A 144,179-nucleotide genomic window follows, 5' to 3' on the forward strand; every position below is an offset into this window, starting at 1 on the left:
ACATTTACAGCTCACATTTCCACTGCCATTGCACATCTTCAAGAGGAGGTTTTTAAGACTAAATATTGCCCTGCTACGAATGCTGCTTGTGCAAACGGGTGGGGCTTGCACCGATCCCAAAAGCTGGGAAGAGTAACTCATCCTGGTTTAGGGTGGCAGGGTGTTCCTCATTAACACACACTGTACCTGAAACTGGAAGCTGGTTTAGAAAAGAGGTGTGTGCAACCTGTCTCTTGCTTCTTCCCAAAACGCGCGGGGACTGCTGGAAGCGGCGGCACGATGCTGACCGGAGCGGCCGAGGCTGGGCAGGAGATCCGGAGACAGACGGGAGCTCCCGCTTCCCTGGTACTGCTTTCCGTCCTCGGGGGCAGCTGCCGCCCTGCCCGGGAAAGGGCACTGTGCTGCCTGTCAGCAAGGGAAATCTCCGACTCTCCTCGGGCTCAACCTCCACCTGCCTCTTGAGGTACTGCCCAACGGGGATCGCGGGGGAAAAGGACTCTCGCAGCCCCGCCGGCACCGCAGCCCACTGGCTGGCCAGGTGAGGAGACCAAAGCCGGCTTAGCCAAGCTCCGCCGCGGCGAACCAGCCGACACGGCTGCGCTCGCTCCTGCCCGGGCCGCCTGGCACGAGCACGGCCGCCGTTTGGCGGCGGAGCGGCGCGGCCCGGCCCGGCCCGGCCCAGCTGGGCGCGGGCCCGTCCCGGCGGAGGGCGCGGCCCGTCCCGCCCCCGCGCCGCGCACGGCGCCAGCAGCCCGAGCGGCGGCACCACCTCGGCGGCGCTGGGCTGCGCTCCCCCCGCGTCTTTCTCGCCGCCTTTTCCTGTCTGCATCCTCCCCGGTCCTCCCCTCCACACCCCCCTCCCCCCCCCCCCGCCATTTTCACCCGGGAGGAGCTCGGCGGGACTTTCCTGAAACTTCGCGGGGAAACTCGCCCGGCGCCTCCGGGGCGGCCGCAAACTTTTCGCGGCGGCGCCCGACTCTGCCCCTCCGTCCGTGACTCCTCGGCTCCGGCGGCGGCTTCGGCGGGAAGTTTCCGATGAGTGCCCCTCCGCTGATCCGGCCGCCCAGCCCGCTGCCGCCGCCGGGGGCTGCTGCCGGCGGCGGCGTCGCCTTCCACCTCCAGATCGGGCTGAGCCGGGAGCCGGTGCTGCTGCTGCAGGACTCCTCGGGGGACTTCAGCCTCGCCCACGTCCGGGAAATGGCTTGCTCCATCGTAGACCAGAAGGTAAGAAGAAGGCCCCAGAGCGAGCCCCGAGCCGCTGCCCGCGGGCGCTTTTGTTGGCTGTGAACTTTCCTTTCCCGGTGGCTCTGCTCCGGGGATAAACGAAACCCATCCCAACTTCCCTGCCGCTGGCCCCACTTCTTTCCCCCGGCGCCCCACTTGTCTCTCTGCCGCGCCCCCCACGACCCCGGTGCGGAGGAGGTTCTGTGCGGGATGCTCGCATGCGAGCTTGACTTTTAATTTTGCTGCCAGGGATGTAAGTGGCTGTGCGAACCAAAAGCCGTTATTAAAAACAAACTCCGGCCGGATCTATCCGCTGCTTTTTTAATGCTGCGGAAGGGGGGGGGCGCGGGGGGCAGAAAGCTGTCAGCTGTGATGGCAGCGCGGCGCCCCGGGGCAGTTCACGCTGTCCCGGTCTCTCCTGGGAGCGGAAAGTTTCCACTTAAAAAAAAAAAAAAGGCAAAGAGTAACAAGGAAAAGCCAACCCCGACAGTCCAGGATTCAAAGCGGCGCGCAGCGCTTCGCACGCCTTTCCTTGTGCCAGGCAGCCCGGCAGAGCCGCCCCGGCCCGCTGCACCCGCGGCGCTGCCCGGCCCCGGACGGTGCCGGCCGTGGGGGCGGGCGCTGGACAGGGGTGCGGGGTGGCGCTGGGGCCAGCCCCCGGGGCTGGCAGGTGGCCGAGGCGCGGGAGGGGACTGAGTCAGCCCTGGCTGGCGGCGGCGGTGGGTCACTGGGCCGGCGGGTGGGGAGCCCCGCTGCCCGCGGGGGTGGCAGTCACCGCGACCCCTCCGGAGCGGCACCGTCGTCAGGCGCAGTTCACCACTACGCTTCGGTGGAACTCACGCTATACGCGGAAATCCACCGAGCTTCTGCCTGAGCCACCGCTGCCTTTGTCTTCTCTGATTTCTCTGTTTTAACAGTCGTGTTGTATAATAAAGTTTTACTTTATCCGTGTTTGTTGTGTGAAAGGCCCATAGGTAAAAGTATAGTGATTGCAAAGGAGAAAAAGGCAGCCTAAATATTCAGGATGATTATAATGGAAAAAAATTCTTCCTCTTCCCCCTTGTTTTTACCGAGGTAAAAATATTTCAGACAGAGACTGGTTTTTTTTTTTTTTTTGTTCTTTAAGTTGATAGCTTTGCCTTACATCTCTCTGTGGATCATCAACCTGAACTTCACTGGATAGTGGAGCTTCTTTTTTGTTGAAGAGCAACTAATGAAGTGTTTTCAAAAAAGTATAAAATATGCATCCTTTTTTCTAAATTTTGCATTCTTCGTAATTTAAGAAATGGCTACCTGCTTTTTTAAATCAAATTTTTGAGAAAGGTGTACTCTTTCACATTACCGTATTTGTTTTTAAAGCTAGGCCAACACTTGCCACTTGATGACATATACGTCTGAAACAGCTTAAATACATTCCATATTTCACCATTCAGAAGTTATTGTGCTAGCAATAATAGAAAAGCTAAGATTGTTGTATTCATTGTTTATATTTACTGTTCTTGAGTAGTTTATTAATTAATGGGCTTACTGTAAGCTTGATTTTAAACCTCATTTCCTAATAATGTACCATTGTGTAAAGAAAATGAAATGTGCTGGCCTGTGCTCAAACAGTCAAACTTACTTGAGTGAGTACTGACATAAAAATTTTGAATATTAGTTTGTTGCAGTTTCTTAATTGCATAAAAGAGAGCATCATGTAGCTGCTTCCCTGCAGGGCACACTTGAATGAGGAACTTTCTTCTAGTCACAGTTTCTCATGGCTGAAATATCTGCTTTCCCAAGGCTATTGAAAGGGAAGTGGCTCAGAGAAAGGGAAAACTGGAAGAAAGATAGGCTTTGGTTTGTTTGTTTTTATTTTCTTTTCTTGTTAAATAGTGGCCTCTACCTCCTCCACCCTGCAGAGCAATTCATATGTTATTTAGTCCTTAGAGTCTCCATTTGCATCTTAAGACTGCAAGTGTGTATACACGATATACATGATTTTATTGTTTCACTAAACCTGATGGGATTGTTTGTGTTTTCAAAGTTACTTGGCATACTGGCAGAGACTTAAAAAAATTATGTGATATCTAAAACTGTTACAAGGTAACTATTTATATGTTGTAGGTTCATGTTTTTATCTTTTACTGAAATGATTTGCAGTGGTTGCTACTCTTGATTTTACAACAAAGATGTATTTGCTTATCACAATCAAGCAGGAGACTACACTATGAAGAATTTTATATTGAAATCTCATGCTATTTTTGAAGTTTCTTTGGGTCTGTAGAGTAGTGGTCAACCAGGCAACAATTTCCTTTGAAACCTTGTATTTGGTCTGGACAGTTGAAGCAATATATAAGGATGAGAAATTGTGGTTTTGTTTTTCTCGATGGTTGTCATCTTAGACTGCTAAAATCAACACTATGTCTGTAGTGTGCTGTTAAATATTTAAGCAGTCCTCTTGCATACAGCTTTATTTTTAGGATTGTGCTGACTTTTCTTCAATATCAGAGTCAGATGATCTGCTTATAAGGAGCCTCTTGCATGGTGATGTGGGCATACCTGATTTCAGATGATTATGACCCTTCCTCTGCACAGGTTTATGCACCCATTTAATTTACTCCTGCTCAAAATCTATGTTAAATTGAAATAAACCTCTCAAAGTGTGCAGAATGGAGCATATGTAGGCCTGAGTAGGATGTTAATACAGTGTGTATGTATGTATACATTTATGTGTGTATATACATATAGAGACTCTATTTCTGTGTCTTTATATGGTGTTTTTGTATATAAGTAATATACATGTGAATTCACATGTATAAAACTCAATGCTATGTATAATTTAGAAGTTTACATTTCCTTACAAACATGTATTTGTATTTACTTAGATTAACTTTTTCACTTCAGATGCTGTCTTGTTTTTAATTTTAGAGAGTATAATTGTACTGATGGTCTAATGTACATGATGTGTAAAACAGAATGAGCAAAGTGTGGCTTTTTCTCTATTTTCTGTGAGAGGCATTCCTTCAGAAGTTTTATCCTGAGATAACTGTAAAGACACTTCCTTTACAAATCTGAAGATTAAATGATACGTACTGATTTCTGCCATAAATTCAAACACATTTAAATCTGTTTAGAAGTGTTCTGAAGACAACAAAATTTGATTCCTTTGAGTTGGTGTGTTTTGTTTGTCTTGCTTAGAACCAGTGACATGAAAACCTTTAGACTTGTCAATGTGGGATTATTTTTTCTTCAGTTAAAATGGATCTTTAACATTTAAATGATGATGTAGTTGACAATACATGAGGATCAACTTTAAAATATATGCCAGTGTTTGACTTCTAGGCTGACACCCCCATAAGAAGAGTGGGAGGATATTGTAAAATACAATCTTTGTTTTCTGAAGACAAATAGTATGAATTATTGTCCTTTTTGCGCTAGCTGCCCACAATAAAACCACTTCTCCAGGACGAAAGTGTAATGCAAAGCACATTTTAATTGTATGGAATTACCATATTACCAAAGACTAAAAAGACAAAGAAAGTAATCTTTATGCAACTTTTTAATAAAAATTCATGCAAGTTTGATTTGAAGGGGATATTTTTATTTATATTTTGTGTTTCTTGAAATTCTTTGTCATCGTTATAGCTCACATATGATGAGTTGGGGTACTGTAGTGGCATTGCCAAGTTTTGGAAACTTTGAGTTCTCAACTAAATACATAAGGCAGTGTTTTATGACTTGAGAATGTGTATTTTATAAAATAGCTCTTAGGTCAGCTGTTAAGATCGTATGCTGGTTTAGGCCTTCAGCACTTCAGAACAAGACTTAGAAGTTGTGAGGAATACAAAAATCATAAATACAAGAAAAAAACATGATCAGAAACAGAGGAAATGAGTTGAACTGCATAGACTGTGTAGTTCAGACTGATTTATAAAAGTGGTATTGTAGATGGTTCAGTGGTTTGAATAATTCTGCAATTTTTCAATGGGGGAAAAAAAAGTAATAAAGAGAAAGGCCATTTTGGGAAAGGTAAAGGACAAAGAGAAAAGTACTTATTCAAGTAGCATACTGCAACTGGAAGGAATACTGTGCCCAGATTCATCTTTATGTAATATTACCTGGTGTTAAATTAGGCGAATTGCTACAAATGGAATCATGAGCCATTTTAAGAGTGTTCCTGAGAATTGAACCAAACACATTCAGGAACAGGTATGCATTTACTTTTGCTTCTAGTTGTCATAAAAAAAATGTAATTTATTCTCAAATAAATAAAAAAGGAAAACAAAAATTAACTCAGTTTTGTTTTCTCAGGCTGGAATCTCTTGTGGTCTGAGCAAAGAAAGGAGAAAACCTCTTCCAAAGGTTGATGTGAAAATATATTTATCTTTTTCTGCAATGTTTTTAAGCAGTCGTGGAAAACATGTGGGGTTTGTTTATATCAATGATGGGGGTTTTGTTTGTTTGTGGGGGTTTTTGTTTGGGTGGGTTTTTTTGTTTGTTTTTACCCCAAACCTACACATTCTCCTAAAATAAACAACAGCCTGGTGGTAATGGAAGCAATTTCTTTAGAGTCGGATAGGGACTCAGTGTGCATGAGGTACTATAGAGATTTTTAACTTCAGGATAAACAGGGAAACTGACAGGTTTTTAACATGCTGACCAAGAGTCATATATCCATCCAAGTATACAAATGTAAACATGTCATGTATTCACAACAGTGTTGTCTATGTTCTAGAAAAGTTATTACAGATGTGGTGTTTATTTGTGATAGTTAAATTCTCATGGTGTCTTTCACTGGTGTGCACTGGTAGCAAAACATTAATTTTTTTTTTTCCATGAAGTGAGTTTTTCTCAGCACTGAATGTTTTTCTCTGCCTGTGTTGTGGAAGTACCAAGTTGTTACACTGAGTTTGAGAAATGCAAGGTGCCTTGTTACTATGCACATAAACATTTTCCAAACTCAAGGGAGACTTCTGATGTTTACAGTTTAATCTCTTATTGACTTTACATTTATTGTTCTCCACCCTGAAAACTGTAAGTCGCTGTATGTAACATTAGTTTGTAGCTTAGTTATAGTTACTTTTGGACCATATCTAAGAAGATGCTAGTAAAACGTAACTTCAGTGAAAGGGAGCGGTCTGAATTAGTTTAAAGCAACTGGGGTTTTTAAGAAATGTTAACTCTGTTATGTCATCTGTCATGATAGGGAAAATGGGTTTAATACCACAAGCTGTGTAGAGCATTTGAGAATTTCCTAGCTAATGATTAAAGACTATTGAATGCATTGTCATAGAATAAAAAATAAGATGGAGCTTTTCATAGAGGACAGGCTTGTAACCAAAGCACTTTACATCTTAATTTTTAAAGGAATTACAGAAGGAATGTGTTGATCTTGTGTTACTTCCACTGATGCTTTCCCCAGGAAATACATAATCTCCATAATGATTTAAAGAAATTAGAAGATGAATAGGCATTTGAGATACTTCTGTCACTGCTGATGAGATTCAGCTCTGTTGCCGGAGAAAGGATGGAATTTATTGAATGAAGTTGCAACATTTCTCAGACAGAGGTGCCATGTGGAAATAGTATGGTATGTCCTCAGTGAATTTGAAATACCCAAGGTCTGACTGTCCCATAGAAGACTTACTGGGTGTAAACCACATGATGACCTGAGAATGCACAGAAAGCCCAGTGTGTCCTGAAAGTGTAGTGGGTTTGTGAGATCTCTGCTGTGGATCGTGTGAAACACCCTGGATGTGTCAAATCCCTTAAAGGATTTGCTCAGACTTTGACTATAGGTGTTTTCCTGTGATTTCTGGAGTTTGCTCACAAACATCTGAAATTGACTTGTTCTTCTTACCTAGATTTTCTTTTCCCTCCTCTGTGTTTGGAGAAATCTGCCTGTATGGTTACCGTATGTTTATAAAGTGGTTACTTGCAAGGAAACAAACACGCTTAATGAAGTCTGCATATTGTTGCTTTTGATGTCTTATTTTTACTGTATTTTGCATATGAAACTATTTCAGTTAAAAACTTATGCCAAATATTTGTTTGCTTTTTTAGTGATTATGCAAGCAATTATTTTTAAGATACAGAAGTGTAGAATTAAAAATTACAGTAGAGACAATTCTCAGTCTCAATGTACTCGGTGTATATCTCAAGCAACCTCTGATAAGCACATGCATTGTTTGTAGATTTTTAAAATCACAGTTGTGTAGGTTATCTCTGGCTTCTTGACTGGTTGACATCAGACATGTTTATGTTGACATTGTGTAATATGGTTGCAGTTACATAGTTGCAATCAAGTATATAATTAAAATGTCTCTTTCAAGTGTTTATCCCAAGTGCAAGTGAACTGTCCTCTAAAATACTTGATTAATCTTCCCTGTAGAACAGTGTGGCTGTATATATGGTATACCTTTATGTATATCTTTAGTCAGTGCTAGCAGTTGACTTGTATATGTTTCTTGCTGCTTGGAGGAAGATTTCCCTTTCTTCTGGAGCTATTACATGCCTTTTGCATACTGTCAAATTATCATTTGTAAGTCTCCCTTATGGTGTGTTCTGGTAAAATCATAGAATGATTAGTGGTTGGAAGGCACCTTAATGATCACAGAATGACGGAATGGGTAAGGTTGCTTAGAGTTGGCTTCTGGGCTGCAAGTGTACATTAGCAGCTCATGTTGAGCTTTTTGGTCCACAAACATCCTGAAGTCTTTCTCCCCAGAGCTAGTCTTGATCCCTTCTCCACCCAGGCTGTATTTATGCTGGGAGTGCCTCGACCCAGGTGCAGGACTTTGTACTTGGCCTTGTTGAACTTCCTGAGGTTTGTACATGTCCCCATCTCAAGTCTGTCGGGGACCCTCTGGATGGCTTCCCTCCCCTCCAGCTTGTCAACTGCACCACACAGCTTGGTGTCAGCAGCAAGCTTGCTGAGGGTGTTCTCAGTCCTGCTGTCCAAGTCACCGACAAAGATGTTAAAAATGCCCATTTCAGCGCCACCCCCTGAGGAACATCCACTCCTCACTGCTTTCTGATGGATATTGAGCTGCAACTCTGATTGCTATCATCCAGCCAAATTTTATCTGCTGAAAGGTCCATCCATTAAATCTACATCTCTCCACCTTACAGAAGAGGATGTTCATGCAGGACAGTGTCAACTGCTTTGCACAAGTCCATGTGTATCATGTCTTGTGCTCTTCCCTCATCCACTGCTGCTGTAACCCCGTTGTAGAAGGCCACCAAATTTCTCAGGTATGATTTGCCTTTAGTGAAGCCATGGTAGCTGTCACCAATCACCTTATTATTTTCCATGTGCCATAGCATAGTGTCCAAGAGGAGCTGCTCCATGATTTTGCTAGGCACTGAGGTGAGAAAATAGTTGTTTCATTTTTCCTTATCAGACTTGAGTGTCGCTTTTGCAGGGTTGATTGTAGAGGTTCTGCTAGAAAGGCTACCTAAATTTTTTAGTTGTGTCTCACTTGCTGCAAAATAACCTGCTCTGCTCTGGCATCCATTTTGTTTACATTTTCCTTGCTTGTGGTTTTGGTATGAACGTCCAGGATTTTGCAAACCAAAACAGACTTTTTTTCACAGGTTTTCAACTTTTTTCTTCTTCATATACTTTTAGTAATGCTAAATGAGCTCTTGCTTTTTGAGACTTTTCTTTCTTTTTAAATATTTCTATGCAGGAAAAGGTCTAAAATGATGGCAGACTTGTTGTCACTCAAAAACTATGATTAAAATAAATTGTGCATATTAGCTTTTGATCATTGAAAGTATGGAATATTTACATAAGCACTTCAAGTCAGCTAGTTCATGAGGCAGATTTTTGCTTTCTAAATGCTCTTCTAGTTTTATCTGCCTAAACAACGTGTAAGGTTGGAAGGGTAATGTAGTGTATCACACTATGTTGAGGTAATACTATGGATATATTGCAGTGATTTATGCATAGACATAAAGTTAGGCATAAATTACAGTGTATATCTCTATTGTCTACTTTCTCTTCCTCCACTTATTTGTGGCTTCCTTTTTCTTGTTCCTTGTATGTGTGTGTTTTCTTCTTCAGCTGAGGAAGGTTTTGTCAAGAGGTAAGCTTTTCTACTTCTCCAACTATACAATGTTTATATTTGTGTTGTGATTGTATCTCTTATGTAGCTTGTTGTGTGTGCCTCGTCTGCAGTCAGAACCACATCAGAAACAGTATTACGGCTTTCAAGATAAAACATAGGTAATTATTTTGATAAAAAAATATCAATTTTTTTTTAAATTAAGAAGCATGAATGTACATCACCTAATCTGGTTCTTGGCTGTTTTCTAAGAGAAGTAAAGAGGCGTTTAGAGACTTTCATTACTGGTTGGCATAAAAAGGTTTTCCTAATGTGACTTTATACAGAAGGTGTATACTAAGATCTAAATAAAGATCTATACTAATGATCTACTAAGAGAAGCTGCAAACCATGACCACAGTTGCCAGCTCTAAGCCTCTACCTTGTGCATTTTAAAAGAGCTGTATCTGAACATGTCCTGTGTAGTTGGAAAGAGTGCTTTATTTCTTCTTTCTTCAAATAATTTTTTAAAAGTCACCCTTGAGAAATAATTTTTTCCCAAGTGTTAGAAGGAATTTTTCTCAACAGCTTGCACAGGCAAGACACAGCTGGATCTGGGAGAAACATTCTGGCAATGAGGCAATTTACCTGAAAGATACTTGTCCTTAAAAACATCGACTTACCCTATTACTCAATCTTTCCTCCTGAGAAATCCCTTTACATAACAGTAGAAATACTATTGGGCCATATCTGTGGCTATATGTGGGCCATAGTGGTCAAGCATATCTTGCTCTCCCTCTCAGCAGTGCTGTATGTCCTTATCTAATTTATGGGTGCTAGGCTAGGGCCTGATGCAGGCTGAAACATTTCTTAAAGCCCCATAGAACCTTGGGCCACAGAGGATTAAACTTCTTAAATTGTGTTGTTAATCCATGGAGTGAGGGTCTGTGCCATGAAGGAAACCTCACTGATAAGGAGAGGACAGTATGAGCTGATGTTTTCTGTTTAGCTGTAATAATTTTCCCATTTTGCTCTAAGTTCAGCCCCTTTTCACATCAGCTTTTAAGGACTGGGTTACAGGTTTGCTGTCTGTTTATGTGACAGGAATCCAGGTGTGCTGACCATGCTGTCTAATGTTGCAAGTACTGTTCTTACCTCTCTGAGAATTGTGTCACCACCCAAAATCAAATACATCTAGGAAAATGTGAAAATACCAGAATAATAAAAACACACATACTGTAGATATCTGAAAGGTTGAACTCATGCTTTTGTTCTTTTTATTATACTTACCTCTAAATAGAAGGAATGCAGTGAAATATGTAGAATATGAGTAGAAGTTCATTCAGTTCCAAACCCACATGGTTTTCCCTGCATTTTTTCTTAAAGAGTTGGCTGTCCTACCCCCCAAAAAAAAAAAAAAAAAAGTTGAGTGAAAATTGAAACAATCTGGTCAAAGTCTGTGTGCATTTGTAGGGATGGAGGGAATTAAGTTAGGGGAAAAGATCTCTTGATTTTAGACTATGTGACTTCCTGATTTCTGGAGGAAAATTAAACATTGCTGTCTGTATGTTATCCTTCTCATGTTACAGTATGCCTGCAGACCATTTTGCCGCAAGGCAAATCAGGTAACTGTAACACTGTCAGGCAGAAAATATAGTAAAATCAAATAGTTCAGAAAATAAAAATACTTGTCCTCTACATCTAGAAATGTCTCTCTAGTATATCTCTAATTTATGTTTATGATCATGTATCACGCCATGTGGACTTGACCCAGGGACTGACATGTTTTTCAAACCTTACAAAGAAATGCCAGTGTCCTGACTTCCAGTTCTTAAACTAGCTTAAATGATTAATCATTTATGATAATATCATCCAATGTAAACCTCCTCTTTCTTTCTTTCATTTGACTACTTTTATTTAGCAACTCCCACTATGAGCTGTATTCCGGTGCTAAATTGGTTCTTGATGTGAATCCTTAAGAGGAGTTTACAAAGCTTATAGGGCTAAACTCTTCCAGCCGGTGACAGAGGCTGAAACTAAGAACTGAGGTTTCAAACTGAGGTTTGAAAGAGATTCAGATTGGACATTAGGTTAAAAATCTCTTTGATAGTAGTGCAGTATTGCAACAGGTACCCAGAGAGATGGTGGAGACTTCATCTTTTGTTTTTGGACTTGGGTAAACAAAACCTTGTGTCGATGATAGTTCAGCTGCAAGAGAGAAGTCAGACTAGATAACTTCCAGAGGTTCTGATGTTTCTGTGATTCTCAGAGTATGCAGTGAATCTTTGTTTATATTTGTCCATTTGTTACATTAATGCCTAATAGATATAAGGTGTCCTGTAGTATAATAGAACCTTATTATATATTGCTATATTTTTGTGTACAGGGAAGAAGTCCCTCCCTTCAGTACATTGCAGTCAAGGTGTACTGGAGAGCTGGTGATTTCACCACATCTTAAACTGCATTGAATGATATCTCAGCATATAAACCCAGATGTTTATTGGCAGTATCTTTGAAAAAAACTCTTATGAGAAATCCATCTTAGGTGGTGGGCAAAAGCACGGTAATTCCTTAGGCAAAATTGTTAATAAAAACCACACCAACCCTTTCCATGTGAAATAAAGGCCTCAAAACTTACAGATTGGACATAAAAAATAGAGGAATGGCCTGCTGAGTTATCTGTTGTTATGGAATGGTAATGGATTGGTCTGTGCAGAGATTAAAGGAAGGATTGATACAATGAATTAACACACCCATCTGCTGCAAAATTTGTTTCAAATGGAACAATGTACAACTTTTCAAAGAAGGAAGATGATACACTGCTTGAGAAGTGAACTGATGAGTACATGTTTGATTTATCTGTCTTTGCAGGGAGGACACGTGCATGTTAAAGATGTTTTGCAGGGCAGAAGATGCATTATTTATTAGGGCTTAGTGGGAAGACCAAGGTAACAGCCCAGCTAAAATTGATGTTTGTTGTATTGCTTCTTGCTTTAACTCCTCTTTCACCTGTGCTCATTTTTTCTGTGCTTAACAGGATCTTACTGACTGGTGATACTATGTAATCTAGGCATCTGAAGTTAATATCCTGGACTGGTAGACAGTTGAGTAAACTGAGGGCATGCAGTTCAAGCTAAAATTTGGCTGCTGATTTTTCAACATATTTTAATGTGCTGTGCATTCCCAGTTAACACATATGTGCAATTCTATGTTTAAATTGAAGAATGTTAACAACGCTTGGTAACATTCAGAGCACGGTTTCGTACTGCATTCACATAATTTTGTTAAATACATTGGTCTACCCAGAAGTAAATTATTTATGTTGTTAAAAAAGGGGAAAAAAATTTGTATCAGTTATACTAGCAGTTGAGCAAGTCTCATTTTTTTGGGTGTAGTATAGTGAAGAGGATAGAAATCCTTTTGAAGATTGATGTGTGAAACAAGGATTTCTAAACTTTTTTTAAAGCTACTGAAAATCGCACCTGTTTTTTCAAAGGTGACTTAAGAATGAAAAACTTAATCTCATCAATTTAAGAGGTCAGCAAATATCTGCTTCCTTATTTGAGAGGTAAATAATCAGTATGTAAATACTTGATAGAATATATTGGGAGATGCCTCAGGAAAAGATCAGAAGAGGAAAAATACTTGTTTGTTGGTCTCACTGATATATAGAGTATATCTCTATCAATTGCTTGTGAGTGAAGCTAAATTTAATTTAGAAAGCATATGTTTAATTTAGAAAGCATATTTTTATTCTGTTAACTCAATTTTTGAGTAATAATGTCACCATTCCCCCCCCCTCTATTTAGCAGTACAAGAGAGAGTTTCTGAAAACAACAAAAAATTGTTACATAACAAGAGGGGCTTTCCAAAGAGCAAGTCAAAGCTTTACTTCCATCTTTTGAATAGGAATGCATAAAATTCTTTCATTAGTGTGGCTTGATTGTTATCCCCTTCTTTTTCTTATGTGTTTCAAACAAAAGTGAATGTTGAATGTCACTTGCCATGTTGAGAACATGCTTAAATGAGTACAGATAAACAATAGGACACGAGTTTAAAAAAAATATTGAAACTGCATTTTAGGATTACTTATGATAACATTTATTAATATTACTATTTCCTTTTAATCCAAGAATTATGCTATTTTTTGATTCCAGAGTTTGCATTCAGATTCTTATGAAATGATGATTGACCAGCTCTGTGACAATTTGAAAATGTATGAAGCTTTAGATTGGAATAACCTGTATTTTTGTTCTTTCTCTGGACATCAGTGGGGGAATGGGAACAAATGACAGGTGAATTGAGTGGACACTATTGAAAGAACTAGATCTTGTTTTTTTTTCAGAGAATTAAGTTGTTTTTTATTCTTTCATCCCTGTCCTCTCGTGCCCAGTTTTTTTTTTTTTTTTTCATATTTATCAAGTTAGTTACTTTTGATGAAAAACTAGTAATAGCAAAGAAAATTTAGTTCTGTTTCTCTCAGAAGCCAACATCTGGGTAGAACAAGGAGCCAGGTGATATTACTGAAGGTAGGCTGCCTTGGACTTCAGGCTTTTAGTTTGGAGAGAATTCATATGGGATTCAAACATTTCCACAGGCTTAAGCATAGAAAAATTTGTGTCAGAATTCACGAACTATTGTGAGACAAATACATTGGAAATCAAGCTTTATTACCAGGTTAGATGGGTGCAAATCATTGGACATCCTTGGATTTAGTTTTCCCTTCTAATTTGCCTCAGCAGATAACACTAAAGAAGCTTGCTACTGGGTTCTCTAGTTATATGTAAATTCTTAAATATTGATAGAACATTAATATGCTTTCCTAAATTAGTTGTTTATTACAAAGGCTTTTCATCACTGTGCTGCTGGGGGACTGTGCTGCTGTTGTACCCAATGTTGCATGTATACTCAGCTTACAGGACTGGCTATATGGAGAGTACAGTGATGTTAAGATGAAATTTAACTTCTTGCAGGTTTTGACAGCTTTTTTGAGCTTTCCTGTGATACCTGCAGTGTTCGAAAGTTTAATTCTGAAATCAATTTGGACCAATTAGAGGTACAGAAAGAGTAGTCTTCCATGTTAATAAACAATCTAAAAGTTCTAATAAAGATCTAAGTTAGTGATTTGTTCTCAGCAATATTCTGAGTTTTTACTGTCTTACTTTTAGTCTTCCCCCTTTCCCTGTCTAGTCCCTAGTGTATTTGGGGACTTAAAACTTATGTTTTAAGTTTTGATTACTTGGGTTATGTATGATGTCAAGGATTTCTGAGTATTGTTTAAGTCATTTACAGAGCTGCCGAGTGCGAATGAGGTCTGGTGCACTCAGCCCAAGAAGGCTCTGGGTAGCAATTGTGTGGAGAGAGGTAGATAAATGGCCATGGGAGATTTCCCTTATTAGGTGTTTTACTGTAAGTGAACAGTATATTGGCAACTCTTGTCCCTGCTTTTAGGTAATGATCAACTGATAATGTTTGTTAAATGCAAAAAAGAAACCAAAAAGCCTTTGAATACGTACATTGAAGTAAATTGTCATGGTGAGGGGAGGAAGTTTTTAAACTTTTTGGTTGTATTTTCATTCAGGAAAAAAAGTGAAACACACTTGTTCTTAGTGTAATATGTATGTATCTGCTGTGTGTCTTCAGTTATGCGCCAGTTTGTAGTACAGCCAGGTAAGCAAGCTACTATTACTACAAAGCCAAATTTCAGCTAGCGACTCTAGAAACAGAGGCATTATTTGGAAGTGGTTATTTGTCTTAGTAGATATTTGTTTTCTTCTGACAGAAGGAGAAAAAAAATTTTTCCACCACTTTACCTGTATTTTTTTTCACATTTCTGTTTCCTTGTGTGCAGACTTGCTTATGTCACACAGTTTCAAACACTGTTTATCTTCTACCCTCTTCTTTCTGAAACTACATTGATGTGTCTCAGCTGTCTTTTCTTGTGCCAAATCCCTAACTAATGACAAAATGGTGCTTTAAAAATTAATCAGACTTTTTCTGGGGGAATGAAAGAGTGATCTGCTTGTAATCACTTTATCCAAAGAGAAGAAAAATAGTCAAACACATAAACTAATAGTATATAAAAAAGCTCACGACTTAGAAGTGTGTACACTGCTGTATCTTGTTAAAAGTTCCTACAGCTCCTCAATTTTATTTTTCAACCAACTTTTAAAATGTATTACTACAAGTGAATCAAATGTGACTTATAAATGTGAAGGCATATTGGATGTAGTTGTGTTAGAGTATTCAAAAATTTATTAAAATTCAAATATTGAATTTTGAAGTGTTTATAAAGCTGTGTAGCATCATGGTTTTCAAAGCAAAATGTTTTCATTTTCCACTTTTTTGGTCTTACTAGAAATTTGAAAATTAATTATATATTTTTATATCTTATCAGCAAGTACCAGCTTGCTGCAGGTAGGAAATAAGTGACTGGTTTGTCTTGTGTTATTTTTCCTACTGAATATATGTTGTAATTTTTTTAAGTGTCATTATGGCTATGCTGACCCCTTTTCTTAATAAAAAATAATAATAAAGGAAGTCTTAATTTCACTGTAACCAAGAGCCTGAAAGAGTTAAGAAAAGATGATGAATTTTATATTTTTCCACATGTGTTTCCCCTGCTTGGTTTTATATATGGATTGGAGTGAAGTTATGGATCATCTGAGACAGTAGATTATCTTGTCTGGATTATGTGGTGCGGCTTTGTGTTGTTTTCCCCGGTCCCGGGCAGCTCTGGAGAGCCCGGCTAGGGCGCTGTTTCTTGGCGGGACTGGGGATGCTGCGTGTCTCCCGGGCACTGTTGCGTTCAGCACATCTGCGGTGGGGCTGGCCACGCTCTGTGGCCGGTGCTTGGGCGAGACAAAGAGGCGAAGGAATGTCCAGTCTGTCTGCGCGGCTGGCTGGAGAGCTTTTATTGTCACGTGGAGCTGCGATGGAGAACTGCGGCCGCTCCCTAGCGCCGCATGGACAAAACGGCGACGGGACCGAGGGCGCATGGGGTTTTATAGGGGGCAGGCAGACGGGGGCGGAAGCCCTCCCGCCCAATGGGGACAGACAACGGGGGAGTGACGTAGACTGCGGTAACCAATGGGGACATGACAGGGGTGTGTACAGATTCCGGGACGAATAGGGGATGCGGGGACGGGGCAACAGACACAGAACTCTCCGGAGTGGACAGGGGGGTGGTTACAGGACTGGCATGGTGATGCTCCAATGGTGAGTGACCCAGAGAGGACCACCGCGTGGGGAACATGGGGGGTGCACAGGGGTACCCTGAACCGGCTAACTAACATATATCAGAACCCCTAATCTGAACCCAAACCAGGGATGGAACAATGTGGAAATCAGTTGTATTTTCCCTGAAGAATGCCTGTACCTTACAGTTTTTTTGGTAAAATCTGGCTGAACTTTTTGCCTACTGATGAAATGTGAAAATGTGCTAATTTTGCATGCTTTTTCAATGATATCTTGTGCAATCTCTTTAGAGGCCTTTTAAAAATAGTTTTAATATAATTAAGACTTATCAACAGAAATCCATCCATATATATGAAAATTATAATGTGATGTCTCCTCCCCAAAATCAAGAAAGTGAAAATCAGTTTAATGAACCTGAGGGCTACATGAAGACGTTTCAGTGACTTCTTATCCATCAGTAATATTCTCTGTAGGAGTTAAGTAAATGGGATGGTTGTTGAACAATGCTTATTCAGTCAGCTTGATATCTACAGCCTAAAACTATCAAATCTGTCTCTCAGTATCCTAATGGTCTCCTTTTTCCTATTTCAGAATAGGAAAGTTTCAGAAAAGTGCAGCCTTGACTTTTGCTAAAATATTTAGGATGTCTCCAAGATTAGACTTCACAATATTGTAGCAGATGCAGATATATTGCGTATGGTAAGGCATACTGTATTTCAGTTGTAAACTGATTTAAGTTTTTTGTATTTGTGAAGTTGCTTCTTAAAAGGTTGGAAAATCCTTCTGGTTGAAAAGCAGCAAGCTGGAGTGATTTTCCAGAATATTCTGATGTAAACAGACCAGCACATCTAAAAAGAAAATTGCCATGCTTTAATAGGATAAATTGGTTCATGTTTCACATATATTGGGCACTTTATAATATAGCAGTAAAATATACATTTATACCCATTGGTCATATTATTTGTGCTTATAGCCATGAATCTGAGCAAAAACTAGATCCTCTGAAGTTCTCTTCAATTTGAACATTTTGTTTTTATGATATTAGGATGCATGAATGCTTATGAAAAAGGGTGTGCAGTTGAATGGTTGTATTCTTACTCATCATATACTAAACCTAATTTGTTTGGTCTTTGTCTCATGAAATGTGAAGGAAGTCTGAACTACAGTTCTAATATTTTCTGATTGTATCCATTTTTTTCCTCTCTCTCCAATTAAAAATGGAATTACATTTTGTGTGACCTGCTTGGGATAATCATGAAGCAGAAGCTGTGTTGTCATGACCTAAGAAATCAGTTGAGTAAGCAATGACTAGTGCAATTAGAATAAGTAACTTAATTTGAAAACTAGGGGGCAAGATGGGAAAAAAATAGCTGGAAATGTGTTTATGTTTTGGGAATATTTGACTGAGAGCTAGGGCAATTTGTTTTTGAACTACAGAAACTACAAAAATACAGGACTAGTTTAGATATGTAGCATTTTGGAGAATTTCGGTTTGTCTTTATGGAGAAAGGATTCTAGAGGAAGAATTCGGCAACAAAGTTCAAGATTCGGCTTAACAAATTAATTTAGTTCAAAATACCTTTACAACTCAATCTGAGGAGCATAACTGAGTATCAGTTACATTTTTATTTCCAGCTTTTTTGTTAAGAGGATGCAATTTATTCCCAAAGACAAACATAAATACTACATTTCATGCAATGGACAGTGTATAATTAAACTCAGAAATAGTATGCTAAAAAACATACAAGGAAATGCTGTGCACAGTTTTAGTCTAGGATGAATCTTGTGTTTTAATCTTGACTGTATTTTTCCAAGGAGAACAAATTTGATTTAAATTGACTTGGAAAACACTGCACTTTTACTTTGGTTAGACTTGGAAGCTGTAAAACTTCAATGTTATTTGACTTTACATCTTAAGAATATAATTATATTTAAAGCAAGACTTTTACTGAATATAAACAGAGTAATGTCCTTAATGCTCTCTGTAGCTGCCACAGGTTTTCTCTTCCTGTCAGGACAAGGATAGTCACCTGCATTCCTTAAAGTAAATTAAGCAACAATAAAAGAAATACTTGAGCCTGAATGGAAGTGGTCATTTTAGATCTGATCTCAAAGACTTGAGAAATAGTTGCCTGTGAGCTTTTCAATTTGCCATACACTTCCAGTGTTAGGTTGTTTTGTGTTTGTTTTTCCATTAACTGTTTGCACATGCATGCTTCTTGCATAGCTCCCTGAGCGTCAGCCAGCACTTGAGGGCACTTGAGATTGTGTATCTACAAAAGGAATCTGTTTCCTGGGGAACCTGAAGTTTTTTCTTCTTTTACCGTTTAGAATTCTTTTTGTGTGAGCCCAACAATTGTTTCAGAGCTGTAGAAATACTTAGATACCAGTTTTAGGAGACACATGTAATGAGTGAGTTCTTACTAGTCAGTTCATGTCCTACTGTAGCTGCAAGAAACAACCCTTGGAAGAAACATTTTCAGAGCCTCTCCCCAGCATCAGATGAGTGAATAGGCTTTTTGGAATGAAAACTCGGGAACAAAAACATAGTGGAATTTACTGTCTGAAATAATGCATGAAGAAGTGTACCCATTTAAAAAAATAATAATATCTATTATTTTTTTTTTAACCTGAGAATAAGATACTCTGTAAAATGTACATTCTGAGGTTGACCTTTGAAAAAGTTGAAGACAATTAGGGCAGAGCTGCAAAACTGTTGACATCTGGTTCTTTATGCAACACCTGTATCTGGAACCACTTACATGCTATGTTCTAATTTATTTGCAATGGTAGAGCAGGAAATCATGTTTGTACAGCTCACTGCACAAATACATTGAAATAGTGAATATGTAGTACATTTAAAGTGATAGGTCCATGCTAGATACTTCACTGGTAAAGAAAGCAATTCCCATTCCTTTTTTTTTTTTTTTTTTTTTTTTAAATGAACAGAAGATGAGCAGAATTATCTCTAGAAGAAGAGCAGTATCATGAACCACAGTACTTAACTAAACCAAAACTTGAAACACACACAGGAATACAGATGTGCATAAATTTTAGGGCTGTGGCTCTGGGGTTGAACTGGGACTGGATAATGAAGAAGGCCAACATGAAAGCATAGAATCATAGAATGTTATGGGGTTAGAAGGGCCCTTAAGGATCATCTAGTCCCACCCTGCTGCCATAGGCAGGGGCACCTCCCACTAGACCAAGTTCTTCAACACCTTGTCCACTCTGGCCTTGAACACTGCCGGGGTTGGGGAACCCATCCTGGGCAACCTGTTGTCTAACTACCCTCACAGTGAAAAATGTCTTTCTAATATCACACTCGTTTCCCTTCTTTCAATGTGTACTCACTGCTCCTTGTCCTGTCAGTAGAGTTCCTGATGAAGAGTTCTCTCCAGCTTTCTGTAGGCTCCCTTGAGATGCTGAGAGGTTACTGTGAGCTCTCCATGCAACCTTCTCTTTTCCAGTCTGATTTGTTGCAAATTTTGAAGTGTATCTGGTGAATAAGGCAGGGAAAAAAACCTGGTCAAACAGAAGAGATAATGGCATAGTTTATAAAGTTGAGTGCCATTTTTGTGTTTGTGTTTATCCCCATACCTGCTGCTAAATTGTTTTGTGGAGCAAGTCAAGTAACTATTATTGCACTGTTGCTTTCTGTCTGCTCAATCCATGAGACCTGGCTTGCTGAAGCATTAGAGCCTGCAACTGCTACTTCAAGAATGCTTCATTTTGAATGAATAAACATGATGTAACAAATACAGACATATTTTGGGTGTAGGGAAGGAGCAAAAGGAAAGAAAGTGTTGTGGCTTTATCTTCTCAATTACCTTCCATCACCCTTCATCTCTATAACCATATATATTTATATAACTGTATATATTTTTATAACTGTATGTATAACCATATATATTTATATAAACTGTATAAAAAGTGTTTTCCTTTAGTATTCATGCTGTGCCTCTAACCACATCCCTTCCTTATATTTTGTGACACAGAGAGTGTGCCACCTTAATTTCTTGGTTTGCATTTGCTACATATAATGGCAAGTACTTTGGAAGGCAGACAAATGTGAAAGATCAAACTGGGCACAGGCAACTACTTTTGGCTTATTCTTCCTTGGACTAAGTTCCTGACAATTCACAAACCTAATCATATTTCTCATTTCATGTGCCTATTATTACAGCAATATTTTTAAAAATATTAATATACTCTAGCAAACAGTAATTACAGAAGTAATTGAGAAATTTTTTTCAATTGTTATTAAAAAAAATGATCAGTATCTTCAAATAAGTTGCTCCATACTGTATCCAAACAGTAATGGGAAAACAAACCAATTAATCCAGGCATGGATTGATGGAGGCATCACAAGTGGTATAATTATAAGTGTAGTGACTCAGTAGTATGGTCCTGTGGAGCAGATGGAGTTTTCATAGACAGCCTTAATTTTGGCACTTTGAATTTTAAAATGTCTGGCTTTGCAAACTTAAACATCTTTTTGTGTATATTCAGATGCATATACTGTTATACTGATTCAGAAACATACAAAGGGAATGGAAGTTATTTGTACCAATGTCCATGTGCTTTATCACTGGATTTGAAAAACTGAAATGCTTCTTGCAGTTTGCCAATTGACCTAATAATCCAGAGAAATGTGTGTAATGTTTTTGTTTTCATCCTGCAGCTGCTCATATCATCACATTCAGTGATGAAATATTCTATGTTTAGAAAATATCTGTAAATCCTTCACATTTAGAGAAATTCTGAGATAGTGTTGTAGCTAAATACTTTTGCCAAACTGGTTTTGGGTAAGTAGTTCAGGTGATCAAACTTTGTTTCTCTTTTACTGGGTCATTTGTTGAACAGTATAGCAGAAGAAAATCAGTGCCAGAAAAAAGACTCTTTGATCAAGTCATATAATTCTTATGAATTACATTATTTGTACATTATGAGATTCATACTCAGAAATAATTCTAATGTGTACTTAGGTTCTCTAATAAAAAAGCATATTGTATGCATTTGGTTCAAGAGCACTAGTATCTTAAATGAATGTATTTTATATAAAATTTTCTCCTAGTATATGGTATCCAACGCTAATGAGTGGCACAGTAGATTGAATCCAGCCTCATCATCTTAGGTCAAGTCCATCCATCACTCATTCCAATGACTTGGAACTACGTGGTGCAATTGACTTTACTTCTTCTAGATGATTAGATGTGTCAGCTGTCCCTTCTGCAAATGTGTGCAGGCCTTCAATGTTTCTTTAAAATGGATCCCCAGGGACAACTAGGCAACTACTTTCTGTGCTAGGAATAAGGTTTAAAAAATTGTCTGCCTCATGAAGGACGTTAAGTGTGGATGCTATTACTGACATTCTTCTACTTAGAACATCTGCAGTAGGAATTCTGTTTTCTTTCTCCTCAGTTGCCTTCATTTATTTTTGCTTTAGGGGGGAACACAGGAAATGAATTGAAATGACCATTGCATATGTAGCTCTGGTGGTGAACAATTAAAATGTTTCTTTTGGGTTTTTAAATTTTTAAAATGATACTTTGTTTTTCTTGTCTCCATGCTACACTCATTTACCTCTTGGACCTAAGTTTTTCAGTACATCAAAAATCTCACCAGTGAGACTGGCTGTTTGTCTACCCCAGTACACTGGTCTCCAGCAGTAATAGGAGAAGCTCATTAAGGAGGTGTCTCATGCCTGGCCCCCTCGTATAAGTTTATTTCTCATGCTGCCCCCCAAGTTTCTGTCATTTATTAGGGATTTTAGAGAGCATATCCATACTTCAGGATCTGCTTTGGACCTGTGGTCCATTTATTTGTGTAATGTGTTTTTGATTCTGTTTATACTTCTGCTTCCACACTTTTTTCATATAATTTCCAGAAGATCCCTATATGATCTGTAGAAAAAGAGCTTATACATTTTCTCTTAAGTCTTGTGTGCTCTCTGTGTAAGGAACCTGAGGCTTCTCTTGCTAGAGTGGTATTTCCAGTTAGAGGGAAAGGGTTGTAACTGTGGGCCTGAATAAAGTGAATGATCAATGCAGCCAAATCAGTTGGTCTGTAATGTCAAAACCGTGCCTTGCACCCTGCTTCATGAGTTCCTTGCAGGTATGCAAAAGTTGCATGTACAATTTTAATACGGGGGAAAGAGCAGTCATCCTTTGCCGTGTGATGGACGTTACTGGTAGGGTATGAGGATAGTCATGTGTCTGAGGAGTAGATCAGTCTGCTTAGGTTGATTTGGTATGAGCTAGCTGGACAGTTAATGAAGCATGGTTAAATTTTCTTAGCCACGTTTGTTGCTGTAACTGTGTCTTTTTAGCTCATCTCAATTTCAAAATAAAACATGTTGTTTCAGCCATAATGTGAGCATTGATCATTTCTTTATCCATCAATCAAAATTCATCATGACTTGGGTTCTTTGGTCCTGAATTGAACATTGCAAGAATACTAGATTTTTCAGTGCTTTTTTTTTTCCCCAGGAAGCCTGAAAAACTCAATACATGTGATACCTCACTGTGGTAATATATAGAAGCCTCCTGTATATTTACCATAATTGTTGCTTCTGAACAGATTATGAAGTCTCCTTACATTTTTGGCTGGGTGGGGGTGTCATATAGGAAAACAATAGTTTCCAGTTTGATATTTGTCATGCCTTTTTTCCTATGGTTTATTCTTCCTTTTATTTTGTATTTCTCCTGGATCTAAATTAAATGTTTCTTTAAATTTTGGAGTTTCCGTATGCATCTCTAAGGCATCCTAATTCAGAAAAAGATGTAGAAGGAGATATAACTGAACATATATACTAGCAAACATTCTTGCTTTAAAATTATGTTTATTAATGTAGGTAAAGAATGGAGACTGAATTGTTCAGGAGGAAAAGTTTCTGGATGGAACAATAATCTGCAGTGGTTTTTGTATCGTGACGTATTTGAAGTTTGCATTATTTTGCAACTCAGTTGATCTGCTGTCAAAAAAAGAGTGACTTTGACAATTACAGCTTTTTCAGATGAGGTAATAAGGGGAATGTCCACACTGCAGTAATGTAGAATTTGCCTTTTGAAGGCCAGTGAGGATATATGCTGCTCACAATGTGGTAGCATGACTGTACACACTAAGTGGCAATGGGTAGGCTATCAAGATTTTTATGCATTTTTCTTTCCCCTCATCTCCCAAAAAAGGCCACCAATTAATTTTTATGTCTGTCTTATCAGACTGAATACTCTGTGATATGTGCTGTACAGATATGGTTCCACAGCTGAAAAAGACAATCTGGCAGGTTGTTTTGGTTTTCAGCTGTTTGACTAAATGCTATGTATATAAAAAACAGTAAGTGGAAATAGAAGTAGAACATATGAATTTTCATTATCCTGAAATAAAAGCCTCTAGTCAAGCACTGTTTTTTAGAAAAAACAAAAAACAAAAAAATGAATGATTTTGCCTACTGATAGAGTGGTATTTGTTTCTTTCATAGTGTAGATTACATTCTTTCTTTGTATATTTAATGTGGAATTAGTGTCATATTATGACCTTTCAGCTTTTGAATCACTACTTGCTTGAAAAATAATTATTCCTAAGAAGTTTGGCTATGTAGCAACAAGGCATTTCGATATGAAATTACTGTATTTTGGTGTTATTTTTTTTAATTTTTCTTTTTGCTCTTGCACCTTACTGGGATCAAAACATACTATTTTATATTGAATCTCTTATAAAAATTTTTTTTTTCGCTTCTCTCCTTTGGTAAAGAATATTTATTTCACAAACTGTTTTACGAAACTCCGTAGGAAATTTCCTTAACTGTCTTGTAAAGATTACACTTAAAGAAGAGAAAGTACATACTCTTGTTTTATATGTGTCTAGCTAATGTGTTTCAAAGTGTGTCTAAAACCTGTAAAAATTTTAAGACATAAGCCTTTCTTCCCTAGGTCTTTCATCTCTCTGTTTTGACATATTGCTGTAGATAGAACTGACCTTACATATGGACTGTGATGTCAAATGTGGCATGAAAGTGCTGAGATTAAGTTACTATTACTTTCAATATTTTGTCTCCATTGTGAAAATTTTGCTCTTTGACACTTTCATGTAAACTCTTTGACTCTTTCACCTTACATCATTCAGTGCCTTGTATTTATTCATGTTTGTAAAGGACAATTGTATTTCAGTCTTTCTTCAGTTGTGTACTTTGAGATCAATGGGCAAAACTTACGGGACCATTACTGGTAATAGTACTAGTAATTAGCTATTAAAAAAATTATTTCTATTCAGAATAAGAATAGGTGATTAATTAAAGGTGTAGAAACAACTAATGCTATTAGGGCAACGTTTATATGTGGAAAATAGGTGTTTTAAAGATGTATAGTTAATCATTTTTATAGGAATACAATTAATTTGTTATGGTGCATATCAGGGAAAAAAACCTTTGAATTTTAGTTCATATCTGTTCTGAAATCATAAAAGGTAAAGACTGATGCTTTAGGCTTTACTATAACCAGGTGACATTTCTGTTTAGATTTTGGAATGCTAACGTGTATCTTTGTGCTATCATGTCTCTTTTTGTTACAGGTCATGTACTTGATTCCTTGCATTCACACCTCTTTCAGTGGCACACAATTTAGAGTTTATATAAATTAAACTGGGGGCCAATGTCACCGTTTCTGCTTGTTTCACATGGTGTATTGCTAAGCAACATGTACAAACAACAGTCTTTGCTTTCATTTTATCTCTTTCCTGTCCCTCTTCAGCCCCTCACTTCACTAAATAATAACACAAATTTGAAAGGTATGTATTAGCTTGTCAGGCAAAACAGTAGTTTTAGTTCATAGTCTGTGAAAAATGAAAGATGCAGTAGATAGTGAGGATTTCGGATGTTGGATGCTGTTCAGTTTCACTTCTTAAATGGTGATCACATTCCCAGCAATTACTTTATTTTCCTTGCAATCACCTTTTTTTTTCTTCTGGAAGCAATGACTCATTAGGATATTTTTGCACATCCTCAGCCATGTTCACTGAGGAAAATAGTTTTGGAATACTGTTGTTCTCATGTACACACCTGTTATATTGTACCTGTACAAGGTATGGATAAATTATAGATGTGAGTGTCTATTTTCGATATTGTTGAAGACATTTTATTGCACTGTCTGGATTCCTGAAGTGTAAATGGTAGAACATGATACAAATGTGTGTGTGTATATATAAGGAGAGAGACAGGATTTCTTGTAACTAGAGTTTATGGTGTATTACATTTTACATTCATACATAGCAAATTAGATTCTGGTGAGAGAATTGAGGAGGGGAACCTCAATAACCAGCTGAGTTGAAAAACAACTCATAGTCAACAGAGTTGAGAAAAATTGGAAGTAAAGGGCATGTTTTCTTGCCTGAGCTATCACTAAAGGCAAAACTCAGGAAGGGGATATATTCAAAGGTGTTTCATCAATTTCTTTTTTATTTTCTGGGCAATAACTGTATTTTTCAGTATTAATTTTATTTGCATAGTGGAAAGAATATCAGATTGCCCCCCACTGTGTGGACTTCCCTGCTTATGTTTTGCTAGGTTTTTATATGGTGGTGTGTTCTGTCTACCTTGTCTTGTTTTTCTTGGTTTTCTAGAAGGAACTGTTTGTGAATTTCTGAATATGAGTTGTCATTGCTTGTCCTGCTAGATTTGGACTTGGAGCAGTTGAGTGTATTGTTTACTGATAACTTGCTTTGCAACTATACTGGATTTTATATCTGATATTCAAAATCTGAACTGCTTTCTCAGATTTCACCATTAATATTATCTTACAGAATTTAAATCTTGTACATATTTAATATTAATTTGCACGTAACATATAGCTAAAGGCAATCAATAATAAATATATTTGATTTACAGTTTCTACATTTATTGGGAGACTGCTGGTAGCCTAGTTCCTATTTTGCCTTTGCTTTTTTTTTTTTTTCCATTTTTGAGGGGAAAAAGAATGTCTTTCCCAGAATGTTTGATTATACAAAGGTGAACTCCATTATTCTTCTCATTTGATATTCATCAATTTGCATGTTAATGTTTTCAGTGGAGACTAAATATGCTAATTACATAGCTTCTTAGCAGATTCCTTAATCACAAAGATATTTATTTGTGTGTTTAAAAAGAAATGAGGTAAACTGCCAACATTGCTTCATAAAATTATGTTACAGGTCAATCTGAAAATTGTGACTGCTGCAGGGGCCTTGTCTCCATAGGGACTAGAACCAGCTATCACTGAAGTTAACTATAAGATTTGGGCTGGTTCTGGGTTGGTTGATTCCTCTGTCTTTTAGCTATGGTTTATGTAAACAGTTAAGCAAATGTTCGGTCAGCAAGTCAGTCAACAGGTCTTCCAATATTTTTTGTATATGTTCTTAAAAAATATGTTTGTACACATAGTAAATATATGTAGATTCTTTACATTCAGTTGTGATTAGATTGATAAGGACTTCAATGCTTTTGTCTGTTGTAAAATGGAGTTGGCATGATGAAAGCCAAGAAGCAATGTTTAGAAATAATATACATCAGAAAAACTAAGAAGGTGTTGGTAAGACTTTCAAAGCTCCTCTTATAAGGCTAACTGAATTTTTTACTTAGGGTGAAGTTAATTCATTCCATGTCTGCAGAGATAAGACTGTAATGTCAAGGTAAAATAAGCTAAAATGCATTAAAATAGTAGTACAAGTAACAGGTTTGCTGTCCTGGTAGCACTGTAAGCAGGTCCACTGTAGGGTTGGGAGGATATTTGAGATATACCTAAAATACATTGGGCTCTTCTGCATAGTGATGGGGGAAGTAAGTTTCAGAAAACAATTTAGAGTACTTCTGTTAGGATTTGCCCTAATGGCCTGTATTACCTCTAATATAGTCATCCTTCTGGGCAGCTGGCAGTGGTGGGACTGAGTCCTATTAAATGACTGGGAACTCTTTTAAATATATTGAGAATTTTTTCAATAATATTAGACCACAGAGCAGTTTAGTTTTAACTGCTTGCAGAATATTATTTCTAACACTTGCTGGATATCGTTTGTGCCACATTATCATTGTATTTAAACTTGATTAATATGTCTTCTGACTTAATTTTCTTATACTGTATGGTAAATGCTGAATAATTATGTCTGTAAATTCATGCAGTTTAGACCTTATTCATTGCATTTCATAGTCAAATTTTACAATTGTCTTTCAAATGTCCTCATTTAAATGAGATATGCATCTCATGAGGCTGTCCCAATATGAAAAATTTAAATAAAATATATGTTGTCTTGTCATGATGATCTCTATGAAGAGATTTTTCTCTTCAGCTGTATTTCAGTGTTAACCCAATTCTCCATAGTAGTTCCAGTAACATTGTTGTTTAGGAATAAAACATTAATTAATATGCTTTTTCTTTAAAATGTACTCCAACCTTTAAACAATCTATCTATAATATGTATTAAGCACTGTTGTTATTGTATTTATAACTAATTAAACCTTGACTATAGGCTGATATCTGGAAATTAATATTTTGGTGCCCGTTAAATTAATTCATGGTGACCCTTGTTGCAAAAAGATTACGAAGGCAGACTGATACCATGCAGTCTCTTGGAGCTAAGTTAATATTTAAAAATCACATTTCTTAAATAGTTTCTTAACAGGAATAATTTGGTAACCTTCAGTAAGTAGATTCGATGAGGTGAATGCCCTTTTCCAGACCAGATTTCAAATAAGACTAAGTAAAATCAATACTTTAAAAAAAACGTGTTCAGCAGAAATAAGTGCAGTTTGCAACATACACTGTTTCAAACTATTTCTATGAACAGACTAACACAGATTTTTATTCTCTAATCATATGTTTAGGGGGTTGGCTATTTAGCAGATTTTTAGCTTTCCAGATGCTCAAACAATGCACTCTTAAGTACAGTATCCATAGATTATCCCCAGAATGCTGTAGATTAGCTATTTTAAGATTTGAATTGTGACTAAAAGCTGAGAAAAAGCAACAGCAGTTGCAGTTGCAAATGTGTTGTCTCCATTAGCTCATTTAAAATGTATTTATCAGGGAAAGAGACAAAGTAGGCTGTGTCTGCATGTAACACTGTTACTTCATTAATATTTTACATACATATGTGTGTGTCTATAAATAAAACCTTTATGTGAATTCTGTCAACAACAAAGAGTATCCAAATGAGAGGCCGGTTTTGTTTGTTTATTTCACTAGGAGCGCAGTACAAGTTGTGATCACCAAGGACTGATTAGCAAATTTTGGACAATAATGAACATAGTTAAATTATAAGTAGAGCTTCTTTCTATTTGTTTAGATGCTCAGAATTTTACAGTTTTGGCAGATAGGTTATTTCATAAACAGTGAAATACAGTACTTTTAATTTGCCTTAATTTAGTAATTGTATCTCTTACAAAAATATCTTTTCATTGAATACTTTGTAACATGTAATTTTTAATCCTTAAAATTAAGGATAACATGTGTTTAATGTAAGATAATAGCTTAAAATGTTTCTCTTATTAACAAACCCTGCTTACTGGATCTATGTCTTGTTGGGTTACCTGATTTAGCCAATTTAAGGCAAATCATGTTTGAAGCTCTGCTTCTTAAAATATTTAGGTTGAAGAAATATTTGTTAATTAAATGGCTTTTCTGATGAAAATCATTTGCCTCCAAACCAGTAAGCTGCACAGATACTTTAATGAGAAATCAACAGAGCTGTAATGAGTCCTCTACACAGAGTAAAGCCAACCCAAATAATTTTTGAATTATTGGCTTATGTCTGAGTTGCTAAAAGTCTAAAGTAATACAGAGCTTAATTTCAATTATAGGAGCTATCTGTACTCCAGTTGAGTATGTTATCAAATACTTTTTTAAAATGAGGAATGACAGGCCATTCAGTAATGATTTGATTTTATGACTTAGTTTGGGGAATAAAAATTGTATCTCAGTGCACCTCTCCTCCCTGATACATAGTAAATACATGTGTTATTTTAGCCTTTCTGAATTCAAGAAATTTAGAAAGGCTAAAATGGAGCCTACGCTCAAAGCGCATAGACTTTGAGTGGGTTCCTGCAGAACGTGATGGTTCCGGTACTTTTCAAATTGATGGAGGACAGCTGCAGAGCAGGGTTGCAGGCAGAACCAGCATATGTAAACCCAAAAGTGCTGAGCGGCATTATTACCCTCCTCTAGTGACAAAAAATGGCATGAAAAATTGCTTTACTTGTTCATTTTTTTTTAATCAATAATGTTATTTCAGAACCATTACTGGTTGGTTGTTAACAGCATTGACAATGTTTTGTGTATGTCCCTTTGTTTCCTCTTCCTGATGGTTAGATTTTCATGTCTTACAGTCATAGAGCAGCCCAGGTTGGAAGGGATCTTGCGAGATCATCTGGCCCAACGTTTTATGGGAAAAGCAGCCTACGTGACATTTTCTAGCATCCTCACCAATCACATCTCAAAAACCTTCAGTGATGGGGACTCATGTAGCTGGGGAGGTTGTTGCAGTGGGTTGGTGTTGGCCTGATGGCAGGCACCCACCAAAGCCACTCACTCAGTTGCCTCCACAAACTGGAGGGAGGAGGGAAAATTATTGAAAAGTTCATTACTTAAGTTCTGGGAGAGAGATCACTTATCAAATGTCATCATGATAAAAAGAGGCTTAACTTTGAAATACGCATTAAATTTATTACACTAACAGAATCAGGAGCAGAGCAGGATACTGAGAAACAGAGCAGGATACTGAGAAGTAAAATAAACCCTTAAAAACACCTTCCTCCACCTCTCCCTCCTTCCCAACTCTACCTCTTGCCCCAGCAGAGCATGGAGGCAGGGATTGGGGTTTATGGTCAGTTCATCACTCGAGGCTTCTCCTGCTGCTCAGGGAGAGGAGTTGTTCCCCTGCTTCACTGTGGGTCCCTCTCACAGGAGACAGTTTTCCATGAACTCCAACGTGAGTCCATCTCATGAGCAACAGCTCTCTGTGAACTGCTGCAGTGTGAGTCCATCCCATGGGGAATAATCCTCTCAAATCTGCTGCAGCATGGCTCACTCTGGGTGCATGTTCTCCAAGGGGTGCAGTTCTCCAAGGACTGGCTGCTCCAGCATGAGAGCAGGGCCCCTCTATTCACAGATCTCTCATGGGGTAACAGGCTCCTTCCAAGCACCCACCCGCTCCAGCATAGGCCTCCTCTTCCTCAGGTTGCAGGTTGATCCCTGCATCAGTGTGGACCTCTATGGGACCAGCCAGCTTCACCATGGTCTGCACCACAGGCTGCAGAGGAATCTCTGCTCCTTTTCCACCAATCTGGGTGTCTGCATGTTGTTCTGCTCACATATTCTCACTCTTCTCTTCTCTGACTGGAATTAAAACTGTGCAATGCTTGTTATGATTTCATCTTAAATGTGATATCACAGAGGCATCTCCACCATCTCTGACTGGCCAGCCTTGGCCAGCGGCACGTCCATCCTCAGAGCCATAAGGGATTGGCTCTGCCGGACATGGTGGAACCTTCTGGCAGCTTCTCACAGAAGCCACCACTGTAACCCCAAGTTCCAAAAAACACACCATGCAAGCTCAATGCAGTTTGACTTCTCTCACTGTAGAGAGCACTTAGGTTGAGGTGGAACATTTCCTCATGCAGCTTCTACCTGTTGCCCATATTTTTCTGCATGGCTCCTTGTGAAGAGGGACATTTCTGTCCTCATTGTACTCACAAGTTCATTGTACTTTAAGTACTCGAGTATGAAAGGGTAAGTGCTGTTAATGTTTTTGCCTCTATTGGAGAATTTTCACCCAAGTATCTGGGACACTGCAAAATATAAATAAAAAAAAAATCTCCAAGAAAAAAGAATATGATAATTAAGACATTTTTTGCACTTCTTCCAAATATAAGATTATGTAATATCACCATGCTGAAAGCTAAGCTTCACTATTTGTTGAGCAGTCCAGCTGCAGTTACTGGAAACAATGATACAGATAGATCAGATTTGTCTTGTCAACCTATAAGCCAAGTGTCTTATTACCAGCTGTATCTCACATCCAGTACCGACCATGAGTTAAATGCACTCATTTGGAGGCAGCGAAATCTCAGCTATCAGTGCAGCACTGATAAAAAGTATTAAAAAAAAAAGGATTGTGCCATTTTTTCCATACCTCACATTCTCTAATATGAAAACATTTTTTGCTCTCTGTTGTTTGCTCAGAATAACACTGTAAGCACTGCTGGGACTATAGGACAATCGTTGTTGCAGATAACTCACTTGAAATGCGCATGGATTGATTAAACTGCTGAAGTGCCCTGAGCGCTGACTCCCAGCTGTGCTTGTTCTGATTGCTGCTCACGGTGTGCTGGGAACTTTGCTCATGGAGAATTGGCAGGCATTTGGTCTAACCCTGTTCAATACTAATTGTGTAATAAAACTGGTAATGGGGAAGAATGGGGTTAATATTTTCAGGTATGAATGGCCTTCTGAAAGAAAAGGAAAAACCTGGCATTGCTGCATAATTCAGTGTAGAGATGTTCAATTTTCATATACTTTCTAAATATAAATGCTAGCTGTATAACTAATAGCACAAACTAGATGGCTTACTGAATCCTGCTGTCATGGCTGAATTTTTCCTCAATTTTGCCTATCAAGACTAATTTTTTATAAGGTCTTGTGAGATTTTTTTATTTTTACTGGGCTGATTTTACTTGCATTGTTTACTGAAAAATACTGAAGGCAACATGACAGCAGTTTCTAAATCAGGAGCATTAGTTATTTTTAGTATTAACCATTACTATGAAATTGGAAATTACAGAAGGAATCCTGTTATCGATTATCATTTTTTATTATTAAGGTGCAAACTATGTTGCTGGTATTTAAGATGGGCAGGTGACTGTCAGTGATATCAGATTATCACATTGTGAGACTTAGGAGATCAAAAGACTGTAGTAAAAGCCATTGTGTTAATTGTGGAGTTACTAAATTTGATCTGCTGGTGACTGAGCTCTTCATCTTGAACGTAATGAATACTTAGCACTAAACAACTATGTATTATTTATTCAAATCTTTCATCCAGAAAACTAGATAATTTTCTATGATAATGGGAGAAGAGTGACTGTGAGTATAATCCATGAGCTAGATACTAGTAGAAGCAGAGTCAAGGAATAAATATCCTTAAATATACAAAGAATTAGATTCACTAAGTTTTCAGCACTAGTTTATTACAAGTAGTTGATTACAAGTACGTATTTGTTGTACTGATTCTGACAATAAATTGGTGTGAGACGTGACGTGAGTGAAGAAAGCTAAGACTAGTCCTTTATTTTATGGTATGTTTTTTTGGTTTGTACATGTGCTTTGGTTCCAGTTAATTTTCTGGCTTCTTATTTTGTTTAGTACAGACATATTTCAGATTTTGCCCTTCAAAGAGAGTGCAAACTAAATAGGCTTTTTTCTTTTAGAAAATCTAGCTATTGGCTGGAATCACTGTTTTGAAATGTGAAAGATTTCTCGCCAACACTGGGTTGGATTTTCCACTTAAATAAGCTTCTCAGTGTTATTACTGAATTAATAGTAAACCTACAATCTAAAATCTGGTAACTATTCCATGAGTTTATTTTTATTTCTACATGCATTTAACATTGAAGTTAAAGTAATTAAAATTAATGTTATATTCAAGAACTGTTTAGCCAACCCTCTTGCTAGCAAATGGCTGGCAGTACTAGTTCCACTTTCTTCATTAGCTTTTAAGGGAATTAGATTTCAAATAAAATTAGTAATGAGAACGAAGCCTCAGATCTCTGCTATAATGATCATATATGACTTAAAAATGAGTTTGAGACTAGCAGCTGTTCAATAAAATTGCTTGCAGTTTCCTGATTAGTAGATGAACTTTTTGGAGATCACCATTTAGTACTGTCTCCAGTAGACCTAAAACTGCAGAATGAAAGACGGCTCTTATTTCAGTGAAGCTTTGCTGTCGTACCTTTCAACTTTCGAGCCTGCCAGTGTGTGTGATAGAAGGCATCAAAATGTGTGAGAAATGACCCAAATGCAGAGCTGTTATTTGCAGTTATCAATACAAACTGTTATTTTGCCATAATTGACAGATGGTTTTGCACTCTAATATCTGTTTTTAAGGATATTTTTACACTGATTTAGACAGAGTTGTGTTGCGGGTTGTGGGGGTTTTGTGTGTTTTTGTGTGTTGGGCTTTTTTAGTTTTGTTTTGTTTTTGTTGTGGGAGGGTATTTTTTTTTTGTTTTGTTCTTTTTCCCTCTAACGCAACAGACACAAACCCCACGAATTAATGGTGCTCAGCAAGAAGGAATTGCACTGTAAAAAAATTGGGGGCATATAGTAACAAATTGGAATTTGTTATTTGAGCTGGGGAGCACAAAGGCTGAAACACACTCTGAAACCCCCTAAAAGTTCTGGTGAATAGCTGGATGCTCTAGTTTGAAATATATATTTTTCTTTCTATAAAACTCTGTAAGATCTGAAATTTATTTTCCTGCAGAGACAAAAAATACTTGAGAATTTATAAAGTTGGATAAAATGAAAACTGATTTGTTTCTAGTTCCTTGTCAGGCTCATTTTGTTAAAGCAATGGCAAAGTCTATTGCTAAAGTGACTTCACCCAGTTCTTCCCTTCTGTCCAGTTATTTACTTGGAGTGAACAAATGGTAATTGTAGCTCTGCTTGAACACTAGCATTAAAATTAATGTGTTCTTAGAAGTTCTTATTTTCATACAGGGCATGTCTTGTTTTCCTTAGGTGTACAATTTCAAAACTGGTGTCATAGATTTCTCCAATTTCGTGTAATTTCCACTGGAATTTTCTCAGAACATTAAACTGTATATTTTAAAACTAAATTAACATTTTCTTGATTGAAAATCAGCAGTTTACAGTCCATTGTTTGAGAACAGCAATAGCCAGATGTTTGCAATATAGAAGGTGGATGTTAGGGTTTGCTGGCCTGTTACGAATATTTCTGAGTTTCGGTGGAGGGTGTTGCTTTTTGGGGAGCTGTATAAAAAACCACGTGGTTTGTGATTATGTTCTATTACAGACAGTTTTATAACTTCCATTGTGTTCCTTGGATAGATTAATAGATGATCTTTTTGCTCATGTCTTAACTGTTGATGGATAAGCAGATAGTGTGAGCAGTAGAGCAATGTTTCTGCAACCATAAAACTTCCATAAAATTTCCATAGATCCTTTAGTGGTGTTAATCACAGAATTCTCCTATGAGAAGAATTTAAGTGACTGATTTGAAACATCAACCTCGCTATCAGCAAGGTTTTCTTCTAAAGGTTACTTCTGCAAAGTAGAAATACAGGAAGCTGTGTTGGCTGTGGAAGCTGTGGTGTTGCTGTGGCTCTTGGGTGAAATGGTGATGGAACAAAAGAACCTGCTGATAGTCTGAGGACCTACCTAAATCTGGAGCTTGGGAGCTTGGTGTTCCCACCTAAATTTTTTTTTTTTTTTGTAGAGAATAGAAGAAAGTTGATCTTAAGAGATAAGAGACATATAAGTGAGGTAAAATGATAGGGTCCAGGTCAGGGAGGCAACTGTTCGAAAGCAATCTGAGAGGAGAAGTAGAAGCAGAAAGGAAGAGTCATGTAAGATGCGAATAAGATGGTAAAAGATGTTAAGCTAGTGTACAACTATAGGAAGTACAAACAAATGAGCTCTGAAATGTTTTATTTTTGTCTATGAAACAAACCATATGAGGTATTGTGGAGAAGAAAAGACAAAGCCCACAAAGAAACTCCAGAAGTAGAGGGAGATAGGCATGAAGGCAGACCATTTGGGAATACTGACTTGTCACCATTTCTTCATACTGCACATCCTCACAACTCTTGTTCCTTAACATGGCCTTCTTGTATAATTGCTAGTCCAAAGTTGTTTATCAACAGATCTCTCCTCAGGCCCTTCTGTATGTCCGTAGAGCCATTTCTGGTATTTGAAAGTCCAGAAAATGAATTTCTGACTACACCTACTCATCTGTCCATATTCTAAGTCTGCAGCTTTGCTTACTCCCAGTGGGTTTTAGGGGTTTTCGTCAGCATTTGCTGAAGGTAAATGTTAGCATGTATCAGTGACAGTTGCGTGGAATGTGTTCATAGCAGCCACCTTTAAGCACTATTTGAAATTGTTAGATGCATTTCCTGAAATTTTAGTAGAAAACTGCCACCCAATATGTTTAGTGTTTTTTGTACACACATGCATATATATATATATTTTTTTTTTCTCTTTGTGTTTTTATTGCCTTTAACCCATTGAAGATCTAATGCTTGGAGCTGTCACAGGAGGTTGCTTTGTCTCCTGTCTTTTGCTATAAATATTTCTGTCATAATCTTAACAACAATCTGTAATGATACAAAATTTGCCAGTTTGCAAAAGTATTCTCAGAGCTACATTTATGAGCTATCAATGAGTTTGGTATTAAAAGAATAAAGAATGAGCCCCAGAAATAGCTTGTTTGTGATCTAGTATCACTTCCTACCCTTGGATTTTTTTTATACTGTGGGTTGGTTGTTTTTTCTTCTCTGTTTTATATACCTTCTGGGGGACTACTGGAACCTTTGTACAGGGATTAAAAAAGTGATAAAAGCAAGTGTCAAATATGTTGGTGCTTTATGTAAACCAGAGTTTTAATATGATGAACAGCAACACCTAGCCTTTAGGCATGAATGTTCAGCTGCTGAGAGCTTCAGCATTAGGTACTAATGTGGGCATTCATACCCATTGCCCTTTGCTGTAGTAATTCCCTGTAACTTATTTACTTTATCAAAGACACCAACTCTAATCTGACAGCATTTGCAATCTGCCAAAGTGTAAAACTGTCACAAGATGCATTTACATATATAGCAGAATCTGCATAGCTGTACAGGAGGTGAAAATCAGTCGATATAAACCTGTGTCAGTGAAGATGGAATTTTGTGTACAAAATCTGGCAAAACAATTTATCAAATTTTGAGCTGTCCTTGGTGCCAGATGAGAAATGGAAAATTTTACAAGGAAAAAAAAGACAGAATTTTGTATCAGTTTATTACAGGACAAAGTACAAACAGTAAACTAGCCACTCAAGTATTGAAAGCTTACAGTACATAGATATTAATCACTGCCTAGAACATGTTGCTATGCGTTTTTCAGAGGCTAGCTATTTTTCAAGGTGACCATGCTTTCCTTCAAAGCTCTGACTTCATTTTCAGGTTTGATATCTTGATATAGTTGTTGAAATGCTCAAAGATAAAAATAAAGCAAGTGAGAAATCCCAAACAATTTTATGATACATGAGGATCAGACTAATGGTGTTGATTTCTATTTTGGTGGTTTTTTTTTTTGTTTTTTTTTTTTTTATAATATCTTCTCTAAAGATGAAACTTGGATTTCTGTCACATGCACAGATAAAGGAGTCTATTAGCAACACATGTACCTCAAAATAAAGTTTAGTGCTATGAGCTGTTTGTGCTTACTTATATATAAGTCTCTTTTGTAAAATAATATATCAAGACAAAAAAGTTGAGGACATCTGAAGCATTGTGCCCCTTTTTGCAATAGAGGAGTTAAAGTAAGGGCAACTTCCATAATATACCAAATCACAGGCAGTTTGTTACCTTTCCAGCTGTTTGTTATTTGCTCCGTGTGGATCAGAAAAGATGGAAGAGCCATGCCCTGGATTTTAGTGCTCCTTCTCTGCTTGCATTTGGGAAGATGCTACCCTTTAATATAACCTCCTGAAACTCCTCCTGAGTTTATATCCTCCTGAAATATTCCAGTGATACTCACAATATAGGATGGTGTCATGAAGGTAACTTAAGTTTAGACCCCAGGAGACTAAGAAATGGAACATTATTTTATGTATATATACACGGTCTATGCTGGTACTGGAAAATAGTGTAGAAACTTTGGCAGAGCAGCTGGAGGGTGGGTCAAGGCACATGGCAGCGCAGTCCTGGGCGATCCCAGTGGGGAGGCAGATGCAGCCATTGCTCAACATGTGACAGAAGCTATGTAGAGGAATGCTGTTCTGGTAAACTCTGTCATTACATCTGCCAGGAGCAGCTCTGTCTAATTGCTAATGAATTGGTAATGGACTAATAAGAATGAAAATGTTAGGGAATATAGAAGTAGCCTGAAGCTGCAATTTGGACAATGCAAGGCGAGGTGCAGGTTGCCTATCACAGATGTAAAATTGTTAAAATTGTGCAATAAAATGCTTCAGATATTAAAATACAAGGCACGTCTGTGAATCCTCTGTCTGGTAACATTAGCAAGTGAAAAATGAATGTTGCATGGTGGGACTATAAATACACATCTATTGTGGTAAATTGTCCTGGATGGAGGAGTAGCATGTGGAATTGCATAGAATCACATAGCATCATATAGCTTTTTAAATGCAAACTTGTGAAAATTGTAACTAATAGAATCATCATTAGTTTCTAAAATTACTATTTCTATTAAAAGATGTTGAATTCACTGACTTTTTTTTAATCAAAATGTAGCTGGTTTTGCTAGATAAAATTGTGAGTTGTTGCAGAAAGTAGAGTGTCAGGAAACTGAAACTTTGGAAAACAGGAGATTAACCACCATGCTGACATAGGAAGGTCAAACCCTTAATTTACCCACAGTTAGCTTTACTTAGAAGGTGGAAATAAATGTGCTTTATATTGTAATGAGTATTCATGTAGATTTGTTCCAGACTCACTAATTAAGTACCACTTGAAATTAATGATTGTTTTGTGCTGAAAGCATATTTATATTTTTTCTTTTTGTTGTGGCAAGGGATAGTCTAACATGAATATTTATTATAACTTTTCAAGTTATTTAACATGCTACACAGTGCTTCCTTTAGCAGTTTGTTTTTCCCATATCAGTTTTAGAGTAGGAATGCGAGAAGATATTTTTGTTGGAATAATGAAATTGAGCAAAAAGTTTATTTCTTGCCCCCCTGAGAAAACAATGTGAAATTATGCACTTGTTTTTTTTGTTTGCTTTGATTTATTTTAATGTTTATGGATTACATACATAATATTTTAATAGATGTCAGACCATGTGCCTAGAAAGCATCTGGGTTTTTTTTTTTACATAGCTAGATAACACATCATGTATTCACACCTTCAAGTTAGTAGTCATTGACCTTCCAATTTCCAGTACCTTCCATTACAAGAGACATTTAATGGCATATGCATTACTTATGGGGATTTTGAATGTATGTTCTTCAGATGTACCCTGTTTTAGATAAAAGCACTCAGAAATTGCTTCTAATTTTTCACTAACAGATACCTACGAAGTGGGATGATAGATCTTAAAACATTCCTGTTTAATGGTCACCTTAAATTTAATAAACCTGAAAATTTAGGTAAGTTCTAGATTTGGTAGTGTAATATACTTACTAATATACTATAGTTTTTTCCAAGACTGCTACAGAGAAAAGATACATTTTGGTCTCTGTCCATTACTTTGGAATAAACATCTTTCTGATACTTTTAGGCACTTGATTTTGCAAGAATACTAGGTAAACATTTGTGAGCAAGGAATACAGAGGAAGAGCTTACAAGAGAAGTAGTCAATATAATGCATAATTTATCTTGGACTGTGCTTTTAAAAACAAAAAGATAATACTTTATTATTTGACAGACCATTGAGAGGGGACTTTGGTAAGTGAAGGAAATAAGGATTTTTCTTCTCCTCATCCAGAGTGTTTCCATTGTGTTGCCTGTGTATTCAGCTTTAAAATCTTGTGCTTTGACAGTCCATGTTTTCTGCTGTTGGTTGGTAGAACTGACTTTATTTTTCCAAGCTATTGTGTACTGTTGTGAGACTCAAAATCTGTTTTACAGGTAAGCTGTGTAACCTGTATCATTGACACAAAATATGAGTGATAAATGCTTTCCCCAGCTACCAAAACAAACAGAAATGTTATAGTGGAATGATGGCTTACAGTGAAATCTCGTCTTGCGCAAATATGTCTTTGTCTTGTCTTAGCAAAATGAATCTTAAAAAGATGTTAGATTTTTTTTTTTTAAATTCTGCTGCCCTGGTTTTGGACCAGGTGGCCCAACAGGTAATTAAATTTTTTTGTTCATTCCATCATGCTTAATGTTCTCTTTTGTATCTCAGTCATGCTGTTAAAAGATGCCTCCGATAAGTGTCAAGCAACATAAGTCCCTGTGGAGAGTGACATGTATTATAGAAGGTTACGATGTGAGGCTGTGGACATTATAAGCTTGGACCATGAGCTCTTGTATGGCTTCAGATTTGAAAGACTTTCTTTGGTGTAATAACATAAAAACCAGATGACCTGACTGTCCAAGTATTTGTCATGTGTTTAAAGTATAACTTCAGTGAGTCTTTATGGTGGGCACTAGGTGTGTGGGACAGGTGAGAAAGGACTGGACTACCAAGATGTCTACTGACTGATGCTGTGGTCTCTCAGGCTGCTGGTGGATGGGTCATCAGCAAAATATTCTGCCCAGATAACACAAGGGCTTTCCCATGAACTTTACCCTTCTCCTTTCCCCAGTCTTTGATGAGGTGTGAGAGTGCTGGTCCATTTTGGCTACAAAGATGTGGCAAGCAAGAGACATCAGAAAGTGCCATCAGTGTGGCGTTTCTTATACAGCAGAGACAGAATAACCAGAGTTGGTGCTTTCCTACAGTATTCTGTGGCTAAAGAACCCTTACAATTCCTTTTTCTCAAGCTTAAGCTGCAGGCTGCAGCCTGTCTCCTAGGCAGGACTCTGCTACTGCTCTGTCCTTCTGCTCTTAAGGAAACTTGTTTGGACTTTCTCACTTGGAGTTCTTGGCATTTATATTTCTATTCAATGTAAATTTTTATGTTGATGTGTGAAGTAAGACCTAAGTGTTGGCATACCAGAAAGATAGATGCCAGTGTCTTGGGGAGGTTGGACTGTGCATTGTGTTCTGGTTTGTAGTGGTTTGCCAAAGGAAAATACTAGTCCTGTGCTAATGGGATCTCTTTCATCACTCTCTTCATGCTTACAAATACTAAGCCTAAACGTACTTTATTTTGTGTATACAAGCATGCATTCAGATGTAAATACCTATGTGTATGTGTATATAACAATGTTTAAACTTTTGTCATCCACAAGAGAGGGCTGGGGGGGAGTGATGTTAAGATGTCACATATATTCCACTGGGAATAATTGGTGTTGGAAAGTCTGTCGGGTAAAATCCTGTAGACAATAAGCTAAAGTTCTTATTAAATTATTTTTACTTTTCCCATAACTCTTTGTGTCTGATGGTACTTAAATTATTGGATGTAGTACCAGCGAACTCTGCTCTATGGTGGCATATATCCACTGATGGTGTTAGCTGCTGCACAGATGTTCACTTGTTGCTGTGGTAACCCTGTTCTGAGGAGTAGGAGAAAGAACAGGGAGAACTTTGTATAACCATAGTTTCTGGTTTCCTTGTGATGCTGGCTATGTACAAATGTCATAGCAAAATGAATATTCCTTAGACCACCATGGATGTTTTAGAGATCATATTCATTTAAAAGAAAAATGGGAGATTTGACTTTCTAGAAATTCAAACTTGATTTTGGTTTTAGTTTCTTAGACTGAAATGCAACATTGCTTTGCCTTTTGTTTGCTTCAAGGCTGAAGTTCCCATGGGGAGGAATTTCTGGCAGGAAGTGATTAGGTATTGTGTCAGGTAGCTTTAGCGGGCAAAGAAATACGCTGTTTATTCAGAGGGCAATCAAAAGTTGTGTGATGTTACTGCAGCCTCTTTAGCTTGAAGTGCTTAAAACCCAAAGTATTAACTGAATTCCCATAGAGAAGTGTAAACCCCTCAAAGATTGATTGAAACCCCTTATTGTTTCTCAAACTGTGACAAAATGCTGCTTGTTGTTTCTGTGCAGTGGTATTGCTAAGCATGTCTGCATTCATTGTGGTGTAAATACAGGATGTGGTTGTGCTACTGTAGCATCTTTCTTAAGTTTGGTTTGACTTTTTTCAGAGGTATGACTAAGATGGTGTTAATGCAGAAAACTGCCTTTAAAAAAAAAAACAACAGTAGATCACTCTTTGTGTAACCTTTTTTCAAATGCAAGGTTAAGACCAGATACATGTGACTAAATGCAGTGATGCAGCTCTGTCAACTCTCAGTCCCAATTAATTTGCTTCATATTAGTTTACTTTGAGTCTCTTTAGATTACAGTTGATAAGCATGTGGGGGGAGTTGTCAGTAGAATTGATAGAGATGAAAGATATGAGGTTATGAAAATAATTAGATAGGAATAAATTATTTTAAAATACTAAATAAATGTATGTTATAAAATTTCAAATTATTAAAATTATAATAAAATCAAAAAAAACTATAAAACCATGAGAATTGTATAGGCAGATTTAATAAGTCTCATATGAAGAATGCAGAAAGCATTAATAAGAATTTCTTAACAGATGCCGATTGGTATGGGAAATTGCAATATCCAGCCCATTGAAAAAGCCATACTGTCACACTAGAAGAGAATAAAACTTAAAGCAGGAAGTAATGACAATTTGAATATTTAAAATACCACAGAAGGAATGGATATCAGTGGTAGGAATGAAGCTTTATTGGAAATAAGTACTTAAGCCTGGTGAAGATAGCACCTGTGTTGTAATGGCTGAAGGCTTTCCAAAGTATGAGGGAAAATTTATGTTGTTTCATTGTGAAATTAAAAAAAAAGGACAGAAAACTGTGGTCTTTGACTGCTGTGGTAGGAAGCAGTGACATTTTTGTGTATATATTTGGTAACATCATGCCAGCCCTTCATTAGGGCTAAAACAACTAAGTGGCTGTACAACTAAGTATAACTGAGAGCATCTGCTCTGAATTTTTGTTAGTTATGTTAATCCAGTTTTAAGTGAAAGGAAGCTTGGAACCTGTGGGCAAAAAGAAATATTAGCAAAGGGAGTGGCAGTAAGTTTGTCAGCCTGTGTAAAAAAAGGGTGCAAGACAAGTAGTTATTGCTTGTACAACACTAAGAACTGTTTGAAGTTCTACATCATCACAACTGCAGCACTAATTTATTTTTCTTCACTTCTTTCTGCCAGTAGCTCATTTGCCAGCAGTGATAAGTCAGTCCAGTTTGAGATTCCAGATCACTTGTGGAATGGCATCTCAGAAATAAATCATGTGCATACAAAAAGCTCACTTGAACATTACTATTAACAGAAGTAGCTTGTTATAAAAATACCTAAACCATATTCAAACAATGTTTAAAATTTTCACTTAGTAGATAGATAGTGAAACAACAGAGAGACTATAATAGACATATTTTATATATATTATATATTACCATGATGTAATGCAGCTAGGTATATAGAAGAAGGTTACAAAAGTTCTCAGGTCAATAGGAAAGAGTTTCTGGGCTGATGAAAGTAGAATTAATGAGTTTGGTTTTATATTTCTATTAATTGTTAAGATCTTTCTGGAGGAAAGCTGCATTGTTTGAATTATTTATCGTACATATTAAAGTATTTGCACTTAGCAAAAGTTAATGCTTTCTACATTATTTCTTTGTCATAAACCAGTATAAAACGTGAAAATTTAGCTCTGGGAGATTTCAGCCGATTTCAGCTTTAGTATTGGCATGGTTCAAAAGATTTTACATTGCTTCAGCAGCTTATCCTTTATGCCTACTTCTAAGAGGATAAAACTGATTAACAGATTAGTAATAATTTAGTATTTTGGTAAGATTAATAGCAATGTGGATGTCTTGGGGTTTTTTGGGTTTTTCTCCTTCTTAAACTCTAAATAGGATCCTAGAACTGGCAAGGACCTCCTGTGTTTCTGCCTGCCATTGCAGACAACCGTGTCATTTAACTTGTGTCGTAAAATTGTCAAACTTGCTTTAAAGAAGATTTGGATTTCTACTCATGGGGCTTTACTTGGAAAAACTGTCCAAAAGATAAATTTCCTTGGAGCTATGGAATTATTTTTAAATATGCAGCCTGATTATCTTCCTAGTCACCTGATAGTCACTTTTGTTGGCTGTATCGTGGGTTTTCTTGTTATTTTCCTTCTGTTCTAGATTGCTACCTCTGGAAGCTTGTCTTACTTTCTTTTTCAAGTTCATTCTGACAGATTAACCAAGCAAAACTTTGTCTCACCCCATAAGATACGTTATGTATTTCCTTATTTCTGTTCATTTTATCTTATTCCCAAAGAATCTATTTGATATTTTATTTATTTATTTATTGGCAGAGGAGTTTAGGGGTTATGCATCATACCTTGAATTCTACCAATGTATGCATCATACATTGAATTCTACCAGTGCTTTCTACTAAAGAATGAACAGATCACTCTACTGAATATACTTACAGTCAGAGGTACAGATTTTTTCTGTAGAGGCACACCTCCATTCTCATACTTAGCTTCTGTTGAAGGTGAGGTCAGCTGGCCATTGTTTAACAAGAAATTTCTGTTGGATATGAGGCCAAATGCTGATGTCTAATTTAGTAAGAGATTGTGAACACAAAAGTTGTTTCTGAAGGAGTTTATGATGTGTTCAAAAGAAGGTTAAAGATGTTACTCAACATGACCTCTTTTTTTGATTTCCCAGTCTAAATCAGAATTTTATTACTTCTGTTGGTCGTGATAGAGGGGGCAACAGTATCTCTGCAATGTACTGGTAACACATGTGGAGTATATGAGATGACAACAAGAATCTGCTGAAGCTGAGATTTCCATTGCATTTCACAAATTATACAAATTATGAGACTTAAGAAACCTTAATGGTACAAATCAAAATTATATATGGCATATATCAGAAGTCAGGGTACAGGTGCTGGAAGTCTTTGGATTTAGTCCATAAGTATGTCTGTCCCAGTTTCTAGCCTAGCATTTTATTTTCTTTTGAGCAATCTGTAACACCACTAGCTTGTCTTGTACTTTTATGCCTCATTCATTCCTAGGATATTTTCTATGCCTTGTAGCTGCTAGTAGCCATACAAAAGATAACACTTTCTAAATAGGTCTGGTGTGCTAGGATTTTATCAGTCTTAAAAAACAATCAAAGAGTATTTTTATGTTTTATTGCTGAGAGGATAGATTGGCTCATATAGTAGGTAGTGATGTGTAAAGGAAATCACTAATATTTTAAAAAGAGTAAGCATGGCATAAATGAAACAGCTAAATAAAAACATCAACCTTAGAAGTCTTTGAATTTGAACTATCAGTGGCCTTTGATATAATATAATTGTGGATAGAAATGTGAAATTCATGCCCTTTTACATTCTCAAGCCTTGCAAAGAACCCTAGTCAGATGACAGAGTCTGAAATATTTCTTCTTTAGGGGTAGGAGAATGATAGTTGTTGAATATGAGATTACGATCTTTCTTCGTTATAATTCTGAAATCTATGTTCAAGGAATTTTGTGCCCTGTTCTCCTCGTATCACACTCATTCACTGGCATTGACCAAACTTAATGTTCTTGTTCTTTAAATTCATCTTCAATATTCCTTTGTTTTTCTTCTTCCTCTAATTGTAGTTGTGGAGGTTAAACAATTAGAATTAATTAGTGAAAATAATCTATGTAGCAAGTTTGCTTTTTTTATTCTCATGGAAGATGCTCTTTGAGCTGATCACCTACTCAAGCCACTGTAAAGAGATGCATTGTATGCTTGTATGAAGACATAAACTTGCCTTTTTTAGTAAATAACAATTAATTGTTAAAAGATAGATTTTAAAATTTTCTCATTTAATTTCAGGGGTCATTTTCCTGTATACATTTTTATTTATTTCAAAATCTTGAGGGAATACATTCATGTAAAATGCTGCTGATATATGGCGAGTTATTTAGCCATTGTGGTTGGCAGGCATGGGACCCTGTGGTTTCGTGGCTTCTTATATCTTTGTGCAGGCACAGACTTTGGAGGAAGGAGAAGGGGGAAGGGAAAAGTTCATTTGTTTCCTCATGATTATGTTTTTATTCAAAAAGAGTTGATAAGTTTTGTTTTTTTACTAATTTGCTTCTTGCTATTTTGAAATTTTATTGAAGACCCTGTTCCAGAGATGACTGCTGCATTTGAAATACAGGATTGAGTGTCTCTTTGAAATGCCATTCTGTTTAGAAAGAACACCTACCATTTAAGTAAAATTATAGTGCTCTGAAAGCAAAAAAAATAGCCTTTTGTCACTCCTGTATATTTATGCATATTTTATTTAAAAAAAAAAAAGGATAGTTTTTCCTCTTGGCAGAAGTAATCATTGGCAATTTTTTTAATTTTTTTTTTTTTTTTTTACTTTTTAATATACCAGTGTGAAGACTTCTCTTTCTGTTTCATAATTAATCTTAACAGCATAGATTTTTTTTTTTTTTTTTTAACTTCAGCTTTTTCATAAACACAACCAGTTCCATTCAGAATTGGATGATTCCATTATTTTGGTTGTGTGGGCTTTTGGGTGAAATTAAATGCTTTTCTCTTGGATCCAGCTGTAGTTCAGGGGAAGGGAGGAGGAGGCTGATGTGATGTGGGGAAGTTGGCATGGACTCTGGTTGTTATACCAAGTGGGCAGGCTAGCTATGACTGATTTGCCCAGCTTTTTTTTTTTTCATGAGACAACCACTGGAAAGTGGTAACCTTCCTCCACTTACATGGTTATAAAATCTTTAGAACAAAAAAGAAACTGGACTCTATTTAGGATAAGATTTAACAAAATATAGATAAGTTTGCAAATTGGAAACATCCTGAATGATGGTGAGGTATGACAGATGCATTATTGCACTAAAGAACATTAAACATTTTGTCTTCTTCCCTTTACAAGTAAATAAAAGTATACAGTTGCAAAGAATATTTCCAGATTATTTCTAGACTGCTCAAACCTTGCATATCTGTATTTAAAGCTGTATCATTGTAAGTATCCAGTTATTACAACTTTCTCTGTAATTTACCTTTTTCTGAGTGGTGTGTTTTTTGCATGTTGAGGGAGATTATCTGCACAGACTTCCGTAGGCTGTAAACAGAACTTTTTGCTGCAACCAGGTTTGTGGCTGTGGGCTGAGATGATCTTCAGTCTCTAATCAGATCAGTCCAAAGAGGGACCAGTGGGCAGGAAGGGAGGGAATGGTGAGGAAACAAGAAACACAATGTACATGTGCATGTAATTTAAATATGCACCTGCCCATGGTGTCACAGCTGTGCATGCAAAATTGTTCCTGGCCCTAGAAATTTGGTCTATATTCAGATTTGGCTTTATGTAATAATACAGGCATTTGATTTTTACTTCTTTTTGCTACTTGTTCATTTTTGTTCATTTTTTACTGGGTTTTGAGTGAGAATAAAAAAAATCCTTTTTTCCTCCATGCATAATTGCCAATTATAGAGATTATGATGCTGGTGAATCTTCTGTGGAAATCTTTTGTGGAAAATGTTATCCAATATACATAGAACCTTTGCTTATATGCTTCCATTTAATGGACAGGTGTGACTTTTTTAGCTTTCTTATTACATTTTAAATTTTAGAGTGGTACAGGTTACAAATGCTCAGCACGGCAATAAGAAATGAACGTAAACCAAATGAATTTAGTTCCTAAAGGTCAATTTTCACTTACATACATAAGAGCAATGATGCTTTTAAAAATCATGGCCTCAGATATTATTTTACCCTGCTGAAGATTCCAGAAAGTCAAACTGGTATGTCAGTGCATTGTATCCAGTTTCTAGTGCTCATTTACCTTATTGGAGCATAGTAATTAATGACCCCTGTATGCTTCTAATGGTACATTGCATAAAGTGAATCAAAGGTGACGTATCCCATGAAGCATTCTTCAGCAACTGCTTTAGGGTTTTAAAATGTCATTTGTTGTTACTGAAGCCATATATGTTGACAGTTCAACTCAGCATGCTTGATCACTGCAGTCAGATCAGTGCTTATTTGAAATGTTTATAGCTTTGTTCTCACACAGTTGTGCACTTGCTGGTTTGAAAGGCAAAAAGTAATTGAGGCAAAATTTCCTACTATGTTATTAGTTGAGTACAAGTACTTGTTGGTGTGAGGCAAAAAAGAGAAGCCATTCATGAAGCACAAATATTACTTCTACAGTACTTTGGTAAACATTGCAAGGACAACCCCCCCTCAAATTTTCTTTATGCAGGTACAGAGGATCTGATACAGTGAAACAAATCTGTTTGTCATAATAACCCATCCATCCATTATTTCATGGTTTGATTATGTGTAGTAAGAACACTGCCACTTACAGAGAATCAAAACAGTGGAACAAGTAATGGGAAACTACTTAGATTTATATGTCTAAATGATTATTGAAATGTTTTTATGATAATAGTGACCCTTTCTGTGCTTGAGGAGAGAGTGAAGTACTGGAGCTGGTTGGCTTGAAGGGTATTAGGTAGCATGTGGCAGTAGGTATTTGTGTATGGAGCATCTTGAATGTTCAGTACTGGGAAACACTGGTAGGTTTCACACATAAAGAGTATAGAGCAGAAAGCACCCAGCTGCAGCCGGGCTGGCTTGGCTTGGACTCTGGCATATTGTCAGAATCGATAGGTCAGGAGTCTCCTTGTGAGGGGCACTGAGAATTCGTGGCTTGCTGCCATGCAAGTAAAATGCATATGGTCAGAACTAAATGGATTAACCACCACTGTTTTTCAATTAAAAAATGGCATTACTTTTTTTTTTTTTTTAACTTGTCATGCTACTTGTTGCCCCTTCTGCAAGGGCAGGGGAAAAAATGTGAAAGTTCAGACAACAAAACTCAGAATGGTTTTTTTGTCTTGCCAGGAAAGATGTGTGTCTCAGCTATGAGAGGAAAATTCAAACAGCTTAACTGTGACTAGATTTTAAAATGGTGGTGAATGAGGCTAGCTGTGTTGGTCCCTCTGTTTTCCTTTCATCAGAAGTTAGTCTCCTAATGTTTTTACTCACATTTATTGGGTCACGCAGTTTACTGGACATACAGGTGTCTGCCCCCTTTGACTATGAACGTTACTGCCCATCTTCCTGCCTCTGATCTATTCCAAAAGACAAAGGTGGCCCAGGGACACCTAATTTTGTATATTCCTTCTAAGTGTATGAGATCTTGATCACTCAGCTGCTAGCAATACAATCCCCTGCTCCCTGCAGACTTCTAGTTGCTAGGATCTTTGTATATTAAGTGTCTGTCTTTCCACCCTGGCTGGCTGGGTGCCAAATGGCTGCGACTTCAAGCAAACAAGATTATTTTACAATGACTCGTTTGTTTTTAGAACTTAGAAGGGTTTCTTTATATGTTAAATTAAGGTCTAAAAAGTTTTCTTACTTCGTGACAGCTGCTTTTTCCATGGCAGGAACAGAATTTTGACGTTGCTTGTAGTGCTCTTCAAATATTGTGGTTAATGCCAAAGACTTCAATTTCTCTATAAAAGGCAGGAAGCCATAATTTCCTTGCTCTAAGCAATGTATTTTTAATACGGTATTCTGTATGAAAATACCCTGTGAACCAGAAGCTTCAAGGAGCTGATTCACCTTTTTGTTCTCAGTGTAAATTTCTTCTTTGCATCATTTATAAGTTAACCATTCTGATTTTAAGTAAGAAAAAAGAAATCTTTATTTTATGGCCTTGTTTAAACAATTGTTAGGAAGATGACTATAAAAGAAGAAAAAGTAAGCTTTCTTAAAAAGGTCTAGCATCAGTTGTGGAACACAGTCCTGCAACTGAAAATTATAACACTGCTTAATGAATGAAAAGTGCATTAAAAAAGACTTTTTTAAAATAAAGTTTTCAGGAAGGCAGGAGCCAACAGTTGAAATTAAATATTCAGAGATATGATTAAGTCAATATCTTTTCACAAAAGCATTTACAATTTTTTTAGCAGCAGGAGAACTTCTATCTCTTCAAAAACAATAGGGAGGAACCTACCTAAAGTCCAAAATCAGAGGGGAAGAGCCATGAAAAAAGTTCTAGTCCCTTGTTGTGCCTGAGAACAATAGTGTCAAATATCTTCTCTATTGTAGCAAAAGAGGTGAAATTTAATGAGGATGAAATTCTGTACTGGAAAAATTAAGTACGTAAGTTGAACAATATAGAAGTGGATATTTGAACAACCAAACCCATGCAGGGGTTTAGGGCTGACAGTGTGTTCATTTCATGTGTTAGATACATGATTTTGAAGATGCACATCCCAGACACATTGAACTCCAAGACAACTTTTGTCTTGATGTTCAAAAATATTCTTGAGGCAGATAGGTCTGACTGAAACTAAACTGTCAAATAATCTGTCAGTACTAGTTGGATGGGGGTGGACATGTATTCACCCACGCTGAGATGCAAATACTTCCCTTGTGAAATGTGGCAGCTATTTAGGAGCTCTACCCAACCGTTCAGGATAAAAAATGGGGAAGTATTTATCCAGTTGAACTTACAATGGGAATTTTAGATAATCAGAGAGGAAAGTCACAGGAAAGTGATTTGCAGAAAGGAACATTAAACTGTAGGAATGTACATTACATAGTTTTCTTACTTTGCACTGAAATTTGGGGGGTTTTTTATGTCTTACAGGAGAGATATAGGCTTTCAAAGACCCAAAAGGATTTCTTCCTATTTAAAGTCAGAATCAGCTCTGTCTGCACCTATCTTTGTCTAACCTGCTCTGGGAACATCCAGTGATGGAGATTTCACTCATGCCCTCCAAAAGACATTGCTGGTGTTTAAACTACCCTTTTCTCTTAATATTGATCTTTAATTCACTTTATATGCATGAATTACTGCCTGTCTAGAGGCAGAAGTAAGGACTGTCAAAGTTTCCTTCTGACTATGTTCTTTCACCTAGTCATTGGTTAGCCCTTTACATCTTGCCTTTTGTAGCACATTCTGCAAAATTTTTTCTGCTGATCCTTGGAATGTATTTGGACACACAGAACTAGACTGTGTGTTACATTTGAGGTGTTGTCAATGCCAAAATGAGTTGTATTAAATACCTCTTTTGTTGTCTTGAGACTGAAAGAAAAGGATGTTCTGAGAAGAGTCCCAAGAAATCTGTTAGCCAATCTCTCCAATTTAGCCTGACAATGAGTGTTGTTGCAGGATATAACATTATAGTAATTTGTTCTAGTACGTTTTTGCATAAGAAAGCCATTGGAGTTGTCTAAATTAACTCCTTTTTAAATAGAGTATCTCTATTAGAAACAAAAATCCTATCATGTGGAAATAGCATAGCCATATTTGTTTTTCAGTGAGCACTTGTTTTAGATACTTAAATTAAGCAAGAAAAGAAGTTGGACCAGCAAAATAATTGTTGTGTAATCTAATTCTACATAGCCTCAGCTGCTAGAAATTGGAACTTGCAGTTTCTTTGTGTGCTAGGCAGATGAATCAATAGAAAATCAGATTTCACTTTCTAGTACTGATGCTTATCAAAAATGATCAAATAATGATGTGCCTTTAGAAATTAGAGTTTAATGCCTTGCTGCCATGGATGAGAGAGTATGTCTTTCAGTTCCTTAATTATTCTATTAGTCCTTGCTGACTCCTTTTGCCAATGGCCTAGTTTTTAAAATTTTAAATGCCAGGTATGAGAAGACTTCTGATTGCATTTATATCACTGCCAAAAGCAGAGTTAGTAAATCTACATGCTTTTGATATTCCCCAATTTATGGCAAAAAGTATGTTCATTACATGTGTTCATGTTCACCTAATGATCTACTACACTGGCTAAATTTCATTGTTGCTTTTCAGAATAGAGTCCCTTTTACATCAGAGCAGTTTATATTCCATGTTTCCACATGTCTGAAATAATATTTTGCAAAGTCCGAGTCTGTGTCACTGTTAAGCCACGCTTGCATTTTCCTCATTACATAACCAAGTTATCTAGTTCTGCATAAGCCAAGGTAGTTAAATAGTAATAGTGTCCGTCATGTTTTCATTTGCTCTATCATTTTGAGGAGCCTACAGCTCTGTGTCCCTTTATGAAGAGCAGCAAAAAAGTTTTCTTCATCTAGATTACTATAGAAACCGATCACTGACTTTTCAGCTATTTCAGTTTTGCTTTTTTGGACTTGACAATATGTGTGCAGTTTTTGTGAATCCTCTTCAGCATATCAACCATATCAACTGATCCTAGAGTACAAAGTGTTTAATCATTAATATTCAATAATATCTTTTCCCCAAATGGGAAAGTGATTGATAAATCTTTGTGGATGGTAGAATTGTTAAAGTTCTTTTTGTTCCTAAAGTATTAGCAAAACTTTTAGTGTGCATTAAGTGTGCTGACAGTGATATTTCCACATTACTTTGGGCTTCTTCCTTGGTTTTCTACAACTCGAATGTTTCTATTTATATCTGTTGCTATCAAGTTTCTGTTTTGAACATTATAATTCTATATGTATGGGGGACATACCTTAAAAGCTCCTTTTTGCGACCTGTCAATTTCTGTGTTTAATGCAGTTATTTTTTGAAAGCAATAAAAAATGAAAATTAATTATCCTTAAGGTTTATTCATATACTTATCTTTAAATTGTTTTCTTCATTTTGTGTGTTTCTGGATTCACAGAAGGCTTAGACATATGTTGAATCTTTATGCCTCTTTGTGATGTGTGTTCCTGCAGTGAGTACGTGTGATTAAAGGAACCACTGGATATGAATGGTCCCATTACAGAGACAGAAATTTTGTTATGATCTGCTTGTGATCCCATTCTTCTTTCTGTGGTTTCCATTTCTTTACTGCCAGTGTCCTAGTATCATGATTAGGAGTCCATTCAAAAAGTTGTACACTCCACCTTTGAAACATTAAGGTAGGAAGATGTGGAGCCCAAATGGCCTCTCCCCAAGTGATTCACTCTCTAGAAGCCTATATATAGCCTCATGTTGTTTTCCTATCCCTAAACAGGTGTTTGCAAGGGAAATCCTTTTGGGTTTTAGACAATGAAACTCAGACTTCCTATGACATGGCTTACTCAGAGCTACAAAGTAATACTAAGTCTGCATAAAACAATAATTTACAGGCACTTTTGTCCTAATGTTTTTTACTAGCTCTTATGGACAGCTTCCTCTTAGTGTTTTGGAATAGAGAATTAATGTGTATAACATGGCATTATGAGTTGTTTATTCTAAGTTAGTCACCTGATGCCCAATACAGACCTGGTTCTAGGTATGTGTGCTCATGCTTAAACTGGTGTTCAACATGAGTGCCCTCAGCTTTTTCTTCTGCTAGAATTCCCTCCTGAATTCCTTACAGTCCTTACAGAATTAGGAAACCCAGTAATCCTGTTACTTGGTGGTGTCACTTTATGCTTTATTAAAAAGGGTTCTAGATATTAATAATTGAAGTTTTATCCTTTATTAATAAGGATCCTAGTTAATAATAAATGGAATTAAAACTGACAACTGACTAAGGAGCAAACTAATTATTAGTACTAAAAACTGAACCAAGATGATCATTAAACATTCACATTTCTATCCCATTCCGTATGAGAGTGCCCTTTACAACTATTTTTCAAATGACTCTTAGTTTATTTCTTGAAATCTAGAATCAATATTGGGAGTGGATGAAAGAGAACTAATTTTCAGATTCTCTCTTAATGCTTTACTTAAAATGTGTGGGAATTCTGCTTTTTCAAGAGTAAACCACATACTTGGGAATACTTTATTTAAAATAGTACTCTTGATCAGAGATACGTTGTTTTCTGTTTCTGTGCAAAACAAAAATTATTTTCAAGCAATTATGTAGACTGGCATCTATCTTGAAGGAAATGAAGTTGATTTTGAAAGTACAACAGAGGTATAAGGAAGTGAGAGTGATCTGTAGGTCTCTTACCTTCATTAGATCTTTTGAGATCTCTTACCTCAGGAACAGAAGCTTTGACTGCATGTAAGCAGTTTGTGTTGCGCAATCCGTAAAAAGATCAAAGTCACTTGTTCTACATCTGTGTATTCTGTTGAGTGAGGTACGTGACTGGTGACTGAGTCTCCTGAATTGATGTAATGCATCAATGATGCTGAAATGCATCTGGTAGTAGACTCTTACAGAAATGGGGGGTTTGTTTTGTTTTGGTTGTTTTAATCACAGTGTATGGAATTGGCTCTTGAATTGGTTTCCTTTCATCTTTCTTAAATTAGGAATCCCAGACGTAGTATATGGCATAGAAGTAGTAAGACTGCAGGTTCAGAAGCAGTCAATACTTGTAAGCAAGGGGCTCTTTAGATGTTTTTATGTTAATGGAACTAGAAAAAAAAATCTTGATTTTGTTAGTGATTCATCATCCTTTTTCTGCCTGTTTGCTGAAGGGCATGAAAGTTTCTGCTCCATTTCTCAACCTCCTTGGTGAGAAATGCAATCTGTTCATGAAGCATCGACATAAATGGATGCCTGTCAACAATCTGGCACTTGTTGTCACGTTCTTCTCCTAAACATTTCACAGGAAGCTCCATAATTCTACACTGAGTTGGACAGTGTTGAGCTGCACAGAGAATGTGTACAGGAACTGTGGGAGCCTTACTGCTGAGGTCCCCCTGTTGTCTTAGAGAAATGTGGCATTAATGGATCAGTGTAGATCTCAAACTCTCAGCAAGAAAATACGAAGAAGACAGAAACTCTTAAGTGGTCTCCCTCAGTGCTTCTGCCCACGAAAATTTTCAGTTCAATAATGCAGTATATGCAGATGTAGTAGATGTAATAATATTTTTGCCCCCGACGGGATGCAAAGACCAGTTTATATTCTTAGTCTCTTTGTGATTTAATTACTATTACTTTTCTAAATGTGTCTTTTGAGTTAACCTCTTAATCTACATGACAGAGCAGTCAGCTGTACAAGTGTGCTTTGATTTGCATGGTACATTAACTTCTAGAATTTTTATGTGACAAAATTGTTTTCTCAGTTTCTGAGTTATTGAATTCATTCTTTCTTTACATCTTCTTGACTCTGCATCGTCTCCATTGCATTGGAAGTTGTAATAGAATATTCACAAAATGCTGAGGAAATAATAGTAAAAAAGATTAGTCTTAGAGAAGACACATTATATCTAACAGTCAAAGGGTATTTTAAATTAAGGTAGTCTTTTTATGGTATTAATTAAAATCAACTTCCAACACATAATTAACATATTTTTGGTAACCCATTGCATGTGGTAATTCAGAATAAAGTACTTGCATAAAAGTTTCAATGAAAAATATATCCAATATTTTTAATGGAAATGGAGATGTATTTGTATCTTTTGATAGAAAAAATAGAGTGACACTAATTATGCTAAAGTTCTCTTTGTTTGAGAAAAAAGTGTTATTATTTTAGATTTTTCATGTTCAATTGCCGTGGTGGATTGACCCCAGCCAGCAGCCACTTGCCAGACACAATTCAGGAATAGTGAGAGAAGACTCAGGTCTGGTTGCCCTGAACTGGGAGTTCTTAAGGTCTGCACAGAAGTAGCATGAGTAATGTGGTGCATACTCAGTAATTTTGGCAGTGAGCAATTTGAGTGACAGGAAGCATAGGTAGCAAAAGAACCTGTTTGTTTGAAGAAATACAAAGGAAACAACTCCTACCCTGAATGGCCACAGGAAACAACCTGTACTAAAAAAGGCTGGCGAATAGGTTGTTCAGAGTTCAGGCTCTCTCCAAAAAAGCCATATTTCCATGTTTCACCATGGCCACGCTTTTTCTTTTTCATAGGTAGTTCTGTGAAGGAGCTCAGCCATGTTTTAACTCTGTGGATCTTCATTGTTCCACAGCCAGTCCAAGTCAGTGTGTGTGGGCAACGTCTTCTGTTCCTGATCTAAGAGAGATGAAAGAATCTGATTTCTGCAGCAGATCACTGCTGCAGAGATAGAAAAATATTTGTATGTACGTATTTGTTAACTAAAATATGTTTACATCATAAAGCAGTCATTAAGAAGTTTCAGGTGTCCCGTTTGGAAGCTGCTTACTAACTGCTACTTCGCAGGTAACAAGTCCTTTATAAAACGTTTGTACATCAAGCATTGTAGTAAAAATATAAAAGGAATAATGAATGCTGTAAATAAGGAATGATGCTGCCCAGAGTAAAGCATTAAGAAGCTTAACTCATGTTTGGAATGTACCACATGGTGATAGCTCTCTGAGGTTATATCTAAAAATATATTTATAAATAAACTGAAATGAGGATACAGGCTCAAGCACTGGCCTAAAAATCACATAAACTTTTTAGTTGTTTAATTGCATGCTTCCTGATACAGTTTGAACTATGCCAAATCACATTCTTTCAGATGATGCTTAGACAGTTTTGGTCCTAGCATGTGTAAGAGACTGTTTAAAATAAGGAGTGGCAATGCCACCTCCCTGCTTCTGGGGAAAGAGGTCATCTGTGTGACTGTGAGCCACTTCAGTGCCGCTCAGCTGTGGATGCAGAGAATGGTTCCTGGCTGGTATATTCTTAGTAACTTGTCTGTTTCACTTAGCCGTTAGATTGGAAGAAAATTGCTAATATATTTTTTAGGAATGCAAAGGCAAAAAGGGATCAAAGACCTATATTGCTGTTCCCATTCACCACTTTAACCCTTGTAAATCTGTCTCTTGGCTATCCTCAAGGGTCATGAGACAATCAAGGCCTTTCCTGTGTCTTTCTCCTTAGTGTATTTTCCTTGCTCTGGTCATCTCTTCTTCACCTTTCAAGATTACTTCAGTTACCCCTTTGCCTTTCCAAATCAAGATATTTGTTTATCTATCATTTGTCTGTTTTTCTGAACCTGTGACAAATGGGTTTGACCTGTGCCTGTCTTGGGTAGTACTGCGACATAGGCAGCATCAAGCTGATTGGTACTACTCCTTATGTTTTCCTTTTCCTTTCTGTATAACTGAGGACTGATTGCCTGGGAAAAATAAAAAAATAAGGAAAAAAAAGATAAGGAAATAGTTTGTTGCCTATGCTTGCTGTTTGTGTGCTTGGCAAGTGCAAATGCAGTTACTGGAAAGGTCTAGGGTGAGTCACCATTTCTGAGATGTCTTAAGCACGGTATGTGATATCCTGGATTGAGGTGGAGATGCCACTGCTGCTGGAACAAGCTCCACCTCCTGTTTATACTCAGATGTTGCTACATATATTCTTCGTAGGCGTCCTGTAAACTTCTGTTTAAACTCTGGAGTTTGTGTTACTTTGGAGTAACTGTAGTGGTGTAAATGTGGATAAAGTCTTTGAACACTAACTGATGTTTCTTACAACAAAACCATGAAGTCTTGTGGTATTTTCTTTATGCATAAGACTAATATTTTCATGATTGAATTGGTAAATACAGCCTTTTAAAAATCTCTTGAGTTTTGCAAGTGAGTTAATAATGACTGCCACAAACAAGTGAAAATTTAGGCAGTCCTCTTGATGAAACATTGGCTTTTCAGTGTCATGATTTTACTGTGTTCTGACCTCTGTAGAGAAAGGAAATTCTGACTTCTAAAAATAAAATGAACTCTTATTTTAGGAACATAAAAGAAAAATGTTTTAGTTTGGTTAATATGATTGTTGAAGTTTTGTATGTGTATATATTTATACTAAAACAGTGGTATTGATGTAAAACTATTTATTTACTTATTTATTTATGTACGTTAGGGTCAGGTCAACAGTCTTGTTTGGGTTAGATCAAGGTTACTTGTGTTTTAGCCAGTTAAGTTAACAAACATTCAGTGTGACTCAGCTTCTCCACATGCTATGAAGACATTGTTTAGCCCACAGCCCTTATATGTGCTGGATCAATATCTTTGTGCTGTAAAAGACTTCCAGGTTTTTATCAAAGTTCTTGTTGCAGGTGCTGGTATGATAATCACTAAGGGCTTCTGAAAACCTAACTAATCTAGAAGAAAAAAAGAAACAATCATCACTAAAAGAGACAGTTAATTTTAAATTTAAGGAAAAGTTCAGTGAGGACTGAAAAAATTGAAAAAACAACTGTCATGAATGAAGCAACAGAAACTAACCCTTATAGAAGATGTGCAAAATTGTAGTAGCATATAAAAAGACAAAAACAGGAAGATGACTTTTTTTTCATTCTTAGCAGTGAAAATCCGTCTGCCTGTATGTTTCAATTTTATTATGTTAAAAGAAGTATTTTTGCAAAATTACCACAGCAACAGACTTTTTTTGACTATTGGACTACATTACTAATTGCAATGAAGCATCATAATTGTTTAGAGTATATGTTTTCCAGTTCTTCCAGGTTAAATTCTTCAGTGGAAAGAATTTATTTTTCATGTGGTTTTCATTTGACATAGCTACTATGCTAATCTTTCTAATACATATTTATTCAACTGAACTGGTGAAGAGTTGTCTCACCTTAGAGAGTCTTATCTTTCTTTGAAGTTAATTTCCATTCTAAATTGTGGTTTACCAGAAAAAAAGGAGGCAGAGTAGGTTTCCATTTGGATAACTATGTATATGATTTGTTATTATTAATTAATTTTTGAAAGCTTCACAATTCAATTTGGAAATACGTTAGCATTTAGATATATCAGTTCTTGTAAAGTTTCATTTTCTTATAATAAAACCGTTTGATTGTCATAATAAATAGAGTTTTAAATATAACTAACATTTTTTTCTGTCAGCTTCTCTTTGATCCTTGTTTTGAGAAAGACTGTTAATAACAGCACAGTTATGGATGTACATAGTTCAGCTCATATTTTCATGTGGAGGGACCAATGCCATTGAAATTACTGATGTGATGGATACTGGATTAAATGAATTATTGAATACTTATAATTAGACATTCTAGTTATTGAAATTTGAGTCTACCTTTTTTTTTTTTTTGTAGTAACACTTGAAGGCTTTTTAATTGAAAATCCAGAATTTGCATAATCACTTGGCTTCTATGTGGTTATTAGTAAAATATTTTGGTGGATTTTCTTGAGATTTACAGTTGCTAAGGGTAAAAACAGTTCATTGCTTTTGTGTTGCATCTGCTCTGCTGAGGAAAACTTAGTGCTGAGGCTCCTTTTACCCTGTGTTTTATGGATGATCTGCTGCCCACAATCTTGGCAATAACTTGACTTATAATATCTTGAGATCCTAATCAGCAGTCTTTTTCATCTGAAAACATAATTTTATTTTGTATTTCTTTAAAGTCTTATGGGTAGATAATCGTGATGTAATATTTTTTAGAAAATGAAAGAAGCACACAATTTCAGTTATTACAGGTGACTTCAAATGCTAGTAACATTTACTCTTTTTACCATAAAAGCTATTATAATGTCATATAAGACATGTTCTATACGAGTGTTTAGACAGCATTTTTTTTAATGCTCAATGTTTGGAATAGAAGTCTGTTACTTGCCTGTTGAAGTTCCACTTGTTAGTAAATTTATTTTTTCACTTATATCTACACATATTTTGTTTCTGCTTATTGGTGGAAAGGGATTAGTTAAAACAAAGGGGGAGAACTCATTTTAGAGTGTTTCCCGTGACATTTTCTTAAACCAAGACACGACTATCTAATAAATAACATCAAGACTGGGGATAGACTTGAGTTGATTTAGAAATTTTGCTAAATTTTAAATCTGGAACCTGGTAAGTGATCATGTTAAAAAGCTAATATTTCTATTTCTAAAAAGGGGGAGGCAGGACATGTTTGAAATACACAGCTAAACTGTGGCAGTTAAGCAAGTTATTACGCTGTAAAGGTCATTTATCCAGTTTCACTTGTAAACTAAAGCACCTTTGACTGAAGCACACTGAAAGGCCATTAAAGTGATTAATTTTATTTCACAATTGGACTAGGCAAACAAGGTGTTTATGGACAGCTTTGATATCTTAATTGCTACTGATGACTTGTTAAGCAGCCAGAAATACATCCTGTTTCTGAACCCCATGTAAGCAAGTCTTCCACTCCTGATTCTTACAGATGTACTGTATTTCCTCATTATGGCAAAAATAATGACCATTTAACTCTGGTAATTCTGCTTTAAGCAGCTATTATACTGAAACAAGGCCTTCAGTTAGTACTGGGGAATTTAGCTCCAATACCATAGTTCTCCTGTTTTGTCTTGTGTTTAGCAAAACTCAGTGTTGTTTTTGGTAGTGTAATACCTTCAAGCACCGTGGCTTCTTTTTGTTTATGTTGCTCTGTGCATATCAGCATTATTGTTGGCAGGAATAAGCTTAGCTGAGGGAATTTTTGTGACTGTTGCAACAGTTGGTCCTTATACAATGTTTGAAGAACCGCACCATCAAAATGACTGTTTTGACATGAGAGTAGTGTATCTGGGGAAAATGAATTCAAACAGAAGATATTTCTTGTATGTAATTTAACAAAAAATGCTGTGATTGAGTTTACTTTTTTCTACAGAATATAAAAACTTATACACATATTTCTACATACATAGTATGTGTAATATTGAAAATACTTTTTTTTAGGTAGAAAAAGTATAGCTATTTGAAAAGAGCAAATGGAATGGGAACATAAAGAGAGAGCAAGCAATTTAAATAATAATTTATTTACAGGGAAATGCCTGTGGTACTTCTGAAATCCAGTGAAATGAGAAAAACCTTGCAGTTTTTGAAAAGGATCAGCAGTTGCCATTTGGAAGAATAATATTTTATTGCCTCTATAAAAGAAAATCATTAGGAATGCTACAGTGTTTGTGTATAACCTCAAAACATACCAGTTTATTTCTCTGGCTGTACTTGTCATTGTGTTTTTTTCATTGCATGCTGCCAAAACATGGAGTAGTGCATTGGTGTAAAATTGAGTGGATTCTTTTGTAACATAGAAGGGGTTTCTTGGTTGCGTTTTCAGAACAAAGTCTTAGTTCTTTAGGCTGGGAACATGAAGAAAAGTGTCAATCTTTTTGCTGCAGGAAAAAAAAAAGAAAAAAGTTATGTAGATAATAATATCCAGTATATAACCTCAGTTTTTTTAAAAAAACTTTTTTTAGTTTAAACAGAATTTAATCTGATTTTGAAGCTCCAATTTCTCTGCATTGAAACAAATGATTATGATTAAATTTTGAAATACTGTTTTGAAACATTGTTTTATGTGCCTGGTAACTTCAGTCTCAAAAAACAGATATTTCATATTGAGTTGTCGTTTAAGCATTGCATCTTAGGCAGAGCTGAAATATATTTCTTTTGGCTTCAAAGCATCTTTTGGGCAGACATCTGGTGAGAGATCATAGAATCCTGGAATGATATGATATGATATGATATGATATGATATGATATGATATGATATGATATGATATGATATGATATATAATATAATATAATATAATATAATATAATATAATATGGCACTCCAAAGGACATCTAGTCCAAATGCCTGCTCCAGGTCTAATTAAATCATCTTACTCATGAACTTGTGTGAGGAAAAAGTTACCAGTAGTGGCTGCAGGATACATTTACTTCTATCTCATTTCCTAGTGGATACTGCATTGTTCACAGGAAGAGAAAGGCAAACGAGCTTACTTGCTTGGAGGAAAAAACATTTCAGAATATAGTGATAAATATTTTCATAGATGAAAACATATATATCATATTTGATCCTAGTCTGAGAAGTGGCCCAGTCTGCCCTCAAAATTTCATTATACATTCATTGTGTTTTACATTTTTGTATTTTACAGTTATGTGTTTTACTGCATAGTAAATTCTCATGGGTTTGCATTTGCAGTTTCCCGAATGTGGTTTTTATGGAATGTACGACAAAATCTTGCTCTTCCGCCATGACCCTACCTCTGAGAACATTCTCCAGTTGGTGAAATCAGCTGCAGATATCCAAGAAGGAGACCTGGTTGAAGTTGTGTTATCAGGTAACTAAAAAACAATGAAAATTACTGTCATTCTTTTGCAAATGAAAATATCCAGAGTACTTTTCTCCCAATTAGATTTTGACCCAACATACGTGAGAGTCCATACAACCAAAATTTCCTTTTTCTTGATTCCTTTCTCAGACATATATAGGCGTATTATGCCTTTTACTTTTTTTTCTGTTGCCCTGCATATTTTGTAACAACTCCTTTCATGCATATTACTAGTTAAGCAACAGGTTAACTAGTTAATAGTGTTAATAAGCCAGTTAAGTAGTTAATGTTAACATTAATAAGATTTTTGCTCTATGTAGAGTGCTATGAAAATGTCCACTGGAAATAGAGTAATTGCTTTTTCAAAGTCCTGCATAATTATGCTTGCCAAAACTGCTCTGACTCGTCACATGATTTATTTTTTTTAAATTATGAGAGGAAGGGGAGAGCACAATTATGTGACTCAAATATAGAAGAAGTCTGAGGATGTCACTAGGTGTCAATAGGACTTGTCAAAAGCTTAGATGTAAGAAGATGTGAGCTTTGTGACTTGGAATGGTGCAAAGTTTGCATGGGTGTGCAGTAGAGTGCATGCTGGAACCTTAAAGATGTAAAGGTGCTATTTGGCAAGTAAAACTTGGAAGATGGTTGAAGGGCTGAATTTTTGCAGTTGGAACATGCAGTTAGAACATCTGGAAAGATGCTTAAAAGTACAGAGACATGTATGCCATATGAAAGTAAAAATTGCAACTGTAGAAGAGTGTAGGATTAGTGAAGAGAAAGGCCAAGTCCTAATGAATGCTGAAAAGAATGGAAGTAAGAGTTAGGTCACATTATCTAAGCCAACTGAGCTTTTAAACATAGGGGTTTTTTTGTGTTGGACCCTATTCCATATTCTTTGTTTAGAATAGGAAAAAGTGAAATAAGGAATAATGCATGTCATTCCTGTAAGTCATCATTCATCTTTTCCATATCATGAAACAAGTTTTTCACTTTCAAAAAGATACCAGTAATCTGAAGGTAATATGGGATGCAGTGAAAAAAGTTAACAAGGACTTTAGTGCTTTATTTGGTATATTGTTTATATTGTTTATATTGTTTATATGAAACGCAGATTCTTCTAGGTTGCCAAAATTAAGCAAGTAGCTGTATAAATCTTTAGGAGCAAAGGACAGCTAATATGTCATGGCCTGACTGATGGCACTATTACAAATTAAAACCTTCAGTTAGATGTCTCAAATTAAACACGTTTCCTCACTAAACACTTGAAAGCATTAGTGTCCTCCCCTAAATGAGCTTAAACTAAATGCAGCAATTCATTTTTGCAGACAATTCCTGTGTCATGTAAAGGGGGGGAAATATTCCCCGTCCTGCAACACTGAAAATGAGAAAGAAATGTACAAAAAATCTGTAAGGTTTAGGGAATTATTCAAACTAATGCAGGCAGTTTTTTATTGAAAAATATATAGACATAGTTTAAAATTATTATGGATTTTGGAAATAGTGCATATCAAAGTATCTGTGGATGGGTTATCTCCTTTTTAATTAAAGGACAAAGTCTATCTAAATACAGGGCCATAAGAAGTCTTTTTCAGGATGTTTAATAATATGCACTGAAAATTTATTGTGAAGGGATTAAAAAAACTTGGAAACAGAAGAGATTGGCCTTCAGCACTACAGCGTATGATATTGAGTGCTTGAGTGGTGGAAGGACAAATGAAATACAATATGTGTTCAGATGCATTTGTTAAACTGATTGAAGTGTTTTATTTCTAGCTTCATTATAGAGAACTAAACAGATTATACATTCTAAAGTTCTGTAAATTCAAGGTATATTATGGTAATTGCCTTTGAATGTCATGTCCAAAAGAGGCAGTAGTTTGGACATTGTTACTGCTATACCTTTGCTGCTGAAAACTCCTTGTGCTTTGGGTCAGCATCCCCTGAGGCACTGATATCTGATGTCAAAAGCTGTACTGATCAACTGCATTCATTTTTTATTGCTGAGGTCAATACTGGTCAGAGTAGAGAAAGCTGAACTGTCAGTCCTTGTATTCAGGGTTATACAATCAGTAGTATGCGTTTTCTGTTTTTCATTGTTGTTTACATAAAACTTTTATAAAAAAGGCTGGACCAGCCATGTTTTTTTTTTTCCTACTGGACATATGTTCTTGGCAGTTTAAGGATTAGTAAATATGATTGTTTTATGGTTTAGAGCTTATATTACAAGTTCCTGAAAGAGCTGAAAATTATCTACAGAAACTTACAGAAGAGAGGTGTTGTTCACTGTAGCTGAAGCACCTTAGTCCATTTTAGTGAAGAAAATTGTATCTGCAGTTGTCATGCAATGTAACTGAAACAGTTTGTGTTAGAGCAAAAGATTTCTGGTGAAACAAGAAATTTACTCAGTTTATATTGCAGCAGCTGCTGTGTTTTTGTATTCCTAATATTATGAATATTATTCCTAATATATGAATATTATTACTTGCCTTTTGCATTGGTACAATACAACATAGGACTGCAAGAATCATGTAATGCGCTGAACAAATGTTGTGTGTCTGTCTGCTGTCTCCTCCAGAGGAGATAAGCATAGGCTGTTGCAGTCAGCCAGATGAATTGTGGTTCAATGCTGATATAGATTCTGGCATTTTGGAACTGGAAGGTCAGACATTATTATAAGAGTGGAAGCAAAAGTGTATGTTGAGTGTATGAGATTTAGTTAGCTGCAAAAAGAGGAAAAGGGAACTTTTATTATGAATGTACTAGCCCTAATAAATATGGGTTTAGTTCTACTTCTATTTTTTTTTCCTTTTATGTATTTTTAAAAAGATCTGTTTGAACACTTTATTTATGGGATTCTGATAGTGTTTGTATAAGAATATGGGAACACTTGAGAAATGTATTAGAACCAAAAATTTGTAGGTTGAACACATATGGTTTGTTAGGCTGAACTCCGGGGCATTCTTTGAACAGTATCACTAATACCCACTAATATAACTCACCATGTTTCTGTTTTCTTAGTGGTGTATTTTTTATTTAATTTTTTCTTCAAAATACTGGAAAGTTCATCTTGTCTTCAGATGCACAAAGGAAGAAAATTCTTTGCTACTTCTGTGGAAATCTCCGCTAATGTGTTCATTGAATCCAATATATATTTCTATGCATTTCAGACTGCAAAGCATCTGAATCTTTGGAGAAAGGATTTTATCAAAGTGTATTTGTAGGAAGGGTTCCTTTTATTAGAATACCATCAAAAAGTAGTAGGCAGCCCCAAATCAGGAAGCAAGGTACAGAAGTTGCAGTCTAAGTTACAATCAAAGATGGCTGGAAATGAGTAGTCAGTCGATCATAAATACTGAAAGGAACAGAAACCAGAAGTTACATCTTTTTAGATCTCTCTCTCTCTCTCTCAAATGTAGTTTTCCTGTTTGCTCAAGAAAAGGAAGCATGTTTATGTAAGTGAGTTTAAGCTGAAAAATGTCCTTCAGTCTTGATGTGATCAAGTAGTATTTGCTGAAATCTTCAACTGGATCTCTGAAAAGTTAACTTTCATGTTCCACTCATGAAATAAAGGATGCAAACATTAATTGCCAAAGTAACATAATGTAAAATTCACAATAAATTTGAACAGAATGGTTTATTGTGATAAACTCTCTTCTTTAAGTTAACTCCTAGTTTTTTTGAGATCTTCAGTGTTGTTTTGACTAGCTTATAAAAATAATTTATTTCAACTGCAATTTGTTGATGCATTGATATTAATGATAGATGCTGTCCTTCATACGCGTTCTTTGCAGAGAAGTTAAATAGTTAACAGGTTTTTACTTTGTTACATGAGATCTAGAAAGTAGATGAGTTAGCCCCTTTCTGAAATTAATGATGTGTTGAAGATGTTATTTAAAGCTCTCTGTTGATGCAATTGCCACACTTCATCTGTGTATCTCTGACTTTTTTCAGAATAACTGTATTTGCTGTTTTTTTAAATGGAGGCACAGACTCTATAGAACAAGCTGACAGATGAGAATTGCTGTGTTTCTGTACATCTGTATTCTCTTTTTGAGTTGTGTTTTTTGAGGACTTCAAGGAAACAATTACTTTAGACTTTAGACAATGTCTTTAGACTTTTTTTTGTCAGTGTAGTTTGTCCTCTTCCGTACGTTGTTCATGAAGTTTATTAAAAACTGCTGTGTAAATTTGCTGTGATATAAAGGAAAAAAATAGTATATTTACAGTTTTAATATGGGTTTGTTTATAAAAATTCTATCTTGTTTTTACTGGGCAAAGTTCCATTGCGATGTAAGAGGTTTTTGTCTGCTGCTGGAAAGCAGACAGTGAAACGTTAGCATCTTGTGTGAATTAGTGGAATGTACTTCATCTGCTTGCTGTGACCAGTTGTGCTCAACTTGGCAGGATTCTTAAAGCAAGAAAGTCAAATAGCAGCTATTTTACGTTCCCTTGCTGAGCTGATGAGGGCAGGAATTGATCCAGTGCTTTTGTTAAGAAGCTGTTTCTGTTGCAATATCACATAGATGGTAGATCACCTGATTGTTAGATGTGGACCTTTTATTTTGATTTGGTACAGTATATAGTGCCTATGATAAAATATACTGGGCTGAATAAAAGCTGTGGATAGCTGTACAATTACAGTAAATACCATTTATCAACACATAACTGGATTGTAGTGTTCAGCTTGAGATGAAACACTATGATATTGTATCTCTGAACTTAATGTTATAGTATTTATATAGTTGGTCACAGTTTGTGATTCTGCTTTGTTGTGATTGAAGAGCATCCTTCTCTTGGTGCCTTCATGGCTATGTTAACACGCTGTTTTTTGGTGTCTTGAGAAATACAAGTATCTTTATTCTGTCTAAGATGAAATTTTACAATTATTCTTCCTTTATGTCCTTTCAGTTTTCTCTAGCTGTCATTTTTCTTGTTTCTGTAGAGGTAAGCCTCATTCGTGATTAGGTTAAAGTTGATTGATTTTGTATCCCTCACTTTTCATTAGTCTAACATTTTTCTTGGGTCACGAATTTCAGATAGAGGACTGTGTTTGCAGTTGTCAGGACTGAAAGATTCTTTCATTTTTTGTTTATGTTTGCCTCATTGCCTTTTTTTTTTTCCCATATATAACTGTGTTAATTGTTACTTTCTGGACAGTGCCTGTATATGAGAGGTCACTGTTCCGCTGCTACCTAATAGATCAAACATCCAACCTTATACATCTCTAATTGTCTGATTTTTTACGAGAATATGTTTTTGGTTTGTATGCTCTTTAATGAAATTGTCAGTTCATTTGAGATATTTCACCAGATTTAATGCAAACACTTTCAGTCCAAATGCTCATAAAGAAACGATGCTTTCACGAGAGAACAGGGTAAATGCTCAAATGGATAAATAACTGTTTATGGCTTAGGAAGCAAAGGGTAGAAGTGCATGCTATTTTCACAGTGGAAGCAGATTACCAGCAAGGTACTTAAGTCTGTGCTGTTAAATACATTCATGAATGATCTGGAAAGCATTACTAGTAAAGTGTCAGGTGTAGCAATGGAACTGAAAATGGCTTGTAATGTCACTGCCCTTGTGTCATCTGTCTTTGTCACCTTCTCTGCTTTAGAGAATGCTGATGCTGCTTTGAGAACTCCTTTTTCAAAGACAGGATTCCAGGCTTAGTGGATTTTTGTCTCATCAAGTAATTCTTATGCTTTTGTATTCCTATCACATGATTTCACTGTTAAGAGACATAATTCAAGTCATACCACTTTAACAGGCCTCACCTCAATAAGTTGTACAGCCAGCTTTCCAAGAAAGGTGGAATTGAAGCTGATTAGCTACATTAATTGCAGTTAATGTGTTAAAAAATGCCTGTCAACTTCCAAAGTGGACCAAATTAAATCTTGGTTTTATTTGTATATTATATTTATTTTAAAGCCTCTGGAGTTAAACCCCCCCCCCCTTATTCTCCTTAAAGTATTCTGAGTTCAGTGAGGCATTTTTTTTACCTACCTTATTAATTTTTTTCTCAGTTTTCTTAATATGATACATATCACATTTACAATTTTAAAAAAGAATTTAGATACTATAATTTTGACTGAGTTTAACACAATCCACTTAGTAACAGTAACTCAATATGTTATTCAAGATTTATACTTCAGCAGCCCCCATGTCAGCTGATCCTTTCTTAAAACATTTGAGGTGATGAATGAAACTGGGAGTCTGCAAAAGTTGTCCTATATTTTAATGGATATTTGTGTGCTCATTTAGACTTAAAATGCAATACTATAATCTGATTAGCATTCGGAATCAATATGGAACGCTTATAATTAAAAAGGCATTGATGGAAAAAAGTGCATGATAATAAAAACCATATTTTCATCAAAGGACTCTGTTTACTGTTTTACAAATTTATTTACTACTTAGTCTTTCTTTACATCTATGGTATGTGAAACTTGTGTATAGCTGTAAATTATTTCACAGGATATGCCTTTAACAGCACTTGAGCTTTTCTTAAAGATAGAATGTCAAAGTTCAAATTCCTTTTTGTGCACCTCATCACTGAAAATCTTGAAGCATATACCTTCAATGTGTGTGTGTTTATTTACTTGAAATTTATATATGTAGTTGAAGTTTTAATATTTTCTTTCTATACCCTAATGGATTGTCTTTTGCACACCCAGAGGTGTGTGCACCTCACTTTGGAGACTGCTGCTGTAGGTTCAGTTGAAGTTGTATATAAGGAAAAAAAATAATCTCTTTATGAATTTTTTTTTAATATTTGGGTAAGAAAACTTCAATTAATTTTTTCTCCTTTTCACAGTTCTTCATATTCTGACAATTGTTTTTGCTGCTAACACAGATTTTAATTATAAAACTGCCACCATTCAAAGAATTCTCTTTTCCTCACCAACCGCCATCCCCTTTCATCACATAATTGCCTCCTCAGTAGGTAATTCTCACTAGCTACAGATTTAATGGAGAGCAAGCCTTGCTTCAGCTAAGCAGAAAACTCTTTTATTTGTCATACAGTTTAATTGATTTGTTCAATAGTTTCTTTTACCAGTACGTGCTTGATGAAACATTTGTATCAGTGTGTTTGTTAAATGACAGTAGTGGTCCTGAATAGAGAGTAGCTATAAATGATTCAGCACATTGAAAAATAAAGGGTAACCCACTTGGAATAGCTTGCCCACTTGGAACAACATAAGACAATTTATATCCATGGTCAACAGTGTATTCTACACTGCTCAGATGTCAGGGAAAAAATGTAGTGTTTGGAGGAGCTCTCTGCTTTTTTAGTTTTTCTAAAGTTGTTGTCTCAATAACTCAATGCTTCAGTAGGCTTCAAATTAAATATGGCTTATGTAAAAAATATATCTTTCAATATCAATATTGAACTCATGAATTTATTTTCATTGACTGACTGCTGGCTTTGACTTTGAAAGAGCAAATAGAAATACACAATGTCATAGTAATTTCCTAAAAATTAAGTTTGCAGCCCTTTGTGGTAGGATACGCATCATCTTCTAGTAAGTGCTTGAGGTTTGTAGCTAAAAGAAGTCTGAGTACAAACAAGCAAGCCTCTTCCCTTGGGGAATATAACAATTTGAAATGGCAACTAAGGGGAAGGAACTCAAGGACTGCTGCAGATTGCAGTCTGCTAGTTTTTATATCTCTATGGTAGTTGTGACTCAAGCCTGGAGATACTGTCATTCCAGCTGAAATCTGGCTCTGGCTTTTAAAGAGGCCCCAAGAATGTTTCTGTTTAATATAGTTAAGATGTGACTTGTTGCCAAAAAGAAGGTTGGAGAGCTTTCCTGCTTCTTAGGACATGAAGACTCCTATCACTCTAGTTTGGTAGTGCAGAAGGTTATTCTGCAGCAGTTATGTTTGTTTCCTGATTTGTTGGGGGTTTTTTGTTGGGTTTTTTGGGGGGGGGGGGTTTGTTTGGTTTTTTTTTTTTTTTTGCTTCCTCTGCTTCTTGAGTTCAGTAAACTCTTACTCATTTCCTCTCCAAACAAAAAAATTCCAGTCTTCCAGTCTTTTAATCTCTTTATATGCAAGTCTCTTCCATGCCTCTAGAGGTTTTCCTCATCTGTCACAGCTGTTCACAGCGACTGAACACAGAATGTCATATGGGGAATATTAGTATCACCATTTCCTAGTGTTAATTTATAGTTATTTATGTGCATGGGTGAAATATGGGGTAAACATCTTGTGAGTAGAACACTTCTGTTGTCTTTAGTGAGCAACTAAACATTTTGCTTATGTAATTTTGATCTTCTGATCAGGTTAGGCACTGGAGATGTTTTAATGATGAGTCATTATTGAAGTTTTGTAAACAATTTTAAATAATCAACCACAATTCAGAACAATAATTAATTTATTTCTTCTAGGTTATGTCATCTTGTGCATTTCTTTAGCATTTTTAATTTCCCTTTTCTAGTATTATCCTAGAAAGATTCAAGTGGGGCTGAGAAAACTGAATGGTTATATACAGTCATTCTTCTGTTCCATATCTCTGATAGTCTCATCAAAAATCTGAAACCTTAAGAAAGCATTATTAATCAGACAGACACGAAAGTATATTCCAGAAGTGGTCATACTAGGATTTGTTGTTTCATCACATTTCAGAGGCTTCAGGTGAGACTGTCTGGCATTTAGTTCCCTTGTGTCCTTTTTCTCACCCTTCTTGAAGGTGGAAATGACATTTGCTTTCCTCTAGAATTTGGGCACCATGATCATTCAAAGATTGTTGGGAGTGGCCTTGCAAGGACATCAGCCAGTTCCCTCAGTACTGCTGGGTGCATCCCATTAGGGCTTGTGGACATCCAATAAAACTATGCAAAAAAACCCCCAAAACAACCCACTTGTATTTGTTCTGTAATGGTATATGTTTATGAATTCTTGGGGTAATTCTAAAAGATATCTAAACCTTGCAGGTAGGTAACAGTATAGTTAAAAATAATTTAATGTATGCAGAGGTGGTTCCTTCGTTCCTTACTGAGTTCAACATAAGATTGCACTTCTAATTTCATTATACTTTTAGCCAGTAGCATTTATTCACCATATAACAAAAAGAAAAAAAAATCTTAACCTTTTATGAAAGAAACTTGTTGGAATTAAATATGTTTTACAAGTGCTATTAATTCTTTTTGAGCACCTCTTATTTTTGAGCTTTTTTTCATAATCCTTGGAAAATAACTATGAAGATCATTAAAAAAAAAGTCAGAGGTAATAAAAATGTAAAGGACTCACAGTATTTCCTTTAAGATACTAATTTAGATTAGTCAGAGCATGGAAAAGGAGCAAGAGCCTTTTTTTTTTTTTTTTCATTTGGGGTTGCTCCTTAATGCCAGTAGTCAGAACCAATTTTGAACACTGCATCCATAGCTCCAGTAAACCTGCAGAGCATTTAATTTTTTTCCTATGCTAAATTGTTACCTTTGCAGGGCCTGAAGCTGTGAAGTAAGGTATTGCTGTTTTTTTCACTTGGGTGAAAAATGGGTAAATCCATAATGCAAGGATTGTGTGATGGGATTTCAAATTAACTTAGTGACTATTCAAATTAACTAGTGAGCTATATAGTTTGTAAATCTAAAACTGTGGAATCATTCACAAATATATAGAAGTACATCAAAATTGAACTTTAAAAATTCAGAGTGTACAGATGAATCAAGCATATTGACTCATAAATATTAATCTTTTATTATCACTTCTTAAAATTCTGAGCTAGCACTGGACAAATGCTTGCAAATGGCTTGTTGTCCTCTTCAGTTTATTACTTAAATCTCATGTCACTGATGAGACAGTGTAAACAACAGCCCATAGTGAATCTGCATACTGGGATTCAAGAAGGAAGGAGATGAGAGCCTTACTTGGATGCCTCCCATGCTGACTCATTTGCTCCCACTCAGCCTTACATTTGCCAGCTTCCACTGCCCCTGTAAGTAAGGAGGTAGCTGCTGGCCAAGGAAGACTGGGCACAAAGTCTTGTTTGTTCATGCTGTGCCACCACTTGCAGCTACCAACCTTGGGCATCATGGATCAAAATTATGGAGGAGGTTCTCTGGCCTCCATCTCTCTCTGATCTCTGGAATCTTCCCCTATTTCCAGCATCTTCCCCTTCTTTCTGGCATTACTGTTCTTTTTGGGGATGTTTCTTTTCCTTCTCCATGGCTTTCTGACACCCAAGCTCATTTTCCCAAATAAAATAGTCCAGGTGCAGCAGCACAACATGTTATCAGCCTTGTAGCAGGTGATTCGGTTTCTTGTATCTCTGTCACTGGAGGATTGAGGACCTGCAGCTTTTGATATGTCTGGTAAAAAAAAATTGCAGCTAGCCTGTACCAGTTGCTTTTAGCAAGTAGCAGGCTTCTGCTCAAGAGTTCAAAATTCAGTTCTGAAAACATATCTTTCCCTCTGTCCCCACCTCCTACCTGAATGACAGTTTAGCATTCCTAATTAGAACTGGTTTTACCTAAAGCATTGGGTTAAAATTATGATAGGTAAAGAAAACAAAATGAAATTTATTATATTTGAAGGATTTTCCCTGTATGTAAAATTTAGAGTGGCAAAATATTCACATTCATATCCAGAAAGGATTCAAATTTTCCATATCGAAGTTTTCCTACTTCAAAGCAGAACAAATAAAGAAACAGAATGATTATAAATGTGCACATGTATAGATTTAGGAAGTAATTATTTCTAATCAGTATTAAGGTTCTGATAATTTTAGTTTAGTTTTTAATTCAGATTTTAGGATGGAGATCAGATATGAAATCTTTGGCCTGTATGAACTGCCAGAATTCTGCTAACTTAAATGAAACTCTGGAAACTCAGACTGTATTTGATTGCCAGGTTTGGAACATTGAAACGAATACAATGGTTTCCTTTCTCTTAGTCCAGCTGAGCTGTATACTCAGTCATTAATTGTTATTGTTTAACCAATGCCTGAAGTTTAGTAGTGTATACTTGTGAGTTATATTATTTTTTTTAAGTGATGGTTGCCAGCACTTCTTGTAAGTAAGGACTCAAGTTACAAATGCCTGTGGGAACTCAACCAAATATATTACTCTTAAATGCATTCCACATGGGAGAAGGTAGCAGGAGAATGCCTGCTTTTTGTAGCTGCAAAATATTGCTAGTCTTGTGATTGATGGTTTCTTCTGCCGTGTGAGGCATGGATGCAAGATGACAGTGCCCATTATGTGAAGCTCTGTTACTGATAATAGCAGGATCTCACCTCTGCTTATAGTTTAGAGCACTTTTGGACCTGGAACACAAAATGGTGAAGTAAATAGTTTGCCTCTTTCTGAATGCAATGCTTTTTCTCTCTGATTTGCAATGTCTTCATGTTTTACCTTCCAGCTGTGCTGAATGATAGATCTGCTACCGAGCCCAGAACAAGGAGTACTAGCCATTAACAGCCAAGTCATTAATAGACCTGATGAAATAGTCTTGTCAAAACTGTTGCAGTTTCAGTGCCTGTGTTTTGGTGATACTAGGAAAGCTTAAATTGATGATGATAAGGTAATCTGAGAGTTAACAGTGTAATGGTGTCATATAAAGAACATAAAATCGCAAACTTTTCTGCAGAGTAATTAAGTTTCTTTGGATGTGCTTATAGGCGTATTTGGAGGCCTCCCTTTTTTTACAGCACAATTTTACATACAGCCACAAAATTGTCTTCATCCCATCAGTACTCTGTCAAAGCAAAATGGTAGCCTGATTACAGAAGGTTTTTGTTACCAAGAAAGACCTCAATTTAATCTGGAAAAAATATACATATCTTTCTCTTAATCAGCAGGGCTTTTTTTGTTTGTTTGTTTGTTTGTTTGTTTGTTTCAGTGAATAACAGGAATATTCTGAAGGTTAAAGCTTTGAACATTAATGGCTATATGAAAGGCTTCCTAGATGTGTAATTTTAAAAAAGTTGACTGACTAGGTGGTAGGAAGGAGTTTGAAAGGAGGACCGAATTTATAAATCACTTCCTAAGGCAAAACTACTAATGGGAGATTTTGATTTCAGGTTTGATTCTACAGGGGAAATTATATATAGTTCTCACAATCCCCAGGTTTTTTTAAGCTATTTTAAGATAATATATTTTAATCCATTATCTAAATTATTAAACTAACTGAAGTTAATGGAGTTACTGATTTTTAATAGCTATTTGTGGTTTTGATGCAGTGTTCATACTATTTGTAAAACTACCCAGTAAATCAATGTACAACTCCTCTCCAGTCTTCCAATTTAGTAAGCATTATTGATTCAAAACAGAACTTGACTACAGGCATGATGTTAGGTTATTCAATGCAATTGTAATGAACTTAGATACATAAATCCTTTGCTATATTGAGATGTAGACTGTTTTTATTGTATATATCCCTTGTTTTAATAGTGGTTTGGTTGTTTCTTGTATGCTTCTAGAAACAACCTCGGGAAAGTCTTATTTTTATAAACAAAAAGTTTGCAATATTCTTCCTAAAGCTGTAGATAAATATGCTATGCAAAATCCATGAACAGAAGTCCGGAACAGAAGAGATGAGGCTCGAATCTCTAGATGGAAGGTCTGAAGGAGACAAGTGGAGAGGTGGGAAGGCTTAGTGATATGTTTATAGCTGAGTTCCTGAGCAAATGTCGTAGCATGTTGTAGTGTGTTGTGTGACTGGAGTTCCCAAAATGCTGAAGACCATGTCTTCACATATATATCATGATTTCATAGACCAGGCTAGAGAAGAGGTAGTGAATTATTAAGGGTCAGTATGATTTGCATCTATAATTTGATCTTATCCAGCTGCTGACCCATCACAGCTCAGCTGGTAGACATATGTGGTAGGACCAGAAAGGTGTCTGCTGCCTGACTGACAACAAGAAATCTGTTCAACATCTAAAATGTCTTCTGAAGGGAGGGTGCCAAGAAGCTGGAGCCAGCTCTTTTCGGTGGTGCCAAGCAATAGGACAAGAGGCATCATGCAAAATCTGATGCATGGGAAGTTCCACCTGAATATAAGGAAGAACTTCTTTACTGTGCAGGTGACCGAGCACTGGGGCAGATTGCACAGAGAAACTGTGGAGTCTCCCACACCAGAGATATTCAAGAACCATCTGGAGCAATCCTGTGCCACATGCTCTAGGATGACCCTGCTTGAGCAGGGAAGTTGGACCAGAAGACCCACTGTGGTGTCTTCCAAACCCAACCCATTCTGTGATGAGCTGTGTTTTCTAGCAGACCAAGGAGACCATTGTCATTACAGGGTGAGCATTGTCTGAACAGTGAATTTGACAATTGTAGTATGGAAAAAAATAGAAAAATAATATGTTTGAACAAGTATTTGAAAGTCCTTGAGAGAAAAATATGCCTTACATTTTTAGATAAATACAAAACTATTTAATTTAGTTTCAGGACATTTCTAATATGTTGGACTTATGAGGTGTTATGAGGTCCTAGTGTTATGAATTAAGTAAACTTTTGTAATGTAGGTTTTATTAAATAATCCCGAGAGAAGAAAGGAAAATCCTGAAATAAACAAACTGTTAAATGATTTGCATTGTTCTAGTAAAAACATTTTGAAAAAGTGAAATTTGATATGATTAGAATCATTGGATCCTACTTTTGGGATGGTATTCTAAATACTTTTGTTAACAGATCTCAAGACTGGTTGAGACTAGAAACTTATTTTTCTGTGGACAATTTTGGAGAAGAGTAGTGGGTTTTTGCAAAGAAGCAACTGAGACCAGGGCATAAGTCTTTATTGATCCCCTCCTCTTGTTAAAAGTGTTTTCTTGATCAGTATGCAGATTTTTGGTTCTCTTTTCATTAGTAGACAAGCCAGGGTGTTTGGATCTTTTAGGAATTCCTTTGAATTGAACCATTAAAAAACAGGGCTGGAAGGGGGGAAGGGTTGTTTTGGTTCTGGGTGGGGTTTTTTTTGGTTTTTTTGTTTTTTCTTTCTTTCTTTCTGTCAGTTGCAAATCAGGAATGTATTTTTGTTGAAAGACAGTATTTCTGTTAAATGCCTACATACCTATTGTATTCATCCTGATATCTGTGAAGAGTAAGCACACAAATAACTTGTTTAAATGGCAGTCTGAGTGAGATCAAATGTTTGCATATGTGATTAGTATTTAACAACATTTGACAGATATTTCTTTAGACTATTTGACGTATGTTTGTTAATAAGAAAAGGAAAATATTTCATTTAAATCTGTTTTTCAAAGTGTTGTGGTACTGGTTGTCTCTGTATTATAAATAGTTTTAAAAACATTTTAGTTAGTTATTTTTAAAGGTTGCACTCATGCCTTTTACTAGCCCCTCTACCTTTTGCAGCTGTTACATCAGTTGCAGGCTTATGTCACTTTGTAAAGATTTGGTACTTCAAGAAATGCACAACCATCTTCCAGGCTGCCCTGCAAGGTTTTTTTCTCTATTGAAATTTGGACATAACATTACATGTTTTGTTTTTAAGCTCTAATATATGTTTTTAACTTGTGTGATCAGTTCACTGATACCAACATAGGCTGCTGAATTAATTATACCAAGTGATCAGCAGAAACAGACTATTTTAGGCACAAAAAAAAAAAAAACCAAAAAACCCAAAAAAACCCCACCAATAAAGCCCCAACCTTTACTGGATGTGTTCAGTTTATTTTATGTACATATTACCTTCAAGATGTAGCGAGTAAAGTCTGTAAAAGAGTATTTTGAAAAAATTCTGATGTTTGATTGAACTCTGACAATTTTGGTAAATACTGATATGCTATTATACTCCTGTGTTTGATTGAAAAAATGTTGCCAGAGATGTCATTGCTGCAGGTTTGTAAATGCAACTTTATGCTTTTTCCTATGGTCATTGTAGTATGAAGATATATCATCACTCTTTTTATCTTCAAAATATTATGCAGTGAACAATTCCAAATTCAAAGTTCAGCATCATAGTGGCCAAAAGGAGTTTTGTTTTGTTCTGTGGTGAAGTACCTAATAAGTGAAGAACAGTAGTTATGTTACTTTTTATTTATCTTAATTTTTTGTATGATCTCACTGCTATAGCTTCTGCTACATTTGAAGACTTCCAAATCCGGCCCCATGCTCTGTTTGTTCATTCGTATCGGGCTCCAGCCTTTTGTGACCATTGTGGAGAGATGCTGTGGGGGCTGGTGCGTCAGGGACTCAAATGTGAAGGTAAGCTGCAGTGAGATGTAATTTTTCAGTCTAAAGAAGAGACTTTTCCATTCTGCTTCTGTGTGTTGTGTCTAATGCTGCTTTAAAATTAGTTAGAGACAGTAAGAACTGTCAAAGGAATTAACTGATTGAAGAACTTATCTTTTTGACTGCTCTGAGGCATCTTAGATATGGCTCTGTAACCTTGAGTGTAAAAAGCTTTGGTTGATATGTAGTTTTAAGAAAAGGCTGCATGTCTTGCTCTTCCCTTACAATTTTTAATGAGCCTGTGTCTCATTTTGTATTGCAGTAATTCAGATTATTTAACTGAAGTTACTGTCAATCCATATGAAGTTGTAATAGCTAAGCTTTCTCACTTTGCCACAACTATTTGACTTCTGGTAGACTAAATCAAATAGAATATACCACTTGCAGTGAGATTTCTTTACCTTCCAAGTGCTGGTCATAGAAATTTCCTGCTCTTTGAGACCACAGGTTTTGAAAAATCAGAGAAAAACCACTGGTTGTAGATGTATCTATTTGGGGCTGATAACATTATCTCTCTAACAATTTGCTAGAATAAAAAAGCAGGGTAGAGTGAAAAGTTTCATCAAAATTAAGGCTAAAGTTTTTGAATTTGCATTTTTTTAGAAAAATCCAAAATTACTTGCTTTTTTGAGTAGTAAACCATAATCAGATGGTTTTAAATTTCTCTTTTCAGGATGTGGTCTGAACTACCATAAGAGATGTGCATTTAAAATTCCTAACAACTGCAGTGGTGTACGGAAAAGACGCCTGTCAAATGTATCCCTAACAGGACTCAGCACAGTTCGAACAGTTTCTGCAGAGCCCTCACCCAGCGTGACGGATGAAGCCCTTCTGGTATGGGATTCCCTAGCTGTAGAGGCCATGGGAGGAGCTGAGAAACAATGATATTTAGTGCTATAGAATCTGGTTTTGCCTGTTACAGTCTACAGAGGAGAGTGGTATGTAAATTATAAATTAGGAGAAGGCATCTTGAAGTAAAGGGGAGGTCACCAACTTAAGGTATGTGGGTTTAAGGTATGTGTCACTTCTGATACTCCCAGGTGTATCATTTGTCAAGAATTACGTTATTTTTAAGGCCTAAAACTGCTACCCATGCTAATATAAATAGTTGGATCTTGAAGAATCTCTTCAGGAACTAGTTGAATTTCTTCTGTATCGGACCATTATTTCCCTTGGCGTATTAAATAGGAAAGGTTCGCCTCATTAGAGCACTGTGACCCAGACACCACAGCACTAAACTGAGTGTCTGTCACAGTCAAGTCTGTTGTTAATTAGTTGGAGCCTGCATATTTAGCATATTTCTGGGTGTTCAGAAGAAAGTAGGAGAAATCTCTTTTAGATCCTTAAATGGCTCTTTGTGGTGAATGTATTTATATGTCTGAATTCAGACGTGTTGATGTATATATAGATGTACAGTATACACAAAAGCATGTAAATATATGGTATACTTCTATATTCATTAATATATTAATTTTCTGAACTAAAAGCAGAATGTTCATTGCAGTAAATGACAATTTTACCTATTTTTTATTTTTAGCATGTTTGTTCTTTTTAGCACTCATGGTCATAATATACTTGAATAGTTAAGATTTTACACAGTGTACAAATGAATCCACTCCTAAGTGAAGGTTTTGAAAACCTTAAGATTTAAAAGAGAGGAAAGAATTTATAAGTAGACACAACAATTATCATGTTTTCCTCTCAATTAGAATATTAAACTTATTAAACTTGACATACTAAAAGGACACTATTGCAAATTATGTAGACATGGTGTTAGATGCAGTACCATCTACGAACCATAATTATGTACTTATCCTACTGATTATCATTAGTCTAAAGCTACTTGGAAATTAAGGTTAACATTATGAATCTGTATATTTAATTGAAAAGCTGCATAAATGAGTAAGGCGCTTAAGTTCTGCAAACTACAGCAACACATGTTTATGGATTAATCATAATTCTCAGCAGGTTGTTTCAGAAATTACTTAGACCAAGACAGAAAATTTTGAGGAAGACTGGCCCTAATTGTGAACTCATTTTTTAAAAATTTTTGTTAAAAAAATTGCATGAGTGAGCATTCTGGTACACCCTCTATAAATATTCACTGCGCTGTACAGTTAAGATGCATCAAAAATTTTTCCGTTTGAAAAGATTTTAAATTATATGACTGTGTTGTTTGCTGACACATTCTTATACAAAATACCTGTTTTGCAAAGCTATATATTTCAAAATGTTTGACAGCATTAAAATTGCCAGTGAATAGATGTAGTAAGTGCTGTCTATACTGCAGGCTATACTTCTCTGAGAACTTGTAAACACTGGTGTCCCTGTGTTCATGATTCAGAACATCACACATGCTCACACACACGTGCACACCCAAAGAAAATATACTTGCAGTAGGTAAAGGGAGGGGCCTGGAGAAATCAAATAGTTTTCTTATCTCACTTTTATTTCATGGAATCCTGGTATCATTTACCAGGTTTTCAAAAATGCTCTCACACACAGCTTCCGTATGTCTTTTGTTCTGTTTGGTTTTTTATCCCTTCAAATGTATTTCCATCCCTGCTTTTTTTAAGTGGCATAAGCTTTGTCAGTTCTTATGTACCAGATCTGTCCTTTGGACTCAGTTCTTCTGCAATGCTTATGAGATAAGTTTTATGGCAGTTTATATGGTGATGCCAATCAAACCATGCACTTTAGAATATCTTTCATTTTTCTACAGTCTATGTGAATATACTGAAAAATGTCAGCCTTGTTCATAAAAGTGTACTATTCATTAATAGTATTGATGTGTTACTTGAATCACTGCTAACAAAATATAATCTCTGTTATATCTATCAGTTCTTCAAATAGGACTAAAATAGATGTATTTTTACCTCTCATTACCATGTAGAGTCAGAGCAGTTGAGAAGAAATAATTCCTGGAGATCTTTGATAGATGTAATTATCAAACTGAGTTGTTTCTTCTTTTTTTTTTTTTTTGTTGATGTGTACACCTGATAGGAGACACAGCATGTAAGCCTGCTTTCTGGAAATATGGCACTTATAAAGTGAATAAGTTATGCCCTGTCTTATGAAATTTTGTCATCTAAAAATCTTTGAGACAGGATTACGTGAAATCATGCAAAATGTACCTATACTTTAATTATCTTTGCATAGGGAATTACCATGCACATATACAGTTTCAGTTTGTATATAAATGTTTTCATTAGCCAATAAAACATCTCATTTGAGTTGAAAATTGAATGGGGACTGTATTTGAGTACAGCTTTAAAAATCTACTTCCAAAGAATAAAATCTTCTTTTGATTCTTAACTTAGTAGTATAAAACTCATCAACAGAAATGCTAAAAACAAAGTAGAACTGGGAGGATACAGTGCAACCCGGATTTTTACATGTCTCAGCTCAAATGCAGTTCTTAAGCATTTACTCTGTAAAAAAGAATGAGAGTATAATATGATCCCACATTCATGCTTGCTTCTAAAATAACATTATTTTCTGTCTTTTTGTCCCTCTTATTTCTTTGTTCTGTTTTTTCTTCTTTCCAACTACCTGTCAGTCTCCTGTCAGCCCTGGCTGTGAGGTATGTACTGAATTTACTCCCTACCATGTTATTAGCAACATCCTCTTTTATGATTATCAGTATGAGTTTGAAGGCGTGCAGGACTTAATTCAGATTAGTAAAGTCCAGATTCCAAAGTGAAGATCATAATTCTTATGCTAAACAGTAAAATTAGTGAACACTAAAATATTTCAATACAATACTGACTTTTGCATTTCTTAGGTGTGAAAGAGGTCATTCGTTAGACTGAAGCCCTATTTTGGTATTTCCAATGGTAGTAACACATAGGAAAAAAAAATTAACTTCACTTTCAGGACTTGGGAATTTGCTGGAGTAATTTGCTGTAGTAATATAATAAACATTATATTTTTAAGCTGAACAAACCTCACATTCAAATTCTCACCAGCAATAAACATCTGACACCATACTACCACTGGGGTAGCTCTTTCTTTCAGACTGTGGTGGAATTAAAAAAAACCCCAAACAGTCTAGGATTCTGTATTTCTGTGGAAATAGCCATGAACAGTGTACAAATAAGTTACAGCTCTATATAAAAAGAGTGTCACGTCTAATTAAAAAAAAAAAAATAAGTGGGTGATTCATGTCAAAGGTTGCTCTCTTTGACTTTCACTGTGGATTTTCTAAAGAAGTTTGGTTTGTGTTTAAAGTTTCAAAAGCTTTTGAAACAAAGAAGTATTGGCATCTTTCCCTTGTAGCATGTATTTGGGATGCAACCAGAAAAGAGCAGGCTTTGCACATGTTAAAATACAGCATTTTAGAAATATGACATAGTTAGTCTGGGGAATATTTTGTTATGCTAAAATGAAGATTTCCATGGTCAAACATCTATTTCTTTGGAAGAAATAACTTTATTTCCTATAATCATAGAATGATTTAGTTTGGAAGGGATCTTAAAGACCATATGGCTCCAACTCCCTACAATGGTTAGGGTCATCTTCCACTAGACCAGTTGCTCAAAACCCCACTGAACACTTCCAGGGATGAGGTTTCTATTTCTTCCTAAAACACATACATGCTTACTGTGTGCTCCAGAATTCCAGCTCCACAGACTATCCATAAAGCAATACAAAAATGTATATATAAACCACAGTTTTTGTAATATCTGAGATAATTGTATTCTAAATATGGTGCTGTCTAATAAATGATGAATCCACCAATCTGGATGATGGTGGGTTACCCTAAAGTAGCAGTAATTAAAGGTAGACGTGAAAAAAAGGTATTTGGAGGAAAACCAAAATTTTGTTCCTATTGTGAAAAGAAAATGTGTTAGCTATCTGTAGCTTTGCTTCAAAATACATTTATATGACACAATAGTATTTCATTTCTATTTTTAATATTATTTTGGGAAGTTTTATTTGTTTTATAGAAGTAACAAATATAGTAAGGTCATTTTATAAACACACTTGAAGTGATTTCTCAGAAAAAGTCTACCTGAGCTTTGCTTTTAAAATAGGAAAAATGTGTCTCGTAGGGCATAGGTAAGTGGGATGTTACATATTATCTTTGCTTTTTGATGAAGAATCAGGATTTACAGTTGTTTTTTGCTAAATAATTTAAAATTTAAAATGTATATAGTTTTAGTTGAAAAGACTATTTATATATCACTGACAGAATACAAAGCACCAGGTGTTGCTTGCCTCTGTAGATTTGTTATAAGCAGAGCTGGCTTGAGGCTTTTTAGCTATATATAGAAGAGTGATTCTGCAAAACTAGGACAGTAGATGCTCTGGGAGGGAATAGTCTTGAGTCGTGGGTGGTCATTTTCTCTTTCTTCCCTCACACCCCACACTTAATACAGATGCCCTTTTGTCTTAGCCCACTGAAATAAGGAGTCCTTGTTTCCAGTGACTCAGAAATAGCCACTCTAAGAAGCCTTTGTTTTCCACACTCCTACAAAAGATGCATCTCCTTTTCCCAGTTCCAGTCCCTACAGAATCTTGTGTAGGGACTCCCTCCCCAGCTCACTGAACTGGAAAAAAAAAGGCCCTTGAGGGAGGGAATAAGAAAGAGCTGGGGTGATGCAGCTGAGAGCGAGCGTCTTGGTGCCTTAAACCACTTCTAATTACAAGTCCTTTTTTAATGGCTGAAGTAAAGTTCATAAGACCAAAGATCCTCAAAGGTAAAATTAATTTTTTCTTTTGAAGGCACTCGAGTTAACTGTGAATTAATACTGTTCTGTTATGATTTATTCTTGTCACCCTCAAGTTATCTTTCCATGCTTCAGTGATACATGCTGCACATTCCTCTCTGAATGGGAATTTACTTACGGTGTGCCCATATGTTTAATAAAAACCCCTATGGATAGAGCTCCTGGAGTTTGCTCCAAAATCAAGAGTTCATTTAAAAATAATAGAAGGTGAAATAGAGGCTTTGAGTAATTAAACTGATCCTAAGTAGTGTTCACATTGATCTAGTGCCAGATGCACCAGGTGAATGAATATGGGGTCATACACTAAACAGAACTAAAAATTGAGAACTCAGTGAATCTGACTCTGAAAGTTGAATATAGGAATTTAAATTCCACAATCTTTTATGTATTTTTTAGTTTTCTTACTTTTTTACAATAACTTAGTTAAACATACTAAAGGTCAAAATAAAAAAGTATTTCAAATGTAGTTCTCTTTTTTCTTGAAGTGTTGCAGATCTGTGATCTATGATATTCAAAGTGGTACATCTAGGGAAGATTAGGAGCTACGTTCTTGTGGTTTCTAAGTACTAGCATATTGAAAATTGACAAATGCTGCAGCACACATTTTGCTTCCCTGTAGTATCTCTGAGACTTCATTTATGATCATTTGGGTTATTGTGAATTGTGAAAACGTTACTTTGAGGGATAATGGCAATCAACACAACCTTTTATCTCCACTTACGTAGCCTAGGTGTGTTCAGTGGTGCTTTCCCTCCCTTCTAATATATAATCTTGTTTTTCTGTATTGGTTACATAGTACTGCCCCCAAACTTACTTCAGGCCTCACCAAGTAGGTTTGTCTGTGTCTCCTCTGTCCAGAGTCAAAACTTTCCAAACCAGTGTCTGTGGTTAAGCCTAAAGACCTGTCAGTTATCCCTGATTTGGTAAGGATGGTATGTAGACAGTGACAGATGGGACACATTTATACAGGCATTGCCGGGGGAGGCGGGGGGAACCCCAAGATTTTATATGATAGGATACGTCAGAATAGTGCAAAGACTATCTGAAGGATTTTGTATTGAATTATAATTTGGCTGTGATACCTTTGTGTCATCATGTGTGCTTTTTCTCTCCCTTTTTATTAGCTTTATTCAGCAGGCATAATGAAGCTGCCAGGTCTGGCTTCTGATGTGGACATTCTAATACTGCACAATACTTATATGAAAATAACTTATTAATTAATATTATAAATATTATATAAATATAAATATAAATAATACTTAAAATTATGAAGTACATGATACAAGATCAAACTAAACCTAATATTTTTGAATTAACTTTTGTCTGTAAGATGCTGGAAAAAAAGCTTTGTGCTATGTAAGTCTTACTATGGCTGCTGGTACTAGCAAATCCAAAAATAGAGTTTTTGTTTTGGGAATTCCCTGGTTCTGAGAAGTCAGCATAGTCCCACAATGCCTGCTGAAACCCAGTAATCTTCTATTGCTACTTTCCAAAATAAGGCAGGTTAGAGACAGAGCATTCAAACCACTGTCTACTGCTATTGGTGTCTGAGTAGAAGAAAGGCGTATATAATAATAGCCGTCTGTGGATAGTTTAATATTAAACAGCTTGTACTGAAGTCAGTTCTTTGATGTGTTTACACATATGAAAGTGAAATGTTTTTCAGACCATAGCTATCTAACTGTGGTGCTTGTAGGATTAAATCATACACTTAGAGAGTAGTGCAGGAAGCCTTGAAAGACAACACAGTTGATTGCAGTCTAAGTGTGGTATTGCAGTATATTTAACTGAAGATTTGTTTCTTTGAATTCACTTAATTACAGTCACATAGTTTAATTTGTAAAAGAAAGTCAACATTTGCATTGTATTAAAAACAGAGTTCCTGTGGTTACATAGATATCTAGCACCTCACTTGACAGTAGCTTCCTGTGAAGAAATTGTGTATGAACATATTAAGGCTTTATCATCTGCCTTTAATATAGGAAGGAAATGCATGTTTCAACAAGTCTGTTTCAACACTAAAAATGAAACTTCATCCAAACATTTATTGCTGTTTGGTATTTTTAAAATAGATATCACTTTTCTCTGTTGTCCAAGTAAATAAAAAACCCTAGATTGTAATAGTTTATTCTTTTGTTGAGGCAAACATTTCAAAATTGTAGGAATACTTTTGTTATTTCTGATTGAATATCTCAGTGTAGACGACGGGAATAATGTTGCAACACTACTTAGATATTGAGCCTGCAAAAGGTTAGCACTTCTTAGTGTAAGTTTTGAAAAAAACATATATTTAGGAGAGTATAAGTTGTGTAGCATGTTCTCTTTTGAGTGAAGGTTACTAACTTGAGCATGTTTCCACAAGCATGATTGCCAAAATGGAAGTAGTTGCTTTCTGACTCTTAAAAAACATGAAGCTTTTTGGTGAAACTTTTCAGAATCCCTAGGAAGTATTTAGTGGGACTGTCAAAACCTTTTAAAAGGAGTAAGGCAAACAGCAGTCTCTTTTACGTTTTAGACTAGCCCATGCAGCTGGACTGCAGAGCTGGTCCTTGTCTTTGTTCCTAAGTGGCCACCTCTGTGTCCAAGCAGTCAGCTTTTATTGCTTCCCATTAGTCCTTTCAGCATATCCCTACAGTTTCTTTGATTTCTGTGCCCCGAAGGAATAGATGTGAATACTACAAGATGATCAAACTCATCCAGGTAATAGGAACAGCTAAATCCATTGGTGGGGAAATCAGTATTTATTTCACTTTCTTAATTGCATTTTGCAGTGTATTTGGACAAAGTAGAAAAGACAGGAAAGATCTGCTGAGCTATTTTTACCTTTGGGGGACTGTCTTCTTCCTGCAATGACTGTACAATGATTTTATGCTTCTGGCTAATGTAGACAAATTGTTGTGTCTTCTAGTAGCTTTCAACAAAGCTCACCAGAACTCACACGAGGGGCTTCAGTATATTCCAAAAATTCAAAGAAATTGAACAAGAAGAGGAAGCAAGGCTTCAGTTAAACAAAAGTGATGAGGAATGCCCCACGTTGGGGAAAAGATTGGCACATCTTCCTTCTTGGAATTAAAAAAACAAAAAAAAACCAACTTTTTTTTTTTTTTCCCCAAATAAGAGTAAGCAAACTGGATTATATTAGATAGTCTTACAGTTAAAAAACATAATTGAAGTATCTGGATATGATCAGTGTCACTGGCTTAGTTGGACAGTCCAGTATTCAGTAAATGCATGCATTTCTTGGTATTTGTTGTCACTTGAAAAATCAGACTCTTGAGCTCTTAAAGTATAGATTACCTTGCTGGGATGATTGTTCTAAAGGACTGTTTAGTATTTGGAACTGTGCAGGCTGTTAGTTTCCATGGTGTAATCTGGTTAAGCAATCATTTCCTGGGAAGTTTCCAGACTTGCTGAGTCAGTAGTCTGGCTGGCTACCAGGAAAAACTCATTTATCTTTCTAACAAACCAGGCATGCCAGCTGAAGGAGAAGGTGCCTTGTGGAGGAGATTCTTGCTTTTCCAGTGAAAATAGGATAGTTCCTGGTTTCTTATGCTTCCAGGGGCTTAAAATTGTGGCATCTATCTGATGCTGGGAGTGCTGGAAGTTAGAGTTGAGGGATCTTGACAGGATTTTTGGACAATATTGAGAGGAGAAGCTTATCTGACATGAGGGAGGAGGTGCTCCTCTTAATCAGTCAGTCATGAGAAGGTGTGGAAGATGCTCCAGCTGCTGCTGCCATGAGTTATCTGTCACCAGCTTCCCTTCCCCTGCTACCTTTTAGCAGGACCCAGGAGGCACAATGTCTCTGGCTGGAAGAGTGAGGGAATGGAGACAGGCATAGCAGGACTGGGCATGCAGGAGTGAGGCCAGATCCATGAATTCTGATGTCTTTTCTTGCATGGGAGAAGGTGAAACTTGGCGTTACCTCTTGACCTGAAGGCACTGTAAGTTGAGAAGTGCTGGTGCCTTACATGGTGTGCTACGCTGCTGGCACACCAGCAGCCCAGCACTTGTGGAATGGCAAAGAAAAGCTGAAATACTTTTCTCTATAAATTGGACTTGAAGATTGTCATCTTACAGTAGGTTTTCCAGTGTTTTATCTTTTGTTTAGTATCCATTACTGCTTGAGCTGTAGAGAACACTTACGATTTACTAACAAAAGCCTAGTTAATTGCCTGTTCAGGAGTACAACTTGGCAGCCATGTGAAATGAGACTTGAAGTAAATATTTCAGAAATTATAACTGTGCATTGACTTATACAAATTTTGAGAAAAAAACCCTACCAAACAACATGACAAAAGCTTTATTAATGGTAACTCTATTTGATCAAGGTATGATGAGTAACTGTTTCGGAGTTATCTCAGAAGCAATCAACTCAATGTAGAGCATCTAGAATTCACTTTTTGTTCAACCTGACATTTTCTCAGAAACATACATTAGCACATTAAAACTGAAAAATTTGCCATCAATCTGAGCAAAAAATGTAGCAAATAATTTGTCCCACACTTGTACTGTACCACACCTGAGATTTGACCAGACATCTAGGTCAGAACCAAATCTGTAGGGAAGACCGTCTCTCTCTGTTAATCATAACTGCCCAAGATTAGTCTCAGTACATTTCAGCAATACCACGGAAGTTTCTAAAACCTGCAAGGCATTTGGTGAGGAAAACAGCCAAACCAGTTTCCTAAAATCCTTTAAGCATGAAGTCACCTAGTTATAAGTAATTTGGACTTTGCTTTTAGCAGTATTCGGTTGCCAAAATAATTTTTGATTAGGCAATTATTTGGAAAATGAAAGCAAAGTGTGATCATAGAAAATAGGTTTAATTTGGATTATATTAGTCAGGGTTCTAAGAGAAATGATGGCATTAGGAGATATTTGGATCACTTTTACTGCAGACAAGGATAAGATTGTCAAGAAATATCTCTAGTGCTAAGAATGGTAAACTGAAATATTAGTTTGTTACAGTGACATAATGAAAGCAAGCACTAAAACTCTTTTCCTTACATAATCTCACTCCTTTTCGGTTAAACTTCATTTTAAGAGAATAGTATCACTACATGCAAAATATCCACCAAATGTCCAGATTCAAGAAAGAGAGAGCAAAGTGTTGTGACTAATGCATTGCAAGTCATGATTATAAGGAAGATGAACCCTTTAGGATTTTTTTTATTCAAAAAGAAAATATTTACATTAAATTGTAGTATGCCACAAGTAAAACTCTGCTTGTGGACACTGAAGAGCAAACTCAGGGCTAAGTCTCCAGTCATAGGGTAGGGTTGAGGCTGTAACTTGTACTGAGGCAGTAACTGAACTAGGACTATGAAATAGAGTCAATCTGGACCAAAATTGTTTCTGTTCTACACAGGCATAAAACTGAGAGAACTGCATCTCTGTTTCTCACTGTTCCTTGTGAGCCCTGTCCACAAACACTGAGGGTTGTAATTTCCAGGTGGTTCGTACTAGCTGAACAATGCAGTTTGTGCAGAATATGTGTCCTGTTCTTCTGTCCTGATGGTCTTCTGCTTCCCATTTTGCAGGCCTCTTCATGTGGACTTCATAAAACTTAGTGTAATCTGCCTTAGAAATATTAGGCAAATTTTATTAGTAGTTAACAAATACGAAAGAAATTTATTCTCAAATTGAGACTAATTAATTGTTTGGGGTTTTTTACTATGCATAAGTGGTTTGCAGAGCATGAAGATTTAAACCTCAGGAAGTAATAAACCCATAATATCAGAGTATGTGCTCATACTTTTTCCAATTTTATTTGTGATACAGAAAAGATAGATGCTTTCTTATACTTTCAATCTAGTTTCTTTGTGGTGACCATATGTACCTGGCTCATACAATGTATTTTGCATATTTTTCCTTTATTTGAAAGGACTGCATTAGTACAGTGGATCTTTATGCTTCTTGGAAAAGACACCTAATTCTACAGTGTAATAAAAGAATTTTTCTTCGCAGTAAGAAATCTTTGTAAGGAATGAATGAACTTTGTAAGGAAGAAATTTTTTTTCCCCCCATGGCAAATACCCTGTGAAGGCAAAGCTGGGGACTAATTCCATAGGCTCTTCTGCCATTAAAATGACTTCTCAATTCCTTTTTACTCCAAAAGTCTCAGAAAGAAGCATCCAGAAATGTATTTTTCTATATTTTTGTGACTGGGAAATAGTAATCAGATGGAGGAATTTCTATAGCATTATGTGTTTGAATCTAAGCAATGTTTCAAGTTAATGTCTACCTGAAGCTTCAGCTACTACAGTTTTTGAATAGTGCAGGCTCATTCTGAGTGATTTGTTTTCTAGTGTTCAGTTATCAGATTATTTGTGGATGGTAATGAGAAGATGCTGAGTTTTAATTAATCAAGCTGCATTTTCTCACTTTTTTTTCTCCTTTCAATGTTAATTGTGGGTGTAGTTTGGTTGTTTCTCAAGGGCAAGTATTAGGAGAAAGCAGTTTTCTAGGTGAGTTGTTTTCTGGGTTAATTATCATATGTACATCTAAATTTAGTAGAGAAAATAAGGTAACTCATTTATTCTAGAAATTCGTTGGATTTCATGCCTTAGACTGTGTCTCACATCAAATATATATATATACACATACTTTATAAAATAGGTATTTAAAGGTGTGTGTGTATTTATATATATATGCACACATCTTTAAATACCTATTGTGATCCATTGTGTAATAATAATATAATCTAAATGTGGTGCAGTTAGCAATAGCAAAAATTATAAATAAATAGTTTTTCTATCATTAATCTATATGCATGTAGAATCACGTAATTTTTTAATGTTTATACAAAAAGTACAGCCTTTTAAAGTTACTTTTGATGTAAAACAGAAAATAAGAGGTAAAAATGGTTTTTATCAGAATGTACAATGCTTTTCTGAGAAATTTTAATGAGCATTTTAATTTTGATTAATTTTTTAAAATAAAAACCTGTTTAAGTCACAATATGAAGTATATGATAGTAGTATTGGCAAAGGTGGTCAGTACCATTCAAATTTTTCAAAAGCAGTCTGAGAGGAGCATGATGCATGTTATATTAGTGTTTAAAGGCACTTACATGACTTTTTATGACATATGACAGTGTTATTGAACTGAGGGAATATATGAATATGATATTCTTTTAAAAAATAATACAAAACTCCTTTTTATGTATTTTATAGCAAAAGACACCATCGGAGTCATACACTGGGCGAGAGAAGAGGTCAAATTCACAGTCCTACATTGGACGACCTATTCAACTAGACAAGATTTTACTGTCAAAGGTTAAAGTGCCTCATACATTTGTCATCCACTCCTACACCCGTCCAACAGTTTGCCAGTACTGCAAGAAGCTTCTCAAAGGGCTTTTTAGACAGGGTTTGCAATGCAAAGGTAAGTGAATGTCCTTTAAGAACATAAAAGCTAAGCATAATAAAATTAATAAATTAGTGTTTGAGTGGTTACTATGTAGCCTTATTAATGATTTCCTCGCTGAACTGTCTAGTTGTAGGCACATGTACAATTACACTGTATTAAGCTGCAGTCAAAATTACAGTAATTGGTGTTGTGTAGGAGCTGGCTGAAAGGCTGCTCATTCTTACCCTTTGGTGTATGTGCAGTAGCTCGCATTTTTCATTCAGGTGTAAATGATCTTGTATTTGGCATAGGTGAACCTGTGCTTACAGCAGAACAGTTAACATAATGGACTATATTCTTATCTTCATTGTTTTTGATGTACAAAGTCCTGTGTTTGAATTGAAGCATATGCCTGAGCCTCAGCAGCTCAGTGTTTTGGGGAAGTTGTAATGGAAGTAAAATAAGATGGCGTTATGAGAATTTAAACCCACATTTTTTCAGTGTGACTAATGTGCTCTCAAGTCGCATGGCATTGTGTAACTTAGTAGGTGCTGAAGTGAGTCAGGCCCCTTGGATCGTAGCCTAGATTGCTGGCTCACCTTAGCCAGCCTTAGCCTGTAAATACAAAGCATTGTGCATGCTATGGGGTTGGAATGTTAGCTAATGGATGCTTAAGATCACCTTCCTTCTATTACAATAAATAATAACTGTCAAAAAATTAATTACTTTGTGTTAGTTCTTTAAACCCTGCAAAATTCAAAGTTGTATTTATTTAACTTAAAAAAAGTTGTATTCAATTTAACTAAAGTAAAATATCTATCAAAGCATCCCTATTTCAGTTCATTTCAGAATCCTGGTAACCTAAGCAAATATTAACCTAATTAAAAAAAAAAAAAAAAATTATCTGTAGTTTGGCACTGCTGTACCTCTAGTTGGTGTTTGGATCAATCTTAATAATTACAAGCATATGGACAGCCTTAGTATATTTTTTCCTTCCTGACCCTGGTTTTCCTGGTGTGTTAGTAACTTACAGCTCTTAGTTTAAGTAAAGTGTGCTCATAAGCCAAAAGAAAACAATTCCCGTGACATCTAATGAAGTGCTACTTACACATATGAAAAAAAAGTAAAAAAAAAAAAAAAAAAAAAAAATTGGAAAATAGGGAAAAGACTGAAGGAACCTGTAGTTGCAAGCTATCTAGAATTTGCCTTGTGATGTAAAAAACAAATATTTTCTCACTTAACATTGTTGGCTAGGGTTCTTCTGTTTCAATTTTCAGTCATCAGTATTTCCTATGTAGTCAGTCCCTTAAACTGCAGCTGATACACTACAGCCCATTCTTCTTTCACTGGAAAGGCAGCTTTGGCTTTGGAGCCAAGCACTTGTGTCTCCTCATCACTCCCCTAGATGAGCTGAGCATCTCTTTGGCTGCTGTAGTGCCACTCCACTCAGCTACCCTTGGAAAGGCATTTTTTCCCCTCAGAAATGTGCTTCTAGCATCTTCATCCTGTCCCTTCCACTGACAGGCAGCATGGCGCCAGGCTAGTGCACAGTCTCTGAACATATGACCTGTATTAATGAAATGATAGGGCTTAATATCTATAGGCTGGATAGCAGGAAAAATATAATTGTGTCACAGAAAGAGAAATAATTTGGCTGTATCCCTTTTTCACTTACCAGACTGTAGATTCAATTGTCACAAACGCTGTGCTCCTAAAGTGCCAAATAACTGCCTGGGGGAAGTTGCCATTAATGGAGGTAAGTTGCATTAACAATTGTTCCTGTCACTGTTTAAACCATCAGTTAAATAAAAGAAATACAAAACTGTGATGTGTACAAACACATTTTTCCTTTGCTTGGGGGTGGCCTTTCCTCTGCAATATTTCTGTTGTATATTGAAGATGAAGTGTGAGAGGAATGCTGTGAGTAGCTCATACACCATCCCTTCTGAGTGTTTCTTCCAAATGGGTAGCACTGGCAGACAGGCTAAGCTCTACCACAGAGGTGATGTCAGCCCTGTGATAGTGCCTGGTAAATGCAGAATGCCAGAGGAAAGCCAAAAGCTACATGTGAGAAGTTGGCACTTACCTGTCAGCTAGAAGCACAAAAATTTTCTTTTAATGTGAGGGGAGAAAAAAGTGGTTAGGGATGATCTTCCTGAGAAGGAAAAAACATACCTAGAATAACTAGGAATGCCCTTCAGAAAAAAATTCCACCGTTTACTGATGGCATAAAAATAATCATACCAGTTGCCCCAGATCAAGTCTTGACTATCTGCTGATTTTCCCATGCATGTGCTACTGGTTTTGAGTTAAGTATAAGGGTGTATGGGTAGGCTTGACAGATGGTACTGGAGGAAAAAAGGAGTGGCTGTAGATGAGTTGTTGATTGCCTTGAAAATGTCACTTTCCTGTGTGATAAGGGAATGAGAAGTATGGTGAAGTGCTCAGTTTCTAATGTATATTGTGTGTTGTCAGCCTAAACTGCTTGTGAGGTTAATTATTACCTTATGATGCATTCTTTTTCCTTTAAATCAGTGGTCTACTTTATTGAAGACATATCAAGAAATTCCAAAATTAGGAATATTAACTAATATTTTTCATAGTATTTCTCATAGTAGTGTTACTGTATCACTATGAAATTTTTATGTTTAATAGGAAAATTCCTACAAGTACTAAGTATTCCACTTGAAATGTGACAAAGTGCATGATTTTCTGGAAAGTAGATGATATCTTCCTATTGAAGTCCTTTCTGATGCACCTCTCACTGGACTCTTGGAGTCGCTGTTATTTTTTCTTTTTTTTTAATCTTGCGCCATTTATACCTCATTTAACCATTAACCACCCCACAACACAACTATTTCTTCAGGAGTGCAAGTAATGTTGCTAATGGAAATTTGTGGTTTGGTTTTCAAAAACTAAAATATACACTATGAAATGTTCATTCCATTGATAGGAGTGTAAAGTTTTTCCTGAGATTTGTAGTCTGAGACAGTACCTAAATCTGCTTATAAATGATAAACTTTTTCCTGCATAGATGCAGTTTTAGGGAGGAGTGATCTAAAGTGCTGTGAGAAGACAGGAAGGAACATAAACTCAGAAACAGAAACAGTGTTTCTGCACAACTGAACTAAATGAACAAAATTTACATTTGTTTTTGAATTACTCCTCCAAATTCCTTCTTTCCATCTGAGGCAGGTGTATTTCATCCCTACAACACATCCCCTCTTCCCTCTCCCCACCTTTGCTTCACAAGCAACATGCTACTTTTGTTTGGACTTTCCTCCTTACACGTGAATCTGATGCTGAGCTGATCGGAAGTGATAGTTTGTCTCAGGAAAGATTGTGCAGTATCTTGTGGGGTGAGAATACATATTCTGGGCTTACTCCAATTATAGTCCTTGAAGACTGCAATCTTAAAATTTAATAGAACTTGGCTTTTATACACCAAATAATATTCTTAGTATGATATACATAGAATCCTCATAGAACTCTGAATTGTGTGTCCTAAATGATTGATAGAGGGCACGGGGATTAGCAAAGGCAATTTTATCTTGTATGTCATTTGTATTTTGGCAGTAATTTGGTTCACATTATTTTCAAACTTAATAAACAAAATACAGTATCTGTCATTTTGTCCATCTGCTGTGTGATGCATTTTCCCTAAAATAGTAAGTGAAAAAAGAGTTGAGTAATGAAATTCCAAGAGTGGTGTCATTAGTAAATGCATTATATACAAACTGTAAGGAGTTATTTTTAACTGATTGTAGGTTTATTAAAAATAGATATTTTAAAAGTGGTGTAAGAATAGCAAAGAGAGAGCTTTGCACTGTGAAGTATCATTCATGACTGAATGACTGGTTCTGCTAGAGATGAAGTATGTGTCTCTTAATCACACATCAGTAATTTATATCCAAATAACTTAAGACTATTGCACATGAAAACAAACTTTTCAGATGTGCGCATCTAATTTCAGTGAAATGCCATCAATTCCAAACATTTTGCTGTCAGACAATTCAGTGTGCTTCTTCTTGTGTTACATTGCCTACACTGGCTGTCAAGAGCCTTCCTCCACACAATTAGGCAAAAGTTGCTAGGAGAAACTATTTGATGTGTTCCATGTGATTTTAACCTTACTTCAAATTTCTGAAACACTGCAGCATCCCAGAAAAAACTAATGCTGTCTTCACCCTCTGACTGGACTAATGATTTTATATTCCAAATAAATCCATTCACAAGCAACAATGCAACAAAAAGTTGTTTCTTACTCTGATTCCTTGCTTAGGCATATTGAATTTGGAAACTGGAAAGTTTAATGTAATTTAAATATAAAATAGATTATGCTATTAAAGCCATGGTATAGTCAAATCAGTTAAACCCTAAGTCTTTGGTTTTGGTACTTGTTTAGTATTTCTTTTCTAATGGCGGGAAGCATTGTTTCAGTGGTATTGATTATTGTGCTGCTTTGTGCAGGCTTCACAGAAAACACTGTTCCTGTGCAAAGGAATATAGAGTTCACATTTTAAGTAATTGTCTACTTATATTGTCTAGATGCAGGCAATAGACTTCCAAAGAGAACTTGAGTTTTTTGAAAGCTTAAAATATGCCAGCATGTTGTAGTTGGAGTTTTGTTGCACGTGTTTTTAGATAATAACTTGCGAAATGGTATTCCAGACCTTCTTAGTCCTGGGGCTGAGTCTGATGTGGTCATGGAAGAAGGGAGTGATGACAATGACAGTGAAAGAAACAGTGGCTTTATAGATGACATGGAAGAATCTATGGCTCATGATTCAGAGATGTCAATGACAGGATGCCATAGTGACAATGGAGAAATGCAGGATGCTGATCTGGATCACGATGAATCTAACAGGATGATCAGGTGAGCTGGGGACTGAGTGTACCTTCCATCTTCCTTTGTATTTATTTGTACCAATCATGTCTGGGGCTCAAGGGGGAATGTACATTGTCACTCTTGTCACTCATTTAGAATGGGGAACACTGGTGAAACGTTGTGTGTTTGAAAGTGCAGTGAGAATGCTTTGCTGATTTTATGCATTAGTAATTTAAAGGAAGCTTTATTGTCAAGTTGAAGTAGCATTTGAAAACTTATGCAAAAGTAGTTCTTACAGGTCTGTTCTTATATGAAAATGATGTGAAATGATATGAAACTCTTTGCATAAGTACTAGTAAAATATTTATATATTGTTTACTTATTTTCCAAGGTGTTCTTTCCCTGGTTTAACAGTGCAATGCCTGGACATTTAGATAAATAAACAAAATGTATAAGTGGCTATGGTATAATTGGATCTAGATTGTTTGTATTTTTAGATGTCTTTATTAAAAAGGAAAGTTTGACAAACTTAAAGTAGTAATTTGAGGCAAGTCACAAAATGGATTAGTGCTTTGAAATGACTGTTCAGGAAGGAAAACAGGAACTGAGTTGTGCAACATACCTCAGAAGTGAATTAAGAGAAGAAATATTCACTTATTGGAACTGCCCAAATACTGTGGAAAAAATAGGGATTATTCATTGTCGGGGAGTCAAAAATATATTAAGGTAATTTCAGCTGTAGTTTCCTTGATGCAAGGGAACTATACCTTTAAGGGATCTATACCTTATAAAACATTTTTCTTTCACAGGTCTGTTTGACCGCAATTTCCTCTTTTATTTTGTTGTTGGGAGTCTCTCTCAGTAATATATTCCCCTTATTTCTGTGTTACTGTCCTACACCTGTTGCACTAATAGGAAGCAATCCATTTCAACAATATGCAGTTTTACTTTATGCAGTGGTAAATTACTGTCATATTTATCTGCATAGGTACAATGTGTATGATGTATAGACACCTTGTATAATTGGAATATGAGCCTGTGGTTAGATCGCGAAATCATTGTCACAGAACATTTTAGCTTTCCAAGTTTTATGAAGCAGACAGCATTGCAAGTTTTCAAAATAAAAATACCCAACTGTGCCAAGAAAACATCTATAACTAAGGTACATGTTTTACTTATGTAAGCGACATTCCTCCAGTAATACCTCTATGCAGTTATTTCTAAGGATAGTTTCCATATCCATGGATATTTTTTAAGTGATTATAAAAGGCAAATAAAAAGTAAACCTTTTGTCAGTACAGACAAGAATATCTAAATAGAAACTGCAGATGATTAAATAATTTTTAGGCAGAAAAGAGATGTTAACTATATGCTATATACTTAATTAAACTTTCAGACAGCACTTTCTGCATTTTGATGGGAAACTACCAATTCATAAAACTTATTTCCAGGATGCATTACATTGAAGCAGGGCCATCTGCAGACATCTACATTCACAACAACTTTGGGAACTTAATATATTATTCTTTTCCTAGACACGATCGGCCCTTTTTTGTTGGAGTTGTTGCACCAATAGCTTTGCTAGCAGGGCATAATACAAGAGCAGTATTGTGCTCTGTTTTCACATACAGTGCAGCATCACTGTTTAAATTTCTGCCAGGAATAACTGAGTATTCATGATTGGGACTGAACAGATTGAGACCATATTCCATTACACAGAATCTGCTTTAGGAGTTGTCAACTCTAACAGCAAGGATGATGGGCTAGGTTGCTTCTGGTTACTACCAGATTTTATCTGATGGTGCTATCAGGCATGCTGTCACATTCCCATGGCTTCCCATCTTACTGTGTGTTGGCTGAATGGTAGAAAGTTACAGTGTGCAGGCAAATGGTTTCACCTTAAGTCTTTGAGTGCAGAGTGGCTTAAATCTCTTTCTCTGAGAGGTTCCAGCAGATTCTCTGCTATGCCTGGCCAGGGTGGGTGCAGCTGGGCAGCTGAGATGTTTTCTGCTCTCTAAACTGGCACATCAAACACTGGTGTGTTTAAGCCTAAGCAAGATCACAGGACAGTAATCTGATGTACAGTGTCTGTGTAGGTTATGAGAGATTCAAGATTAAGTACTGCTCTGAATCATACAGGGCACAAGCTTGAGCAATGGCTTCCACAGCCTAGCTAAGGCCCTAGTCATTTGCCCCTTTTCTTAGCTCATCTTTAGAAATATTTTTGTAATGTAAGCCTTCAGAAGGTGTCTGACATTCCCTTGGTGTAGCCTTTTTTCTTTGTAATCTCAAGATACTTGGAATGACAAAACAAAATAATGTACAAACCAGATCTGCTAACAATGATAAAAATAAAAGTGGATATTTTCTCTGTGTGTGTATACATGTATTCTGATTTTAAAGATTCTTTTTTCTTTTTGTCCAAAGTTATCTTCTTTTTAAAAGCCTTTAATGTTTTATTCTTAAGCCCTTCAACCAGCAACAATATTCCATTAATGAGAGTGGTACAGTCTGTGAAGCACACAAAAAGGAGAAGTAGCACAGTAATGAAGGAGGGTTGGATGGTTCACTATACAAGCAAGGACACACTGGTAAGAATTGTTACAGAAGACCTGTCTTCCAGTACGTGTTATGTTATAGCATAGAAACAAATTCTAACAATATTCTGATAATTTACAGTTACTCATGTAAGGCATTTTTTGCAATTTTTATGATTCCTAAAGTCCCAATTCCTATCATAAATAGGACTGGCGCTGCTTGTAAGAACAGGAGACAGTTAAAACATGCAAAAACCATCTGAATATATCTGTTGCATTATCATAGGCAGCCAAATGTAAAATCATTCTTAAGGAAGTGAAACATAATGTTATGTAAACATAATGTTCTGTAAAGTAGCTTTACTTTCCAGCTGCACTTTCCCTGATACATTACTGCCAGTTGAATTGAGACTTTTATAAAGCAGATTCAGTGTAGAAGAAGGCTATTTTCATTTCAACCTGCTAGAACATGAATAAAGCCTTCAGTATGTGACCTTCAAAAGTGAGCTAGGGTGTTATAAGAGATACAAAAAGAAATTTCAGTTGCTCTAGGATCATATATATCAGCAAATTGTGCTGAATGTAATGCAGACATCAGAATGACATTTTAAATTTTTAAACCTTGTACAGTTTTAACAGAGCTATTCTGAAATAGCAGAGCATAATAAGAGGTCTATAAATTCTAAATTCAATTAGAAAGTCTTCATTAAAATCTTATAATAGTAATTGGGTCTTTATTGTTCACAGTACATCTCTTCAAACTAAGGAAACATTTTGGCAGTGGTGCTTTTGCAAAATGACCATTTCATTAATTTACTTGTTTTTCATTGCAGAGAAAGCGACACTACTGGAGGCTGGACAGCAAATGCATTACACTTTTTCAAAATGATACTGGAAGCAAATATTACAAAGTAAGGAATATTTTTCAACCTCTTTTCATACCAGCAGAATATAAGGACAAAATTGCTAAATTGATGCTTACTAAAAGTACACTAATAGTGTAACTTCTATCTAGGTTTTGGGGTTTTTTTTATTTTTTTCATTATTTAAACTGCGTATGAGTGTTCTGCTTTTCAAAAACAAGTCTCTGATCAGAAAGGTGTCAGCTAATGAGGACCTATGAGATGTGTGTTGTGGAAATGAAAAGTTTTTATATGAGAAGTCAGCAAGGTTTTATTTTCTAATGGAGTTCTCTTGATATATGGATGGCCCTGCTTTTTCTCTGAGGGTACCTCACTACTCTCTTTGATAAGCTCATTTAAATAATTAAAGTTCTATTTAGTCTTGGAGAGAAACATTTAGTATTTTGCCATCAACAGCCATCTGTGTCACAGAGTTTCAGGTTACAAGAGCCTTTTTGTTTGTACAAGAAGCATGTGGTAAAAGGCAACAACTGATATCATAAACTAATCAAATAAAGCTCATGCTGAAGTTTTTTATGTTGATAATCTTTACACAGAAAGTAAAATATTTTTTTTCATTTTAGGAAATCCCATTGTCTGAAATTTTGTCTCTGGAACCTGCAAAAACTTTCACTTTGCTGCCTCAAGGAGCCAATCCTCACTGTTTTGAAATAAGCACAGCAAATATAGTCTATTATGTTGGAGAAAACATAGACAACCTCTCAAGTGTTCCACTGAATAACAGCGTTATCAGCAGCGGTGTTGGCATTGATGTGGCACGAATGTGGGAGATGGCAATACAGCACGCCCTGATGCCTGTCATCCCTAAAGGGGCATCAGCTGGGTCAGGACCCAGCCTGCACAGTAAGTCTGTTCATTTCCTCCATTTCTGATATTGAGAATCACGTCTCAAATGACATTGCTCAGTCTTCTGCACACATTGAAAGGATGTACTGCACAGCTGGTAAAGGCTATTCTGTCATGGCTTGTCACTTGTCTTCCATATTATTTTAAACACCACAATTTCTCATCCATGTGTTTTCAGTTTACAGTAGGACATCTGTATTGATATACAAGATGCAGATATTTTAGTAAGCAAATAGCTATGAAATTAGTAAGGCTTCTAATTCAAATTTGCATTACTGGTGTGAGGAATAGCCTCCTTGTGCACAGGGTTGAAATTTTCTGAGATCTACTTCAGAACTTATAGAGTTTTTTTCCCATCCTGACTGTAATTTATGTGTCTAGCTGTCTGCAGAAGTAGCTCCTCACTCTTGGGGTCACTGCAGCACAGATGATATGCTCCCTTTCATTATATTTGGCTGTACAGCTGCCTCAAACATTGTCCCATGCTGAGATGAAAAGAGCTCAAGTGTGAAGAACAGCTATTCTAGGCACAACAAGGCATGCGTGTTATCCAGGACCAAAAGGACTGAATATATCTTAGCTTCCAATTTACATACCTTTGTGTAATTCTCTAGCAAAGTGACAGTTTATGTAAACCAAATATGAGACCTGTTTAAATCTGTCTTGGGTACTGATAATGAAGTAGCACAGAGCAAACAATTCCCTACTACTAGCCATGTGCTGCTGTGGTTGCTCTGTACTTCTGTTCAGCCTAGTGAGTGTAAAGAGAATTTGGATATGTCTACATAATTTGGATCAGACCTTTTGTTGCAATGTACACCCACTTTAGCACTTGACATCTGGATGCTATTAATGTAGCACAAAATGCTAATGAGACCACAAGCCCTTCAGAAACCAAGTAATACAACAGGCTGTGGCATTGCATCTCCAGGCACAAAAGCTCACATATCAGATTAGATCAGCAATGTCCTTTGCTTTCTCGAATGGGATCTTGTATAAAATAGTGTCAAATTCTGCATGTCATTTCCATCAGACTAGTTGCCTAGTGCTCCTGGTTTGAGTCCAGTGTAGCTAAAAAAATCTCCTAAAATACTGGACTGGGCATGACAGCTGTCTTATCTCCCTCTTGGGAAGTTTGAAAAATTTCTTTACAAGTTAGTAGCTATCTTTGGGTTATATGTGCAAAAATTAAGGTCATTTGAGACGTTTAGAGTAATTTCTTGTGGACAGTGAGAATGATAGCAACCTTCTTTCTTTTGCTCAAAGTCTAAGACTTGTCTTTGTCCATGCTTTTTTCCCTGTAAACACAGCACTACATATTTTTGAAAACAAGTTGGCAATGATTAAAAACCTCTCCATAACTGAAACATTCTGTGCCAAAAGCAGTCCTTCTAAGGAAAGGGAATAAGCCATGTTACTCATGTTACTTACTGCAACTAGGATTAGTGCTGATGGGTAGTAGCAAGTGTCTTCAGTGTGTAATATAGGCCTTATAATAGGAGACACTGGTTTTGAAATTTTTACTTAAACAAATGGAAAGCCAGCATGAATGGGATTCTACACAGAAGTAGGAGAAAGAAGTGACTGTGGTCCCAAGAAGCATGCTTTCCTTCCCAAACTATTTCCTTTGTGTAATGCAGTTTGCAGTAGGCATATTCTGAATTTTGCCTCAGTAAGTTTGCAGTTCAAGTGCTTGTGACATGCTTATAACATCCTAAGCTCCACATTGATAGAAGTTGAAGCATGTGTATTAAAATGCAGGTGCAAGGTTTTGTTTCCACTATGTCTGTTTTAATTTTTAAGTTTTAATAATGTTTGTTAAGCTAGTTGAAATGTGTATTACTTGTAACAGTATGCAGTCTAATTTGAATGTGTATTTGCCTTCATCTGAATAGCATCAACTATGTTGTAGGTGACTAAATAAATCAAAATTATTATTAAATCCATTAAATAAAACCAGTTTAGTTGCAGTTGTTACTTGGGAGAGATACAAAGCATCAAAGTAGAATTGAAAAAAGCAAGTAAGAAGCTTATTATGAGATTTCATTATTAAAAATTTATTAATGAATTGTATAATTCTAGTTTTTCTGTACACTGCAAAGCTGTTGTTAAATTCATGTGTTTGTGGGCTGTTATAATTTTATATTAGCTGGTAGACAAACAAGCTGACCTAATTGGTCCAATTTCTAGAACTGTCAGTAGATACTGCTGTAATATGAATGTCATTTCCTATTACTACATGTTTGAACTAAAAGCACAGCAATCTAAAGTGTATTTTGCTTTCTTCCCCAGGGGATATATCCATCAGTATTTCTGTGTCAAACTGCCAAGTCCAAGAAAACGTGGTGAGTGTTCTGTGGATGCTGGTGCTAGACATGCTATGATTAGGCTGGCAAAGTCATTGATCTGCTTTTCAAGAGGAGTGTTAGGGGAATTCCCATCAGCCATTTCTCACTTACTTTGAAGAAATTAACAAACAATTAACTTTTTAAACTTTTGACGAAAACCATCTTCCTGGCACCTTTTCTCAAGATGCAAGAATTATGTATGGGTAATTTCACAGGCTTTAACTGTGGGTCTGTGTAGGATGTTAATTACCAAATGGAAAAGCGAAGTGTAGAAATTACTAGTTCATGGAATTTGTCAACTGAACTTTGTAAAACTGACCACAAACCTTGATAAATATACTATTTCCTGTCACAACTGAAAGATCAGATATTCTTTGTTGTACAAAGATGAAACTCTAGCCAAAGGAATAGTTGTATATATCAAAACACATACACAGAGAATTCTGGGCTTCTTCTACTCTAGGACAGTTAGACATAGGTCATGTGGACAAGTTAAGCAGTCACACTGCTTGCTTTCTATCTCATGGCAGATGGAAAAAATAGATATTCCCTGCAGCCAGCTAAATTTTGGGACAGTTCTGGTAGCTGTCAGAAAAAGTTTGCAAAAAGATTGCCCACTAGGGATATGTCCATTTGTTTCCTAACAAAAAACAAGACAGCTTTTATTATGAATTAGACATTCTTTTACTCTGTTATATATGCTGCTGGTTAAATATCAGGAAAATAAAGCTGAGCTGCAAGGTTTGATGTTTGTTTGAGTCTCCCAAATGAATCTGCTAACAGCTTGTGCTTTAGCCTGTGTTACAGCAATGAGAAATAGTGAGACATGAGACTGCCTCTCTGGCACAAATGGAATATTTTACCCCTCTCAGTGAACCTTTTGAAGATTCATCAGCTTTTACAGCAATTACAGTTACTATGGCTTGTAAGAAAACACACCTGAATTTTTTGGCAGATAATATATTTTAAAATGTACTGTACTAAAAGAATGCAACTTCCCACTAGAAAAAGCAAATGAAATACAAATTTTCTTTTCATATTCTTAGGGCTTAATATCTATTGTTTGTATAAACAGGATATTAGCACTGTATACCAGATCTTCCCAGATGAAGTATTGGGATCAGGACAGTTTGGAATTGTTTATGGAGGTAAGGCTTTGGTGTATTGTACAATTGTGCATAAATTGCACAATTTATAAAGATAAAAATTTTCTTGAATGGGGAAAATATTTGGACTCTGAAATGTTTTGTTGCAGAAATTAGCTGTCTGTTGTTTCATTTAAGACACATATGTTCAGCAAAATATATGTTTGTGTTTTATGTTGATGAATCATTTTGTAGATTGAAGTTTTCTGACCAGTGGTGGGTCAATGTCTATCAATAGCTTCATATTCTCTGTAAGTTCTAATAAAGCTGTTCTTTTTGAGAACTGTACTACATGAAAAAAAATATTATTCTCCCTCTGTGTTTCTTTATATATTCCAGTGAGGCATTTTTTATTGTTTCTTCAGTAGCTTGTTAGAATTGTTTCTCTTTTTATTTTCTTATTAATTTTTCCTCTCTCTTCTCATTTTTTCAGCAGTTTTTTGGGGGTGTATTTAGGTACAGCTGTTGTTTGAGACAGTGTGAAGTGAGAACTAACAACAAATTTCTCACTGAGATATCTCTGACTCTCTGATAAACCTGGGACATGCACTAACATGCCTAAAGGCTATCACATATTTCATTATTTGCTAGTGTGGAGCTACCAGTGAAGGACTAAGCCTACAACCAGCCAGTTGCACAGAATGGAGCTGCAGCTTACACATATATGAGAAAATTAACTTTGCATCTATACTGTTGAAATGTAGAGCTAACTTTCTCATATGTTTTTTTCTTACATGTTTAAATGGCTTTGTCAGGTGATAGTAAGTTCTGTTGTCAAAGGGTAGAAAGAAGAGAAATGACAGAAAACTTTTAATGTCTTATCTGCAAACCAGCTCTAAGGATTACTTGGTTACAGCCATTTGTACAACCCATGAAAAAGAAACATTTTTTATAATGAATCATGTTAATTGAGAGAGCTTTTGTTTTATTAATGCAGGAAAGCATCGCAAAACTGGAAGAGATGTTGCCATTAAAATAATTGATAAACTAAGATTTCCAACTAAACAGGAAAGTCAACTTCGTAATGAAGTTGCCATCTTACAGGTACTTTTCTGTTCTCTTTTACTGTATTAGCTCCATTATTTATTTCTGTAAATACCAGATAATAATATAATGATTTTAATTTATAATCAATGGGGCTTTTGCAAAAATATTAGTATTTTTGCTGCATATTTTCCATAAAAAGCCAAAATCAAATGTATCAGCAATGTCACACTAGGAGTTACAATTTCTGCAGTTTTAAGCACCAGACACAATAAGGAAAATTAATGTTAAACTAATTTGAAATTCATAAATTCTCCTGTACTTCCCCTAGAAATTTTGTCCCTGTTGCCTACAGGTTAGGCACACAGTTTAAATTACGGAATACTGAAACATTGTCTGGTTTAAGTGAGGGTGTGAAGTCTGAATGTGTAATGATAAAAGCTACTGATCATATCGAGAAATCTAGTGCTGTATTTATCTTTAATAGAATCTTCATCATCCTGGGGTTGTAAATCTGGAGTGCATGTTTGAGACACCAGAGAGAGTCTTTGTTGTTATGGAAAAACTCCATGGAGACATGCTGGAGATGATCTTGTCAAGTGAAAAGGGCAGATTGCCAGAGAGAATAACTAAGTTTTTAATCACTCAGGTAAGAAATTAATTATAGACCTAGAAAGAGATTTGAGGTCAATTATTTTCACTGTTTTTTGTGTTTTCCTTTTGACATAATTTACCTGACTGGTTTATGAAAATCTGAGTAAAACAGGGGTGGTAAAACAGTTTTCTTTACATTACTGTACGTTACTATCTACATTATAGATAGTAAACCATTAAGAGGACTTAAAACTGGACACATGTAGAGCTGTTGGCTGCTGGATGGAGGGGACATCAACCTACAGTTTCTCATATGATGGAAGAATTAAGCACAAGAAAGGAAAGTACTAAAAGCAAACTATTGAAGAACTACAGAAAGAAATTTGAGCTTCTTGAACTGCCTGATATCAAACCACTGCAGTTCATACTATGCACTGTTAAACCTATTTTCTGTGCTGAGATTGTATCTCAGTGCTACCTATGTCCGAGTCTGGATTCCATTATTACTTCTGATAACAATTTGGTATGGGATTTATTTGAGCTTCCTGTTGTTATATTCCTGTAACATTATCACACTGCTTCTTTGGCTGCCCAAAATACTGGTTTAAATTTAGATACACGCATCGGTAGTGAGCCACCTCACAGTCAGAGAAGCCCATGTTTCAGCAGTCAGGAAAAAGGAAAGAGCAGGAGCAACAGTATTATGGTGTTTATTATTATCAATTCTTTATTTGATGTAGAACTTAACAGGTTTCCTAGTTTCCAGGCTTTAATGGGCAAAACTGCCACCAGCTTTAGAATTTGATTTCTTCTGTTCACAGGTTCATTCAGCCTCCTCACTGCTCACTGCTCTAATGCAATGGCAAATTCTGTTGGCTCCTAACCAAACACAAGGAGTTGAGTTAAAGCCACACAAAAAGGATATTGCTATATTTATATGTAATGTATACATATATATATGTATGTAACAGAACAGTAATACATTCAACAGTCTCCATTCTTTCTGTTGTCAAGAAAACACTTCAATTGGATCATATAATATTTCTGTGAAATGTGTTTAGTTGAATCTAGATATGAAAGGTCATTCTGCAAATGTTACTACATTCGAATATTTCATGCACAAAAAAGTAAACAAATACTTAGAACCCAGTTTTTAAAAGATGTTTATAGTGTAAACTCTTGGAGAGGGAAAAAATATTTGATGCAGTGAAACATCAAGAAAACTTGAGGCACAGCATTTTGGTTTTTGTTGGGTTGTTTTTTTTTTTTTTTCATTGTTGACATTCTTGTAAAAGGTACGTTCTTGTTGGATTGTTTTTCTTCACATCAGTCCTTGCTTCTCTGGTTACTGATACTGTTCAAACAATATAAAACAAACAACCATAATTTGATTTGTTTATTCACAGATCCTTGTTGCTTTAAGGCATCTTCATTTCAAAAATATTGTTCATTGTGACCTCAAACCAGAAAATGTGTTATTGGCATCAGCTGATCCTTTCCCACAGGCAAGTAGAAAATGCCCTTTCTTAAGGTAATTTATTGTAATTAATAAATGTTTATGTAACCTGTCTGCACAGAATTTTTAGGTAAGAAAAAGTTCATCACTTATTCAAGCTACTTCATAAAGAAGTTATGTCTGAAAATCCTTGACTCTTGTCATTTGTTGAACTAAATATAACTAAAATATTGAATTAGATTTTCAAGTGTGACATAGCTACTTGTGTGATCATTTCTAATTTGCTCACTATTAAGCACAAATTACTTGGCTGGTTGATTTGCTCCCAAAAGGAAGTTATTTTTCTGAAAGTTCGGGTAGGGCTCATGAAGAACAAGAACTGCTTCTTTAATTCTATACGTTTAATTGCCATGTAGATCACAGGATATTTAAATACACGTTCTGACTGGTTATATTTCTCATTAAAAGGTATTTTTATCAGCTTCTGTTACCTTCACTCTACAGTGTTCATCTATAATGTCCCTCAATCTCCCATATTCAAAATGAGTACTACTGATAATTTAAAAACAATAGCAGTATCAATAACTGGAAGGGAAGGATCTGTACTGAGCTGTTTTAAGTGAAAATTTTCAAGCTGCTTAATCTGTTACTTTGTAGAACTCAGACAAGGAAGTTTGCAGAGAGGCAGAGTATAACTAAATCCACAATAAAGTAAAAATGGAAGTTGAAGAACTAAATTTTGTCAAGTTACTTGTTTTAGGAAAAAGCCATAGGTAAAACATTTTTTCTGTTTGTTGTGTTCTTATGCTATGAATGAAAAGTATTACTATTTATTACAACTTTAATCTCGAACCTGAGTTGTTGAGCCTATCCACAACTGCGTTTTATTCATGGAATGAAGGAACAGAAGAGATACTATGGACTGGTATTCCAGTCTGCTGTTTCAGTGGAATAAGAATATTCCTCTCAAAGAAGAGTTTAAAAAAAAGTACCCTTGAAGGAACAGTAGAGATACATTTTGCAACTAACTGATGCTAAAAGTTCCCCAACGATGTATTGGATAATAAAAATAATGTATGTATTACTATAGCATTTTTCTTTAAACAGGTAAAACTTTGTGATTTTGGCTTTGCCCGAATCATTGGAGAGAAATCATTTAGGCGTTCAGTTGTAGGAACACCAGCCTACCTTGCTCCAGAGGTTCTGAGAAACAAAGGCTATAACAGATCTCTGGATATGTGGTCAGTGGGTGTCATCATTTATGTAAGCCTCAGTGGTACCTTTCCATTCAATGAAGATGAAGACATACATGACCAAATCCAGAATGCTGCTTTCATGTATCCACCTAATCCGTGGAAGGAAATTTCTCTTGAAGGTAATATCTGTTTGTGTCTGTTCTTATTTAAGTGCTCAAAAGAGTAGATGTATTTTGCTTTTATATTTTTTCCTGTATGTAACAGAATTTAAAAAAAAAGAAAATCCAGTAACGTGAAGTGTCTGTTTTGTGTTATCAGCTGCTTTAGACATTTCTTACAGAGCATGTATAGACTGCATATGGCATAATCTCCTAGCATGGGATTGCTCCAGGAGGTGTTGAAGGAGGCACATAACTACCTACAGATGATATTGCTATAGAATCTGTGGGGAGTTTAAGCTGCTGTAATTGGTCTTGTATATGTTTATTTATCATTCAGCTGTATTGCATCTGCAGTCTGTTTTCTTGTTCTACTTGTTCCAGTAATTGAGTTTGGTTTCAATAGGGTGCTGTACTCTGATACCTTTGTGTGGAGAAGATAAAAGTGAACAATCCCATAGATGAGATTTCAGGAACAGTGTGAGAAAATGTCATACAAGAAACTTTATGCAGGGGCAAAAGGCTTGGAGATAACTGTGAGACCTTTGAAACTCGAGTTCTGGTCAATGGCTTCAAAGACTTTTGATAAAAATCAAAAGAACAATGTGACTAGTTCACTAGGAACGTCTTTAAAGAAGGTTAATTAGTTCTATTAAAAATATGTCTAAACACAACTAAGTAGGGCATTTAAAAAAATAGGCGCTTCTAGTTTCACTAACATTTTCACGTACATAACATTTTCAGGCAATTTGATTTTATTTGAGATTTTTTTTTTTTTTTAGTCCAGAATTCTGCAGGATTGTAAGTCTTAAAGCAAAGAAACATTATAAGTATCAGACTCTTATATACTTTTCTGAATTGTAATATGTGCCAAACTGAATTACAATATTAGCATTTATAATTTCTGGTATTTATAGTACCATTTTTCTGGTTTTCAGGTGATATGTTTAACATACCCATTAAGCATAGTTTAGAGCAGTGTGCCTAATGCTTACTATAATATATATTACAGCCATGTGAGATTCTCTTCTGAAAATGCTCTGAGAGCATTGTTTGTTATTTTATCTCAGTGGCAGATGAAGTTTGAAATCTGTTGGAGGAAAAAAAAAAGCTATAAATCTGCACAATTACACACTGAAGTTCTCCTGAACCTCCACACACTTTGATATGTAAGCTGACAGAATCTGTTGGCAGCAATGCTTTATCTGTCGCTAGAGATAAGCAAACAGCAATCAACACAGGGGAAGCTGCAAGAAATTGTCTCCCACAAGTTTCTACTGTGGTAGACAGAAGATCAATTTTTGCACTCAGAGGTGAAGATTCAGTAGAGCACCTACAGAAAATTCACCTACTTGGGTGTTATCTCTCCATTTGTAGAATCACAGCCTTCATTAAGAGTTGATGGATACCAGGCTGCAAGCATGCAGAACGGAGGGAAACACACTTTAACAAATTACTAAATTAAAATCTGCTTATACATTGTGATTGTATTACATATTTTGGATTGCTAGGTCATGAACCACTCTATTGTGTTAAATGAAAACCTGGAAAATATCTGAAGAGATTCCATTACATCAGGGAGTTGAAGTCTGGATATCTGTCCAAGTATTATTTGATAAGGCTGATTTTTAGAGCTCAATTTTGAACTAAAATTCCATATTACTTAGGGAAAATAAAGGAATGTTTTTCTCATGTCCTGCTCCACTCTCCTGCACAGCTTGTGAGAGAGCAGCTTGTGAAGGGAGCTGCCCCTGTGGACCTGCTGGCTCCATCCAGTTTCTGTTACCTCTGACAGTGCAGCATGGTTAAAATGCAAACCTGTCCTGGTGTCCTAATGCATCTAATCTGGATTACAGGTCTGAACAGTGCCATGTTAATTAATGCCACAAATGATTGGATCATTTAGAGGAGAAACACAGATTATTTTAAAGGTTTTATGAGGGAACTTCTGCATGCCTATTGCAAAGACTGGTGCTGAGGAAACAGCAGTTAAACCCTTTGTGTCTTGTCCATGATTATTACTGTGATTCAGAGAGCCAAATGTCTAAAACTTCTTGCAACTGTAGCTATTCCAGTGCCCTCTTCAGACCACTGCTCATGTAAAAAGTTTAAGAATAACTAAACTTAGTTATTGCCATCTTCTATTTTTATTGTAATCAGAGAGGGGAAATCATATATTTCTTTGAATTCAATAGTGCAGCAATTAGAGTGAATTATGCTGTGTTTACCACCACTTCGGTTTTAGTGCAGACTACACGCTTTTCCTAATACTCGCTAAACAACATATTAATTTGTGAGCTAGAATGCAGAGGGTAGCAAAATTTTAAAGAAAAAAAAAAAGTCTGATCATGTTTAACAATGTGACTGGAAAAGTAACAACAATGGTAAAGTAGCCTAAATATTCCAATATATGTTACTTAGTCAATTACTGGTCTTTTAAGTAAAATTGGCTTTTCAAATTTTAAATTGCAGTGATGAGGTGATAGATTTATAAAAAACACATGACCCATAACAATTTAAACTGCATGGTAATATAAATAATATACTTAAAGTCTAACAGATTCAGAGGAAAAGAACATGGAGATAAGTTGTGTTTTGGAGGAAAAGTGTGTCATATTGGGTAATATTCTGGTCTGTGTTAATTTACTTGATAGTAACTATCTCTGTAGCATTTTAGAGCAATTCTTAAAATCTGCAGTCACAGGCCAAGGCAAAAGACAGAACCTATTTGAGGATAATATTTTCTGAGTGCTTAATGTTTTTAAGTCACTATCAACAATTGTCTTCTTTGCCTGTCATTTATATGGTCTCGTCCTCTCTTTCCATAATGTGTCTGTCTGATATCATAACTCCTGGATTAATTTCATCAGCTCTTCCTGATGGGAAATTTAGCTTTTTTGTGTAGTGCTTTGTCCTTCCTTTTATCCATTACAATGTAACTTAAAAAAATGAAGACCTTTCAGTTTTGTAGGTCTCAGATTTCTCCATAGGGAGTTCTGATTTTTACCTAAGTGGCTGCATTTTTCGATATTTTTCCAGTAACTTCACTCTTTCAAAAGAACACATCCCAAAACCTGATTCTGTTTTTGGATGTCTAGATAGGTAACACATTACTGGAGATAGGTAGTTTTTGTAGTAGATGTTTGGTATGTTTTAGAAAACCAGTTTTTTTTCAGATCCATTCAGCATTTCATTGTCCAGTCTCTTTCTGCTCTCTCTTCAATGTTTGTCAAGCCAGGCTGCATTTCTTAAGTCACTGAATTGCTGTACGACAATTTGAACTTAATTCAGTCTTCATTGTGGCATTTTGCTAGATACTGATATAGAGTAATCTACTTGCAGAATTCCTATCTATTTTATAGCTTTAAATTTCACATGTCTCAAACATGGAACCTGTTTTCAACAGCTTTACTGTTTGTTTCCAGTTTTGACCTTCCAGTCTACCAAATTTGCATCATCTCAAGAGATTTATTTTTACTTATCTACGTGATACAAGAAATAAATGCTGCTAAATATAAAGATAGAACTCCATGATGATTTTTTTTCTCTCTACCTGTTAGTATATTTTATGTAATATGTCTTCACTGTGGTAGCTATTCTTTTGAATTGTATGGTCCTAAAATGTGCTGTGTCAAGATTGGAATTATTCATAGTGTGTTTCATTCTGCTGTCATATTTTCATAAAACATTGTCTTTATAATTGTTTTTTCATCAGCTACCACCAGCACAACTATTGCTATTAGCCTGATGGGCTGTGTGATGTACGTCACACATCATTGATTAGGTTCTTCACATTACTTAATATTATTAAAATAACTTGGGAAGAAACAATACAATTCCTATCATGCATTAAATTTGATCATGATGTCCCTGTTACAATGCTTTGTAGTCATAAATAAATACCACAGCTGGCTTTGAGTCAGTATTTATTTATACTTGTTACAACATAATGTGAATAGAAACTCTGAGTGCTTCACACATTAATGAGAAAGTCACATGAATGAGTGAACATTGAGTATGAGGAGGTCAATGCATGTTATAGCTCCAAGATGCTCTCTGCCTCTGTAAATGTTTTGCTAGCTGTTGAAAAGGAGGTCTTGACTCTACTTACACATTTGCTTGGATAAATTAGTATTAGGAAGCCTGTCTTGTAGGGTACAGCTTAGAATTGCCAAGGATTTCTTTTGAGAGTACAGCTGAATCTATGTCCCTGAAAATCTGAGCCACCTGAAGATAATTTTATGCTAAAATAACTGCATGTACACTAGAGCATTTGTCAACAAAGCTGTATTGACCAGCCGCAGGAAAGGGATTTGTGTGTATGAAAAAATTATAATAATGATGACCTCTAATCAATTAACCTATTCTTAGAAAAATCCAGGGCCTAGGAGGTCCTGGACCTCCTATATTAGTGGTAGCGGCTTAAATTTGTACAAATGATGGCAGTAATAGTAGGTAGTATTCTAGATGTACTTAAAACATTCTTAATCAATTATAAATTTATCATTAATTTAGGAATGCTTTTTTAATATCCTTAAGGTGATTTCTTGTTTATAACTTACATAAAAAGTTTAAATCTGTAGGGAAGGACTAAATGAATGATATGTGTGTAAATAGGATTTTCAGATATTTCATGAACTTTTGCATTTATGTGCAGGTCACATCCTAATTGAGTTAAAGCAGTCATTCCTTTGAAAAGCAATTATTGTGTTAATTTGATACTTAGAGTGAAAATTTTGACTTTGTCTGCACTACAGTTAATTATTTACCATATTAATAAACTTGCATAAGCAGTATAGAGTAATGAAGCTCCTGACTGTGGAGGTTCTTTCCAGTGAATTGAAACTAAAGAGCCATCTTTCCTAAAATCAAAGGGATACAGAGCTTTCTGAAGTTTGCATTTTAATTTTTCTGTTGGGGATTCTGCTGAATGATCACCTATCTAAAAGGCCAGTATCCATTCTACTGGAGTAGTTGGCTAGTTTATTCCCTTTAACAAAGTCTCCAGCTCCTGGAACTTTAAGTCCTCAACTGACTGCTTACACTATCGTAGAAGGTAAGCAGGAGCCCATAAAAGTGTTAGTAAAAGCACTTCCATAATCCTCTCAGAACTTTCACTCAGGTTGCCTTCTTGGTGATAACGTGGTGCATTCTCATAGATTGTGTGCAGAGCATAGGTGGTCTTCCTTAATGCTCTGAATTTATTTAATTATTGATTTTACAGAGGAATCCTATAAAATTTTATAAAGCTCCTAAAATGTCTGATAAGGATTGCTTGAAAACCTGATTTAAAAAAAAATCAGTGAAAACATTAAAAAATACTATGTAGTTACTACCCTCTCCTCAAAACTGCTTTATCTTCATAGACAGAATATTTAATTTTGTAACAGATGATGCCCAGATTTGGCCCCCTTAAGTTGTATGTCTAAAGTAAATGTTAATGCCTTCCAAATTTTTATCTTCAGTGTTTTTAAGCAGTGCAACTGAAAACTTAATTATCAATTACGTGATTTTTTTTTTAATTCAAAAATTGAGTCAACATGAATCTAACTATTCATTCATTTTACATGAATTGAAGCCAGACTAAGCTTTGTAAGATAGTGGCTGTCAGGATCTGTCAGAACAGGATGGAGGTTTTGTGAGTTTAAACACAGAGAAAAACAGTGAACTTTCCACTTGTCTTTTAAGCATTTTAGTTCCAGCACTCACAATGTCATTATTAAACTTCCTAGATTCTTCTTTGCTTTACACTGCACTGTTCTTTTGTTGCCCTGCTTGTATCTATCACTTGCATCTTGGCTTCTGTTACTCAGACAGAACTCTTACAAGTTCAAGAAGTGGCATTTCTTGAATTGCATGATTCCTGATAAAAAGTAGGAAAGACTCTTTGCTGTTGGAGCTTGTATTTTCTTCCTTCACCTAAGTTTGAAAACTTTGAGTAATAAAGCAAATAAAATTGTATCAGATAGTTTGAGTTTCTACTTCATGTGTACTTCTAGTAGTCATGTTGCATTTCTGCTTATTTATTTATTTGGGCTTATTTCTTAAGAGGCAAGGGATAGGCAAAACTTTCCTGACAAAAATAACTCTAGATAAAAAGCTAAAAACAAACAGCAAAACTGGCTACAGAGACAGCAATATTCCAGTGGTGAAAAAAAAAGACTGTCTGTGTAAACTGTTCTCAACTGCTCAATACTGACAGTTATAACCATCCAGAGGAAACTGCCTTTTCACTCTCATCATAGTTTGCTTCTCTGGTTTTTTTGGGGTTTTTTTTTTTTTGTGGTTTTTTTTTTGTTTTTTTTTTTTTTTTTTTTGTTTGGTTTTTTTTTTTTTTTTTGGTGTACTTTCTGTAGTGATTTTTTTCTAGACCAGTGCCTTTCTGGTCTGTTCAACAAGCCATTGGTAATTTCCCCCAAGAATACAAAGAAATGTGTTATCACATGTAAATACATCCTTGTCCTGAAGTGAAAAAAGGAGCAAAGGGACCCCTCGTCCTGTTGTAACTTGAGGGAGATTGAATAGCTCAATATGTTTTCATCACTTGTGAGGCTCACAGTCATATCTGCTTCCAGTGGGTTGCACAGAAGGAATGTAATAGAGACATTATCAACCCTCAGTGGCAGGAAGAACATTCAGTAGGTACTTGACAGTTACTGAGGCTCATGCTGGGATATGTGCACCTACATCGCAGCAGTTACCAGGACAATCCACCCATTCATCAAGTTCTTGACCTATTCTCCAAACTGAGATTCGTAGTAAATGATTGAAAAATGAACTCTGAAGATCATACACACCCAAATACCACTAAAAATAATAAAGAAATGGTAGCTCTGCTAAATTCACATTCAACACTGGCTTATGTATCAAAAGACAGACTGAAGTCTTACTGTAATTCTGCTGAATTTAAGGGTAAGTTGGACAGTGTTGCAGAAGATGCTGATGTTTGTTGATACCCAGATATACTGCTGTAGGTAAGGGATTATGTTTTCTTCTTTGAAACATGAGATAAAAACAATGGTCACTACTTTTTGATAGGTGGTATCAAAACCATTGTGTATGACTGATTCCCGATCTCTTCCCCATAGCTTGAACTTGAGAATGTCTCCTATGAATAAAGAGGAAGAAGATTAACCCCACAATTTTGGAAAACAAATGAGTTTTAAGAATGATGCCATCTGTCAGTAATGGTCCTACTGGATATCCACTGACTTTCTTATCTCACATAGAGTTCGCCAGCATTTTGAGAGGGAACAAAATAAGCACGAGTTAGAGAATTTAGCATTAACTGTACTTGATACTAAAAGAGTCAGTAGATAAAGATCTGTTTGTCCACAATAGAAAAGTAAAATTAGGACCATCTGTTCCAGGAAAAGAATGGCTCAGAGCCTGTGGCAATGCTTTCTTTGTCAAAAGTCCTGAGATTTATTTTCTATCATTCCAATGATTGCTTTGATTTCCAAGACAGTATTCATCACCAGGAAGTCAGGGCTGCTTTAGTGATAGTCTTCTATTGCCAAGAATAGGCTTGTCTGTCAAACTAACTGCATAAATTCAAATGGACTGCAATGTGCATTCCCATTTTCCTAGATATTGTTTTCATTGTACTCTGCCCTGTGGCAGAAGCACATGTAAAGCCCTAGATGGCAAATGGAGCCTGCAGAGAGGAAGTCTTTGTTAAAAAAGAAAAGCTTTTCCATATTGTTGTACAAAATACAACCTCAGAGATAATTGGTTTAAAGAATTCTGTCCCATCTCATACTCTTAAAACAGGCAAGATGGTTATTCAGCTCCTTTAATACCCAGCTGGCAACAATATCCATCTGACGTGTTTCAGACCCAGTGCCCCTCAGTGATGCCGTGTGTCTGTGTTAATTTAAAGACCATCTTTCCCTGTCACCATGATATGAACAGAGAAATAAAGATGTAAACCAGCATACTTTGGACATGTCAAGGGATAATGTGATGAAATAGAAAAATGGCAGGAATATTATCATTCCTTGTGGCTAGTCAGTTATTCTGGAATAACAGTAGCTTTAGCTTTCCACCAGAACACATGCTGAACATTTAGCACCACGTAATAGGATTTAACCTTTCATTATAGTCTCTTTTTTTTTTTTTTTAATGTTTTTCTGTGATTGCATTCAAAGCTCATCAGTCTCATTCCAGAGATTTTTCCAAATGACTCACTCATGGCAGTTCCATGCACTAGTCATTAGCTCATGGGTCTCATCCCTTCAGGCACCACAGCACACATTTCTACAGGATGAAAGAGTTGGGTTTGTTCAGCCTGGAGAAGAGAAGATTCCAGAGGAGACCATGTAGCACCTTGAACTACCTAAAGGAAGCTACAAGAGAGCTGAAGAGAGATCTTTTACAAGGGCATGTAATGATAGGGCATAGGGTAGTTGTTTTTAAATGAAAGAGGGTAGGTTTAGGTTCGTTATTAGGAAGGGGCTGGATATCAGGAAAAAATTCTTGACTGTGAGGGTGATGATACAGTGGGACAGGTTGCTCAGAGAAGTTGTGGATGCCCCATCTGTGGAAGTGTTCAAAATCAAGTTGGACAGGGCTTTGAGCAATCCAATCTAGTAGAAGGTCTCCCTGCCCATGGCAGGAGAGTTGGATCTTTAAGGACCTTTCCAACTTAAACCATTCTGTGATTCTGTGTACCTCAGTGAGTCATTGACTCCAAAACCATAGAAATCATGACATTTTTAAAAGAAGCCCCAACTGTCAACTAGCAAGCAGAAACAGTGCTCAGTTCAAAAGAATAGTATTGCAAGACTTGATGACTTACAAAACCAGATTTCTCCACTCAGGGACTAGGAAGATGCTGCTGTCAGCTAAAAGTGACACTGAAAGTCTCAGAAAAATATCTACATATATATTGTTTACTGTGGTACCTGAAGAATACTGTTCTTGGGAGGGAAATGTTAAAGCTGGAAGATTTGGCAATGAAGGGAATATTTTTGCTCACAGTAACCTTGCACCTTGCTGCTAAAAATGTTGGTGTAGGAAAACTCTATTTATTATGCCAAGTTTTGCTCATCCTCTGCCTCCATGTGTCAAATCACACAACTGTAAACCTCACTTAAATGAGTTTTTTTTTCTCTTGAGCACGATCAGTTTGAGAATTATTTTCAGGCAACAGTTCAGTAAAACAGTTGTAATCCCATTAGGAAGGGTTGCATGGGTGCCTTCAGGTACATAAACATTGGCTGAAATTTGTAAAAAGGAGTTAGAAGGGATAACTTCCCTCTTTTTACAACTACCATGTCTGTGTAGCTCTCTGTTTGCATGTTCTAGTTGAAACAAATACATTTGAGCTAACATTTCCCAATATTATTTCCTTTCAGCTATTGATCTCATAAATAATTTATTGCAAGTGAAAATGAGAAAGCGCTACAGTGTGGACAAAACGTTAAGCCACCCATGGTTACAGGTATTTCTGCAAATTCCATGTTTTTCCTTTTGCGTTTAGACTCTAAACATATAACAAATCTTCAATTTTAAGCACAGTAGAATCTACAAAAATCTACAAACCTTAGGATGTTTTTAGGTCCTTAGAACCTCATGCTCATTCACCAATTTACCTCATTAATTTCTGAAGTATTAGATTCCAGTACTAAACAGTCTTATGCTGTCAAAATATTTTATCTTTTTTGTCTACTTAGAAAATTATGTATATAAAAAAACTCCTTGTAGCCATTTGACTTACATTATTTCATTGCCTACAGTTTACTCTGATTCACTTCTTATTAAAATTATTCAACGGGCTTTCACTTCACAGTCATCATAAAAACTAGTGAAATTGTGTGCTTGCCAGGAAAATACATTTACCACATTCAACTGAATTCTTCAACTAAAAGCTGAGATATAAGGAATTTTTAAGATGCTAGCAGTCTCTGTCTTGGGCTCACCATATGATATGGTAATTTTTTTTATCCTGGCAGCAGCAAAATCGCTGCAACTTTTAGGCCTAAGACAAAGCAGGGAAGAGCCAGGGCTTGTTCCAGCATCTGCAGCCAAGGAGCAGGGAAGCCTGGGGACAGCCCAGGCTAGGGCATTGTGTCCCTCCCTGGAGATGAGGGCAGGCTGAGGCCAGACAGATGCATCAGCCTGTCAGATCTCCCAAGGGAGCTTTATTTGCATCTAGGAAAGTAATCATGGCATAGGCATGGCATAGACCAGATACATAATCCCCAGTCCCAAAGGAATCTTTATCAAACCAGAAAACTGAGTCCTACTTCGATATCTTATAGCTGATACTGTGTCTCAAAGTAGATGGTATAGGAGAAAAAGGGCTGTAACTGCCCACGCTGCACACACCCCCCCCTTTCTCAGGGACATTTATCTGGAGCTTGCTTTCTTCCTTTCAGATTTCCTGTCCCTCACTAGTTTTTTCCTCCAAGACTGTTCTTCTCCCTGGAAACCATTGCAGGATGCATTTGCTTGAGTCTTTGAGAACCAGAAGTGTCTGGGCTAAGGTCTTGCAGCAAGGATGTTTGCTGTCTCATGTGACAGGACAGGGTCCTTCTCTTCTAGATCCACTTTTATTACTTGTGTAGTAGTAAATGGAGGTCAACTAAGAAGAGGCAGTTCAGCAGCAGCTCTAGCACTAGGGATGGGATGAGTCCTCTGTCTACAAGAGTCCTAAATTGCAAGCTAAGGAAAGATAACAGTGATTATTTTTCCTTACAGGACAGTGAGACTTAGTGTTGTTCTCTGAGAGGATGACTCTCAGAAATGGGCCAAAGTATATGAGTTAGTAATGATGAAAGCTTTATGCATTTACTGTGTTTGGGCTTTCTGGTGCTTTGGCTATGTGGTTAGGCTGAGACAAGATGAAGGAGAAAAAAAGAAAACTGGATACAGGATCATGAGGTGAGATGAGTCTGCATGGGACTAGGATTGGATCTATTACTGCAGCTTCATGCGTGCTTTGAGTGGGAATAAGAAAAGAAATTTTTAAACTTGCATACTTTGGACAGATGAGAGGCTGCAGTCCATGATGGTCTAAACAGCATGAGACTCAAACTAACTTCCATCCTTACATTGGCTGTCAACATGGAGTTCCAAACTACCTTATTGTTTAGATGTATACGTTTCTTTGAGCAAACCAGTAATTGTCCAAGTTTGGAAAGGGAGTTTTTCCTAGCCCAATCTGAATTTATGCTCTGCATGATTATACTGAGATACAGACTCGACTGTCTTGACTGATACAGGTGCATCAGAATGTACATATTTGATTTAAAGATGTTTCTTCTTCCTTATTCATCTTGTGGCTACAGGGAGGAATTGCTTTATCACCATGCCTTAGTTAGATATTATGGCAATCTATACATATCTGTACATTTTGCAAAACAACCTGTAACATCTCAATACTATACTTGTGACAATTCAATAAAATCAATTTATCAAAAAATCCACTAGAGATGAAATTTATATTTTTAGTCAGATTTCACATTTATATAAGATTTTTTCCATTCTAGAGCAATAGGGATGACCCTTAGATAGCTGAATTAATAGCACTTTGAGCGTTATTGATAGCAGAAGGGAATATAATTTATTTTAGGAAATCTAGAAGTAATATTGTTATTCTTTTTCAGGACTACCAAACCTGGTTAGATTTAAGGGAACTGGAATGTAAAATGGGGGAACGTTACATCACCCATGAAAGTGATGACTCCCGGTGGGAACAGTATTCAGAAGAACATGGATTGCAGTATCCAGCACACCTTATCAGTCCAAGTGCTAACCATAACGAAAACACCAAGCTAGAAGAAACAGAAATGAAAGCCCTCAGTGAGCGTGTCAGCATCCTTTAAGTTGCATCCCCTATAATCTGTCAAAACACTGTGGAATTAATAAATACATACGGTCAGGTTTAACGTTTGCCTTGCAGAACTGCCATTATTTTCTGTCAGATGGGAACAAAGCTGTTATGCTGTTACACTGTTGATATATCTGAGTTGCCAAGACAAATCAACAGAAACATTTTTGTGTGACCAACTGTGTTGTATTTACAAAAGTTCCCAGAAACACTAAACTTGTTATTGTGAATGATTCATGTTGTATTTAATGTACTAAAACCTGTCTCCACGGTGCCTTTGCAAACTAGTGTTTTTCTTACTTGAGCCTCATTTTGGTAAGAGAGAACTTTCCCGTGAAGATCTCGGGGGTATTTTGTGCATCGTTAGTATTGTAATTGTAAGCAAACTCTTGAAGAGTAGATTATAACTGCTGTTCTGTGAACAACTTCTACCATTTGGATAAAAGCTTTATTTAGTGTTCTAAAAACAGAAAAGGCAAAAAATAATGAATTGCATAGAATTGTACAGTTTCAAATCAGATAACCTGTGTGTGTGTATTTCTGTGTTTGTGTATATAGATAGACATGCACACAGCATAACTTGCTCTTAAGCCTAAATGCCTTAGTAAAATATAAACTGCAGCATGTCAGTTTTATTTCCCCTTTTCTTAAAATATTCTTCTCTGTTATGAATATTCCCTAATATGTACATTCAGAAGCTAAATAACGTGTTGACTTTGTGTATGTTTTCAATAAAATAAGTTCATTGATGAAACTTTCTGTTTAAAGTAATCCTGGAGTGGCATCAGAAGTATGTAGAATAAATTAATTCATCATTAAAGAAGACAGCGTGGAGGTAGGTGGGAAAATGCTGCTGGATAACCTCTGTACCTATCACATGTATTTTATAAGAACCTAATCGGACTGATTTTGTTCAGTTTTGAAACACATTGAGGGAGCGGGGAAGTTGAGGATGTATTAAAAGAATTTTAGTTTTTTGAGGAATGTGCTGCTTCTGCTTTTCCACTGAATTATACTGAACTGACAATGTATTGCAGATCTTTTTTGCTCTTCTTCCCCTGAAAACTTTAAAGATACTAACTGTCATTTCTAACAATTACTTAGACTACCAATGCTAAGCCATTTAGTTTTAACACTGGGAGATGTTCAGGCTGCACTATAAAAACACGTGACAAAGGAACTCACTGAAAAGCTGAAATTTATTCTACGCTGTTGTCTGTCTTGGAAAAAAAACTGTTAATGTATAGGTATTGAAGGCTGAGGTTAAAAATGTAAGGATGCATTGGACTAGAGGCAGAAGTAAGCAAAGATAAGAGCTAATAGGCACATATGGTAAAGCTCCACTCCTCAAATATTGCCTTTATGTTAGAGTCATGAGCTCTTCATTAGATAAATCCACTCTTTCATTGAAGAGCTTTGTCCTGAGAAAATTTTTGCCAGATATATAACATCACTAAAGCCAGAAGAATTTTTCCTCTGTATTTTGCACCTCTGCTGGATAGTTAGTATGTACTGTAATGGAAATGAAGAAAAGGCACCTCTATTCAAACAGAAAAAAATGAGATTCTAGAAAATTAAAAAGTATTGTGAAAAATTTGTAAATCTCTTCTCCTTCCTCCCCACCTTCTTTCCCTACTCCTACTTCCAAAAAAACCAAAATCCTTTTCTGCTTAAGGTCTCTCATAATCATGGCCTTTTAACATGTTCTGAAGCAGCTCTTGTTGGGCAAGGTCAAATGTGTCAACTATTCTGCCATGCTGTATTTTCTGCCATATTTATATTTTCTGTCAGGATGTTCCCACAAGACTAAAAATTGGCTAATCATTGGCCATTGTTTCTTTTTCTTTCAGCCTTATGCTCAATCATCAATTGACTGTACAGTAAACATAAAAATAGGCTTGAGCTGAGTATTAAATTTTCTGTCAGTAAAAGTGTATGTACTTGAGTATATTTAAAAGTAAGTGCACTTATAGGTGCACTGGTGGACTCATTATGGAAGATTATATCTCTTCCATTCTATGAGTCCTCCAGGAGTCAAGACAAAGAAACTAACTTTTCTAGAAGGAAATTAGGAGAATTACCAGAGTCATATAGACTTTTTTCAGATGCTGATATCATGACTGCTCATAAGGAGCCGGGACATCATAGAAGTGCTTTAATTTTGTTGTGTCATTCCCTTGGTATTAACCAGTAAAAGATTTAGAACTCTGCTTTTATATTGATCAATTTAGGTGAGTTGGGATTTTAGTAGTGACTTGGTTTCATTTACAATTAATGTACTAACTCTTGAGAAAAGGTAGTTTTCAGCAACACAGATAAATTCTCAGAAATATCAAATAACATACTGGCACTCTGTTCTTAAGCGTGGACAGTAGTGTAGAAATTAAGTGAGAAAGCAAACCACTGTAACTTTCAGCAACATGACTAAGAAGGTGGGTGATAAAAATAAAAACTACAACTTTCAGTGAAGGAAGAAGAACATTGAGTACTTCTACTTATCCCCAATGTCTGCTGATTTCTTCCATAAACATGCTTGGCATGCACATGAGTTTGCTAAGCACAGACCTGTGTTAATGAACTTCTTCAATCTCATGGAGCACTTTCAATACGCTGTTTGCCAGTGGAGCAGAGACAAAAGTATAAATAAATTTCTATCCTGAGAAACAGATTTCTGACTAGCTACTAAACATGGTTTCCAATGAACTCTTATTACTAGGGGCACATTTAACTCTTTTTCCTCTCCATGCCTATTTTGTTTTTGCGAGGGTTTTTGAGTGCTGAAGCTTGCTTCATTGTTTTAAGAAACTTGTGCAAATATTCATTGCTTTTCAAAAAATAATCTGCCTTTAGCTAATATAATACATTAAATTTTTCCCTGTTGTTGTTCAAAAATATTACACTGTGAAATTTGAGCTGTTTGCATTTGAGCCAGACAGATGAATTCACTGATTCCTAACTCGTAGCCTAAATGGAACATCAGCATCAAAGTGTACTGAAGCAAATCTGGGGTTGTGTTGTCCTGTATAAATTTCCTTTTTTTTTTTTTTTTTTTTTTTAAACTCAGGGAAACTGAATTATAAGCTACTCTGTGGCAATATTTCCATGGTCTTAACCATTTTCTATTAGGCCAACAGTTCCTGCACATGCATCATGGAAGCAAAACCGACAGTGGTTATGCTGCATGTAAGTGTTGACCTGTTGATGGTATTTCCTCTTCTGCTGCACCATATCCTATGCATATTGAGGACATGTGTACAGGTAATCATACATCTGAAGACACATTTATTGTGTCAAAACTTAGCTGTGGAGTGCAGAGAAGTATCCAACACATACTTGGAAGTCAGAATTTCTGATTTATGTGAAGTAGCCATTTTCACTTCTACAATCTTTGGTAAGTCAGAAACAGTTTATCCAGTGTCTTGTCCAGTTTAACTAAAACAAGGTGAGCAAAAGCAGGCACTCGTGCAATTTGTACAGCTCAAGTGTCATGCAGCTGCTCAACCAAGTGTCACCATCCATCCATCCATCCATCCATCCATCCATCCATCCATCCATCCAGCCATCCATCCATCCATCCATCATCTTCACATCGTAGGATGGAAAGGAATTCCCATCAGTATGCCTTTCTCTCCCATTGTCTCAGATATGAATCAGACCCCCTCATTCTCATCTTAGCAGGATCTCTTCAAAACCAGTTGGATAGTCTACTTTCCTTGGTTTTCATCCTCCCTACTCTTACCCTTCTACACCTCACTCCTGAAAAGCCTTCCTAGAGTCTCATCTCTCCAGGAGTTAGAAAACAGCAAATCCTGTTCTCATGTCAAGGCAGTAGCTATCTTTTTTTTCTTAATAACAGGTTTTTTTTTGTTGTTTTTTTTTTTTTTTTTTTGTTTGAAAGATTATTTGTTTCACATTATTAGATAAACCAACACCTCTTCTGCACACCTGAATTTTTCCTGGACAATGAAGTCATAGACATGATAGTGAAAATACTAACAAGCCGATACAAATATTTGGCATCCTTTCAAATTAGGGAGAAAGGAAAAGGAAAAAAAACCTAGTAAGAAAATTTAAAGAGTTAATCACTAGGCAAGTTAACCCCCGTATACTACTTCAGTCTGTAAGACTGGGCAAAAGATTAGAGTTGGATAATTATGAATTATGGTGCAGTATTATTCAGCTAGATGTACCAAAATATTGGCATCCTGGAAAAGCTCTACTTCGTGCAGATACTCCAGAGACCAGTACCTGTAGTTGTTTAGCACCCCAAACTTAGCTAAACTGACCACTTTCATGGAGAAACTAGTTAGGGTATTTTTCCCCCTAGAAAAGTATATCAAAATGTATTCAACAAAGGAAGTCAGGCACATACCGCACTGGCCATCTTCTGCCTCACCAGACCTGTGGCATCTGAACTAAACTCGCATATTCCTGGGGTTTTCCATGCATATGCCAGGTGGGAAATAACCAGATCAAATGTAAACCAGAGGAACTCTCTTGGTAGATCAAGCACTTTCCAGTGGTGACAAATTTGACATGTGAGTGGGATGCAATTTCAGTTTGCTTTTTGCTTACCTTGTTTCGAGCAACTGGAGTGCGTCAATGCTGAAATTGGAGTCTACTGGTCGAGCTAATATTTGTCTGTGCTTCTTGATGCATCATTGCTTTATTTCAGTGAAGAACAGGGAGCACACATAAGAAACGTAAACTATTTTGCTGCCTTACTAAGCACATCTACAAACTTGAACATCAGCTGTTCACAAATAAGAATTTAATAGAAGTCTACTTTAGTTTCAGACTGAAGCTTTCTCTTTTGAAAGGTTCTATGAAATGAAAAGTTTTGCATGGGCATCCAAGCACTAAAGTCCTAAACTAAGGGAGGCTATCTCTTCTGTGAGTCTGGAGAACCTGAGGCCTCACTCTGCAGAAGTCTGCCAGGCAGGGTGCCAACCAGGGGAGCTACAAGGAAAACAGGCATGATGAAAATGTGTCTTTAAGGCAAATGCCGAAATCTGTAAGCATGTGTGTGCTGCCAAAGTTTGACAAAAATTGGCAGATTCTGTTGAAGTATTTCTACCAAGACAAACTAGTTTTCAATATAAATTTATGATACATTTGCCAACTATAACTTAAATAGTTTTCTGTATAACTTCCAAAATGAATAGTGACTTATTGGTTATGACCTCTGACACTTCTAATGCAGACTGCTTTTTCAGAGGTCCTAATGACTACCCTGTGAAAAGCAAGTAGATGTTATGGTTCCTCTGTTGAGTTAGGCATATAAAAACATGAGTTATTTGAGCAGTTAGGTCACTGAATTTAATACATGGAAACTTAACTGACATATTCTTAAAAAAATAAAAATTGACTTGAGGCACCTGGCTCACATTTACTAAGTAAACAGCTGCAGCAGTTTAAGATGTTACTGTCTCAGCCTCCAGCTGTTTGTTTCTGGCCTTATAACAGAGCAAAAATAGAATATTTCAACTCTTCTGACTAACACTCAGAAGAATCTAAGCACAGTTTTTATCTTAATGTTTAGGTGAATTTTTCCAATTGTGAATTAGAGCTATGATGCTTCATTCTGCCATCTCTGGCATCTGGAAAAGGGTCAGGCAGGAGGGTGAGGGTATTGTGTTGCTGTAGCTGAGTTTGCCAGAAGTCACAGGTCAGAATGCTTAACTGTATTTCTCAAAAGTGAAATATGCTTGCAAGCATGAATCACTGAGGGTTTCTAGGTGTTTCAGACTTTCTGATTTCTCTGAAATAGGATTTAAGGTCTTCAGAGACTAATTAGGCACTGTTGCGGTTTCTAAGCTTGCCACTTTTGCTCATGGCATTGTACTCTATGCTCACCACAGATGACCACTACGTGTTATGAATAGGAACCTTAATAAAAACAATAACTAAGGTGATTTTAAAAGCTCATGCTCCTGTAAAATGTATGTGTCCACAGGCTTTACTCTGTCGTCTGCCAAATGGAAGTACAATCAAGAATATGCAAGAATATGCATGGCACTAAGTGGTGAAAAGTTAGAGTAGGCATTTGGCTCACAGCTCCAGACTGGAAAACCTCTAATATGAAAAATGAGACCTACTAGTAAAACATAGTGACTGTAGTTTTTCTTAGGGAAATAAAGAAATCTAAATAAGGAGCACTTTTAATGTTCCCGGGTTGACCTTGACTTCGCCTTTATCCTAATGGGAAATTTTGCACATCAAAATTCCATCTGGAAAATGGGCCAGTTCAAGATTAACTGCTTTCACTCTGATAATAGCCTTTTCATATTCATTGTGGTCTGAAAACAGCCTTTCTTGGCTAAAAAATGCAAATGTATGTATATGCATATACACTAACATTAAATCTGGGAGAGAGTTCCTACTAAACAAACAGAATCATCAGAAAGTATTTATTGAAAGCTCAAATACCCCTTCTTGTTCTCAGAGCTCAGTAAAACATGAAGGAAAAAATGCCACAGACTGTTGCTTTCAAGATCACTACATTTCAGGAAATTCAGAGAAAGTTTTAGGATTAGGAAGCTGAATGCAAACATAGAAAGAGAAGAGGAAGAGCACAAAGCAAGACTGCTAGGTATCCAGTATACCTGTTCCCCTCTTTGCAACAACTGAGGTGCACAATATTTTTTACATATTCTAAAAATTTATGACTATTAGCCCTTGCTTGTGAAGAAGAATACAAATGTTTGAGCTTCAAAACTGGGGGATCACAGGACTGCATGCATAAACTGGCTTGTTCTAAGCAAGCTCATATTAATAAAAAATCAGTCTCAGTACAAGGGTGCCTTCACAGATATTATCCTGACATATCTTAGTCTTCTTATGGATCACTGACACTTGGAAAATGCAATATTCAAAAATATGCAGGAATGTACAATATTCTCAGTCAGCTCCTCATTATGTTTCTATATTTAACTACATTTGTAGATGGCAAACTGACAAAGAAAGTAAATGAATGACTTGGGCACAGAGACCAGTAACCTTGAACCCCAAGCCAATAAAAGGCAAGCATACTAAGTGATATATTCTCACATTTCCAGTTAGCTTAGATGCATCCAAAGACCCTCAGATGAAATGTTTTGTGGGAGGCAAAGGCTATACTGTGTCCATAAAATGTGAATTATATTCCATTTACAAAAAATCTCTTGGTCACACATTTGAAGTACTCATAAATACACAGACTCCGTGTAACTACAGCCACAGTTGCCTCAGAGGTCACAATGTCTGTAGTGTGGCTGCTGAATGAAGGCACAGCCCTTGAAGTCCTAGTGACAGGCACTAGTTAGTCATGGCAGATCCATTTGTTTCCAGCCTTGTTTAGCACAAATCTCTCAGCACATTGCTAATAAAGTACTGTATAAAATAAAGTACCAAGTAGAATATAGTTTCATAGTATGTTAGATTAAAATTCTCCTGTGCATATCCTGCCTCTGTGTAAAATGTGGAGCTTGAGGTAGTAAAGAACACACGCACACAAAGAGACTTGTCTGTCAATGATTGGTGACAGCAGTAAAATCCTTCACAGTGCTATATGGAAAAGAAGCATGGTTGCATGACATAATTTACTCTTTTGATCAAGAGGACAGAGGTGTCAGCAACTGTACCAGAAATATAATTTCTTCTGGGTCTTGTTTCCCAGCCTTCCAGTCAAAACTGACCTTGTTTGTCACTGGAAGCATCTTGTTACTGGGCTCCAGTTCCTGGGGCATGGGGCACTCCCTGCTTTTCCTTTAAAAGCCCCAGGGCTTTGCCCTTGCTCAAGCCCTTGCAGTGCCTTTTTAATCTCACAGACCCGCTGTTTCCACATTTACTGTAGATCTGCTTTTGCTTGTGAGGAGGCTCAGGAAGCTTTTGGACCGAAGGAAGGAGACTGTCTTCCAACACTTCCACTCTTACAGCAGACAGAATATGAAGATAATAATTCCATGACTCTGAGAAGGAGACAGCAGAGTGTAGGCAAGGTACTGCAGAGGATGCAGGACTAGTATTATAAATGCTGCAATATTCCGCATACTTAATAACTCTCCTATCACACGCATTTAAAATCTTGATTCACATATTCCCTGTCTAATTTGTTTTGAGCAGACATATTCATGTATTCATAGCCTTAAGGGTGATGAAATTAATTTATTACTCTCAATAATCCTCTCTCAATATTTGTACTCTTTTGTTGGCTAAGCTAGGGCTTTTACCAGTAAAATTATATTGGCACAGCTTCTAAAACAGACATATTTATATGAGCACAAAAGTATCTTATAACTATAGTGGTTAAATCCCTACTCAGACAAAAATAGATATACAAGTATGACTAGATCCAGACAATATTATCACTTGAACTCAATTCTCATAAGTAGCCCAGCTATACTGTTCAGACAAAGCCTTAGCCTCCTCTTTCAAATCGCTTTGCTAAGTAGCTGTCATCATTTTATGATGCAAACAACCATGCATTTGCCTGAAACCACCAAAGCAATCTCTTTTGAGCCAAGTGGGTAATATCACAATTCTAGATTGAACTCAAACCAGTGATCAAAGACAAAAATGCCAGGGCACTGCCAATTTTCTGAGCCACCCAGTAACTAATAGCTTATGTTGTCTGATTTGCATGATAATTGAAAAATAAGAGGCTGTGTGATTTTACTCCATTACCAATACATTTTCATACTTTTTTTTTTTTTTTTTTTTTTTTTTTTTTTTTTAGTAGATACATATTAACAAGTTATTCCCAACCCCCTGCAGACTTTAACTTTTAAACCGTAATATTCAATAAGGAACCATCCTCAGAGAAGACAGAGCGGTGGGCCAGGCTGGGACGTCTCGGGGGGAGGCGCTCGCAGCCGAGCCCCGCGGCCGCGGCAGCCGCGAGCCCGGGCGTGCCTCGCCACCTCCTGGCCAGCCCCGGCACCTGCCGCGGGCGGCTCCGGTCCCAGCGCCGCCGACTGCGCCGTTTTCACAAAGCCTTAGGCATAGAGGACGGATGTAAATGCCTACCGGAATATTTTTAATGTGAAAACGCAGTAATTCGCGTTAAGATAGGTACTAAGTTTCCTTTTGTCTGATGTCAGAATGCTTTGGAGTTTCCACTGCTGCTAATTACTCTGTGTATCAGAACAATGAGGTTCCCCCTGCCTTCCGTTTGCATAAAAAGAGCTGTAAGTTCTTTTTAAATATAGAAGCAAACGCCAACAGCTAGAAATGGCTATAGTTGTTCCGGCAGCTTTTTAGTCATCAGAGGTCACAGAGCAGTGCTGCCAAGCAACTTACAGGCAGCCACTTCCAACTAAATTAGAAAATAATGCTGCACAAGAAGGCGGCTGAATGTCCCACTTTCAGTTCAGAAGCCTTAATCCATAGGACAATAGTAAGATACATTCATTGAAATGATTAGTGGTTTATTGATAATTGATGTTGGGCAAAGGGTGGCTGTGAAGTTAAAAGCTTAGCTTAGCATGAAAAAAATCTTTAAACAATTTGAACATAAGTAGGATCATGATAGGTCCTTAGAAAAGTTGTGCAAAGAAAAAGATGTATTCATGAGTAAAAGTTATTCCATCCAGAGAAGGCAAACACAATTTTTTTTTTTATCTCTAGATCAAAGTGATTTTTCTTTGACATGAAGAAGCATATTTGGAAAAGCAAGTTAAAAAACACAGCTAAACCGTAATGAGATATACTTGGGAATATAAAAAAGAAATAGGATATTCAAATACCTACAAGTAGATGGCAGCTGATTATTGCTCTTAGACTTCTTTTACCTGGTTACTTTTTACTTCTTGATATTCTTCCTGTTTGGTCCCACATCTCTTTTGCCTTCAAACTATCCAGTATCTGGCATCTAATATATATTGAAAATGTTGATTTTAAAAAAAAGTTTAATTTTTTATTTACCATTCTGATTGTAATGTCTCCCTAAGTATGTTTTGAAGTCTTCAGCTGTTTTTTGCACAACTAGATATCCAACAGTATCAAGTACTTTAACATGTAGCTCACATCTGTCTATCATTAGAGTTCCCCAAGTAAAAATTCTGCCACTTACATAATTTGACCTTTCCCAGTAGATGTGCAGTTCACTTCTTCATTCCCTTGCAAACTGTTCTGTTGTAATCCACACACTATTTGTGGAAACATTTTCCCTATTTCTTTTACTACCATTTCAGCTCGTCTGCACATTAGGCATCACATGGTAATAGAAATAGTTTCTTCTGGAATATTTTCCAGCATGATTCTTGTGGGACTGCTCCCAAATATGGCCATGGTTGGGTTCCTTTATGAATTTATTGATTAAGATCTATTTTCTGCAAAGCCTTTCTGCTGGAGAATCTTTACACTTGTCAGGGGAAAACAGCCACAGCCTGGAAGTGGTTGGTTTGGTACTGGATTACCTTTGCATCTCCTTCTGCTCTTTGTTGGGGAAGATTGAGAGGATGGCAACAGGATGGAAGCATGGAAAAACATAACCAAATAGGTAGCAAATTAAAATTCAAGACTGCCTTCCTCCAGTCAAAAAGACAGAGATTTCAGCTGATTAAATTGTGGAGTATGATAACACTGTTCAAGTCCAGGATAGAGTAAATTTAGTGCTGGCTTCTGAGCATAGAAATGTGAAGAAAAACAAATATTACATCAAAATGGAATCTGCAACACTGAAGTCCTTATGCAGAATACATACATGTTAATTTCAGCTTGTAAGTGGAGGTTACCCACACATTTCAGGAGGCTATGTTTCTGCAAAGGTAGCTAACCTGTTATCCTACAGAAATCTGTGTATCAAATCTAAGGACAGTAAAAGCCAAATTCCTGTTCACTAAGAAATTTTCCAGTTTACAGACACTATATCACAAGTTACCTGCTGTGTCGTTCTGAACTTAGGAGTATATAAGCCCTTTGCAAATTTTATTCTATCGATCTTTACAGAAGTCATGTGAAGATCAAACTGCCATCACTCCTGTTACATATTCTTTCTGTTTCTTAAAAGCATTGAGATGGATCTCAGATAAGCATCTTTTTTCACAGTAACAGCCTAGTCTGGCAGAACCAGAACAGAAAGAGCACTATAGAAAACAAATTTACAGTATCTTTGCCACAATGCAACCTTACTAATCATTCTGTATCAGTGAAAGAATTTACTGATTAAGTTCAGGAAGACAGTTTTCCCCAGTGTAGTAGCATGGAATTAGATACATGTATATTTCACTTATTCTGCTGGGATGTCTTATTGTTTCTGAGTTCCACCACACTTTATTTCTTAGATCGAAAAGTGAGTCCTTGTAAGGCTCTGGACACAGCTTCAAACATTACTAGTCCTACTCAAAACCTGAAGACATATTTCTTATTGATTTAAGCATGCCATCAGCCTCTTCCAGTGTACAGTTCCTTTGTTTGTCAAATATTCTCAACCCACTCTGACTTGCACTATTGCTTCCCCAAAATGTGGTGGCTTAGGACCTGCATTGGTATGCAGATTCATTGCTTTCTGTCAGCATCATCTAACTTGATTTTATATTGTTTGATACTTATGGAAGAGATAAATGAAAGTAACTTGAGCAGGAAAAAAAATAATCTTTTCCAAAAACACTGGGTCTATATCCTGAAAGTTCCGTTCTAAAATACACTGTTGTTTAATAAAAGCTTGTTTCCTGTTTGAATATTCCTTATTAAATAAGAAAACAGACATTAGCAGACAAAGAGATCTAAGTTACTTTGTTTACCTCTCTTCGGGGCTATGGCATTAAAATAGAAAGTGTAAGAAATTCGTAGGTGCAAGGATTAGCTTAGCAAATTGCTACCAGGAGATGGCACCATTAACAAAATAATTTGAATGCCACATATACGTTCCTCTCGACCATCTATCTCTATGTCTGAATGCTTTGGCAATTCCAGGTGTTGTCTGAGCGTGATCCCACATATCATTTATCCAGGCAATCCCAGGAATGGTGAAAGCATCACTGCATCACTGGTGACTTTTTTGCTCCTGTTGGCAGATCAGGACTTACCAAACACAGGAAGAGGCTAGGAGATTCTGGGCAGCATTTTCCTCTCTGATAAATACATACTGGTTTGGAAATAGGATTGAGGGGTGTTATATATATCCATATGTAATAGGTTGAGAGTTTTATCTATTTATTTTTAATTTTTTTTTTCTGCCACATATAGGCTGCCACTAACTTGCATGAAGACCTGAATGCAGTGTCAGCAAAGGGCTGATGTGAAGTAGACTAGCTCCAATCACAGCTGCAAAAGCCAAATGCAAATATTTAAACACTCCTTCTTAGAGGCTGAAGGTATGACATTGTCATCCTTCCAGCGTCTCTAAAGAATAGGATTAAATTATTTTATATTTGCAAACCTGCAGGGAATCCAACTTAAAATGACAAGAATTTAAAGGCACTGAGACCTTACCCTACCCTGCTCTGAGAGCATCCCTGTGGTCGAATTGGCTCTGTGAAAGGTGAAGGAAAGATTTTGGTTGATGACAACAATGTCAGAATTTCACCTGTTAACTGCAGATGAACTGGAGCTTTGCACTCACACAGCTTGCAGGATCGAATCCCCAGTGTGACAGGAAGCAAAATATTTGCCATGTGTTTCATTTCAGTTTTAAGCATTTCAGGTTTTGAATCCTCTTGGTTAAGTAATTGATGTTTGAATGCCCTGTCTCCTGCTTGGTATTTTAAAATAAACCTTGCTACAGCACAGATTATGAATCAAAACAGCTGCTGAAGCTGAAAGTGTACTGAAGCAGCAAGATGGCTCTTTGTGAATCATAGTAACTAGTCTTCCATATATTACTTCAGCATCCAAGGAGGTAAATTTCATGTACTTTGGTTTAAAAAATTCATTATATATATCTGGTGTTTACAGACTTTTTTTTCCTTTTTTTTTTTTTTTAAAGTCTCCCCCATCACTTCCTGCCAAAAAAACATGAACTAAAAAAATCCTTTTTTAACAATATCTGTTGTCAAACTTGTGCTTTTCATATGCCACAGCATATGAGATTATGAATAAATCTTTTGTCTTCTGCAAATACAACCAGAAGCCATCAAAAATCAATGTTTACAAGCATTCCAGTAAGCTGTTTGCAAGACAGTTGAACTCTCTCACAGAAGCCCCTCCAGGCACGGTTAAAACACGTTCATACGTTCATTGATTGCATGGTGGACTTTAAGGGGGCTGAATGAAGAAAATGAGGGCTCAAAATTTGACTTTCTCATGGGGTTAGGTTAGGAGCTGTGTGTATGTTTCACTGTAGAGAAGCCAGGTCATGAAAACATGTGGGGGTAATCAATTTCTCTGCATTAAAAATTGTGATGAAAATGCTGTTGTAAGACTAGATACAATTTTCTTGAAGCATGCAAGTGCCCATATGAATTCTAGGTACAAAAACTTCACTCCTCTACTAAAACAGAAAGGGAGGTAATTCTCTCCTTCTCCTCAGCCCTGTTGAGGCCATGTCTGGAGTACTTTGCCCTGTTCTGGGCTCCCCTGATTAAGAAAGACATGGAGCTCCTGGAGACGGTCCAGCAGAGGCTACAAAAATCTATTAAGGGACTAGAGCATATTTGTTATGAAGAAAGGCTGAGGTGGCTGGACCTGCTCAGCCTGAAGCAGAGAATGCTGAGAAATCTTATCAATGCGTAGGAATATCTTAAGAGCAGATTTCAAAAGAATGGGGGCAGAGCCTTTTTCAGTGGTGCCCAGCAACAGAACAAGGCACACTAGGCACAAACTGAAACACAGGAAGTTCTGTCTGAACATGAGGAAAATCTTCTTTATATTGAGGGTGACAGAGCACTGGAACAGGTTGTCCAGAGATGTTGTAGAGCCTCTTTCTCTGGTCATATTCAAAATCTGCCTGGAGATGGTCCTGTGCAACCTGTTCTGTGTGAATCTGCTCTAGCAGAAGGATTGGACTAGATGACCTCCAGAGCTTCCTTTTAGACCCAACCATGCCATGATTCTGTAAAATCAGAAATTATAGAAGCCATTGCTCAAAACACACAAATTCAATCAAAAGATATAATAAAAGGAGCATAGTAATTGAAAATAAACACTAGGCACTGAAAGCAAATTAATGTATAGACCATCAGGAGTCCATGAGGCAAAATTACAGTATGGTGCTATTTTATGCATCAAACAAACAGCCTAAATAAAGTAAAAGCAGTGTAATGATGTCAAAAATTAAAGAATTGGGGCAAATTTCAACAGCTAGGTAAGCAAATATAAGCAAATAAGCAAAATAAGAAAAAAAAAAAAAGCAAATATAAGCAAATAAGATATGAGCAAATATGTTCTCAACTTTTTGTTATCTACAGTGAAAAGGGAAATAAAAAATTGTGCATGGTCTTTGTAATCAACCAGAACTCAGAATGCGTTTTTCGTCCTAGCCAAAAGCAGCACAGAATGGTCCCTAGCTTCTCGGAGTCATTAATAAATGTTTTAGTATTAATCAGTCTTTTGACTGCACAGTGATGAGCTGCAACAGCCCTTGTCTTTCCTAACTTATAGTCTTACTACTGTAGCTTACTAAACCTTGTTCTCTGAGCTTCAGCAAACCCTTTAAACCACATGTTTTGAGAAGCTATGTCCTCTAAAAAGTTATATTTGTGCAAAATATACCTTACTGCACACATTCATGGCAAAAGGCAATGGAGTCAGAGCTCTCTGTACATGCACTGGATTTATCTGCATTTCTGCTTGCAGTTCAACATATAGGGAATAAGGCTCAAAGACATTTGAGAAAATACGGGAGTCTTTTTCCTTGCCTATTACTTGTAGTGGAATTATTCTTTGATTATTACATCAATTTAAATGAATAAGGGAGGGTACAAGTTACAGAGCTGAAAGCAGGACCAGCTTTAGTTCTTCGTTTCTGCTGGCCATTCATCTGAATGTCATGAGGGAATCCAGCCACTGAATGCCTGAATGTTTGGAGTATCTGGAACTGATGGGAAGCCTGAGCACTGCCCTTTAACCTTCTGGCCTCTTGGCTTACTCTTAGATTCCCTCAGAAAAGCTGAACCTTGCTGTTCAACTTCCTATCCCAGCAGTAAACTCAAACTCCATTATTGCCTAAAGTCCTAGAATCTCTCTGAAAAGTGAGCTCTCTGCTTTACAATTTAACCCTTCAAGCACTGAATCAATGATGCAATCAACTTCCACTGGAGCAAAAGTTTTGTCCTCCTTTTTTAAAATCAGATTGGTTTTTACTTAATACAATGGAGGAGATTATAAAGTTCTGGGGAAAGAACAAATATCCTAAATGTAATGCCATTTTTTATCTGTCCCTTTTTATGAAAATCTTGGAAATTCATCTGTCTTCAGAAAGATGGGGAAAGACTATGTCTTCCGTCAGCAGAATGCCTCATCAGCTCCATGCCTCTCATTCCACCTGCTTCAATTTGCAAGCAAACTGCTATCAAGTAGGGATTCCACTGTTAGAGCAACTAGAGCTTATAGCTGTAGGTCTTGTGTCTGCAGTCCCTAGAATAAAAGTAGAAGAGTGAAACACATCTTAGACTTGAAAACAAGGTGGATTTTGCAATCTAATTTGATTATGTTTACATTCTGGAAACTATGCATTGATAGATTCACACATTATGTGCATTTTTTTCCAAGGAGAATATAGAATTAATAAAACGCTCCATCAAAGCAGCAAATAATTACAACTAGACAAGTCAAATTGAATACTGTGTTGCATACTAAAAAAGCTGTAAGGGTTTTGAAACAACTAGGGCAACCTTGCTATGAAGAGTCTTCACTGTGGTAGCCTGAGTTAAGAGGGAGCAGAGAGGCAGTAGTGTGCAGAAAGTGCAAAAGCAAGGAGGTAGATTCTTAATGAGAAATCCAGAAAACAACAGGAAAAAAGAACAAGGATGAGGCTCATAGAGATGATTGAGGTTTTTTTAATTCAAGAAAAAATGATACACATAGCCACTCTAATATCTTCCACATGATAGATGTAGAATCTCATCCTAGTTATCTTCCCTATCAAGTGCAAAACCTTTTGATTGAATATTGTACAAAGAACTTCAAGCCCCCCATCCTCCTTGATAGGCTGGAAGTTGTTTGGTATAGTACCTATGACCTATAGTACCTCTATAGGTCCTATATACCGATAGTACCTATGTTTGGTATAGTACCTCTTCCACAGACTTCAGGCATTAACTTCTGTCTGATTAATTTTTCTGTTCTCATGTTTCTGTTTTAGAGTTGAAAAGGAAAAAGAGAAATATTCTACATGCTGGAATAGAACTGCACTTCTGCTGACCCTGATCTTCCAGTCTGACAAAGAAATCAGCTGTGCCCTCAATCATCCCCCAAGCTGAAAGCACTTACATCCAAGAGCTTCAGTGTGAAAAATCAGCTAACCAACAAACAGGCAAACAAACAAAACATTTATTGGTTAATGGACTATTTTTCAATTAGTTCTTAGTCTCTGTAGTCCTGGCCAAAACCTGATTTGGAGACCAATCTAACAGTCATGAAATGTTCACCAACAGTAGTGCAAGTTGTATCTGAAAGCCATTGAGGCACAGTTTGATTCCAGACTTTACATAGACACACTTTGAGGCACATTTCCTTGTACTCCAGACATTTACCAACAAGCCTACTAAGCTCAGTTTCTCTCTAATTTTAGTGAATTGTCACATTTACTAGTGCTGCTCCTTGCTTATGTTTTGATGTAAATTTTAGTTTGGATTGTAAAACTTTAGGTCCATCTGCCCATGCAAGGTTACCAAACCCTCTGACTTTAAACAGAGATGCCTAAAAATAACAGAACTGGGGTAATGTTGAAAGGCTTTCCTCTCTAATTCCTGCCCAATTCACTGAGAGAAACTGATGACTATTTTGAAAAGCAGATCACCAACATCTAGAACTCTGGAATGACAGGTCAAATCTCTGAGTGTTCACTCAACTGTTCATCCTTCCAAAGTACCTAATGTAAGTAAACATGGGGCATGAAACTTGAAAGAGAAGCACCTGCCAGCACTAAGTTAAAATATCTCCTAAGAGTTCAGCCCTAAGCAAGTATTCTGCTGGTGGTCCTGAGCAAACTTTCCCTTCCAAATTTCACAGTCTTGGTAAAGGCCCCTTTCTCCCTTGTAGAGGTCTGTATGAATGTAGCTCTTCAAATCTGTAAATAAAAATGGTCAAATATTCAACATGTAAATAGTTTTTTATGTAGAATTTTGTTTTCAAGCATCAAGAGTACCCTTTCAGAAAAAATTAAAAAGCCAAACCACAAGCAAAAAAAACAACCAAAACAAATAAACAAAACTCTATGAGAGTTTAACAAACATATGTTTCTCAGACAGATTTAAAAAAAAAAATCAATTTTGTTTTCCAAGAAACAAAGTTTTTGACAAGCAGTACTTCATGCTAGTTATAGGTTTAGTTAGATTTTCTCTGATTATTTTAATCTAAGTAGGCAAGCCAGTTCATTAAAAGGGGCATGATCATGAAAGGCATATATGGTATATCTGATAAATATCTTAAGTATAAACAAATTAATTATTAGGAAAAAAATTCTTCTGAAAGAAAAAATTGGCCTGAAACTGAAAGCATGGCTAAGCATTGCAATAGGCTACCCAGGAAAGTGGTTGAGTTACTATCCCTCGAAGTGTCCAAAAAAAGTGTAGATGTGTCAATAAAATACTTGGTTTTGTGGTACACTCGGCAGTATTAGTGTTTGGGCTTGATGATCTTGGACATCTTTTCCACCCTTAAAGATTCTATGACACAGTCTTTCATAATTATTTGAAATGGGGATGGCAAGACACACCTTCTAGCAAGTGTTGTAGTGGGACAATAAAATGTCAATTTTTTCCCAAGGTTTACCAATGGGATAAAATTAAAGGTAAGAAAAATAAAACCCTTTGATAATATCAGATCCAAGTTATCAGAATTATTTACCACTTATAGGCAGTTCAGATACACTAAGATCTGAATAACTTCCAGAGAAGTGACGCATTCTTGTTTTTACAAGGTTCCACATCTGTATTTTTTTTTTTTTTTGTGAAGTACAAAGAAAAGCATAGAAAAGAAAAGCCAAACCACTGGGATAATAATTCTTCTAAAACTGGATTAAAATCACTAAAACAATCAAACAAATTGTAATTGAATCAGTGTTTACCAATAATTTTGCTATATTGTACCTTGAATTTAATTTCTATTCTCTACCTAGAGAGCTCTCTCTTTTCTTTTTTCCTGTGTTTTGTCCATACCAAATATTTCTTGTTTCTTCAGGCTCTTTATCCTACAGTGTGAGGCCTAAAAGCTCCTTCTAAACCACAAAGGAACCATGTGTACATCACTTCCACATAATTTAATGGAGAATGTTAAAATGAATATTTAGACTTTAATCATCAAATTGTATCTAAGATATATCTAAGATATATCTAAGATGCAGGGTTCTGGGAAAGGAAGGCAAGGTGGGGTAAGGCAAGTGGAGGAAGGCATGGAAAGATAAGGCAAGGCAAGGCAAGTAAAGGATATTCATTCACAACTTAGAGGGCTGAGTGTCCACCTTTTCTTCTTAAAGGTGTGTTATTATTTGTTATTGATATTATGTTAATATTACCTTATCACCTTTTACTCTACCAGTTAAGGATCAAAATGTGCAAATAATGCGTTAGCCTCAGGGCAGCTGGTCAGCAGAAAAATATTTTTTTTCTCGAAGAATTTGAAACCCATATAATAACAGGACCATTTTAAGTTCCCTCTGCACATTTTCTTTATATTTGAAACACCTTGTATGCAGCTATTCTGTGACAGATATAATGGTCTGGTTCTCACTAGTTTATGATATTTCCATTACTCCAGAGATTTTCTAGAAACTGGAGAAACCCAAGGATGGAGAATCCAATGGCAATGCATAACAAACAACCATCTTTCTCACTCTTGTATCAGCACAAATTGCTTTTACCACTTTACCCTAGGAATTAAAAATGAAGTAACCTAAAAAAACTCATTACAGACAGAATTTTGATAGCTACGCTCATTATCATGTCTGAGTTTGTTCTGTGTATTAGCAGCACCAATGCTAGGCTGAAGAGTAGCAAAGAGCACCTGTCAAAACAAAAGAGCTTCACGCCTCACAAGTTTAAGCCCCAGGTAAAAAACTCGGCCTTGTGGATAGGCTGAAAAGAAGGTGTTGCAACCTGAAACGAAATAGACTTGTAAGAGAGAAAATGAGATCCCTCTGGGTGCCAATAGTCTTCTGTTTGCCATGATTAAATCCTCTTTGTTTCATTACATACATCAGTGGAGAAACAAACAATGAGATCAAGATAAAGAGCTTGCAACACATCTTTCTCTTTCCCTCTCCATCAAAATTGCCACCTTTTTCCTTGGACAGGCTTAAAAGAACTGCATTGCTCAAATGAAATTGATGAGACCTCTGAGCAGGTGTACAAGACAGCTTTTGGCTTTAAAAATGTGCGAAGCACTTATGTCAATGACCTGATCAAATGATAAGCATGCTGGTTTCCTTTGCTCTCTAATTAATTTTCTTGCTTGAAGAGAATACCTAGCATTGCATGATTCCTAAGCTAAGTCTTTAACACCAGCTAAAAGTCAATGAAATAATGCTTTTCTAGGAAAATAAACCATTGTGGAGTATATGCACCTAACCAGAATTACAAGAATATAGTAATTCTCCAGCTTGGACCAAATGTTTATTTCAGCAATTGTCTTAAGTATTGTTAAAACAACATAGAGTTTCATTGTTAATGCCACACAGAGTTTCTTTGTCTAAACATAACAAAGATGCTGGCAGCATAGTGGCTACATAAAGCTGGCAGGAACTGGAGTCAGATAGACATACATTTTAATTATCTCTTTGAATCAGTAACTTCATTCAGAGACATTTATTATCATGTACTGTATTGTAAAGCAATTACAAATAATTGTGCAAGCTCTTCACAAACACTGATTTCTCCCTGAAGAAGTGGTATAGTCCAGTGAGGGAGTGACCAGATCAAGTAATGAGTATACACTGAAATAATAAACAACCCTTTGCACTTTATTTTTATTGAAGTGGAAGGAGTTAGCATCAATACTGTTCAATGGTAATGTATGTCCTATAATGCTGGAGTGCGAAGCCAAATGCTAAAAATGAACGCTTCTTTAGGCGAGGTTGATTGTGAAAGAATAGAGTTAACAAACAATTTGTACTTAGGGATATTATCTTTTTGTTTCGTGAAGTTAAAGTATTTTGCAAAGCTTCCTCCTCCTTAACCTGTTTATATTCTACAAATGATATGGATGTACTACTTCTGTTAGCAAAAATGTATACAGGACAGACATCACTGCCGAATTAGTGTAGAACTAATTGCAGTAACAGTTTGTGTTATTGAAGTTAAACTGATACTCAGCTTAGGTATCCTCGATGAGGTGAGATAAGAGTTCACTCAGGTGCAGATACACAATACAGTCAAAAAAAAGAGAAGCTAGGCTAGTCTGATAATTACACTTTTTTTTGTTGATGACTTCCTCTCAATGGAAGAATAGGATTCCACAAATGAAGTATGCCTTACTGTGTTTATTTACCCACACACACAGACACACCCCACCGCAAGCACCTGGATATAAACAGTTCTTGCTTTCAGGCTATGGAGCCTTTACTTGCTTTGGCCTCAGCCTATGGTTACTTTTGCTGACTCCAAAGAGCTTAGGTCATTAAATATTAGTTGTAGAAACATCACCAACAACAGAAAAGCATGCTGCAGAGTTAAAAGAAACATGCAAATGAAAGAATAAGAATAGAAAGGGGACTTCAAAACTTAATTGATGATAAGAAGAAAATTCTCAGTGGACTAAGCTGAGCAAACTTTTGGTCTTTCATTACTTTAAATGTCTAAGTCTGAAATCACATGTTTATATTTAATGAAAATTTTTTAATCTAATTTCTGCCCTCAACACAGAATAACAAACTTCTAAAACCCACCTATAGTTATGATTTTAAACTAATATAACATAAAGGACAAAGTTGTGGTGATCCTCCACTGTTATTTTATATAATTTCTCTGATCCACTGAAACAGTCACTACATGCTGAAATAAGTGTTTCATGGTGAGTAAAAGTAGGGCATTCATGCTGAATCCAGTGGGATGTGGCAACTTATTTTCCTTGGTCTGTTTTGCAGTCTACAAAGGGACTAGAGATTCAATAGTTTGTGGCATCAAATATTTGGAATTTCAGCTTTGGATTTCAGTTCTCTTGGAACGCTGAACTGACCCAATCTCAGACAGTTCTTACCCCTGCAGTGACTTAGATAGCAGACAACCACTTATGACCAGGCCATTGTCCAGCTGTATCACTGCTGTGTTGAGATAAGAGTGCTGAAGCAAAAGAAATACAACATAATTACATATTTTCTTTATTATTAGAGGGAAAGATTGGTTGTTGTGAATTTTTAAACTATAAATACTAATCAAACAGAAGAGTTTTAATTCTGCTGTTGCCATAGTCAGTCACGCTCAAAATTCATACTTGATCTCTCTGTAAAGGCATAAAATAAGAAAAATTTAGATTCTCTCTCCTTACAGCACACACTTACCCCCTAGTGCTGTCCTGCCATAGACACTCCCAAGACATAAGGCAAAAAGGATAAAATACTTCAGTGGGCATAAACTAGTAGCTTCTTCAGTTAGGGAAACTGGTTTTAATATGGCAGCCAACACCCAACCACTCTGATGCGAATCTCATGGATTGTTTTGTTCCCACAGGATGATCCAACAAACTGATGGATCCATTTCTTTTGCATGACCCTGAATAGTCATGGAAGCTTCAATGTTCATTTTACAATTCCTGTTTGTTTTACTGTATCTACTGTAGGGATAATCCATTATAGAAGTGAGCACTTCTATTTCCCCATGAAGATGCTGGTATTAATACGTACCAGAGAAGACAAAGCTTATGTAAAACTTGACATGAGAAAAAGAAATACTGAAACATGTTTTTAAAAATGATAAGAACATCAATCACTTTAAAGTAGAAAAGGACCAATATTTGCATTTGTAACAAGAAAAAGTTATGGGTTTCTTGCTTTGGTTTTTTTTGAGTTTTTTTTCCTTTGAGAAGAAAGATGCAGAAAAGGGCACTGTATTAGCTAAATATTGTACCTTGGAACATCAGTCATTTTCTACTCAATAATACTGAAAGGGTCTAATTTATAAGTTTTTCCATTTCTCTGTTATGCTGGTTTGTAAGTTCTGACATTGCTACTGGTATGTTAATGAGAAGCTAGTGTTCCATTAAGAGTAAACCATATGCTCTACCGCATACTGTGAAAGAGAAAGCATATAATGTGACTGTTGCCTTAGTAACACATTAATTCATTTTGTCAGTGTTGGCACAGATCATTTCATTTATAAGAAAACAAGTATAATAGTTTACCACATCTATAATATTTACAGTGTTTCTGTTACAAAACAGTGACAAAATGAGTTTAAAAAATAGAGTTGGGATAGTATTATTAAAATATGGAATTTGTGGTAAAAATGTTCCCATACAAATTAAAAATAAGATTGGTGTAAATTTCTTTTCACATTATAGCACCAAACTGTTTGGTTTTTTGCATATTTGTGTTCCACTAATAAAATTAATAAAAATATAGTCCATGAAAAGCCACAAGTACATTAGCAGTTTTTAATGAATGCTAAACAAAATATTTCATACAACAGTTCTGTTAAGTTACAACCATTAAAACCTAATTGTATGTTAGTGTGTTATTCATAACAAAGCTAAACATTTCTCTCTTTTATCTGGTCTTCCAGATGTTTCTTAGAATTTTAACACCACTAAAATGCTGTAATTAAAGTATCCTGTTCCTTTAAGTGGTCATATCTTATATTTTATTCATTTAAGACACAAGTATATATGAACATGTACATGTGTGTGTGTAGACATAAATGATACTTAATGTGAATTGAGGGTGCTGAAAATATTTGAAAAGGAAAAGAAATGCAGAAGGAGGAAAGGTAACTCCTCTCATTATAGTCTGCACCTTCAGAATGGTCTTGGCCCTATTTGTTCTTAGATCATAGTACATCTGTAAACGCATGTTTTTAGCAAAAAACCCTTTACATCTGGAATGCACACTGAGAACCTTATACTAAAAGACACAGCATTATATTTTAGATACCACAGTCATGAAAAAATTATTTTTCTACTGCGACTACTCCGTTGCACATCCCAAAGAAGCAGTTAATAAGTCATCATCAATGTTTACAGCTCTTTAGTTGTTTGGACTAACGCACATATCCTATAAAGGTTCAGTACAATTAAATTTCCTGTCACAGTATAGATAGTGGGGCAATTTACTTTCTCAAAATTAAAGAAGTAATAATTCTAAAACTGATTTAGGACCATAACTGGCAAATCTACTGTGGGGTATTTTTTTTTTAAGAGGATTTAGTTAAACACACTTATGGAACTTTCTAATGTATCTCATAAATTATTTCCATCCAAGTCTTCTTATTTTCATCCATTAAGTCTTCTGAACAACTTTGGAAAAGTTAAAAGGAAAAACATATGGTAATATAATGCACAATAATTTGCCTCTGAAATACAATAATGGAAAATAATCAGAGTCCTAGAAAATAACATTAGAACACGATATTTAATTTTTGTAACTACTTAATATTTTATTTTATTTATTGAAGAATAAAACCAAATATTTTAAGTCTGAAATAAGACTTCTTTTAATTAAAGGCACCATAGCCATTAAAATGCATTTGTCAACTGTACAACCAAATTCCATTTCAAGACTAAAATCTTAATATTTTTTTAGATTAACATCATTCAATTCAAAGATTAATGAATATGTTTGCTCATATTGGATGGTTCTCAAACAATATAGGTAGTATATTTAATAATCTCCAGATATAGCATATAAACCAGCCATAATCATGAGAACTAATAGAGTAGCTAAAATCTCTTGCTAGGTGCAATACTACAAGCCCAGTTCTGCACTATTGGTAGCTTTTTATAGATGTCTGCTAACATCCAGCACGTGGTTAATTTGGCTGAGGAAAGCAAATTTTACATTTTCTTAGCTTCTAAAATGAAATTCCATGCTGGAAGCAAGATGTTGTACTGATATAAGATCACATGGTAACACTGAACAGTCTATTTTTCTAAAGACCATATCTATTAAGGAAAACAAGAAGGAGAAAAGCTTGTGAGCATGGGTGTTGAAGAACTATTATGGGAGCTATGCAGTACATTTGATCCAAGGACTGTGTAGCATGCTCATTTTCTTTCACCTCATGATCAGACATCACACCACCAGTATGACAGGAGAATCAAATCAATAATCTTTTCATGTATATACAGAAAGTATGAAATAAAGAGTGGTGACATATGGAATAAATAAATAAATAAATACTTTACCTATTGTAGTGTGCAATATCAATTACTTTCTAAAGTTCTCAGGACTCCGAACTTTTGGAATACTTTGGCTCTGACTGATTTCTGACTACTTAAGATAATAAAGAAAACTCAATATACCTTATTTATTATGTTTTTCTTTTGATCTAAGTATTAAAGATATTTTTCATTATCAGACAGAATGGTGCATCCTCCCTTTAGATGATTTTGCATGATTCACAACTGTTAGGAAGAAATAAGATGATTTTAAGTATGATTAGAAACATATGTACTAAATACATATTACACTAAATCACTACCATAAGCTTTGTGTGTAAAAGTCATTATGTTAATGTATATGAAAGCTTAAATCAATGAATGAAATTTTCTAGCTACACCATATCACCACATATGCAAGGTTTCAATATTGGTTACTGTTTCATAAAAATCATAGTTATGGGTCTTTCTGTAACAGTTATTATTGTCATTCTCTTTGTACAAGCCAAACCTTCTAACTTGGAGCATTTATACAAATGGTTCCAAAGACAAAGATTATTTTTCAAAAGTTTACTGAATGCTACTGAAGGCTACTGAAGTTTAAAACACAAGTGTGTATTAGCACATCATTAAAGAAACCTATCCTCATGAAATGTGCTTTTCTGAGCATGCACTGTTAACAAGCAAAGAAATCCAAGTGTGTTTGTATTAAATTGAATATTAGACTCTTATCTGAACCCAGACCTGGGGTAAATTTTGCCCTGATTTCTTCAACATCATGGACATGAAAGATCTCTTGCATTACTGCTGGACATCTCACATTGCTTACCAGTCCTTTAAAGGCGAGTTAAGGACAATTTTAGTGTCCTACTTCTCTGAAGGAAACATGTGGCTGGGTAAGTAGATGGAGCAATGCCTTCTGCTGAGTTGCTGATGCTAAATCAGCATTTAAATCCATTTCAAAATATTGGATACTTTTGAAAATCTCTGTCTGAATTTTATTTTTATGTTTCTCATTTAGTCAGTAGCAAGCAGAATTTTGACCTGTGGAATGCAGAGCAAATTCAGATTCATGCCAAAAGGTTTAAGTGGCGGCACCAAGGTGTTCTCTCAAAAATGACAGTCTGCTCTTTAGACACAGTCACTGCTAAACCAACATATCTACGTACTTTAAGATGGCATGTTCACTGCTAATCTTTTTTCAAGCATTCTGGACCTGACACTGTGTAAAACACTACACACTTACTCTATGTGTGTATAAAAGACCTGGGCTAATGTTTCAGCATTCCTGATGAGGCACAAAGAACAGCCAGGAAAAACAAAGAAAAACCAAGTTTTGTGTTGGATTCTCAGGGGAAACATGCAAAACCTAGTTCTTCTCTAGTAACTGACATGAGTACTGACAAATACCACTTGACCACTGAAATTCAAACAAATTATTTAAAATTCTTTAAAACTAAGGTACAAGCTATTATATTACCCAATAATTATTGTCTTAATTGTTGGACATGT

General features: G+C 36.3%; 1 protein-coding gene across 2 annotated transcripts; it reads left to right on the plus strand.

Annotated features, from left to right (window-relative positions):
- Positions 1–955: 955 nt before the first annotated feature.
- Positions 956–119,001, plus strand: PRKD1 (protein kinase D1). 2 transcript variants are annotated; one of them, XM_053946482.1, is made up of 19 exons: positions 956–1,224; positions 61,012–61,150; positions 76,189–76,320; positions 77,021–77,181; positions 79,907–79,930; positions 89,258–89,468; positions 91,111–91,188; positions 94,104–94,308; positions 96,728–96,851; positions 97,631–97,708; positions 98,284–98,563; positions 100,859–100,911; positions 101,990–102,062; positions 102,997–103,103; positions 103,531–103,692; positions 105,044–105,142; positions 106,201–106,468; positions 115,807–115,892; positions 118,060–119,001. In XM_053946482.1, exons 1-19 carry the CDS (start codon positions 1,036–1,038, stop codon positions 118,276–118,278), a joined length of 2,688 nt encoding a protein of 895 aa, XP_053802457.1. In that variant the 5' UTR covers positions 956–1,035; the 3' UTR covers positions 118,279–119,001. The 2 variants fall into 2 exon arrangements, with proteins under 2 accessions (XP_053802457.1, XP_053802458.1); XM_053946483.1 differs by lacking the exon at positions 79,907–79,930.
- Positions 119,002–144,179: the final 25,178 nt, after the last annotated feature.

This window comes from Vidua chalybeata, chromosome 6 (genome assembly GCF_026979565.1).
Source record: "Vidua chalybeata isolate OUT-0048 chromosome 6, bVidCha1 merged haplotype, whole genome shotgun sequence".
In the NCBI taxonomy this organism is placed as follows: domain Eukaryota; kingdom Metazoa; phylum Chordata; class Aves; order Passeriformes; family Viduidae; genus Vidua; species Vidua chalybeata.

Bases quoted from the DNA above. Each gene is read 5' to 3' on its own strand.
- PRKD1 (XM_053946482.1), top strand. From the start codon at position 1,036: ATGAGTGCCCCTCCGCTGATCCGGCCGCCCAGCCCGCTGCCGCCGCCG. The intron at 79,931-89,257 runs GTATGTACTGAA...TGTATTTTATAG, and splicing joins CTGTCAGCCCTGGCTGTGAG to CAAAAGACACCATCGGAGTC. The intron at 103,104-103,530 runs GTACTTTTCTGT...TATCTTTAATAG, and splicing joins ATGAAGTTGCCATCTTACAG to AATCTTCATCATCCTGGGGT.